Source organism: Mustela lutreola, chromosome 1, assembly GCF_030435805.1.
Source record: "Mustela lutreola isolate mMusLut2 chromosome 1, mMusLut2.pri, whole genome shotgun sequence".
Classification (NCBI taxonomy): domain Eukaryota; kingdom Metazoa; phylum Chordata; class Mammalia; order Carnivora; family Mustelidae; genus Mustela; species Mustela lutreola.
In genome coordinates, this window is record NC_081290.1 from 180,160,479 (window position 1) to 180,304,657 (window position 144,179).

Sequence of the window (144,179 nt, forward strand, 5' to 3'; positions counted from 1 at the left end):
CAAGCACTTATCAGCCTGACCTCCAGAGAAGCTCACGATTAAAGGTCAGCAGCAGGAGTGGTCAACCATGTCCGTGTAGTTGGGCCCTCAATCAAACATCTGAACACCCAGCCTCCAGAGCTCCTCCCTGCTTGGCACCCCCCACCGCCCCCCGGTGTGCTGTCAGTTATCACCACCGGGGGAAGTCACTCTGTTGAAATCTCACTGGGAGAGGGCGGCTGGAAATTCCACATGCGCAACCCTCTTGTATTTGGCACCAAGCACCCCTTCCCTGGGGCTGATTTTAACCCGTATCCTTTTGCTATAACAAATATGATCATGAGTGTAACAGTCTCTGTGAGTTCTGTGAGCCCTTCTAGCAAATTCTCAAACCCGAGGGGGCTCAATACATATGTTTTACCTGTTAAGAACAAAGCAGATAAAAAAAAAATCAGTAAAAACATAGGTTTTGATTATATCTTTAATAAATTAGATTTGATATCACTCAATACCTAAAACTCTTGTGGGCTTTCTCTGGGAGTAACGGTAATAAACATTCTTCCCAAATGCTTACTATGTTCTTATACCACTGTAAGAGCTCTATAAGTATTATTTCAGCTAATTTCATAATAAATCTTCCAACTTTACAGCTGAGACACTGAAGCATGGAGAAGTTAGAGAATTTGTCCAGAGTCTCACAGCTTTAAAAAAAAAAAAAAAAAAAAAAAAGGCAGATTGAGAGTTCAACTTCAGATCTGATTCAAAAGCCAAGTTCTGAATTCCTTTTCTATTTTCTACCTCTTCTTGAGGTAATGTTGATATTTGCGTCTTCCCTGGAAATCAATGCCATCCAGAGTTTAAAAGTTATTAGCATGATCTGAACCTCAAATTGTGATATTAAGTCCTAGAATATCTATCAGATTAAAACTGCTTTTTAGCCCTCTGTTTTTTTTCTTTCCATATCATGAGCCTTATAAATTCATCTGGAGAGAACAATTATAATCTTGCAGAGAAATTCCATGACAAAAATAATCATGGCCTCACCTAAGACCTATTGGTCACCCCCGGTTTCTGGAAGCCTGATGTTTGAAAACAAATCTCACTAACACTAACAAGAGATACAATCATCTAGGCATCATCATTCATGGAAAGCAATTTTTCTTGAAGTTGTCTTTTAAGCATTACTACTACAAAGCAATGCACGCTGGCAGTAAAATGGTTAAAGAAAAAAAAAAAAACTTTCCTTTCTGTGTGATCGTTTGACCTATGGTCAACTTCCTACCTTTACTCCTTCTGGAAACTCAACGGAAATAGTAAGTTAACTCAGTAACTACGACATAGTTGTAGGTGAAAACTGCTGATTGCACCCAGATGAGAACCAACTAAGAATGAACTAGAAATACCCAATGGTGACACCGCAGCTTCAGCATTACGGGCATAATTAGGTCTGACTGACAATTCTAACTTCTGCTACTTCGACAAAGGAATTACAAGAGTGTACAAGGGTTGCCTTTAGCATCTAACTCAATGCATTAAGGGGACCAGTTAATTCTTGGTAATAAGCTACCGTCAGGATTAGTGGTTATCTCAGCCATTTAAAAATAAATCTTATGTTCTCATACATCCTCCCACTATCTTACTTTCCCCCATGGCATTCGGCACCATCTAGCATACAGTGTCTATTTATTTGCTTATTGTCTGTCCTTCTACAACGAATTACCAGGAGGGCAAGAGCTTTTGTTCTTGTTCGCTGCCCCACACCCAGTTCCTAGCACAGTAACCGAGACATAGTGGGGGTTCGGTGAGGATTTGTTGGATGACGTTCCTACTGAGGTGTGGCTATTATCTGATGGACTAACATCTTACCGAGCACCTACTATGTGCCGAGCCCTGTGACAGTAGGGCGAGGGGACAGAGTGTTATCAGCTGTGATTTCACAGAGTTAATCATCAAAGATAAAACTTCAGACAGTTCTCTACTGACCAAGAATATTTTCTTTATTAAAATGTTGTACAATGACATCACTAAGATTCTACGTGATTTAGGTCAATCAGTAACATGTACAGCATAAGTTTATCTTCAATGTGCTGTTTTCTCACCCCAAACACTTCACGGACGACCTCAGTCACTTGTACAAACACCCTGTTCCTCCCCATGTAGGGGGATAAAATGAGGTCAGCCACAGCAGGGGACAGGATGGGTCCTGAGTAACCTCCGCTCCCAAATTTCTCTCAGGCGTGCTCCTCTGGGACTTTCCCACTCGTTTTCTCTTGAATGAAAAAGACAGTAAGTTTAGCCTCCTTTAAGAAACCAAGTGAGCCTCTCTTGCCTGTCTGGGTCTTCAAGGAGACAATCAGACCTTCTGAAGAACCACACACCAGTTGCCCTGGTCATAGTAGCTCTGCAGCAGGTGGACACCACTCAGGGTCTGGCAGGCCGCCTCCAGCTCGCCCTCACGGAACACGTGGTAGTAACGATGGAACACGGCGCCCGAGGCCGATCCTGCCGCACCAACAGGCTTGTCCTTCCCGGGGCTGCCCTTATGGTGCCAGGGAACCAGTAAGTCTTGAGCATGAAAAGAAGTCCTGTTAGTGTGAACAGGTAGCCTGGCATCCGTGACATCGCTGGTGTTACCCCCTTCCCCCGGGGAATCGGGAATGGCTGGGACACAACACGGGGCGTCCTGGTCACCCACGTCAGGCACCTGCCCTCCCAGTGACACGGGCACCGCTGCTGCATCACTGTCCGTCTCCTGTTCCTTTCCTTGGCTAACTCTGTTTTCTCTAAGATACTTGGATTTCTTCTTATTATATTCCTGTTCCATCGCCCAGACATAAATCAGTGCCGTCCCGCCAGGCCTCAGGAGTCGAACAAGTTCTCGGAGAGCTGCCACTCTGCGCTCCTAGTGAAAAAAAACCACGTTGCCCTTTATCGACCGGGAGGAAAGGCAGAGAGCAAACAGGAAAGTGTAAGTGAAGACAGGGCTGTTTTCATTATGATGAACAGCCCAGAAAATCTCGCAAAATACAAAGCAAAAAAAGAAGAAAAATGGAAATTTTGTTCTGTGACTGAGGGAGTGAAAAGTGTCAAAGAAACAGGGAAAAGGGCATTTTTAATTGTGTTAATAAAGCAGAAGCATAGGTGGTTATCCATTTGATTTCGTTTTGAACTCAGGTAAGCTGGTCAGGTATACAGAAATGCCTGGTAATGCCGGCTCGGGGGAGTCTGTAAAATCATTGCTTAGGTTAGGGGAGAAACCCTGGACACACGGAAAAACAAGCTGTTTTTTCTTATAAGAAAAATATAAAACATTAAAGTCACTTGTTTCAAAACCAGGAACGTCTGTGATGAATTAAAAGCATGAGTTAAGCTCCTCAACACCTGAGTTTTGAAAAAAGAAGACAAGCAGGCGGGAAGGAGACGAGTCAGGGAGACGAGCGCGGGCCCTGGGCCAGGGAGCTCCCCGCCATCTGACAGCGGAGCTGCGGAGCCCCTGGACCTCGGAACACTCGGGCCGGCCGCAGACAGAACCAGGCGGCACTGAAAGCGCGTCCCCCCGCCCACCCCGGCCTCGCGGGAGCTCGGGCGCCGCGCACCTCCTCTGCGAAGGGGGCGAAGGGCCGGGCCACCAGGGAGAGGACGGGGCGACCGGAGAAGCTGCGACTGGGTCCACCGCAGCCACCCGGGAGCACGTCCTGCCCCGAGCTGCAGTTCTGGGGAGACCGAGGCAACACTCACGGCGGTGGCGAGGTGGTGAATCACGGCAATGGAGAGGCAGGCGTCGCACGAGCCGCTGCGCAAGGGCACGGCCAGCGCGTCCCCGACCAGGGCCTGGAAGCGCCGCTCGCCGCAGATGTCCGCGAGGCTCCGGCTGCGATCACAGCCGATCTGCGGCAGGGAGAGAGAGAGAATTCCGGAATGGGTTGGTTGGACGTCCCGAGAGCCCCCCAGCCACGGCGTACCCGCTACCACACGCTCGGCGGCGGGAAAAGCTGGGAGGCGGGGAGAGTCTCAGTCCCTCCAGCCGGCGCGAAGGCCCGCCGGGTACCGCAGGGCAGCCTTTCCCTCGGCACCGGAGTCGAACCGAACTCGGAGCCGCGCGTGGAAATACAAGGAGCAGAGTAAAGACGACAGAGGTGGACACGGGAAGTCCCCACTGGCATCCAGTGCATCACCCACCAGAATCCAGAGCTTTGGGTAACGGGAACCATCCCCAAAACACAGACTTCTGGTCCTTTGTGGGGGCCTACAGGTGTCTCTCAATACAAACTCTACTGTGCTGGCCCCCACAGCAGGAGGACGGCTGCGGTCTTTGCCCGCTTCTTTTTACCTTTCAATACATATGACTGTACAATCAGAAAATAAAATCCCCAAACAATAAAAAAGTAAAATAATTAATTTCATTTTTTTTAAAAGCTTTGAGTCTTGTTCTGTTCAGCACTTAACCCATATACATCAAGAATAAAGTGCTGAATTCAAACTTTGTAAAATGCTATTTAATGAAACCTTTTAGTCTAAGCCAACCATTGTAGGGGAACAGCAGCGTCCCTTCATGTCCCCAGGGAGGGAGGCCTCTTGCGCCATCCGCAGGGGCCTGGTTCTGCTTGACATGTTTGAGAGCAGGACTGTCCCTCTCCTCTCCAGCTCTGCTGTTATTTTTGTACCCAGTTTTGCTGTTTAGTCCCGAGAGTATCCTGTGTGCACGTGTGCGTGTGTGTGTGTGGAGGACCAGAGCAATGAACAGTGTACACAGGTAAACTGAGAGACGATGTGGGGAGCGGCATGAGAAATATTAAATCACTAATTAATAATTATCCCCAGGTATTTCTTCTTAACTCATTCTCTACAAGAGAGAAGAAGCAACGTGAAAGAATTCAGCAGACAGAAGCGGCCTCCTCAAGCTTGGATTTGCTCATTTGAATTTAAGATGCAGTGACCACTGATTATTAGGGTTCCCTCAGTCTATCCCAGAAAAAGAATAGAGTCCTCATGTCAAAACAAGTCTTAAATCACGCTGCCATGCTAGTTAGACCTAATGATGAATCTGCTCAATTTCTAAGTGGTATTAAACAGCTTCTATATTCCATCCCAGAGCTGCATTAATCTTTGAAGCATAATGAAAGGCACCAAGCTAGAGGTAAAGCACAGCAATGTCCCCTTGATATATCCTAAGATGAGAAAGTACGAAGGCTCACTCCTAACAACAGCGGCGCAATTCCCAATTGACTCCTGTCTCTACCTCCGTGGGATACATAACTGACTTACTACTTTTATGTCTTTTCTTCCATATTCTATGCTGCTGAGCCAGCAACCACAGTACCAAGCTGACAATACTACTCACATAATTCGTGTATTACATTCCAGGGCTTGTCACCTTATTTCACAATAAAATTCAGTTAACGGAGTCAGAAGTCTCAAGTCGGTCCAATTCTGACAGATTGCTATAGATCTTGCTAAAAGTCAACAGGAAAAAACCCAACTTTACTACAAAACAAAAACTAGGAGAGAGAGCTCAACGAAGAAGGAAAGTTATTGCCCGAAAACCACAAGAAGGCAGAACAAGGAGAAGAGCAACCAAACCAAACCAGAGGAAATGTCCTTCGTCCCACTGCCAGGCCATTGCACATCTGTATGGGGGGCCCCCCCGTGCCAACAAGAGACGGGGATGGTTTGACTCACAAACCAGCAGGTCGAGGGGAGACAGGACTCGTGCCTGGTGCACGACCTCCATCCTGTGCTGATTCTGCCCGAGTCTTACACACAATCTTCGTCAAATCATCATTAATTTGCTCTCTTCCCTTTCTATTTTTAAATTTCCGTAAGTCTTTGGAACCAAGGAAAGCACCCAGAATGTGAAGGGCTCCCTAATCACGTTGCATAATGTCAAGTGTGACAGAATATGGCTTATTTATAAATGCAATTTATAAATACATTTATTAAAGGACTCATGTAAGGCTACGTAATTCTGTGTGCTGGACAGTCAGTGACATGAAAACACACAATGGCTGGGCTTGAAATGCGTACTTACTAATTTTTTAAATCTTCAACAAAACATTAAACATGCAATTCCTGAAAGCCTGGTAAAAAATGAAAAAACATTCAACCTAGTGGTCAAAGGTGCAAACTACAAAACAAGGTTTCATTTTTCTTCCAGTGAAGTATTGAAAATATTTTAAAACCAAAACACACCACAGTGAGGGCAGTAAGAAAAACTGCTCTCTGAAGCGCTAGGACAGTACAAATGGACGCCACTGATTTCCAAGAGCCATCTGGTGCACCACATTTTAAGGAGGACAAAATGTTCACAACTTTTTTTTTTAAGTAGGCTCCATGCCTGTCTCAAGCGGGGCTTGAACTCACGACCCTGAGATCAAGACCTGAGCTGAGATCAAGGGTTGGCTGCTCAACCAATGAGCGACCAGGCACCCCAAAAACATGTATAACTTTTGACCCAATAATTATTCTTCTAAAAATTCATCCAAAAAAAAATTATCCAAAAGACAAAAAAAGCTAAACAAGCTAAAGAAACAAAACAGAATTGCCTTTTAACTGGAACAGCCACCAGATGGGCCAGCAGACTCTGTATTAACGACCTCAACCCTGAACACACACCCTGAAGTTAGCTGCTGCTATTACACGGCTAATGAGGAAGACTTGTCTCACCACAGGTAAGTCATCCGCCCCAAGTTAAAGTAGTTCAGTGGCAGTGCAGATTCAGACCTGGGCTTTTCTCACTCCAAACCCCATGTTCTTCCTTCCTGTCAGACTTTCTCAGGGCAGATGCTTGTCCCTGCGTCATTTATAAAAACCCCACACTGAACATGAGGAAGCATCCAGTAGCCTCTCCCTCACCGAGTGTTATCAAGTGCAGGAACTGAGGAAGACTACCCACTCACATGGAAGTATGAAGAGATACAAATGAGTCATCAAGGTGTACGCACACTCGGGACGATACAGGTTACAGGAAAAACACGGGAAGGACATCTCTCACAACAAAGTACTCTTTTAGGGGGTTAGGATTACAGGCAAACACCTTTCCTTTTTGTCCATTTTCTGAATTGTAGCTGTATTAGTTTTATTACTTAAAAAAATACCACACTTTTAAGCTACTAAGGAAACCAGCAAGATGGGGAGAGGAGACTGGCAGTAAGGGGCTGACAGCACGCAGAATGGGCAAAGCCCGTCAACTACCGTGAAAACAGCAACCAGAAGTCTCAAGCTAAACTAGCTGAGTGATCTAGGAAAGCCACTAAACGTCTGTTTAGTCATAAAAATGCCAACTTCTTAGGGTTGAGATGAGAACCAAACGAAATGATGTGTATTAAATGCTTCACTCCGCAAATGTTGTAACGACTACACAGAACAAAGCAGGGACACGAATTCTCATCCTAGGTTCTAGATACACAGAGAAATCCAGGCGTCCTCAGTGTCTGTCACTCTGAGTGAAGGCCCAGCCGTTCATTCTGAGTCTGTCCCATCTCCTTCAGGGTTACAGGACACAGCACCGTATATTCCGCTTTGCATGTGAGAAACTGAAGGCGAACTCACAGGTTTGCTCCTCGCTGCTTAGCAAACCATCGACAAGCTTCCATGATGTGCCAAGTAGCTGATTTCTGCCACATCTGAGATGATAGCCAGCTGTTCTGTCAGCAGAGTCGGCCTTTAAGATCTCTGTTAGCAGAACGCCACAGAGTAAAGACCCTGCCACCGGAACAAGGTTCTAACACTTCTCCTGATACCATGGAACCTTGGGACTGTTTTCCTGTTGGTAAAATGGGAGTGGTAGTAATGATCTCCTACACCCTGTGAGAAAACACAGCTCAGCACTTCGCACACACTGTTAGTGGCCATTCTGTCCTTTCCATTACTGGGGTAGTCAATGGTTCACACACAAAGCAAAACAAAAACAGAAATGTTCAGAGGGTCTTAAACAAACACATCTCCAATTCTTATCAACAGATAATTGGCATCATTATTATTAGTAGCTTTGCAATCCCAACTTTTTACAGCAACCCAAGAAAGTCTCTACAATGTATTAAGTAGTTCTTTATCTGAGAAATTTGGGCTGAAAGTGGTCTGAGACCAACGCAGAGAATCATCACTTAGTGAGTGAGTCGGGCTGAGCTCTGGGTATGTACTATCTCATCTACTGCTAGGAAAGGCGGCAAGTTTCCTAAAGGTATAAAGTCTTTGCTTACAAAATTTACCTCTGAACATAAAGGCAGCAGCCAGTGCTAATGACAGAAATGAAGAGTAACTAAAGATATCTAAAAAATAAAAAGCAGGGGTGCTTGGGTGGCTCAGTTGGTTAATCACCTGCCTTTGGCTCAGGTGATGATCCTGAGTCCCAGGATCAAGACCCGCATCAGGCTCCCGGCTCAGCACGGAGTCTGCTTCCCCCCTCACCCTCCTCCCTCTCACACACTCTCTCTCTCTCCAATAAATACATAAATCTTAAAAAAAAAAAAAAAAAAAGATACCCCTGGAACAAATAATACATTTTATGTTAATAAAAAAAGAAAAAGAAATTAAAAAATGAAAGGCAGCTTATAAAACAATTTCCATGAGGGCTTAAGCTAGTATTTAAAAAATACATTTTGTTAAGGAATCATGTAATAATATTATAAACGTTTTTTTTTTAATTCTGAGGCAATCCTATGTGTGCAGACTCAGAATGCATGCCCCAGGTGATACCCCCTCATAAATATCAAAAAAATGCACATATTTTCAGGGTCAAAGACGGCTGCTCAAAATACATTCAAATACACAGGCGGGAGCTTCAGCAGCTTCCCTCTGCCATCCGTGACTCCATTTCTGGTATAACAAACACCGGACACAAGGCATCTTCATTCCCGCACCAAACCAACACCTATGGAGCCTTCCCAAGAGGTCAGGCCCGCAGCAAGCTCTGCAAATCGCACGTGCCAACCACAAAATGAATATAAATAATGGGAAGTGACTATACTTGTGATTTTCTAATTCTTCAACGTGAATTCCTTCTTGAACAGATTCAGATTTTGGCAAATCATGTTTCTCAACTCTAACAGGATAAGGCAGTCGGGAGGACTCCGTTCCACCCAGCTTCCCGGCCATGGGTGCCGTCGGGCTCAATAAAGCTGTGGGTCAGACCACGAAGGTGCAAGAGCAGAGCTCCGTGAGGGACGTTCTGGACAACACCTGAAGATGACAGTGTCAGAAGACATCACTCTGATTTTAAGTGGCACACAGAGAATTCTTCCACATGAACAAATCTAACTCATTAGACCTTATTCTTCTTAGACTAAAATTAAATTATAAACATGATGACAATACATGGATACTAATGTCTTATCTCGATGAAATAAAATCTGTCTTCTAATGCATGAACTCTGCCTTTCCTCAAGCGCAGCATAACTCACTTTGCTCATGGAAGAAGTAAAGATACAGACGATGCGCAAGTGATGTCGTCCAGGGACCCGTGGGTGCGCACTGCTCTTGCTGTCCCTATCCACCCTCCTGACTTTAGTCCTCCTGCCCCTAATCTTGAGAAAGGGAGGCTTCGGTCCTCTCAGAGCAGCGCTGACATGGGGATTTACAATAATGCACCAGTGTAGGGAGAACCATCTCCTTCCTAGCACGGCAGAAAAAAAAGTGGACTGCAGGAAAGAAATCACAGCAACTGGAAACAGAAATGTGGCAACAGAAAGAAGTGGATTCAGATCCTACCCCTTGCGCTGTAACCTCGATCACATGGTTTAAGCTACTTAAGCCCTGGTTTCCTCAAGAGCAACCTTTATTTTTTCCTACTGTGAGTAAAAGAACACTATATTTGGCATCAGAGGCATGGGTTCAAGTTTCAGCTCTGTCCCCTAATTACAGGACATCAGGGAAGTAATATAGTCTGTGAGTCTCAGTTGCTTCATTTATAACAGACAGATGAAAATATTAGCTTTAACTTCCTCACATTTAGAAGGATCAAAGCAAAGAAAGTGGCTTCTCTAAATATCCTTTCTGACCTGTGAAAAGTTTAATAAATTTAAGATAGTTTTACTGATAAAATAATCAAAATCTAAAGGGAAGGGAAAAACACAAACATACACTACAAATAATGGCATTCATGCCCACAAATTCTCAGGGGAATTAAAAAAAAAAGGAGTACTCATAAATTTTCCATCTGTTGGTTACAAATTTTCATCAGTGACCTAAAAAACAGCATTCTAGCAGAAGGAAGAAGGTGATAATAACAGACAAAGTCAAAAAGGAGCCAGAAGCAAAGTGACTTACCATGTATAGGTCCTGACTGATGCCAAGATACTTTCCATTTCCACAGCCAACATCGGCCACTAACGAACCACTTGGCAAAGCTTTCAAGAAGTCCACGACGCGCGGCCATGGGGTGTGCCTCGTGCTGCTGAAGTGCCCGGCAATCTCCTCGTAGACCCGATGGACGTGCTCCCGCTCCAGCTGCGAGGCTTCTCGAGCGCTCCCAGGAAGCGATGGGGAGGTCTGCTTCGTCTGGCTGTCACAGACCAGAGGGTAACCTAATGGAAAAGGAAGGCAATACAAACCTCTTCTTTCTATCCAGTGGTTCATACGGTATCATGTTTTCTTAAATGATCTAGCAATTCAAGGCAAATTCAATGGTAAGAGATAAGCAGGCTCTGATTTAACAGTTTAAAAACAGCTCTTACCCAACAAGTCCAATTTCGTGAGTGAGGGGCCAAATAAAGAGAAGGGTAAAATCCATCTGCAACAGGACATGAACTGCAGTTCTATAACAGCCTAACAATGCAGGTGCCTAGTTCATCCGGGGATGAAGGGTCCTTTAATTTAGGAAAGCATCTTGATTGGCCTGGCCTAACCAGAAGAAATTTAGCGAATTCACAGGAGTTAAGGTTTTTCTCTTGGTGAGCAAAGGAAACAGGAGATCTGGGGCAATACACTAGCACTCTGGAAAAAACAACAAGACCTAGGAGAAAGTGTCATTTGGTTATGACCACAGCATTTAATGAACACCATTTGAAGCAGTTTGTACAGATGGCCTCAATTCTTACTGTAACACCATGAGCTGGAACTACTGCGTCCATTTCACAGATGAGGACACTGAGGCACAGAATGCTAAGTAACAATCCTGAAGTGACAAAGATGGTAAGTCACAGAGCCAGGATTTGCACGCAGGCAGTGGGGACTCAAGAGCCCACAATCTCAGTGACAACAGAATCAACATACCCTAAGGAGAACACCATTAACTCAAGGAGATGACAAAAGGAAGTTGAGGATACACTGTTATCCTAATTAACATCCTAATTAAATGGATTCTGAAGTTGTTCCCTCTTCCCTGCAACCCATCTAACACTCATTTTAAATCCTTGCCTGTTCTCTGTTAATTTCCCTTTATCTTTGGCCGAAGTCTATGAGCCACATTTTTTTACTGCAGCAAAGAAAGGAGGAAAGAGCGGTGCTCCCGGAAAAGCCACAGTCAGGACAGAGGCAATAATGAGAAATCACGTGGCAGCTCAGAAGTGGGCCGCAGTGTACACGGCTTCGGGAATTCTCCCTAACTCTAATCAGAGGGGGCCGAACCTCAAGAAAGAGATGGGAGAGAGCTTGTGTCTGCTACCGTGTGAAGGGCAACTCTAAACATTTCATGCAGAATTTAAGAAAACCCGATGGCTCTAACAAATGCAGGTGACAACAGACGGGTTACCTTGTATGTTGGGCACATCAGGATTACACTACTGCATACGCGACAGTGACCCTAAGCCGGTCCTGGCAACATTTTACTGTTTTAGAAATTATAAACAGCTAAGTAATCTAAAGAAAGGGGCATTCCATGGGGGGCCTGGGTGGCTCAGTGGGTTAAAGCCTCAAAGCCTCTGCTTTCGGCTCAGGTCATGATCCCAGGGTCCTGGGATCTCTGGCTCTCTGCTCCACAGGGAGCCTGCTTCCTCCTCTCTATCTCTGCCCACCTGCGATCTCTCTCTGTCAAATAAATAAATAAATAAAAATCTTAAAATAAAAAAAATGTTTATTTGGCATCCAACTATGCTTAAGTACTATATGTAGGGAAAAATGAAGATGAATAAAATGCATTCCCTGCCTTTAAGGAATATAAACTCAATGGGGGTGGTTAAGAAAAATCTACATTACACAGAATATGAGAAATGCCATTAGAGAAGTTAAAACAAAGCTCTCCATGGTTCTGATGGGACTTTAAAAGATTTTTACACTAGATTTACTCCATTTTACAGTGGAACCAAAACTATATACTTACTGCAATTACACGGTGTTTGCCTCACTTTCCTAAATGTAAACGATGTCCTTATTCCCCTCTTGCTTAAAGTTAAGTCGCCAACATCACTGGTGATAATTCCACCTTTATGACCCTTGGATGCTTGAACAGTATCAAATTTCCTGGGTGTGATTCTAAAAACAACAGTCAAAATAATTTATTTAACATTGTATTTAAAAAAATATTTCATGTCTTTTTAAAAATATTAAGGGAACAGACCAAATTAAGAATTTACGGCAAAAATCTATTGGATTCCCCAAATTGTTAAGCACTACATAATAAAAACAAAGAAATAGAAGTCTCTATTTTTTAAAAAGTTATCTTCAGGGTAATAGTAAAAGAATGTACACTAACAAATTATTCAAGAAATACAAATAGAATAGTAACAAATATTTAATTTTTTTTTTTTTTTTTAAGATTTTAAGTAATCTCTACACACAATGCGGGGCTTGAACCCACAACCTCAAGATCAAGAGTCCCATGCTCCTCTGACTGAGCCAGCCAGGCACCCACAAATATTTAATTAATACTAATTCTGAGGAAAGAGAAAACAAGGAACAAATAGAGCAAAAAGGAAACACATAAACAGTAAACCTAAATCCAATCAATAATTATGTCAAATGTAAAAGGACTGTAATATGCAATTAAATAAAGAACAAGGAATGTCAGAATGGGTTAAAAAAAAAAAAGTCCAATTATATGCTGATTACAAAAGTCAATCCCCTTAAAATAAGGACATAGAATGGTTGAAAATCAAGATAGGAGGAAAAAATAAAAAGATACAGGGGCACCTTGGTGGCGCAGTAAGTTGAGCATCGGCCTTCAGCTCACGTCATGATCCTAGGGTCCTGGGATCAAGTGGCCCATCGGGCTCCTTGCTCAGTGGGGAACCTGCTTCTCCCTCTCCTCCCCATTGTGTTCTCTCTCAAATAAATAAAATCGTTTAAAAGGGGGGGGGAGCACCTGGGTGGCTCAGTGGATTAAGCTTCTGCCTTCGGCTTGGGTCCTTGGACCTCAGGGTCCTGGGATCGAGCCCTGCATCGGGCTCTCTGCTCAGCGGGGAGCCTGCTTCTCCCTCTCTCTGCCTGCCTCTCTGCCTACTTGTGATCTCTTTCTCTGTGTGTCAAATACATAAATAAAATCCTAAAAAAAAAAAAAAAAAAAGATAACATACAGAAGGCAAGTATTTTGCATGTTCCAAGCAAAACCAAAAGGAAAGTGGTATAGCTATCCTAAACAAAGCAGGCTTCAAAGGCATAAATACTGCTAGAGATGAAAAGGGACAGTGAGCTTGAACTCATGACCCTGAGTGATCCAGAGTCTGATACCTAACCAACTGAGCCAGTCAGGAGCCCCAAAAAGGGACATTTCATAATAACAACAGTGTCAATACGACAGGAATATATAAACACCACATATATTTATTTATATGCCTCTAACAACACAGCCTCAAAATATATAAAGCAAAAAGCAAACAAAAAATAACAGGAGAAACAGACAAACACCTAATAATCATTGTAGCTTTGAACACTTCTTTCTTAGTAAGGGAGATCTAGCTGAGCGTCAAGATCATCAACATCAGAAAACCACAGATAACAGAACAGTTCCAGGCCGCCTGACATTCTCACCAGTACTTGGTATTATCTGAGTTTTTAATTTTCATCATTTTAGTAGGTGGCAAGTGGTATGAAATTGTGGTGGGTTTCTTTCTTTCTTTTTTTTTTTTTTTAAGACTTTTTTATTTGAGAGAGAGTGAGTGTGCATGCACGAGTGGAAGGAGGGGCAGGGGAGAGCATCTTCAAGCCGACTCCCCCCTGAGCCTGCAGCCTATCTCAGGACCCATGAGATCAAGACCTGAGCCAAAACCACGAGTGGGATGCTTTACCAGCTGAGCCACCCAGGCACTCCTGAAACTGTGATTTTAGTCTGCATTTCTCCAATGACTGAGGATACTGTATCTCCCCCCATGTACTCATTAGCCATTCACTGATAATTTCTTTGGTGAAGAACCTGTTCAAACCTTAAGCCCAAACCTTTGTCAGATACATGTATTCTGGATATTTTCTCCCCATGTGTGGAATGCCTTTTCATTTTTTTAATATTTTTTTGACAAGGAAGTTTTTAATTTTGATGCAGTTCTTTTTTTCCTTTTATAGTGTGTTCTAAAATCTTTCTTTAAAAACCTCTGCCTAGGGCGCCTGGGTGGCTCAGTGGGTTAAGCCGCTGCCTTCAGCTCAGGTCATGATCTCAGGGTCCTGGGATCAAGGCCCGCATCGGGCTCTCTGCTCAGCAGGGAGCCTGCTTCCCTCTCTCTCTCTCTGCCTGCCTCTCTGACTGCTTGTGATTTCTCTCTGTCAAATAAATAAATAAAATCTTTAAAAAAAAAAAAAAAAAAAAAAAAAAAAAAAAAAAAAAAAACCTCTGCCTACCCCAAGGTTGCAAAAATATTCTCTTGTATTTTCTTCTAGATGTTTTATAAGTTTTACTTTTACATTTAAATCTATGCTCTACCTTGGGGCACCTGGGTGGCTCAGTCCGTTAAGCGCTAAACTCTTGATTTCAGCTCAGGTCATGATCTCTGGGCCATGAGATCAATGAGCTCAAGCCCCAAGTCAGGCTCCACGCTCAGTGGAGAGTCTGCTTGGGATTTTTGTTCTGCTTCTCCCTTACCTTTGCCCCTCCCCCAGCTTGAACATGCTCATGCTCCCTCTCAAAATGAATAAATAAATCTTTGGGAAAAAAAAATCTATGATCTACCTCATATTACTCTTTTTGTTAATGGCTATGAGGCAGATCATGGTTCATTTTATTTCCACAAGGACCCAGTTCCAGCACCACCTGTTTATAAAGTTTCCTTCCACATTCAATTGCATTGGTGTCTTTGTCAAAAAATAACTGACTGTGGGGCTCCTGGGTGGTTCAGTTGGTTTAGCATCAGCCTTCAGCTCGGGTCAGGATCCCAAGGTCCTGGGATTGAGCCCTTCCCTGCTCAGCGGGAAGTCTTCCTTCTCCCTCTCCCTCTGCCTGCTGTTCCTCCTAGTTACACTGTCTCTCAGTCTGTCAAAAAAAAAAAAAAAAATTAACTGACCTGATATCTGAGAACATATTCTGCCCCACTGGTCTATCTGTCTATCTATACACCAACACCACATTCTTTTTTCTCTGTCTCTTTTTCCAGACAGGCTCGACATCCAGCCTAGAGCCCATCATGGGGCCCGAGCTCACAACCCTGAGATCGAGACCTGAGCTAAGATCAAGAGTTGGACATTTAACAACTGAGCCACCTGGGCATCCTATACACTTTTTAGATTATATAGCTTTAGTAAATTTTAAAATCTAGGTAGAATAAATCCTCCAACACTATTCTTCTACTTTAAGACTGTTTTGATTATACTAGATCTTTCACGTTTCCTTATAAATTTTAGAATCTGCTCATCAATTTCTATAAAAAAGTCTTCAGATTTCTAATTGGAATTACACTGAAACATTAGATAAACTTGGGACAAATGATAACAATATTAAGCTTCCTATCCCTGATAATGGCATCTCTACCTCTTCATTCATTTTGGTGTTCCTTAATTTCTCTCAGTAGTGCTTCATGATTTTCAGTGTATATGTGTTGCATAACGTTATTTTTGTTAAATTTATTCCTAAGATTTCAATCTTCTGAGTCCAAGTTTTCTGCTGGATATACCCTACCTAATCTGTCTCCTTTAGAGGTGCGTTTTACATTCAGAGAGAACATGCTAAGCCTGAAAGATCTCAGCAAGTTATTAAAAAGCATAATTTCATACTTAAGTGGTTGATGCCTCTTTATAAGGAACTAGGTAAGTTTTTTCTACACATCTAAAAAAGAGAAAGTTCAACCATATAATTAAAATGGATTTGATCCTAAAATGAAAAAACATAATGTATTTCAGTTCTCAATTTTCATTTTGTCATTGTTATACTATTACTTCAATCTGTTGTTAGAAGTCCCAAAAGGCAACAAAAGCAAAAATGAACAAGTGGGAATACATCAAAATGAAAACCTTGTGCACAGTGAAGGAAGTTATGAACAAAATGAAATGGCCACCTCCAGAATGAGAAAAAATATTTTATGTTATATAACATATAAAAGGTTAATATCTAAAACATATAAAGAATTCCTCAATAGCGAAAAACCTTCTAAAAAACAGGCAGAGGATCTTAATAGACATTTTTCCAAAGAAGACATATAGATGGTCAACAGATACATGAAATTCAATGTCACTAATTATTGGGCGAATACGAACCAAAACCACAGTGAGGTATCACCTCATACCAGTAACAACAGCTATGATCAAAAAGAAAAGAAATGACAAGTGTTGGTGAGGGTGTAGAGAAAAGGGAGCCCCTGGGCACTACTGGTGGAAATGTCGTTTGTGCAGCCGCTGCGGAAAACAGTGCAGAGATGCCTCAAAAATTAAAAATAGAACTACCCTGTGATCTAGCAATTCTACTACAGGATCTTTATCCAAAGGAAATAATACCAACTTGAAAAGATACCCGCATTCCATGGTCACTGTAGCATCATTTACAACAGGCAAGACATGGAAACAACCTAGCGTCCATCAATGGATGAATGAAGTTAGATAATGTGGTGTGCTATTTTTAAAAGCATTTTATTTTCATAGGCTACAACCTTGCTATATTCATTTTTTAGTTCTAGCACTTTTTTTGTAGAATGGCTAGGATTTTCTACATCCACAATCATAAAGAGTTTTACTTCCTCCTTTCAAATCCCTATGATTTTTATTTCTTTTTCTTGACTTATTATACTATGTAAAACACCCACTGTAATATTAAAGAGAGGTGGTGAGGGCAGACATCCCTGCCCTGTTGAGTATCCTAGGAAAAGGCATTCACTGTTTCACTATTTCACCATTAAATACGATATGAGCCGTGTATTTCTCAGAGATGCCCTTTATTGGCTTGAAGAAGTTTCCTTCTTGTCCTAGTTTGCCAAGTTTTTATCACGAACAGATGCTGAATTCTGTCAAATACATTTTCTGCATCAATCAAGATGATTAAATAATTTTATCACCTTTGTTCTTTTTATGTCATGAATTATATGGCTTGGTTTGAAAATGTTAAGCCAATTTTGCCATCCTGGAATAAACTCTACTTGGTCATGATGTACTTTCTTTTTTATATATCGTACAATTGGATTTTCTCCTATTCTGTTCAGGATTTTTTTTTACCAGTTACGAGAGACATTGGTCTGTAATCTTCTGTTATTGTATGTCCTTGACATGTTTTGGTGTCAGGGTATGCTGGTCTTATAAAACACATACGGAGAGTGGCTCTTTTAAAAGAGCTTGCACCAAAAGCAATTTTTTTTAGAAGTAAAAGCAGGCAAACGTCGCCTGAATTTATATGATTGTTACCCTGATAGAGGAAAGTAAGTACAACTATGGTATTAAACAAAGTCAAGATAGCTCAGAACAACGTGTATCCTGAAACTCTTATTAGCAAGTAAATTTCTCTCTTGAGGGCCAAGTAGTTCTCTATCACAGCTTTTTAAGTCAATTACTTTACTTGCCTAGAATTACATCTTAGACAAAGACCAAGCAGTACTTAACTGCTTTTGGAACCAATCTCAGATTTTTAGGAGTAGGTAATCCATGTTAAGATTAATCCTTAACATGAATTCTTTTAAACATTGCTGAACATTTTTTTCCTCCCTACTCAAATTTATAATCCAGTTGAAAAAAATATTAAATAAAAAGAGAAAAACCTTTTTTAGACTTAAATAAGAGTTCATTAGAAGAGACATCTCAAAGTAGCAGAAGCAATACAATCTTTAGGAGTTTAAGGGAGAAATTATTTCAGGTTAATGTCCCCAGAAAAAGTTTTACATATCAAAAGAAAGAGCTGAGCTCTATATTAAAAACAAGGAAAAGGAAATTTATTGCACTGAGTGCTGGCACAGGAGTAAAGACCCGAGGGCATAGCAAACATCTAGAGAAGAAGGAGCGATCAAGTCCAGCCAGAATGACAAGGTTAAGGACAGAATCTGAGGCCAGACTGCCTGTCTTCTCATCTTGGCTCTGCCACTTAATGATTTTGTGACTTTGTGCAAGTTACATAACCTCTTTATGCTCCAATTTCCTTTAAAAATGGGGACAAAGCCACAGAACCAACTATCCACTGTGACTTGTATGAGTTAAGCGAGCTAACTGCGTGAAACTTTGAGAACAAGGCCCAGCAGAAAGAAAATGCTCCAAAAGTAATTTAAAAGGAGAGTCAAATAAACTTATAGATAAATGCCTGCCAAGCCAGTCAAATAACCTCAAGGAGGGAAGTGCGTGGGTTTGCCTAGAAACACAGTTTGCTGTTAAACACATACGAATGGGTTTCATTTTAAAACAACAAAATGTTTTCTTCCACTTTTCTTAACACACTTTCTCACTCACTCTAGCTTCCCGTTCCCTACTTTTTTTTTTTTTTTTAAGATTTTTTTTATTTATTTGACAGAGAGAGATCACAAGTAGGCAAAGAGGCAGACAGAGAGAGAAGGGGAAGCAGGCTCCTTGTTGAGCAGAGAGCCCGACGCGGGGCTCGATCCCAGAACCCGGGATCATGACCTGAGCTGAAGGCAGAGGCTTAACCCACTGAGCCACCCAGGCGCCCCCCACCCCCCGTTCCCTACTTCTAATACAGACAAAAATTTACTTCATTTTCAAGCAGCTCTGTCCCAACACAAACACAACAGCGGGGAACAGTGACACAGGCCAGCTGATGCTCAGGCTTAGCGACGGGCAGCACAGAGCACGGTGGGGGGAGCCCAAGAACGCAGTCCTCGTCTACAGAAGGCCACAGACGGTCCCCAGTGGCAGGGCCAAGGCATCCAAGGGCCCACGTAGTCAGATTGCCCAATTTCCAAAAGTAGCTGAAGACTCACAGTTTCAGGTGAAAGCTGCTGATCTGCACATGCAGACAATTCATAAAAATGCTATCCCGGGGACCACCACTGGCCCAGCCAAAGAGAACATGGCCGCCCGCTGCATTTGCCTCAGGGCCTCCCAGGCTGCCCATTCTGATTTAAGGCATGGCGGCTAGAAGAGTAAATCTGAACTGCAGCGAAGTAAGAGTCTGGAATGAACTTTTCAGGGCAGAGTTTATCAACCTTTTTTTTTTCCTTAAAGTAAACCATACCCTTGATGCGGTGCTCGAACTCACAACCCCAAGATCGAGAGTGACATGTTCCACTGACTGAGCCAGCAGGAGCCCCAAATCAACCTTCTTCAATTCCTGTCCCTCAGTAGTGCTTTCTAGTACTTGCTTCCAGCACACAGATCAAAGTAGTTTGTTTTTTTAATCAAGGTGTATGTCCTATGGTTTATGCATATTTTTAAGTGTATTAAATGTGCTTTTTCAACTTATTCTCCTGTCTACCCAGAGATTCTGATGAATAACTCCACGGTTGGTGTATTATTTGGTCAGCCTCTATTTCTATCTCTAACTGTAGCCCCTCCCTCCCTACCCTACCCCTACCCTTTCTCCTCTTCACTACACACACACACAAACTCGTAATACAGGCAATGGGTTTCAATGGGAGCCTTTAAAAAATAATACTGAGGGGTTTTGTTCCCTGAAATTATTGTAAAGAATTTTGATTCTAGAGAAAGGTTTAAAAATAAATGTTGCCTACAATTCAATCTTACAGAGATAAATACTCTTAACATTTAACCACACAATATTCTTTCTTTTTTTTTTTTTTTTTTTTTTTTTTTAAGATTTTATTTATTTGAGAGAGAGCGAGAGGGAGCATGCCCACGCACACATGCAACAAGGGGATAGGGGCAGGCAGAGGGAGAAGCACACTCCCTGGTGAGGCAGGAGCCGACGTGGGGCTCAATCCTGGGCCCCCAAGAAGATGACCTGAAGGCAGACACTTAACCAAATGAGTCACCCAGGCGTCCCCACACAATATTCTCTCAACAAGAAAATAATGTGATTGGGGGATTTAACCATCTTCCTTCCTTCAGCTCAGGTCATGATCCCGGGGTTCTGGGATCGAGCCTCACACTGGGCTCCCTGCTCAGAGGGGAGACTGCTTCTACCTCTCCCTCTGTAGCTACCCCCCACCCCCTCAATGCTCACTTGTTCTCTCTCTCAAATAAATAAAAATAAAAACTTTTAGGAAAGAGAGAGAGAAGAATGCAATTGAAATGATGTTTAGGAGAATTCATCTGTACCATTATCCAGAATTTAAAATATGTTTATATAAAGATCTATGAAAAGTAATTTTTCATTTTGTACTTGCTGAAATACCATTACTCTTAAGTTTAAATGCACCGATAGTAAAAATGTTTAAACTTAAAAAAAGAAAACGTGAATATTCTCAATTCTAGAAATACTTGAAACCACTGGATCGCCTCACCATTTTCATTTACTGAAAGTGAAAATATTTTAGGTGGCCATGAAAAAATACATCAGGTAAATTTAAGCCTCATTGCACAAAATCAGGCTATCTGTTTTTATGGCTCACCTTCAAGACATGTTACAGAATCATTTACATGTTCATTTCCTTGATTTCTTAAATGCATCAGTTAAAATCTCCAAGCAGGACTTTATTAATAAGCACAGAACTCAGCAGTATTTTAAGCAGAATACACGTAAATTTCAGTGGTGCGATGCTTCTCCTCCAAAGGCTAAAGCTATATTCTTGCCGAATGTGCAAAACCCATTTCTTTGAGATTACAGTCAATCAAACAAACTCAAATTGAGGGCCATTCTATAAAACAACTGGCTCCCTTAAAAATGCCAATGACCAGAAAGACGAAGAGAAGTTGCGGAATTGTTTCCAAGTAAAGACGACTGAAGAGAACGGACAGCCAATCACACGGCAGAGTCCGGGAGCAGAGGGAGAGCGCGCCACAAACCACTGACCAAGATTCTCTGCTTGACCACACTGCGGTCGGACTCCCCTGAGCCCAGCTCGGCCCCACCCTTGGGCATGTCCGCCAAAAGCCCTACTTCAGCAAGAATCCTGCTGAGTCAGTTTAACCAGAATCCCCCCGGTGCCCAGCAAATGCCTCACTGCCCAGCGATCCCCCAGCTGACACGTGATGAGCAAGAATCCTTTGGTCCTTGGCCAGAACCTACCCCTCCCAACCCCACCCCTGCTGATGCTTCCACTGGGATTTTTCCATGCACTGCCCTGCCCCACGCCCACTCCCAGCTCCTCAGCTGTCTATCCCGACCTTGCCTGTTGTAGCTGGGATCCAGCCCAGTTCTCCACTGCCGTCCCTTTTCTCCCACCGCGATAGCCCCTGAGTAAATCGGGTCTGGCTCCTGTAACTGCCAGCAGTCTTCCACAGTACTGTACTATGAAGTACAACTAGCAGAAGTTAATGACGGGTTGTATAAGAATATTTTATCAGTGCTGGTGTTTCTGAATTCGAGTTGCACAGCAGTTTTGTATCAGGGGTCGGCAAACTTTTTCTGTAACAGGGCCAAACAGTAAATATCTAAGGCAAAAAGGGCCACATTCAGTTCCTGTCGAATATTCTTTGCTGTTTGTTTTTTACAACTCTTTAAAAATGTAAAACCCAAAATAACAATCATAATTAATAATCACAAAAAAATTTTTAAAATACAAATAAAAATGTAAAAACCATTCTTGACTCGTGAGCTGCACAAAGCAGACTAGGGCTGAATATGGCCAATGAGCCATGGTTTGCCAGCCCGATACAACGAATATCCTTGCTCTCAGGAAATAAGCAGTGAAGGACGTAAGAGGAAAGGAGCAGGATGTCTGCCGTTTACCCTCAAATGATTCATCACTGATAATAACGGTAACGTACGAGAGCAATAAAACACACGGTCAAATGTTCACAAATGGCAACAACTGGTAAATCTAGATGAAAGGTGAAGGGAGTTCATTATCTATGCTTGCAACTTTCCATTAAACCTAAATTTCATCAAAATAAAAGGTTATTATTTAAAATAAAATGGGCACAGAGGTCCATGAGGGTTGAAACCTGGACACCTCGATGTGCAGTCACGGGGCACGATTCTGGTACTCAAGCAGGAAAGAATGAGAATGCTCACAAAGCAAGAGGCATTCTGTCCCCAAGGTCATTTCAATACGTACCCATGTGTCCAGAGGTATCTAGATTCCCCGGTCATCACCAGCAAACTGCGACGAGGCAACATGACTGGCACTGTGACACCATCTGGGTGCTTAAAATCCATGACAATCTTGAAGAAAAGACAAAAGCATAAAGATGAATCCAAAACATCACTATTCCAAGGACAAGAATAATTGATTGATTCTGGCTCTCTTTCTCAGTTCATAGAGATTAAAACGTGATAATGTTTATAGAAGAGCATAGCACAGCGGTCCTCAAACTTCAGAGCACATAAAAATCAACTGAATGGGGCATCTGAGTGGCTCAGTTGGTTAAGCATCCGACTCTTGATTTTGGCTTAGGTCATAATCTCAGGGTCCTGGGATCGAGCCCTGCAATGGGCTCTGTGCTCAGCACAGAGTCTGTTTGAGATTTCCTCTCTCTCTGCCCCTCATCCTGTGTGCTCTCTCTCTAAAATAATAAGTAAAATAAATCTCTAAAAAAAAACAAGCCAACTGGATGGCTAGAAAACATACTTCTTCCATAGGTTCAAACTCGGCAGGTCTCGGGTGAGGCTCAGGAGTCTGCCTCCTTAACAGTCGCCCCAGAAAATTATGATGCAGGTGGTCTGAGGACCATACGTAAAATGCAAAACACCAAGGCAGTGGTCAAATGCTAGGACTCAGAGCTAAAATACTCACATCCTGACCCTTGCATTTGCTAGCCACATAACCCAGGACAAGCCACTTAATCCCTTCGTGGCTCAAGGTCTTCAGCCCTTAGAGGCTGGTTACATGAATTAAATATACCACGGTTATAAATCACAGTATCTGGCACAAAATAAATATGAAAAACAGCAGCTATAGTTATTCATAGGATATTAAAAATTAATTAATAATCCCTCCAAACAACCATGAGATGCCTATTCACATATTACCCATTTTGCCTTTAAAGCCACTCAACATTTTGGATATTAAAGGCTAATTTATAAAAGATAATAAAAAATACAATGTTTTCAGCAACTCTTCCTAAGTTGTGCTCAAGTATTATTATGGATAGCAACCTATAAAAGATACAACACCCAGAAAACTGTTTTTGTCCTCTGGAACCCAAACCCCATAAACGTAGCAGTAGCTGACAAACATGAATTCAAAAGTCATGCCACAGGGCTAGAAAATATTTTTTTTTATTTTTTTAAATTTTATTTATTTATTTGACAGAGAGAGAGAGATCACAAGCAGGCAGAGAGAGAGGAGGAAGCAGGCTCCCCGCTGAGCAGAGAGCCCGATGTGGGGCTCAATCCCAGGACCCTGGGATCATGACCTGAGCCGAAGACAGAGGCTTAACCCACTGAGCCACCCAGGTGCCCTAGAAAATATTTTTAAATGAACAAATCACTCCACTTGAAAATAAATACCCATTATCAGTGGGAGGAACAGAATTTAGCATCTTTGTTAAAGGCTAACGGTTGGCGTGGTACCTGGCACAGGGCGTGTTAGCTACTGTTACTATCAGCAATATTATTTGTCCAAATTCGGTAACAGATGTGAGAATTCTTCATAAACTACAAAGAATTATACAGAACTAAGCGGCTTCCTTCCCTTGGAAGCATGGAAAATAAGGTAAGATGATAGAATTTCATTTTCTAACAATTACCCATTCCTAAATGATCACATATAATTTCAAATAGCCACACTCTAAAAACATTCTACTGATAAACACTGCAGGTGAATTCTGAAGTTGTGGGGGTGACGTGCATGGACACCCACAACTTCCCAAAATGTCTAAGTAAAATATACCAATAAGAGGATAGACAGACAGATAGATATTTGATAAAGCAAATATATTAAAATGTTAACTATAGAATCTAGGTGGTGGGTATACAGGTATTTGCTGTAGAATTCTTTCAACTTTTCAGTATGGAAAAGTTCATACTGAAAAGCTGAAGGGGAGAAAAGGCACTGTGACCCATTTTTAAAACCAATACATAGAGGTTTCAATCTTCTGAAGAAACTACACGTAGGAAAGAATAATGAGCACATTTATTAATTGTGTTATTAGAGGAAATAATTTGTGGGTTAAGACAATGGAAGCCGTTGGTGGGAAAATAAGAGACTAGATTCTAGTTTATTCTTTAGATAAATATTTATTTTTCATTGAGCTATCAAAGGCCACAATGTATAGTGAGAGACATGTCTTTGCCCACCCAGAGGTTTCTGGCTAATTAGCACTCGTATGTGTGACAAATATACAGTACCTATTTACTTGTGAAATTCAAACGCATTTCCTCCCAGCAACATAGAGTAATGATTTTTAAATAGGGAAATCTCAGTTTAAGCAAACGATTAGAACTAACAAGTATGAATGTGACACTAATTAATTTGGAAATACCTGTCCTGAATACAGAAGCCAAGTTTCAAGGAAGAATAATACACTCCCAACTAAGCCAACTATTACAGGACTTAGGTGAGAAAATACACACAATACTTATTATTACTCCTGATGGTCATTATTAGTTTGCTATAGAGGCTCCCAGAACTCATCACAACAGCTGCCTCACTATTGACCAGTTTTTTATAAAGTGACATGACAAAGGAGACAGACGAACAAACAGATGGAACAGGTGCACAGGGCAGGGACGTGAGAAGGGGTGCAGGCATCCCTGACCTCTCTAGGTATACCCCTCTCTTAGGACTGCCACGTGTTCATTCATCAACTTGAAGTTCTCTGAACCCCATACTATTGGGATTTTTATGGAGGCCTCATCACATAGACATGATCAATTATTAAGTCCATCTCCAGCCTTGCTCCTATCTGGAGAATAGGGGACAGGACTGAAAATTCAAAGCTTCTAACCATGGCTTGGTCTTCCGGTGAACAGGCCTCTTCAAGGCACCCATTAAGAGTCATCTCATTAGAACAAAATATGCTGCCATCCGCCAGGATATTCCAAGGGATTTAGGAACTCTGTGTCAGGACCCAGGTGAATGACCAAACATTAGAACAAAAAATGCTCCTACTATTCCTATTGCTTAGGAAATTTACAAGTGTTTCAGGAGTTCTGACCAGGAACTGGGGACAGAAACCAATATATATGTTTTCTATTACCTCTAATGTATCTAATGTGAAAGCACAGGGGGTTTTTGTCTGTTTTTTTTTTTTTTATCTAAGAAAGTAATTTTTACTTATAAAATTAAAAGTATATTTTCTATAAAAATTAAATTTTCTTGAAACAGTCAATCATAAAATATTGTTACTATCATCGTATTTAAAATATCTTTAACAGGGGCACCTGGGGGCTCAGAGGGTTAAGCCTCTGCCTTTAGCTCGGGTCATGATCTCAGGGTCCTGGGATCAAACCCAGCATTGGGCTCTCTGCTCAGCAGGGAACCTGCTTCCCCCTCTCTCTCTGCCTGCCTGTCTGCCTACTTGTGATCTCTCGCTCTGTCAAATAAATAAAATGATTATTCTTTAAAAATATATATATATGTATATATATATATCTTTAACTAAGTAATGTTTCAGACCAAAAAAAAGAGAGAGAGAGAGAGAGAGAGAAAGAAAAAAGAAGGCTTTTTTAAAAACTCACAAAGGATTCACAGTCAATAATGTTCCCTGCAACTCCTGAATCATTCTGCCATGTGACAGCTTTGCTCCACAGGACCTTTTTTCCAATTATTCTTTTTGGTTTTACCTATTTTCCAGGATGGCAGAGTCAATAAAGATCAAGGTTCCAGCAAGCTTGTGGGGCAAGGGTGAGGATAATGTTCAGTTCAAAGCAAGCAAACAAAAAGTTTTAGAGTTTCTGATCTTATAAAACATTTAAGCATCCCAAGTACAATTGAATGAAAACCCCAGAGACAGCCATCACTCTCTCACTCAAGTGAAGAGAAGATTCACAACAGAAAAGTAGATGAAATGAACAGATCTTCATGTCAGCTAAACGGGAAAATAAAGGGTACGCTGCTAGTGGGAACACTTCGGATAAGAACACAAACTTAATGTAGATCCTTACTGGTTAAAAAGGGGCTTGGGCGGTTAGACTTCTGAAACCCTAAGGGCATACATACAAGAGACAACGCGATGGGAAGGACCTGTGATTCACAGAAAGTGACGAATGTCCAAATGGTGGAGATCACTCTGTTTGACCAGAAAAGTATCCCACAGCCAAGTAGGGAGCAGAAGAGAGAGAAATCCATGTGCTTCCCACAGCCTGCCAAATATAAAATCTTCTGCAGTTGCACTGATGTTGGTTGGTTGTTACTGAACACAAATGGGACCCAAATAAGAATTTGCTTTTTACTGTAAACAGCAAACAGGTGATGCTACCTCATGAGCATGTCCGCTGTGTTCAGACAAGAGGAAAGGAGAGAAGGAGACACACAATTGCAAGTGGCCAAGACTAAAGCTACAAACGACTGACGAGCAACTGTGGGTATGTCAACACTGTCTGTTTACATCCTCTCCTTGGATCACAAATACAGAATCCCAGCAGAGCTTGAGATCATTAGTCCACCGCTGGGGAGACAAAAAACTGAAAACATTTTTAGTAAAACAAATACAATTTTCTGTCTCTCTACAAAAATGACACTCCTAGAAGTCTACTCTGGCCAGCTGAAAAGTAGCGGGAAGAGAAGCCTGCTGACAAGCCATATTATTCCAGGGCAGAGGACCTAATAGAAATTTTGTCTGGAACACGTTGGAGACCAGCAGCTGCTGTCAATGACCTTTCAATCTCCTCCCGTATAAGCCTCCTCCCGTATAAGCCTGCTCCTCCCGTATAAACCTTAAGCAAGTTAAAATCAAAGACTGAAATCAATCTGTTTCCCTTCATTGATTACTACTAGCAAGATAGGTTTCCAAACAACAAAAACAGGAGCCTTGAAATTTGCTAAATTTCTTGAAAACTGCAACTGCAAGATTACCCAGTCCTGTGAAACTCAAAGGAAAGAAACAATGCCAAGAACAAGACCCAGGGCATCCCATTTGAAATCACTGGAAGAAACCAAACTCCACTCCCTCATTCTGGAGTCAGGAGCAACATTATAAAGGACAGGCCTCCGTATTCTTATCAGGAAGAGGACACTCTCGCATACTTGAACATAAAGATGGTGCTTTATGGCAGAGCAAAGTGGGCCCTCACCTGGGACACGCAGGAGCGAAATCCCACCGCAGCCCCAATGCACTGGCTTCTCTATGCCTCGCAGAACGGATGCGGGAAGCAGAGCATCACCTAATGTTTCTGGTGTGGAAACCCCCGGCTGCTCAAGTACCGTGTATACACTTAGCATATGTAGCCAGGAACCTCTCTGCAATACTGTGCATGGGAAACAAGCAAAACGAGGCAAAAATTTTAAAAGAAAACACCGCAAACAAATCTACTTTACAGCATATGTCAGCAAATTCCACCTTTCCATACAACTCTGCCTTACAGAACAGGGTCTCAGCTGCCGCATGAGTCGATGCTGCCACCTCACATCTCCACCCCGCAGTACACGTGATTTTGAACTATTTTATCCGGCTGAGCTCAAGTAGAATGTAAAACAAGAGTTAGTATTTTTTAGTTTAATGGTCGGAACACATTTGCAAAAGGCACAAACAAGAGCAAAGGAAACCTTGCATAACAGAAAAATAAGCCTGAAAAAGGAAAGATGCTAAACTGGGGACACTTTAGCCACCACTGAATATCCTATATTACAAATGCTTAGCTTATAAATGCTTACAATATCGGGGCACCTGGATGGCTTATTTGGTTAAGCATCTGACTTCAGTGATCTAAGGGTCTTGGGATTAAGCCCCACATAAGGCTTGATCAGTGGGGCCTCTGCTTCTCCCTCTGCCCCTCTCCCTGCTCCTTCTGTCTCTGTCTCAAATAAATAAAATCTTCAAAAAAAAAAAAAGCCTATAATATAATTATGTTTATGCTTTGCACTGAGACCACTTGCTTTCCGCTTTCATTTATCACACTGTGGCTGTATTCCTCTGTAGGAACTGTGAAGTGCAAAACCACATCACCTAAAACTGGACTCCAAACACAAGTCTATCACAAACTACTTCAGTAAAAATAAGTTTTATTTTATATATGACAAAACTCCAAAGGTAATGAAACATTTTAGCTTTAAAAAACATTTTTTGAGATTTTACCCTTATTTACTTGTTAGAGTCTGTCTAGTAGCTTATACTCAACAAATATTTTTGAATGAATAAATTCATCAAAAACAATTTATATGAAAGGAACAGGGCAATATGCCTCACATTTTTGGACAAAAGGCTTCCTAAATTCCATTTATTTATTTTCTGAGCTTTCCTCCTTAAACAAAATAAATTAACAGATTCATATACACAGGTAACCAAAATGAGACAGCTAAAGTAAAAAGAACAATAATAGTCACGACGACATCTCTAGCCCTAGATCACTCCTCATAAAGAAAAACTTATTTAGGATAGTACTTTTCCATAGGTACCATAATGAGATATCACCTCACCACTCTTAGAATGGCTACGAAAGAAAGAAGGAAAGAAAGAAAGAGAGGGAGGGAGAGAGGGAGGGAGAGAATGGCCAGCAGCAGACCTGGACTACAGGAATGTCAAGGATGCTGCATTATATAAAAGGAAAACGATCCCAGACGGAAGGTGTGACATAAAAGAATGAAGAGCAACAGAAACAGTAAGTATGTCTAAGTGATCACTGTAACTGCCAAAGAAGTATCTAAAAAAAATGTAAGAGAATTCATAGACACAACAATAAAAGGATATAAATTATCAGGGAATAACGGAGTTAAAGACTTCTGAAGTTCTTATACTATTCAGCAAAAAAAGATACCAAGTAAGTTTAGACTTTGAATGCATCTCAGGTAATTATGTTGAGTGAAAGAAGCCATACAGCAAAGAGTACATCTTCCCATACAAGAGATTCTGGAAAATAGTCATGATGTAAGGTGCTGAGGAACAGGAGGAGTTAAGGAAACTTCAGGGGATGATGGACACATTCAACATCTTGAAAGCCATGAAGCTTTCATGAGCATTTGTTTTATTTTTTTGTTAAGATTTTTATTCATTTATTTATTTGAGAGAGAGCAGAGCATGAGAGAGGGAACACAAGGAGGGGGAGCAGGAGAGGAAGAAGCAAGATTCCCGCCATGCAGAGAGCCCGATGTGCGGCTTGATCCCAGGACTGTGGGATGGTTACCTGAGCCAAAGGCAGACGCTTAAAAACTGAGCCACCCAGGCACCCCATGAGCGTCTATTTTAATACGCGCAGCTTAGGGGCGCCTGGTGGCTGGGTGGGTTAAAGACTCTGCCTTTGGGGGGGGAGGAGTCAAGATGGCGGAGAAGTAGCAAGCTGAGACTGCTTCAGCTAGCCGTAGATCAGCTAGATAGCTTATCTAAAGATTGCAAACACCTGAAAATCCATCGGCAGATCGAAGAGAAGAAGAACAGCAATTCTGGAAACAGAAAAACAACCACTTTCTGAAAGGTAGGACCGGCGGAGAAGTGAATCCAAAGCAACGGGAAGATAGACCCCGGGGGGAGGGGCCGGCTCCCGGCAAGTAGCGGAGCAACCGTGCACAAAATCAGGACTTTTAAAAGTCTGTTCCGCTGAGGAACATCGCTCCAGAGGCTAAACCGGGGCGAAGCCCACGCGGGGTCAGCGTGGCCTCAGGTCCCGCAGGGTCATAGAAGGATCGGGGGTGTCTGAGTGTCGCAGAGCTTGCGGGTATTGGAACGGGAAAGCCGGCTACAGAGACAGAGCCGACAGTAAGCTCGCAGCTCCGTGTTACCTTGAACCGGTCGCAGGCTCGGTGAGCTCGGAGCGCGGCCGGAGGTCAGGCAGACGGGAGTAACTGGGCGCTGTTCTCTGAGGGCGCACTGAGGAGTGGGGCCCTGGGCTCTCGGCTCCTCCGGGCCGGAGACCAGGAGGCCGCCATTTGTATTCCCGTCCTCCGGAACTCTACGGAAAGCGCTCAGGTAACAAAAGCTCCTGAAAGCAAACCCGAGCGGATTACTCACCCCGGCCCCGGGTAAGGGCGGTGTAATTCCGCCTGGGGCAAAGACACTTGAGAATCACTACACCAGGCCCCTCCCCCAGAAGATCAACAAGAATCCAGCCGAGACCAAGTTCACCTACCAAGGAGTGCGGTTTCAATACCAAGGAGAGCAGCAGAATTCCAGAGGAGGAGAAAGCCAAACACGGAACTCATGGCTTTTTTCCTGTGATTTTTTTTAGTCTTGCAGTTAATTTAATTTTTTCTTTTTCATTTTTTTTTTTTTTTCTCGCCTTCGGGTAAATTTTTTTTTTTTTAACTGTTACCTTTTTCTTTTTTAACGATTTTTTTTTTTTTTTTTTTTTAAAGATTTTATTTATTTATTTGACAGAGAGAAATCACAAGTAGATGGAGAGGCAGGCAGAGAGAGAGGGAAGCAGGCTCCCGGCTGAGCAGAGAGCCCGATGCGGGACTCGATCCCAGGACCCTGAGATCATGACCTGAGCCAAAGGCAGCGGCTTAACCCACTGAGCCACCCAGGCACCCTTTTTTAACGATTTTTTACTAGTTTATCTAATATATATATTTTTTCATTTTTACATTTTTCTTAGGTGTTTTCTTTTTTTAAAAATTCTTTTCTTTTCTTTTTTTTTTTCTTTTCTTTTTGTTTTTGTTTTTTTTTTCTTTCTTCCTTTTTGAACCTCTTTTTATCCCCTTTCTCCCCACTCACGATTTTGGATCTCTTCTAATTTGGTTAAAGCATATTTTCCTGGGGTTGTTGCCACCCTTTTAGTATTTTACTTGCCCCTTCATTTACACTTATCTGGACAAAATGACAAGACATAAAAATTCAACACAAAAAAAAGAACAAGAGGCAGTACCGAAGGCTAGGGACCTAATCAATACAGACATCGGTAATATGTCAGATCTAGAGTTCAGAATGACAATTCTCAAGGTTCTAGCCGGGCTCGAAAAAGGCATGGAAGATATTAGAGAAACCCTCTCGAGAGATATAAAAGCCCTTTCTGGAGAAATAAAAGAACTAAAATCTAACCAAGGTGAAATCAAAAAAGCTATTAATGAGGTGCAATCAAAAATGGAGGCTCTAACTGCTAGGATAAATGAGGCAGAAGAAAGAATTAGTGATATAGAAGACCAAATGACAGAGAATAAAGAAGCTGAGCAAAAGAGGGACAAACAGCTACTGGACCACGAGGGGAGAATTCGAGAGATAAGTGACACCATAAGACGAAACAACATTAGAATAATTGGGATTCCAGAAGAAGAAGAAAATGAGAGGGGAGCAGAAGGTATACTGGAGAGAATTATTGGGGAGAATTTCCCCAATATGGCAAAGGGAACGAGCATCAAAATTCAGGAGGTTCAGAGAACGCCCCTCAAAATCAATAAGAATAGGCCCGCACCCCGTCACATAATAGTAAAATTTACAAGTCTCAATGACAAAGAGAAAATCCTGAAAGCAGCCCGGGAAAAGAAGTCTGTAACATACAATGGTAAAAATATTAGATTGGCAGCTGACTTATCCACAGAGACCTGGCAGGCCAGAAAGAGCTGGCATGATATTTTCAGAGCACTAAACGAGAAAAACATGCAGCCAAGAATACTATATCCAGCTAGGCTATCATTGAAAATAGAAGGAGAGATTAAAAGCTTCCAGGACAAACAACAACTGAAAGAATTTGCAAATACCAAACCAGCTCTACAGGAAATATTGAAAGGGGTCCTCTAAGCAAAGAGAGAGCCTACAAGTGGTAGATCAGAAAGGAACAGAGACCATATACAGTAACAGTCACCTTACAGGCAATACAATGGCACTAAATTCATATCTCTCAATACTTACCCTGAATGTGAATGGGCTAAATGCCCCTGTCAAAAGACACAGGGTATCAGAATGGATAAAAAAACAAAACCCATCTATATGTTGCCTCCAAGAAACACATTTTAAGCCCGAAGACACCTCCAGATTTAAAGTGAGGGGGTGGAAAAGAATTTACCATGCTAATGGACATCAGAAGAAAGCAGGAGTGGCAATCCTTATATCAGATCAATTAGATTTTAAGCCAAAGACTATAATAAGAGATGAGGAAGGACACTATATCATACTCAAAGGGTCTGTCCAACAAGAAGATTTAACAATTTTAAATATCTATGCCCCTAATGTGGGAGCAGCCAACTATATAAACCAATTAATAACAAAATCAAAGAAACACATCAACAATAATACAATAATAGTAGGGGACTTTAACACTCCCCTCACTGAAATGGACAGGTCATCCAAGCAAAAGATCAGCAAGGAAATAAAGGCCTTAAACGACACACTGGACCAGATGGACATCACAGATATATTCAGAGCATTTCATCCCAAAGCAACAGAATACACATTCTTCTCTAGTGCACATGGAACATTCTCCAGAATAGATCACATCCTCGGTCCTAAATCAGGACTCAACCGGTATCAAAAGATTGGGATCATTCCCTGCATATTTTCAGACCACAATGCTCTAAAGCTAGAACTCAACCACAAAAGGAAGTTTGGAAAGAACCCAAATACATGGAGACTAAACAGTATCCTTCTAAAGAATGAATGGGTCAACCGGGAAATTAAAGAAGAATTGAAAAAAATCATGGAAACAAATGATAATGAAAATACAACGGTTCAAAATCTGTGGGACACAACAAAGGCAGTCCTGAGAGGAAAATATATAGCGCTACAAGCCTTTCTCAAGAAACAAGAAAGGTCTCAGGTACACAACCTATCCCTACACCTAAAGGAGCTGGAGAAAGAACAAGAAAGAAACCCTAAGCCCAGCAGGAGAAGAGAAATCATAAAGATCAGAGCAGAAATCAATGAAATAGAAACCAAAAAAACAATAGAACAAATCAACGAAACTAGGAGCTGGTTCTTTGAAAGAATTAATAAAATTGATAAACCCCTGGCCCGACTTATCAAAAAGAAAAGAGAAAGGACCCAAATAAATAAAATCATGAATGAAAGAGGAGAGATCACAACTAACACCAAAGAAATACAAACTATTATAAGAACATACTATGAGCAACTCTATGGCAATAAATTTGACAATCTGGAAGAAATGGATGCATTCCTAGAAACATATAAACTACCACAACTGAACCAGGAAGAAATAGAAAGCCTGAACAGACCCATAACCAGTAAGGAGATTGAAACAGTCATTAAAAATCTCCAAACAAACAAAAGCCCAGGGCCAGACGGCTTCCCGGGGGAATTCTACCAAACATTTAAAGAAGAACTAATTCCTATTCTCCTGAAACTGTTCCAAAAAATAGAAATGGAAGGAAAACTTCCAAACTCATTTTATGAAGCCAGCATCACCTTGATCCCAAAACCAGACAAGGATCCCACCAAAAAAGAGAGCTATAGACCGATATCCTTGATGAACACAGATGCGAAAATACTCAACAAAATACTAGCCAATAGGATTCAACAGTACATTAAAAAGATTATTCACCACGACCAAGTGGGATTTATTCCAGGGCTGCAAGGTTGGTTCAACATCCGCAAATCAGTCAATGTGATACAACACATCAATAAAAGAAAGAACAAGAACCATATGATACTCTCAATAGATGCTGAAAAAGCATTTGACAAAGTACAACATCCCTTCCTGATCAAAACTCTTCAAAGTGTAGGGATAGAGGGCACATACCTCAATATCATCAAAGCCATCTATGAAAAACCCACCGCAAATATCATTCTCAATGGAGAAAAACTGAAAGCTTTTCCGCTAAGGTCAGGAACACGGCAGGGATGTCCATTATCACCACTGCTATTCAACATCGTACTAGAGGTCCTAGCCTCAGCAATCAGACAACAAAAGGAAATTAAAGGCATCCAAATCGGCAAAGAAGAAGTCAAATTATCACTCTTCGCAGATGATATGATACTATATGTGGAAAACCCAAAAGACTCCACTCCAAAACTGCTAGAACTTATACAGGAATTCAGTAAAGTGTCAGGATATAAAATCAATGCACAGAAATCAGTTGCATTTCTCTACACCAACAGCAAGACAGAAGAAAGGGAAATTAAGGAGTCAATCCCATTTACAATTGCACCCAAAACCATAAGATACCTAGGAATAAACCTAACCAAAGAGACACAGAATCTATACTCAGAAAACTATAAAGTACTCATGAAAGAAATTGAGGAAGACACAAAGAAATGGAAAAATGTTCCATGTTCCTGGATTGGAAGAATAAATATTGTGAAAATGTCTATGCTACCTAAAGCAATCTACACATTTAATGCAATTCCTATCAAAGTACCATCCATCTTTTTCAAAGAAATGGAACAAATAATGCTAAAATTTATATGGAACCAGAAAAGACCTCGAATAGCCAAAGGGATATTGAAAAAGAAAGCCAACGTTGGTGGCATCACAATTCCGGACTTCAAGCTCTATTACAAAGCTGTCATCATCAAGACAGCATGGTACTGGCACAAAAACAGACACATAGATCAATGGAACAGAATAGAGAGCCCAGAAATAGACCCTCAAATCTATGGTCAACTAATCTTCGACAAAGCAGGAAAGAATGTCCAATGGAAAAAAGACAGCCTTTTCAATAAATGGTGCTGGGAAAATTGGACAGCCACATGCAGAAAAATGAAATTGGACCATTTCCTTACACCACACACAAAAATAGACTCAAAATGGATGAAGGACCTCAATGTGAGAAAGGAATCCATCAAAATCCTTGAGGAGAACACGGGCAGCAACCTCTTCGACCTCTGCCGCAGCAACATCTTCCTAGGAACAACGCAAAAGGCAAGGGAAGCAAGGGAAAAAATGAACTACTGGGATTTCATCAAGATCAAAAGCTTTTGCACAGCAAAGGAAACAGTTAACAAAATCAAAAGACAACTGACAGAATGGGAGAAGATATTTGCAAACGACATATCAGATAAAGGACTAGTGTCCAGAATCTATAAAGAACTTAGCAAACTCAACACCCAAAGAACAAATAATCCAATCAAGAAATGGGCAGAGGACATGAACAGACATTTCTGCAAAGAAGACATCCAGATGGCGAACAGACACATGAAAAAGTGCTCCATATCACTCGGCATCAGGGAAATACAAATCAAAACCACAATGAGATATCACCTCACACCAGTCAGAATGGCTAAAATCAACAAGTCAGGAAATGACAGATGCTGGCGAGGATGCGGAGAAAGGGGAACCCTCCTACACTGTTGGTGGGAATGCAAGCTGGTGCAGCCACTCTGGAAAACAGCATGGAGGTTCCTCAAAATGTTGAAAATAGAACTGCCCTATGACCCAGCAATTGCACTATTGGGTATTTACCCTAAAGATACAAATGTAGTGATCCAAAGGGGCACGTGCACCCGAATGTTTATAGCAGCAATGTCCACAATAGCCAAACTATGGAAAGAACCTAGATGTCCATCAACAGATGAATGGATCAAGAAGATGTGGTATATATACACAATGGAATACTATGCAGCCATCAAAAGAAATGAAATCTTGCCATTTGCAACAACATGGATGGAACTAGAGCGTATCATGCTTAGCGAAATAAGTCAAGCAGAGAAAGACAACTATCATATGATCTCCCTGATATGAGGAAGTGGTGATACAACATGGAGGCTTAAGTGGGTAGAAGAAGAATAAATGAAACAAGATGGGATTGGGAGGGAGACAAACCATAAGTGACTCTTAATCTCACAAAACAAACTGAGGGTTGCCGGGGGGAGGGGGTTTGGGAGAAGGGGTTGGGATTATGGACATTGGGGAGGGCATGTGATTTGGTGAGTGCTGTGAAGTGTGTAAACCTGGTGATTCACAGACCTGTACCCCTGGGGATAAAAATATATGTTTATAAAAAATTAAAAAAATAAATAAATAAATTTAAAAAAAAAAAAAAAAAAGAAGCAAAGGTCGCAGCGTGAAAAAAAATAAATAAATAAATAAATAAAATAAAAGACTCTGCCTTTGGCTCAGGTCATGATCCCAGGGTCCTGGGATCAAGCCCCACATTGGGCTCTCTGCTCAGCAGGGAGCCTGCTTCCCTTCCTCTCTCTCTGCCTGCATCTCTGCCTACTTGTGATCTCTCTCTCTGTCAAATAAATAAATAAAATCTTTTTTTAAAAAAACCATGCAGTTTAGTGCATGACAATTATGCCACAAGGAACTGTCTTTCAAAGAAAATATTGGCAGATGTAGTTAAAACAGCAGCTGAAAGCAAAATTCACTATCATAAAAATGTTATGTCAAGACTATTTCCCAGGTTCTTGGGGAGCCTGGGTGGCTCAAGTTAAGCAGCTGTTTTCGGCATCCTGGGATGGAGCCCCATATGGGGCTCCCTGCTCAGCGGGAAGTCTGCTTCTCCCTCTGCCTCTGCCCTTCCCCCCCAGCTCATGCTCTCTCACTCTCACTCATAAATAAAATCCTAAAAAAAAAAAACAAAAAACTTATTTCCCAGGTTCTAAATTGATCCACTGGCGGACAATTAAACAGAGCAGGAAACTCAGGAAGAGCAAAAGTTCATTTTGTTTTGTAGGGGAGAAGAGCAGTGGGTGGTAAACGGCTGAAAACAAAGATGAGTTCAGACTTAGAAAAAAGAAAATGTCTTTTAGAGAGTTGGATGTTCAGGTCCAAAGTCAGAGGTGGGGAATGGGGAATCAAAGCTGGAAATATTTTTGTATCCTGCAGGTCACAGAAATAAAAGCTCTTTTAAGAGATACCTATTTAACCAACCGAGATGCTGCATTCCTTCTGGAAGGTATGCTCAGCCCCCAAATCACAGGCAACTCTCCAACACCTTCACGCATTTCCACTCTCACCACCCGAGCTACATACTTAACAAGTCAAGCACTCAGTGCATCCACATTTATTTTGCAGTTACTTAATGATATATTATGGAAACCAATGAAATTGACAAAGGAAAAGACAGAATTTTCTTCTCTATACATAAGGTTGGATGCTCCTAAAAGACTCAGTACAAGTAAACAAAATGAATTGCTGTAACAGATGTGATAATTCACTAATAAAATCTTGGAAATAAAATCACTCAGATGTCACAGGTATCTTAAGTTTTTGCTTCACTTTAAAGAAATGAAAGCTGGAAAGACAAGGCAGACTGTGGACCATCCCAGAAAGAAGGGCCCTACATCAAAATACTGGTGAGTGAATTTACAGGTAGGCTAAAACACAGTGTTTGTAATATGTATGTATCTTTTATTATTATTATGCCCAAATTCAAGTGACCTCTTAGTTAACAGCCAATCACCAGTTTCTACTGCATCTCCTAAACAGGCCTCTATTGTAGCTTTCTGCCCTCAACCGACAAATTTCATTCTAGTTCTACATACCCGCAGTGATACAATGCTGCTGTCTTGCTACAAAGTAAATGTACAAATTCTACCTGAAAAGATAAAAGAATTGGTACTTGGAAGGCTCCAAATACAACAAAACGTTCTAGTTCATGATGTCACGCTGTGAAACATTTTTTTAGCAGATTACTGGCCCTGGAACAGGCGAATCTCTCGTCGTTCTCCTCACTGTAAGGGCAGCGTGGATCCTGCAGCATATGAAGGACAGGAGGGCACTGGGAGAATCGTCAGCAGACTCTCCATTGCCCCATTTACACAAAAGGGGATTTTGGCTTCCAAGATATCTTGAAAGATAAGAAAATTACACAAAAATTGGAATCTTCAGAACATGAGTTAGTAGGGGAAGTGCTTAAGTGAAAACAGAATTCACGGTATAAAAACAAACACGACCAAGTGCGGTAAAGCATCTCCTTCTGGATCACAAACCAGATCCACTTGTCCACGTTAGTTCTTAATGTTAGGGACACACTGGATCAAAGGGAAACAAAGACGTGGCCGATGCACCTCCGCCAACATACACAGCCACACCACAGCTGCGGCTACGGAGCGTCCCTGCGCACGCACTCCCACACCCACACCAACGACACGGGCCCAAGTATAAACCCACTTGGATGGCAGATCGTCATCCTTTCAATGCTGAGAGCATTACAGAGATGATGGAAAATATCACAAACAAGTTTTAAGGGAGAAGGGAGAAAGGAGCTACACAGCAGACACAATTTATTTGACAGAACTTTACAGAATGTAAATATTCCAAGAACTCGCAGAAGAATAAAGTCTGGGTCCTGGAAGCAAGATAAAAATAAGAAGAAACTGCGTGGCTTCTGAGGCTATAAATGTTGCTTCTACATACACATTCTGAGGCTGAATTTGAGGCTAAAAATGAGGTCAGGATGCTGAGGGTCCAGACTATGTTAGTTGTTTCAAGCCCCATCAAGAAAGTATCTTTGTTTTCTTCCCCCAATTTGTGCTGAGGATCAGAAAACAAGGGAACATTTGTCTGTTAAAGCAACACACTCCTGAAAGAGAAGTACCCTATGAGTCATCCCTGACATACAGGACACGATGAGAATCACTCCAGTATCAGAACATCTCTGGGGCAAAATATACAGAGTTTGGAAAAAAAACACAGAATCTACAAAACTACTCAGCTGGCAACAGAGAAACTGGGTCGCTCAAAACATTTCACAGAAAATTTTTACTCAGTACCATATATTTCAGAAGATCAAGCTGGACTTAGTAACTATTTGCTAAAAGCATGAGCCTGGAGAGGGAACAAGTAAAGTAATGAATTCGGAGCCCTCTAGCAGGCATTCAACAGACAAAGCCTTCATTAACCAGACACCCAGTTGTTTACCCCACTCAGTTCCAAAAATCATCATAATAAAAAATATTTACTGACAAACCAACTTCTTATAAAATTACTACTTCTTCAAATATCTCTCTGTTTAAACCCACAGCTATCTGTGCCCATTGTGGTGACCCTTTGGTCAGTCTTTCCGTGAATTTTGATGTAATGTGTATTAACTTTGTAGGGTGACAGAAGGTAACCAGACTTGTTATGGTGATCATTTTATAGTGTATATACATTTCAAATCACTGTTATACCTGAAATCAATATAATATCGTGTGTCAATCACACTCAATAAAACAAATTAGGAGTTCTCACAAATTTTCGAGGAAAAGGAAGCAAGTAAAGAGTTTTAAGAGTTAAGTATAGGGGCACCTGGGTGGCTCAGTGGGTTAAAACCTCTGCCTTCAGCTCAGGTCATGATCTCAGGGTCCTGGGATCAAGCCCCGCATCGGGCTCTCTGCTCCACAGGGAGCCTGCTTCCTCCTCTCTGTCTGCCTGCCTCTCTGCCTACTTGTGATATCTGTCTGTCAAATAAATAAATAAAATCTTAATAAAAAAAAAGGTAAGTATAATCTCAAGGATTTTAGCTAACAAGAAACAAAACACTAAAAACAATGGTGCCACTGACAAATTATTACAATGGGATGGAAGCTGGAGTAGATCCCATAGTAAATTTCTTCCAATAATTAAGGCTGTCAAAGAAATAAAGAAAAAGGGACAGAAGTCTGGGAGACAGATTCTAGGTCTCGGGCACAGAGCCAGAAGAAAGTGCAAACAACTACAGTGTCAAAAGCAAACAGAACAGGTGCTAAGTGGGTAAATGCAAGAAGAGAAGGTGAAAGACACCTTTTTGGGGACCACCAGAAATCTTTTTTTTGAGGCCTTGGGAACGTGATCGTCCCTCTGTTACAGAAGTGAAACCTTCCAGGAAGGGACCAAAGAAGCACCTTACCTTAGTAAGTCTGCACGTATGAACCGCTCTGAGTTAGAAAACAGTTTACAGAGTTAACTCACAATCCTTCCGCCAGACAGGAGCTAATGTTAATCCCATTTTACATACAAAATAAAGGGCTCTAAATACAGTCAACTTTTTAAATATCATGATACGCTTACACATGTCTAGTAAATACTTTTTCCCCCAAAGATTGGCTACCCATCAAAAACTATCTCTTAACAAGAAAATCTATTGGTCTTGTCATAAAGCGTAACATGCATGCTTTCCTGCTACTACAAAGGCGTCTTTAGCCAAGAATCCCATAATCCAAATTGGCGGCTAAAAATTATGTGCCTTCAGAGACACCAAGTGGAGGTGACAATTGCAGCATATTATCAGTGCAGGGCACGTTTTCCCTTCTTTATGACTTCCAGTGGTGGAAGAACATTTAGTTTCACTTCTCATATTTCCGTAGGTGGGGCAGAAATTTCCACCAGAGTAAAAGCAAAGGAACAACATACCTGGCTTTTCTCTACTCCTTCACTCTTTTTTCTTTTTGGAGAGAGAGAGAGCACAAGTGCATGCGTGTGACCAGGGGGAGGGGCAGAGGGAGAAAATCTCCAGCAGAATCGCTGCCAACTGTCCCAACTCAGGGCTCGATCTCACAACCATGACTGATACCATGACCTGAGCTGAAATCAAGGGTTGGTCCCGGAACCTAGTGAGCCACCCAGGTGCCCCCGCCAACCCTTCACTTTTAATTGCCCAGGAGAGAGGGCCTGGCTCAGGGCAGTAGCTAGATTGGGGCCACGCTCGCTCGGCTGAGCTCTTCGCTTGCTCTCTTTTTCAGATCTACACGGTCTGCAGAACCTAATATGTGCTCCTTCATGTCCTGTTAGAGAGGAAGCTCTTGCCTCCACAAGCAAGGTCTCCAGCTGTCTGGCTGCACCGGTGACAAGCACAGCAAGTCACTTTAATTCAGATGTGAAGTATTAATACGTCCACGTGGCTACAGATCTAAAGCCATTCTCTGCCGTGTTTTCTCAGTAGTAAAGCCCACACTCTGATCTCCAGCTGTATCTCCTTTCTCAGCTGGTTAGACAATTGAGAGGAAAAGACAAAGACGTTCTTTACTTACGGATCCCCTAAAGCCACAAGCCAGGATAACAGGTAAAATAAAAACAAGCCAGACAGAGAAGAGCTCTTTGTTTTTCCTACGTGTCCTCCTTATTTATAAAGCATTTAATAAAAATCCACACATGTGGGTGACAAGACACATCAAAGAGTACTAACTCTCACGTCACAGCACTGCCATCATCACATGAGTTCAGCATCATTTAAAAAGCCAAAGCACCAAAAACCTAGTGATAGGGACCTCACAAAGGCAAAACAAAACAACCTAGGAAACAGTATTCACCTCTAGGAACAAGATCAGATTTTGAAGCAACCTCTGGTTAGATTAGAGGACCTGATATTTTAAAGGCTCTTCTGGACTTAAAATACTGATTTCTAACTAAAATTATACCTGCAGTCTGCACCCATCCCTTTAAATCATGCTTTTTCTATCTTCTTGAGCAGCTCAAGGAAAGTGCAGCTATACAAACAAGTCGATGAATAAACATGAACCTCATATTCTTCGTCTGTAAAAATCAGCATATTATCGTGGACTTCTCAGAGTTTCTGAAGGGAATGAATCAGGTAATCTATGTGGAAAAGTATCAAAATTCTGGACACATATTTTAGTTCTGTGTTCCTTTTCCTGTGGCGCGCAGCCACCATCTGTTGCCACTAGGTGGCACTGCGGCACGTCAGGAGGGGAGTCTGGCTAGTCTTCACCAGCTACAAAGTGAAATGTGTAAAAATATGTGAAAAAAACAGGGGTTTTCCTACCATCTGATCAGCTGATGCATAAAACTTCAGACACCTGAAAGAAGAGGCTATGATCACTTTATATTCTATAAGATATAAAGGTGCTATTAGCACCTTTACTTAGGTTTAAATCCTACCTCATTTTACTTAAGTGTAGGAAATCCCGTGAAACAGCATCGTATAAGGTAAGAGTTGTTGACGGCTAATGAAAATGTTTGAACATTTACCTCTGACCCCAAACTGAGAGAAACAATCTCATCCTCAAAAGCAGAATGTGTGTCAATATGAGCAGGAATTCCTGGGACAGAAAATAAAATAATAGGTCATTTCATTTGTCCTTTCAGTAGATTGAAGACACACATAGCCTCACACTATACCGGGGAGAACACGGCTGCTCTCAGGAAGGTACCATCATTTAGTGAAAAGCAAACGCTGAGGGTGAATGTGACTCCATGACATCAGACCAAACCTGAATGGAAAATCTCTCCACTTCACGGCCAAGAGCCACTGGCTCCGCTCTGACACCCGATGCGAGTCGCTGCTTACCTGGGGCATTCGCCCAATCCCAGCCCAAGAGTACGTGCAGCAGATCAATGCCAAAGTGCTGTTTACCCGTGAACATGGGATCCCCAAGCACAAGCAGAACACAAGCAAGAGCCGGGTGTGAAGACTAGACACACGCATCATTTCGACATCAACTGCTCAACTACCTTCACTGAACATCTCCCAAGAAGAAGGACTTTGCTGCGTGGCAGGAGTATATAAAGCAGGAAGACAGAGCCCTGTCCTCAGGGAGCATACACACCAATAGAAAGACTGACAGGTACCTATGTAATTACAATACATTGTGATAAAAGCAGGAAAATACCCCAAACCCCATGATGTCTGCCATTGCTAAAATCCTGAAGAGCATTTCACTACTACAAATACCCCACAGAGATGCTGCTAAGAAGTGCAAAAAAACTCAGGAGACTAAAGACTTTTACTAACATATCATTCTAGAATTATCGTCACATTCTCAGAGAAGGAAGGAAGATCAAGAGCAAGACCATCCAGCCAAGCAGCCTTCTTCTGGGTATCCGTAAGCTAAGTGGCTCTCCCACCACACAGGCCTCCTGTGTCTTTGCAACAGTCTCCTCCCCCTCTCTGAATGAAATGCTGAGACAAACAAACAAAAAAAAAGACCACAGACAGGGAAGGGGCCAGTCTGCTTATCTACACTTTGAGACACAAATTCCCCAAGGGATTAACGTGTAAATCTGCAGGGGATTAAATAGCCAACACAGGTAACAGACACAAGCAAATTAATGCAAAGAGTTAGTTTATGCTAAAAAATCATACCTTTGATTTTAGAGAGTTAAGGAATCTACTCAGTCATGAAATATATGATTGCAAGGTGAAAATAAGAAAATACTCACCATGTCCAGGCTCATACTGGTTAACAGTCAGTTGATCGGGTTTGTGCTTAATGAAGCCTTCCTTCAACCACTTCTCCAGAATGCTATCCCAAATGTCAGGAAGACCTGATGTCAGTAATCATAAAGACAAAACATTAAAATATTTACTTTGCATGTTTTACTCAAGAATTAGAAAAGCCGGGGCGCCTAGGTGGCTCAGTGGTTTTAAGCCTCTGCCTATGGCTCAGGTCATGATCCCAGGGTTCTGGGATGGAGCCCCACATCGGGCTCGCTGCTCAGCAGGGAGCCTGCTTTCTCCACCCCCACCTCCTGCCTCTGCCTACTTGTGATCTCAGTCTGTAAAATAAATAAATAAAATAATTTTTAAAAAAAGGAATTAGAAAAGCCACTGTGAGAAAAATCACAGCTTTTATTTAGCAGTCAAGATCTAAATATAACAATAAACTGCTAAGACAAAACAAAATAAAAATGAAACCTTCAGAATCTTTTAAAGTTATTTTATTTTTAGTGAAACAAAATATCCAAAAGAAAAATTTTGCTCACAATTTCGACATTTTGTAAGACAGCAATAAAATTATAAAATTTACTATTATAAACTGGAAATTAGCCTGATGACTCTTTCTTGTTATTTTAAATCATTCCACTTTTTAAAATTAAATTTAAATTTAACTGATTTATTCTGAATCATCTCCACACCCAATGTGAGGCTTGAACTCATGACCCCAAGATCAAGAGTTGCTCCTTCTTCCAACTGAGCCAGCCATGCACCCCTAAATTATTTCCTTCTAAAAAACACAGTTTTCGGGGTGCCTGGCTGGCTCAGTCTGAGAAACATGTGACTCTTGATCTCAGGCTATGAGTTTAAGTCCCACTGAGCCCCATGTTAGGTGTAGACATTACTCAAAAAACTAAATATTTAAAAAACAAAAACAAAATAGTTTTCAAAGTAAAAGTAACTTACTTTCACTGAAGTCAGAAATGTTATTTTATGAGGGAAAATAAGCTTTCAGTAAGATTAAAGTCATACAAATAAACGTAAGTCCCACACAATCCTACCAAAGGTTTAATTTACAGATCATACAATAAAATCTTATTAATCAGTCAACCCAGTAGCAAAAACTGGCAAAGGATATGAAGGGGAATTCACAGAAAGGTAAATAAAAATGGCCAACCTCACTAGTAATCAGGAAATTATAAAGTTAAAAGTTTTATTGTATCACATGTTGGTAGAGGCGGCGGGAAGGAGGTCCACGCTGGGTAAGAACCATGGCGATACAGCTGAGCTGGGGGCGGTTTCCCAGTATCTGTTAACATTTTTAAATGAACACAGCTTTGACATAACAATTCTACTACTTAGCAGTCTCCCTTGAGAAATTCTTGCTTCCTGCCTAAGAGATATACACAAAGACACACACAGCAGCCCTTATAAAGCTAAAAACTAGAAACAACCTAAGTGTCTACCAACAGCGAACTAACTGAGTAAACCACTGTCGAACACTGAACACGAAGAATATTCACGGCAGATCTCCAAAACATTTAATAAAGGAGAAGAACAAGTTGGAGGCATCCACGTGAGATGTGAACATGTAACACACACACTCTAACACTACATGTTAACAACTACACACTTCTACAGTCTCTCTGCATGGACGTAAACTCCTTTGTTACAGCAAGTGTCCTCACCTGTTAACAGTACTGCTTCTGAGAGGTGTGGGAGTGAGGACAGTGTTCAAGAGGAACTTTAGCCTTAGCTACATGTATCCAGTTTTCACAAAAACTCACTATGAATGTAATGTAAATGTTTTAACTTTAATCAGCTATTTCAACAGTGTACCTAGAAATGGCAAACGAAACACACTATGACATACTTCCAGTACATTAAATCTTTCTTTCCTGAGCCAGCATTTGTGGTTTATTAGCAATTACTTACCCCCTGGTAATGGCTTGTCTTTATCTACGTTGTTGTTCTCATAGTGGAATTCATAACCAAAATGCTTTACCCTCCTGTGCTTCAAGGATTTTTGAACTAAATGAAGAAAAGAAAGGAAACTATTTGAGAGAAAAATATTTGCATTCCTTTGTCTATTTCAAAGTCAAAATTGTGAGTCAGGACTCCTTTAGGAATGGTAATTTTTGATAACTACTGGATTATCTTTAAAAAATTAACCACTCTGGGCACCTGGGTGGCTCAGTGGGTTAAGCCTCTGCTTCGGCTTAGGTCATGATCTCAGGGTCCTGGGATCCAGTCCCACATCGGGCTCTCTGCTCTGCTTCCTCCTCTCTCTCTCTCTCTGCCTGCCTCTCTGCCTACTTGTGATCTCTCTGTCAAATAAATAAATAAAATCTTTCAAAAAATAAAAATAAATAAATGAAAATTAAAAATTAACCATTAAAAAAAAATTTAACCCTTCTACCTCATCTCTGCAGTTCTTTTCCATCTAAAATGATTACAAAGCCTTGGAGTTTCATCCCATCAACCCGGAAGAGTCAACTATGGACGCTGCCACTCACAAGACCGTTTATGATCTGGGAAGAGTCAGAGGAACTCTCATTTGCAAATAAATCCAGGAGGCTCTCACTGCATTGTGGCAGCAAGGAGCTGAGCTGCTGATCCCACACTGGAAATGTGCCTTGTGGGGGTGGAGGGGAGAGGATCAAAGAAGATAATGTATGTGAAAGGGCTTACCAATGTTGGCTCTACAAATGTTAGCTAATGAATATTAATTAGTTTGGAGGTTAAAATTGATAACTATATAAATGTCATTTATTATTAATGCCCTTAAGAAATGTTGGCATGACTTACCTAATATTAGATCTAGGCTACTTCAAGTAATTTTGAGGAAATATTAGAAATTTTAATAAAGCAAAGGAGGAGGAAAGGAGAAGCGCTGACATGGCATTTCGCAGACATTTAAATATCGTATTTTAGAAGTTTTACTTACCATTTTGATCGTCTATATCCTCTGCCCAGTTAACGCTTTCCAAAAGCATTTTCTCATCCTCAGAAGAAATAATTTCTTCTACTACCATGAGGCCAGGAGGTAAGGCCTGAAGCCCCAACTCTTTCCATTGTGCTTGGGAAACCAAAACAAAACAGTCACAGACAGATCTTAAAGTTCCTAAATACAAATAATTCTGTCCAGAGGCCATTTACCAGTTCATAAAGTTCCCAATCCTCATATTCAGAAATAAGAACTAAAAGCACATGACATAGGAAAATACAAAAATGAAAACCAAGATAAAAATTATGGTACAGTGCATCCACCACAGTTAGCCAACAGCAAATAAAAAACAGTGTTTACTTAATTATTATTGGAACACAACTGAGTTACTTTTTAAATCTTACTAAGAAACAAGGTTTGCCATAATATCTACAGTTTGCCACTCTATTAAAAAGCCAGACTGTCTCTAAATATCGAAAACAAAAATTTAAATGCTCATTTTTGCCCTTAGGGTGAAGCAGGCTTCTCGCAGACCAAGGAGATAGATGAGGAACTTGATCTCAGGACCGTGGGATCATGACCTGAGCCGAAGGCAGACGCTTAACTACTGAGCCACCCAGGTGCCCTGCCCTTAAGTTCTTGATGCTAGCTATGGTCCAGTAACAGGAAAAGCTAAAACAACAAAAAACATATTCTAAAGAAATAAAAATATCATCCTATAAAGAGTTATTCAGTTTATATTAAAATAATTTGAATCCCTATGCCCTTCAAAGTTTAAGATAGTGTAGCAGTGAAAGAAAAAGAATAACAGATTTATAATTAAAGGAAATAATGCAATTCATTTACCATTAGAGATCTCATTGTTCATGCTACAGATGGGATCTCTATAATTTTTCTACTGAAGAGTTTTCTATCTTGAATTATTTAACATAAAAATTCACAAAAATAATAACATAAATGTCTATTAGATTTTATTATTGTTTCAGAAACACAAATAGTGAATCACCTGATAAATATTTACTAAGTGTTTACTACATGTTAGGCATTACATTACTTATTCAAATTATGTAAGAAACGCTTTGGGGAAAATTACTTAAAGATAGGCAATTTACAGTACAAGTAATTCATACTTACTTTTCCTAAAAATAGTTTAAAAAAAAATAGAATGAGAAATACCCCCTTGTGTTTCCTAGTCAGTGGCTCTCTGGTAGTAATTATCAAAATCAGTATCAAAACATTTGTGACACAGTTCTGTTATCTGTTTGTTTCTACTAAGATTTATTTCCTAACAACAGCCTTGGAAATACATCTGGATCTAATGTGGGATTTCGAATAAGGTACAGTCCAGAAGTCTGTGCAATTTCTTATTGAGCCTTTAACATACTGACTGCGGGAAAACCGAAGGACAGTACTTTCTCATGATCCCAGGGTCCTGGGATACAGCCCTGCATGGGACTCCCTGCTCAGCAGGAAGCCTGCTTCTCCCTCTCCCACTCCCCCGCTTGTGTTCCCTCTCTCGCTGTGTCTATGTCAAATAAATAAATAAAATTTAAAAAAAAAAATTACTCCCAAACCATTCAATTTTCAAAAGCTGGTCATAAACACATGCAATACAGAGATAATAGTTTTTTAAATCTAAAGCTTATGTCATATTTTAAATTAAATACATATAGATACTGAGAATTATAACTCTTAAAATATATCTTTATAAAGTCTTTAGTTCAAAAGTTTATAAGTTTCCTAAGTCTTATTTTACAAAAACATAAATTTGGTCAGATTATCACCTACCCATCCCTAGGGTACCTGAACAAAACGTTAAGTTGCCTAAATAGGTGACAAATAAATATAATGGGAGATCGGATGTCTACATCAAAGTTCATCTCAGTACATCTTATTTCCATGGGACAGTGGTGAAAAGATGTAATAATCTCTTTAGCAGTCCTGTATATCAGTCTACAAAGATTTTATTTATATTTCCTTAAATAAAAGTAAATTAAAAAACCAGTTCCGTAATCACACAATCACATTGGACAGTGCGCCTGTGAATGTACGAACATTGCCATCATCACAGAATGTTCTGCTGGACACGGCCACTCTAGAGCTTAGGGGATCGCTGCTGGCTGGAGGTGTTCCCCCATAAATAGCAAGTCTGGCACACAATTACTCGGATCACAAGTGATTTTTAAGCGATTAAAAGCTTCTGGGTAGACGCTATAAAACTGGCAATCTGAATCTCCAATGTTAAATTGTGACAAAAAACAATTAGGTAACAGGGTTCCAAAATAAGTCACATGGATAATGTGGGCAGTAGGGCCAGCCCCTTAAAGGCAGGCTATGCCTAACCCACGTCCCTTCCACGACTGGCCTGCACACACGAGGTGGGTCAGCAGCACCTGTGAGACAAAACGGGGCTGCTTAACTGAGTTCCTGTCTGGTTTCACAATCACTGAACCTCCTAATGTGGGTATGAATAGAAAACTCCTGAAAAACGAACAACTGCTTTTAAAAGACACCTGTAGGGGCACCTGGGTGGCTCAGTGGGTTAAAGCCTCTGCCTTCAGCTCAGGTCATGATCTCAGGGTCCTGGGATCAAGCCCCACATCAGGCTCTCTGCTCAGCAGGGAGCCTGCTTCCTTCTCTGTCTGCCTCTCTGCCTACTTGTGATCTCTCTGTCAAATAAATAAATAAAATCTTTAAATAGATAAATACATAAAAGACACCTGTATACTAATACCTTTTTCCACAAAGTTCAAGTACAGAATGATCTTTTGTCCTAAATCACCCACTATTTCTTTTCCATTGAGGGTGACGTAGGCTTTCCTGGCTTCTTCTGCAGTTTTGTATCTCACAAATGAGTAGGGCTTATTAGGGGGCATCAGGAGACTATCCACCAGGCCACACTTCTCTAACGCGGGGAGCAGCTGGCTCCTGCCCACACCATTCCCCAATCCACCATTGGCAACAACCAGACTCTTTAAAAAAACAAAAGAAGAAGAAAAAAGACACGAGCAATTAGCATCAACCCATTTGTTTTCAAATAAGATTTTAAAATGAAACAAAGTAAGTTTTTTTTTTAAATAAGATTTCCACAAAGGTGTAATGAAGACGGCAGGTGGGGGGGGTGGGGGGGGGCGGTCTCCTGAGATGGGGAAAAAAGGTTTCCTTATGGGGGTTATTTGGTTTTCTAATTTCATCCATAGTATATAAACCAATTTATTAAATAATACAGATTAAAAAGTATAGCTATGATATAAATAACACTGATTTTTAAATAGACTTTGCAGTAAAAAATATTCCTTTCTTAATGGCTATACATACAAATTAAAATCTCACATTTATTACTACTTACAAGTTTAACACAATGAAAGAGAAATAGATGGAAGACAAGGAATAGGAGTTACATATTAATTTCTGCCAGGCTATCCCTACCTTAATCTACTTAACCCTCACAACAAAGCCCACAAAGTACGTGATATTAGCCCCATTTCACAGAGTAGACACTGAATAGTAGAGAAATTAAGTTGTGGTAGCAAGGGAGGAGTTGGGTTTCAAACCTGTTTCTGTCGGTTTCCAGAAACCACATTGATATAACTATGATATGAAATTACTACAGTTTCTACTGAATATAAAACAGGAAAATTTTCTTCTGTGTCTCAGTAATTCAGTCATTTTGCAATTAAACTTTTTCCTTAGTTATATTTCACGCTTACTTCCTGTTATTTGCAGTCCTGTGCTAAATCTTATTGAAGGGATTTGTTGGGGGGGTAGAGGGGAGAGTTTCCTATTTTTATTCTGATGCTTATGGCCTAACACTTCGTATAAAACACTCTACACAGTGTTAAGGTTTTTAATTTATAATCTATGACTCCTAAAAACTTTGTAGACTAAGAGAAGTAAACCACTGATGGCTTACTCTTACCAGTTTTATTGCTTATATCAGGTATTGACTAACTTCTGAAAACAGCCAGATAGTAAATATTTTAGGCTTCTCAGGCAAGTCTCTGTCACATGCTCTTTTTCATTTTCAACAACGCTTTGAAAATGTAAAACTCGTTCTTAGCTTACAAGCCAGATCTGACCCGGGGACAGTACTCTGCCGAGCCCTGATTTATATACAAAACAGGAGATCAGAATGTAATGTATTAGTTTCATATACACCACCAAATGGTGATATCTAGAAACTTGACTTAAAAGAATGTAATAGATTATTATAAAACTGAACAACAAAAGTAAAGCTCTGTGCTATCACGGAAGACCCAATACTTCATATGTTTGCAAACACACAGATACACATGATGAACCAAAACACTAATACAATGATATAAAACATGATTAAAAATTTAGTCTAAGATGGCTTGCCTTGGACCTCATTCAACAGGGTTTATAAAGTACTAAAATAATTTGGTTACATGTAGCCATAGTTACAAAAATATTTCTGTATTCCCAAATCTTAGGAATTGCAAAGGTGTTATAAATGTCAAGGGTCCATGACCTCTTCTAGAAACTGAGGAGCATGGTGAGGTGTGACTTGAGGAATACTAATGGTTCTCAAGGATGCTGTTTAAGTGATCTGTGGGCAATTCTAAAGGCAAACCACACAAAAACAAGTGCAGAGGGGAGGAAAGGGAGGAATTTATTTCCTACTGTATGTGAGTCACACAATATAATTAAAAGCAGAAAGTGTCTTATTTATAATTGTTCGAGCAAGCAAGTTTCCCAATAATGTGAAGTAAAGAATTCAGAATTTTTTTAAAGTTATCTTCAGTCCTGACAATTTGAGGACCACTGCTCTAAAAAAAACACTATGGCTACGAATGTGCATAAAGGCATGTATACTTAGCACGCATCATGAAAAGAACATTTGTTCTCTCCTGGATAGATAATATGCAATTAGAGGTTCTTCTAGAATTTTATTCCTTTCTTGTAAAAATATTGTGGAGAAAAAATAACCAAGACCAAATAAGAAGACAATTTGGAAGCCATGAAGGTGAGGTTTAAGCTTCTAGAAATCTAAAAAAACAGATCCACTAGCAACAGCCTCAGAGGCAGAAAAAAAAAAAAAATTAACCATTTCTTTCCTTACACCTCTAGAAGGAAAAGAAAGCAAGTTACATTTGGGAAGAGAAGAACAGAGATGAAGTCAGTTTCATCTTCTGAAGGCCTCACAACCTCGATGGCTCTTGGCAGAAACAGCAGTGTGTGTGCTGTCCTATGACTTCTAATCTATGATGTAGGCTGTCCTCTTTATAGGAATTTGGCTTAATTCTCTGAAGTCATTAATACTGTGTCTAATCTATGTACAGGCCTATTACCTGCTAAATTTAAATCTCCCTCAACAGGGGCATCCGGATAGCTCAGTTGACTGAGTGTCTGACTCTTTTGTTTTTTTTTTTTTAAGATTTTATTTATTTATCTGACAGAGAGAGACACAGCGAGAGAGGGAACACAACCAGCGGAGCAGCAGAGGAAGAAGGAGAAGCAGGCTTCCGGGGTGGCTCAGTCATTACCCGTCTGCCTTAGGCTCACATCATGATCCCAGGGTCCTGGGACCAAGCTCCCCATCGGGCTCCCTGCTCGGCGGGAAGCATCTGACTCTTGATTTCAGCTCAGGTCATGACCTCAGGGTCGTGAGATGAAGCCCCACACCGGGCTCTGTGCTGAACATGGAGTTTGCTTAAGATTTTCTCTCTCCCTCTCCATCTCCCTCCACCCTGCTCTCTTTCTCTCTAAAATAAACAAATCTTTAAATAAATAAGTGAATAAATAAATCTCCCTTAACCGATTAATTTCTAAAACTATCACACAGCACAGAAGACAGTGTAATGTGATACAAGGGAAGAGCACTGGTCTGAAACCCAAGTTTTAATCCCAGCTTCACCTTCTCAAGGGCATTGTGTTTGCCCTTGGTTAGATGATGGCTGATCTTCCTTCCTACCCCTAAGAACCAAAAAAAAAAAAAAAAAAAAACTGGATTCACGTGGAATTTTAACAATGAATAAATATTGTTACATACTTCTAGAATCTAATCCAATGGAATAAAAACACACGCGATACTGGGTCTTTACAAACAAAGAAAGCTGAGATCAAAGGGACTGCTCATGTACAAATAAGAGGAAAAGGTAAGAGTTAAACTGAGTTCTTCTTAACCCACAGTCCAAGAAGTCTCATAGTCCCTCATATGTATAATTGATACATATAATAGTATAATATATATAATTTAATTATTGCCATTAAAAAATGAAAAGTCTTTGTAAATAAGGTCTGATAAATTAAACCTGTTTTATAGAACATAATCAAAATACTTGTAACAAAAATGGGAGTTAGGAAGAGAGGGGAAAGAGAACATTAGGATACAAAAGACTGAGGTTTAGTTTTCTGTTCAGCCATTCTCTCAAAGGACACACCACCGGTCAGAGCCTTAGTTCTCTACTCCCCACATAAGAATTCCTAAGGGATTAAACACAATAATGAATAGAAGGATGCTTTGCAAATTCTATATACAGTGTTTCCCCAAAATAGAAAGTTAGTAGGTCCTGTCCTGTGTATACTGAACAGAGACATAACACAAGACTGAAGGGGAACAGCCTTCTTCTCTGAGCAATTAGTAACAAATGTGACTATGACACATTAACATGGCGAGACGCCACATTCAAACAGTAAGTTTTTGGTTACCTGAGTGGCATAGGACACTGTCTCAACGCCTTCGTGTCTCAGCAAAGTATGCCTGGCTTTAATCTGTTTCCTTAAGAATTTCTTCTCGGTTTTAGTGAGTTTGTAATTACTGTGATGGTTGCTGTCCATGACAGTACTGGGGAAAAAAGAAAAAGGTAGAAAATGACAACTTTAAGAATCCTAAAGGAAGTTATAACAATGCTATTCATATATTCTGTAGTTTATAAATATTTCTATGTGATCATTTTTTCAAAGGCTTATTTGACTTTTCACCAACCAAGAGAAGTGAAAACAAACTGACGCCTGGACAACAAAGGGATATTTAAGAAGGTAACAAAAAAGCAAGAACATCAAAGAAGCAAGAGCACCTCTGAGCGTTCTACAAAATGTTCCAATGCTTTAGCTCTATTAATGGCACCACATTACCCACAGGTGACATATCCCCTCACTTGTGAAGTCCTAGATAAAAATGTGCCACAGACAAATTCTACAAACATAAGGTTAGGAAAGGAAGAAAGAGGAAGAAAAAAGAAAACAAAATTTACAGAATATATGGTATGATTCTATTTATAAAAAGTTCAAAACCCAAAGTAAGCCATATATTGTTTAAAAATACACATATAGCAACATGCAAAGAAATAATAAACACAAAATTCAGGGCGGAAGTTGTTTCTGGCAGGAGGAGAGGAATGTGATACAAAAGGGACACACAAAAGCATCAAAGGTATTTCTTAAGCCATATGGTGATTTAGGTTTTTTAATATTTTTTAAGCTATACATATTATGTATATTTATATCCATAATTTTTAAATACAGATATAAGAACCCCAGAGGACTGTGCTTTCCTTCTACTAAAATATGTAAGTCAGCAAGTAGTTACGGAGCCCTTTCCCACAAAGGCCTTCACACTATCCAAATCAACACCCTACATCATGCCATTACCTACTTATTTCAGTCATAGAATTTAGCACAATTTGTGATGATTTGTTTCATAGCTTAATCTCCCCATCAGGATGTAAACTCCAAGACAGCAAGAAAGTCAGACATAGTAGGTGCTCAATAAAAATGTGCTGAAAAGATAAATGAGTGATAACGGGCAGATACACACATGCCTATTTAATGTCTCAGCACTCCGCAGCCTACAACTACAATACACAGGTCATCCTTTCGACAAGCTTAAAAATTAGTTGAGGAAAACAGACAAACATGAAACAGTGAAAGAATAACGTATCTTGACACAGTTAAGTGTTAACTGCAGAGTCTTCTGATGTGACATGAATTCGAAAAAAAATAAGATCACCGTTAATGGGAAAAATCTGGGAGAACTTCAAAACAGAAGTCAACCTGAGCTGAGCACAGAAGGGCAAGAGGAAAATGGAGTCATCTGGAAGGGAGGTTTCCAGCGAGGCAATAAAGAACAGGAGCTAAAAACAGAAATGGCTGCATCTGACCAAGAGAGGGAGAGGGAGGCGTACATTGTTTAGAGCAGAGACCTCTGGCTGATGCTCCAATCCCACTCTGCACCCACTTGAAAGTCTTCAAAGTTAGCAAACAAAATAAATTTAGGAAATTAAATAAAATGTATTCCAAAACAGTTCATAAACAGCCAAAACTCTCATTACGAATCTTTATGTCTAGAGAGAAAATGCTGAGTTGCCTGGAAGAACAGCCACGAGCTACCGGAACTAACCCACAGGGTCCGTGCAGGCGGAGCTGAGGCCGGCAGGGCAGGCCGCCCGGACGGCTTCGCAGGGAAGCGAGAGGCAGGAGGGCCTGCAGCAACCGAGCAAGAGAGACAGGAGCAGGACAAAAGAAAAGTTCTAGTACTTTCCGTAGGACTTGGTGACTACAGAGACGTGAGGGAAAGAGGAGACATAGATCATTTCTGAACAGGACAGGGCCCGAGTGACTGAGAGACCAGAAACATCATTCTGAAACTGGAGAGTCAGAAGAGCGTCAGGAGGAGAGACAGTGAGGAGGAAGGGGAGTCAGAATGAGTAGGACTGAGGATGGAACAGGGTTGAGGCCCTGGTGAGATACACAGCTGTGGTGTCTGGCGGGCTGGGGACAGCAAGAAGTGGCTAAAAGGAGAAATCAGGTTAGAAAGCTTAGACAGGAGGAAGATAGTTGAAGGGATTTTTTTTTTTTTTAAAGATTCATTTATTTATTTGACAGACAGAGATCACAAGTAGGCAGAGAGGCAGGCAGAGAGAGGGGAGGAAGCAGGCTTCCCGCTGAGCAGAGAGCCCAATGCGGGACTCCATCCCAGGACCCTGAAGTCGTGACCTAAGCCAAAGGCAGAGGCCTTAACCCACTGAGCCACCCAGGCGCCTTGAAGGGATATTTTTGACACTGCACTGATTATAACTATAACTATTATAACTATAGTTATAATAACTATAACTATTCTAATGTTTGGCCCCTTCCATTGGACTATGAGCTCTTTGAGGACAAAGATCACGTCATAGCTGTCACCGTTTCCCCAGGGTCTCCGTGAGTGCTGTGAGACAGTATAATAACAGTATTCTGCGTTCAAATCTCAGCTCTACCACTTACTAGCTGTACCACCCTGTGCGAGTTCTTTCTTTTTGTGCTTGGATTTCCTCACCTGTGAAACAATCCAGTGCCTGCTGTTGGCACATAACTCCTCCTAAACCCTGCACTAAAAAACTAGACCAAACTGGATCACGGCTTCTGGCTGCAAAAAGCCACATCCCCAGGAGGGCCCCAGCTTCCCCAACACAATGCCTGCCTGAGAAAACTACAAATGCTGCCAAGAAATTTTACTATTTGTTCTAGCAACACCTGCCAATAGGCCCCTGATCTCCCCTTCTTTAGACCATTTATTAAAAGGGGATTACAATTGTGAATATGTATCTTTTGCAACTCAAAAGTATCTCTCTCAGAGCACCTGGGTGGCCCAGTCAGTCCAGCAACCAACTCTCGATTTTAGCTCAGGTCATGATCTTGGGGTCACAGGATCCAGCCCTACACTGGGCTTCACGCTAAGCATGGAGTCTGCTTGAGATTTTTCCTCTTGCTCTGACATCCCCCCACCCCAAGTTAACGCACCTGCACTCTCTCTCACTCAAATGAATAAATAAATCTTAAAAAAGAAAAAGAAAAAAGAAGTATCTTTCTCAAGGACCTGAGAGCCATTCCTTTGAAATGTAATCATCAGGAAGGACAGGGCCTCTGTTTCCCAGTCTCTGTGGCAGGACAGAATCCTATTTTTAACTGCTAGCTAGCAAACACAGCTGGCCTAATTGCATTTGCAATGACCAACCCCTTGTGGTTTTTCACTTCTCTGACTCTGTGGAGCCCCTGCTCTACCTCACCCCATTCTACCTTTAAAACACCCAAATCATTTCTCACAAACTGGAAGGGAGCTCAGCTCTTTCCTCTACTGTCAGTAGTTCCTAAATAAAATCTGTTTTCACTACATTCATGTCTCGCTGTGTTAATTTCTGACACTAGCTCATAAATTTGTTAAAAGAATTAAATATGACTATTAATAAATTGTTGATAACTTCCAGAAGAGCAGGAGCAGAATGGTTTAAGAAGACAAAGAAAAGCTTAAAGCCCTCAAAGGAACTATCTTACTGCCATTCAAGATCATCTTCTTTGGAATGGCATCTTTGCAGTGTGAAATGGAAAACAAGGGATAAATACACTCAGAATTCTTCTTTTAATATGTCACATGAGCCAAGACTGCAATGTAGAAGAAATAAGAAAAAGATGCTGAACATCTTTTTAAAAAGTATGACAGTAAGAGCCTCGTACCAGCAGATGGAGCTGCGTGATCACATTCTGTCATCTCTTCTTCCTTTTCTTTTTTAATTTGAAAATGTTTTACTTGAGTTCGAACAATTAGCATTAGAAAATGCTTTAAAATTTTAAAAAAGTTGCAACTCGGAACTCAATCAGAAATACTGAGTGAAAAACAATCCTATTAATTCAAGTGATAGTGTGTTTTGTTTTTTTCCCTTCTTCCTTTTCGAAGACAAATCCAGATAGCCCCGAAGGCTCATTTGTTCCCCATGCCAGTGACTTAGCAATGTGCGGGCCCAGCAGGTCTGAGTCACCTCAACACAAGGAATAGGCTGATACCAGCTGCCGAGTTCTGGAGGTGCCCCCTTTCTAACAAGGTGGCTTCCCTGGCCAAGAAATCTCTACTACTGCACAAAGGTTTGGGTGTTCCTTGCCATGCTGTGGGAGTGTTATGGGATGCTACGGGAGTGAGGTCACTGTTCACTAGAGAGCATTCGCCATACAGAGTCCAGTCTAATCAAACACGATCTAAGCACACTCTCTGTGGGAGAACAAGATACTAGAGACTACACAGACTCTGCTAGTAAGTTTAACCCTAACATATCCTATTGGATATTGCCCCAAGGGCAAACTAGTGTGATCCTGCCCTCCTTGAGTGTCCATAATGAACCGATGCAGCATAGGAAAATGTTCCTGGCTTGTAGATAAATTTGAATTTAGTAGCTATTCAAACTGCATTGCCTACTAAAAAAGAAAATTAAAATTTTTAAATGGTTAAAAAAATTTGACCCCATCACCTGTCATATCAGCGTGTTTTAATTCTTTGAAGGATACCTACTCTATTTTCTTACGTCCTCATTAATTTGATTTCTCTCTTTCTTCTCTAACTTACCAAAAAATATACTAAGTGAAAGTAGAGATTTTTGTCTGTCTTATTCACCCTGGAGCACTCAGCACCTAGAACAGGATCTAGCAACAAAAAGTCACCCAATAAAGGTTTACTGAGTAAGCCTGTACTTACTAAACTTAAGCAACCTTGCCTTATTTCCTAAACCACTTCTTCAGAACTCTGAGCTTAGTGATGACCCACATCGATGTTTTCACTAATACTTGGTGTGTGCCTCTATCTCTGCTGTTTTCAGACTGTATTATAATTACCCATTTGTGTGTTGGGCTCGCTCAGAAAACTGTCGTCGACTTGAGGTCAGAGACTTGAGTGCCTGCCATACAGTAGTAGGTAGGTACTCAGTAAATATCTGTGAAATAAAAATCAACTGAAACCACAGCCTGACACTCCTAGGGGCCCAAGGGCCTTAGGGAGTACTCAAATGCTAGCACAGCAACATTCAGCCATGTGACCCCGCAGACCACCAGCACCGCCTTTTCCTCGCTGCATTGGCACAGGTCAGACAAGCCCCGGCAGCGCCAGACTAACCCTCGCCAAGCGGTTATCGCCCGTCCCCAACCCCAAAGGAAACAGAAGAGTGACACATACACATAAGCATCCGTACCGAACACACACAAGAGCACCCGGTAAACCGACAGGACCCGCCGTCCACGGACCAGCCCAGGTGCCCGCTCCAGCCATCCCTGCCCTCCCTCTGGCCTCAGGCCCATCCGGGAGAGGCCGACATGAGAACGCGGGGTTGCAGCCATGCCGCCTGCCAGTGTGAACCGCCACAAATCGCCGCAGCGGCGCAGGCTGGACTCTCGCCAGGCCGACAACCCGCCTTCGCCAGCCTCACCACTTTGTCCCCAAAAGCAGCGGCGGATACCCGCACAGCCTCACCTGGGCGCAGCCATGTTGGAGGAAGCTGCACTACATTTCCCGTGAGCCTGCGGGGCGACGAGGCGGCGCTCCCACAATCCCCTTCGCCGCCCTGGACTCTCGTCTTCTTGCGCAGCCTCACTTAGGCCTGTGAGCCACTCTGCGTTATCTTGAAGACTTGGTTATTTATTTGCGGGAATAGTAAGGGCTGGGAGTGCATCTGACTTCTGGTGCCTCCCCATATGGTCAATGTCAAGCCCGTTGTGTCCCTTGGTCGCACAGTGGTGCCTCCCCTCCTTGAGCTTGGTACATCTGTCCTCCTGAATCTTCTTAGAGGAACGGTCGAGGGCCTTGGGGGTCTGAAAGGTGACCTCGCGCCCGGGCGATAGAGAGGAGAGGAAAGGGAATATGAGTGTGCCTGGGAAGTTGGGGGCGGGGATCACACAGGGGCTGGATGATGTGTGCAAGGATGCGGGGGAGGGGGGGCGGGGGGGAATGCAGGATGTAGGAAAGATGGGCTGCCCCAAGTCACAGAGAACTCTGTAATTATAGAAACCGTTCTCTTGTGTAGGTCTGAGAGGGCCCTGGAGGAAATGGTGCTATGTGACCGAGCTGCTGGTGGAAGGTGGGAGCAGAGAGTGAACGTAAGAAGACTAACAGGCTGGTGCGGTGCTTAAAATACAAGGTAACAAACTATTAAGTTGGACCCAGCAGTGGCAGAAGGAAAGGAAAAAGATTTGGTAACAGACCAGAAGACACGGGAGAGGATGATGATTAGCCATTGTTATCGCTCTAATGTCCCGTGTGGGACATGAATGTACTGTCACCATTCTGTCTGCATTGTTTTTTGTGAGCTGTGTGAGTGCGGGGGAGGAAACGGGGGAGGAGGACATCACTTCCTGGAGTGCCATCCATGCAGGGCCCCCATGGGTGTACCTGGTCACAGTGAACGGGCAGTAAAAGCTGGGGCTGGCTGGCCTAGGAAAATTGGCCCCTGAAGAACATGTTAGAAGGAGGCAAGTACAGAAGTTGGGGGCAGATAGGCAGCCACTGCAGTAGTCCCAAGTACGAGAGGATGAGGCTGAGGCTGAACTGCAACAATGAAGAGCCAAGTGCTAGCGGGAGGTTAGACAAAACACACACCGCCAACGACTTGAGACAGTATAAAGGAAAACCTGCTCAGTCTCGCCATTGTGTTCTTCTGCACAGCTAGATGCATTCAGAAACACACTTCACTGGAGCTTTCTACGATGATGGAAATGTGTTAGCTGTCCAATATAGTAGCCACCTGACCATATGTGGCTTTTGAGCATTTCAAGTGTGGCCAGTACAACGAAGGAACTGATTTTTGAATTTTTATTTTTATTTGGTTTTAATTAAATTTAGATAGCTGCATGTGGCTAATGGCTAGCAAACTGGACAACAATGTAAAGTATCTCCTCTTGGCCAAATTCAACTATTTCATCTTCTTATTCACCCTGCTTGAAGGTACCTAAAGCTTTTAAAACTTGAATTTCTTAGCCTCCATGAAGCCACCTTAGTTATCTTAATTCTCTTTATACATTCTGATCACTTGTTTTTAGAGTTTTTCACTAGCTTGCCTTCATCTTTCCACGGTTAAACAGAAGCAGTCCTTCTGGTTTTGTTTGACCCTCTTCTCTTATTCTATAGTTTTTCCCCATCTGCTGCCCCAGAGTTGGAGGGATTTGTGAATCATTCCCTAATCTTTTATCTTCAGCCGTGATTTCCCTTTGGGAGGCAGTTTGGTTTAGTGAAAATAATACGGGGACTGGGGTATGACCTGATGCAGAAACTACAGAACAGCACTTGCCTTTGGGGATTGATCTAATAATTACTTACTATAAAATATCTAATAAATGGTTCATTCCTTTTCTACCTTTCTCGTCTTGAGTTACAGGCAATAATTCCAACCACACACTGTCCATCCTTGCCTCCAAATACTTAGAAAAAGGTGGATACATAAAAATTTTGTATGAAATCCTTTTTATACAGGCCCTTCTCTTTTGCTTGGAATACTGCATGGATCATTTCTCCCAGAGAAGATGACTCCCTGAAGCAATTTTCAGCTACATTAAGGCCCTGTTTTATTCATTATGTAATTCCAGGGTCTTCTATAGTCTTGTAATAATAGAAATCTAATAAACGTTGAGCTGAAAAGAAACTTAATTTGAAGGTAGAATTCATCTTCACCTGTGCCAAAAGCTTTATGTGGTGATCTATAATAATTTCTCAAAGGTATTAAATACTGTCCGAATGACTTTTTCCTTAGTAAAATTCATCTCAGTTTCTTGGTAGGAGCAGTTCTCTGGATGACAGGTGCAGGGGTTGGAAAGATTTTTCTATAAAGGACCAGATAATATTTTCTACTTTGTAGTCACACATGGTCTCTGATCACACATTCTTTTTTTGTTCTTGTTTGTTTTTGTTTTGTTTTAAACAACACTTTGAGAATCTAAAAACCTTCCTTAGCTCCCCTTATGCCAGCAGGACTTGGCTCACGGTCTATAGTTTTCTAACCCCTGGACCCCCTTCCTGGACTCTGTAATCCTGAGCACAGTCTCAAGGTGAAGCTAAGATTGATGTGAAGATGCTTATTATGAATTACAGTATAAATGAATTTAATCAGATTAGTCAATACAACATTTTAAGCACAGAAAAGCAGAGGTCTATCCTACAGTAGAGCTCCAGAAATCAAGGCTAGGAGCAATCTATCATTCAGAATTGCTTTTAGTTGCCAATGACAGAAAACTAGACAGACTGCTCTAAAAAAAAAGTGATTTTTTCCTCAACTGACAAGCCATCCAGACAAAAGCTATCATTGGCATTGGTTCTACTGTTCAAAAATATCATCAAGAACCCAGGTGCTTCCCACTCCTCCCACTCCACCAGCCTTTGTACGTTAACTTTTTGTCCTCATTCTTGACGTCTCCTCATTACAAGATGGCTGCTGCAGCTGCTCCAGATACCTTGTCCCCATACTAGTGTCTGTAGCTGGAAAAAAGGAGAAGAGTCTCTGCCTTCTCATCCAGGAAATGAAGTTCCCAATGGACTCCTTCTTGTTTCTTTGATCATACATGGACTGCATACTATAGGAGGCAGAATAATGGACCCCCGAAGATATCCACACTCTAACCTTTGGAAATTGTGAATATGCAGGAATAATGAAGTTTGCAGACCTCAAAATAAAATATCTAGGGGCCCCATATAACCATGCAATTCCTTAAGAATAAAATACCCAGCCCTCTAGTTCCCTTTCCCGTCAGATCTTAACACTGGTCTTGGTGGTTGTTAAAGGAGGAAAAGGAGGGGCGCCTGGGTGGCTCAGTGGGTTAAAGCCTCTGTCTTCGGCTCAGGTCATGATACCAGGGTCCTGGGATTGAGCCCCGCATTGGGCTCTCTGCTCAGCAGGGAGCCTGCTTCCTCGAGGCTCTTTCTCTGCCTGCCTCTCTGCCTACTTATGATCTCTGCCTGTCAAATAAATAAATAAAATCTTAAAAAAAAAAAAAAAAAAAAAAAGGAGGAAAGGGAACAATGAAGCTGGCCTCCCAGTATCTATAGTCTGCTATACAGCTTGTGGGCTGCTTCAAACAAGGTCTGAATACAAAACCAGCAAACAAAAAACCAGAACATTTACTCTGGCCAGAGCAAGAGAGATTGAGCAGAAGAAATAAAAAAAACTGGAAGTGTAAAGGATTCAACATACTGTTGCTGGCTCAGAGAGGTAAGAGACTGGGTGCAGGGTCTGGAGAGAGGCTTCTAGAAGCTAGCAGCATCCCCCAGCTGACAGCCAGGCCAGCAAGGAAGTGGGGACCTCAGTCCTACAACCACAAGGAACTGGATTCTGCCCACAATCTATATTATCTTCAAAGCAGATCCTTCCCACAGGGCCCAGCCAGCTGACAGCCGTTCTGTCCTTACAAAAGTCAGAGCAAAAAAACCAAGCACACCAACGGAAACTCAGCGCCGTGAAATAATAACTGCGCTAATTTGTTACATCAGCAATAGAAAACTACTACACATGCTTACCCCTGACCAATCACTAACTAAAGGGATTGGGATTGCCAAGGCTGCTTTCAGCTAGTCATGCTTAATTCCATGGGGCTGAGATGAGGCCCGTCCTCCCTGTGATCAAGAGACCTTGGAAGAGTACACTCTACCTGGAGGAAAGTAAAATGAGTGTTCTATCAGCAAGAAGAACACGAAAACATTTGTTGGGTAGACAAGTAACAGCATATTCCATAAGAGGCTTAAACACTTCATGCAGCTGGATTTATCCCAAAACCCAAGAGAAAGGGACACTGGAAGGACGGGCGCTGTCATAAACTAATAAAGCACTGAAAGTTAGAATTTCAATAGCATCACATTTCTACTTCAAGATTCCCAATCAGAGGGGACGCCTGGGTGGCTTAGTTGGTTGAGCAGCTGCCTTCGTTCGGCTCGGGTCATGATCCCGGGTCCCTGGGATGGAGTCCCACATCGGGCTCCTTTCTCAGCGGGGAGCCTGCCTCTCTCTCTCTTCCTCTGCCTGCCTCTCTGCCTGCTTGTGATCTCTGCCTGTCAAATAAAAAATTAAAAAAAAATTTAAAAAGCTAACCAGGGAATTTAAAGTTAAAAAAAAAAAAATCCCCAATCAGAAAATATCAAAGATGTTCCCAATAGTCCCTGAGACTTATTATATATTTACAATGGTTCCAAATTGTGAAATCATTTCACTGCAGTTTCAGACTTAATTCCTAATCTTAGAAGGTTTCTAATTTCCCTTCCTCCTGACCCAGATCATTTGTTTTTGGCTACCTTCTGGCTTTTTCCCCACTTGTCCTCAGTGGCAAGTGTACTACTTTTGCTTTTTTTTTTTTTTTTCCTATTTATGGTTTAAAAGAAAAAAAAAAAAAAAAACAACTTTCATTTCTCAGTCTTTCCCCTTATTCTTCTGCTACTTATTTTATCCCTCCTAGGTACATGACAAGTTTAAATCAGATGACAAGTTTCCTTTCCAAACTTTTGTCTCTGCTGCTTCCCGGATTGCTGTCTTCTTGAAACTCCAGCAAGAATGCATTATGTAAAACCATTTGATGTTCACAGTGACATTTCAGAACCGAATCCATTATTCATGCTTTGGTGATAAAAATTCAATGAAAAGTTTGCAGTTTTAAAGTCATATGGTGAAAGAATTCCCGTGCAGTAATTAGAGGCAAAAGAAAAAAAAAAAAAAAAAAAGAAAGAAAAAAGAAAAGGGGCCAGTCTTCAATGTGTTATATAAAACATAAAAACACTGCTTGGAGGATTGGTGGTTTTTTCGGTCAGGTGCAAAATGTAAGGTTTTACCTGTAAAACATTAATGTTTTGGGGCGCCTGACTGGCTCAGTGAGGTAAAGCCTCTGCCTTCGGCTCAGGTCATGATCCCAGGGTCCTGGGATCGAGCCCCCCCTCCCATCCCCCCCCCACTCCACTCCCCCCACCCATCCCACCCAACGGGGCTCTCTGCTCAGCAGGGAGCCTGCTTCCCCTCCCCCTCTTTCTCTGCCTGCCTCTCTGCCTACTTGTGATCTCTGTCAAATAAATAAATAAAATCTTTAAAAAAAATTAATGTTTTAATGCCCACACCCACCCTCCCCACACACAAAATGGTTTACTTATTCTTGAGGCTGAAGACCTGCTGCTTCACAGGATTCCTTACTTGCAGCGTACTTCTCAGACAGAAAAGAATAAAGTGCAGGTAAGTCAGGGTACAGAAAAATCTTTGCTATGGCCAGAGGACTGGGATTTGTGACTTATAAAGATGATGGTCAAATGAGGCAACTTTTAAAAAATATTTCCCTTTAAAAGAATTTAAAACAAATAACCTTAAAAATGTATAAACAATTCATTTAAAAATGTTAACTTTGATGGCTTTGTACCATCATTAATCTCTAAAAAAATGGACCAAACTAAAAAGATCCATGCTGAGAGATGAGGCTTACCAGCTGCATCATTAACTGCACTGCACGTAAATCCCTATTTCCTATCATCTTCATGATCATTTCTAATTTGGGGGGATTTCTTGTTAGAGCTAATTAGATGGACTTAGCTTTTTGTTTACAGCTAACAAAGACCTCCGTCGTGCCAGAAGCATCGGTTCTGCCATTTTCTGTTGCTCAGCTGGAATCACCCTTATTCACCTCCACTGTAGGGAATTTAGAATTTTCTAACCCCCTTGTCCATTTTGCAAAAATAGTTTTTGGATTATGTAAGCAACTTACCAGGCACCAAAAATCATGCCTTGCTTAAAGCAAAGGAGGGAAGGCACCAGAGGCAGATCCTCTGCCTGAGAACTCCCACTCCACTCTTCTTTTAGAGTAGCTCTCTAAGTCTGCGACGTGTGACAACCCGACACGCAGACCTGATGAAGCCTCCAGCACACCAACGGGGAGTGGAGTCGCATTTGCTCTCCATGAAACTGTAAATAGAATTTTCAATGTCTTCCAGCTACGCTCAGCTGTGCGCGCTGTACGGTAGAGGTCACGGACCTCTAGGAGGTAGGCCTGGGTCACGTTTCTCAAAGGGTGGGCCTTAGGCTGGCGCCATCAGCAGCACCTGGTGAAAACGGAATTCCAAGCCCCACTAGACAGCAGCCAGCTAAAGGCAAATATGAGTTTTCACAGCTTTTCTGAACCCCGGTAGATTACAGGGTATGTTTCAAAATCTCTGCAGCCAGGGCCTAGTGATTCTGCACGTTTAATAAGCCCTCCTGCTGCTTTTCAAATGTTCAACCATCGAAGAAAAATTTTGCATGTTATCTGTCAACACAGTACTCTTCAAAAACCTGCTCCAGAGTAACGAATTGCCAGGATTCTAATATTTGGGGGTTTTATTTTAGGTGAAATGTTTTCATTTTATAAGGTACGAGGGACCAAGAAACCAAATGGTACAGCACCCAGAGTATCAAATTATTACAGAACCTGTAAAATGTATTTTCTCATAACAATCCCAATTACTGTCATCTCCATGTCCATTTTACAGATGTAGCAACTGAGACTTAAAGACGCAGTGCAAGCTGGTTAAATAGGAGACATTTTTAAGAGACTGACTCACATTCATGTCTGTGTCCTCACATGAATAAAAAAGCTCAGTTTTATATGTTAAAACGTATCTATCTACTTTTGTCAAGCACAACACTAAACGTACATTATTATTTAACCCAAACAACAAAAACAATCCCAGGAGTTAGTTTTATGCTCTCAGTTTGACAAATGTGGAAACAGAGGCTCCACCAGATGAAACGACTTTCCTAAGATCACACAGTGACAGAGACAGGAGAGCCTCCCAGGGTCTCTCCTTCTCCAAGCTTACACATAATGCTCAAGGACACCACTGCAGGAAGATGTCCATCGGTATTCTAAGTCTGTCCAAGCATTATGAGACAAATACAGACTTGACAAACATGAAAAATGTTTTGTTTAAATGGTTCCATCTTTTCAGCAAGCACACGCAGGAATAATTTATACAGTATAACTTTTAACCTTCAATAAAGATAGTGTGTCCCGAATCCTAATTGCAAGTTTAGATGTTCTCTTGTCAACTTTTTAAAAAGACGAGCGGTATTAATTGTCTTGTTCTCTTCTGTCATTCCAGCTCTCATCATCAGAAATAAGATTGGTCCCCATAACTTTCTCCTCTATTTCTGATCATGGCTTTGGAGACCATGGTTAGGAGGAAGTCAACCAGGCCTAGAATTGACTTTTCAACATCCCTAGGAAGGCTGTTGACATTCTCAGGATGAGGAATTAATAATTAATTAGCACTGATTATGGAGCTCTTCATGAAATTTAACACACCATAATGGAAACAGATAGCTTTGAAATATCATTTGAAACAAGAAACTTGGTGAACCTGAATTATTGAGGTGGTGATACAGGTAGACCATGATCTCAAGTTTAAAAATGTTTTCTGTGCCTGCCTGAATAAGTGTTTGGGGTTTAAGGACTCTGACAGATTTCTTAGGTCATCCCTTCTATTACAAATTCCTCCATAGTTTTAAATGCTCTTTCAGTGCTGTGACTGTATGTTATTGTGACAGTGGCCTCGTGTTAACTAGTTCTGATCTAATCCAAGGAGACTGGGGTGGGGTGAGGTGGGTAGGCAGACAAGCATTGACTGGGAATTCAGGAAACAAAAGGAGTTGAGGATAAACTGTTAAACAAATGAGCCTCTAGGACCTCAAGAAATACAGGAAGCACAAAGCCGGATCCCGGTCTATGTAGCACACACCTCCAACCAGGAGATGGCAACAGTGGAAGCAGGAACTTAGAGGAAAAAATAACAATGAATAACAATCCCGGGCAAATATCCTTACTTGGAAATCAGGACCCTGCTCCCTAGTGCTCTGGCATCACTAAAGGCTCCTGGCTGGTGTGGAAGCCTCCAGGAGGTGCCATGTCACTGAAGTGATCCCAGGCTTCTCCCATTCAGCGTCCCAACAGGAAGGGTTAGGCATACAGAGCAGACATCAACCAAGCCAGGGTTGCAAAGGGTCTCTCAGAAGTTAGCCCAGTTTCTACAAAGAAAAGTCAACTAGACGTCACAGAGACACCACAGTATTTCAGTAAGAAGCAGAATGATGACTAGGGATTCGGGCCATAAGTTATGGAATGAAGCAGAAAAGCAAATCTGACTGGGAACTAAAAATGTTGACAATGGCGGCCAGTGCCAACAATGTAGGCTGGGCCTCCGGTTCTGCCAGTTCTTGGAAGGGTGGTGAGGTGCACCCCTGGGAGGACTCAGGTCTGAGGTAGGAGGTATCTCGGCAATGCACAACCAATCGTGTGTTTGGGGGTAGTTCAGGTTCTTGAGCCACGATGAAGTGATGCATGAGCACAGCTACAGTCCAATGGTGCAGGTCACAAACGCCCCTTTCCATTAGCTGCTAAATGAGGTAAAGGAATGAAACCAAGGGGTCAATTAATTGCATAAAAGAAGGCCAGTGACTGTTTCTTCCCAGGAGCTTGAAGAGACTGTTGTTGGGACTGGGGTCACACCTAATCATCACAAGGAAAGATTATTACAGTAAGGAATTCACTTCTAGTACAACGCCTTGCATTCTTGGTTGTGCCATTTTATAAAGCATGGCTTAGCCTCAAGATGATCTAGAATGGTTGTCAGTTCTCCTAGCCAAGTCTATGACAGGTGATGGCTGGAGTTTTACGTCCCTAGAAACGCTGACATTAAAGAAAGGGGGTCAAACCACGAATTAAAGAAGAGCTGATTAATTTTAAAAAAACCTCTGTTTGGTGTTCTAAACCAAAACACTTAGATTTCTGTAATCATCTCTATTTCCTGAGGGAAGATGTGCGTCAGGAACACTCCTTCCCTTTGTCATACTTTTTGGTTAAAGTAGCATCTTATCAGGTTGTCTGTCTGGCCTAGAGCCCAGGATGAAGCAAGACATCAGTCACCCATCCTTCTTTTAAGGAAGAGGATCTGGTGCTCAGCCTCAGATACATAGCACAGCTCCTGCACGGTCCAAAACACTCTTCTCAACCATTTCCCCTTTCACTTCAAGATCCAAGGTTGTACTCTCCTGGTGAGTCAGGTTCGGAACAGGTGCTTGGCAGAGATGGTCCCCAGGTAAAGATGGTAAGCGAGCAAAATCAGAATGCTCGAGAGCCAGAGCACCCTTGCTTTGTTTCTTACACAAACAGGACAGGGGATCCTCCAGGGAAATCTGATATGTAGACATTCCTAAGGAATTTGAGGTTCAGACTTTGATCACCATGATCCAGGCCCTTGAACCACAAAACACAGTGAGAACCCCACCTTCCTCCCAAAAATACTATTGGGGAGACTAAGGATGTCATCCATTAGGTGAGGTCCTATACGGACCTGGAGACTGAGGCTAAAGCCACTAGTCTACCACTATAGATGTAGCCAAGGTCGACAAAGGGACAACCCTATTAGAAGGGGGTAAATGTAATCCCAGCCACCCAAACAAGGCAATTTCCATACCAACCTTTGGCCAGGAAGCCAGAGTCCCAAGTCATACACAAATGCCTGAAGAGGACGACATAAAGCAGCCCACAGGGAAGAGCGTTGTCAGGCCATTTCCACCCCCGCTGGACACAGGACATACAGCTAGAAGATTCTCAGACTCCCACAGCTGACACAGGTCTCCTATCAATAGTTGAGGCTCGGCCTCCTCCCTGCTGTAATGCATTCCAATTTCAACTGGTGAAAGACTTCAAAGCTTTGAATTTAAAAGCTGGGTTACTGCTTCCCTCTCACCAGCACTGTTTTTCTCCCCCAAGATTTGTCAGGGCTTTTCCATAAATGCCGTCCTGGGGGCTGTTACTCACAAAGCAGGTTGCTTACCTCTTGAAATGAAAGACCTTCAGCCTGATTTTCATGTGGTCAGTAGAAGAGTCCAGGTCTAGATTCTAGGGCCTAGAAAAATAGAAAAAGGTAGGTCAACACCAATAGCTAGCCAGGACCTCTGAAGTCCCACTGGGTCGAAATGTCAGTGAGGCGGGCCATGCTGTGATGAGACGTCCCATGGGCTGCGTCTTTTAAGAGGTGGTCTTCCTCGGTGAAAAAGGAGATGTAAGGCCTCAGAGCAGCATTCTCCCATAGTGATGCTGGTCTAGATGCCACAGAACCACAGTGTTTTATGGGGGGGGGGGGTGGTGGTGGTAGTCAGGGCCTGAAAGGGACAGATAAGGCTGCTAGTCACTCATGCTCTTATTTGAAAATTAGGTTGTAAAAAAACAACACTCCACCCCTTAAGGGCATAAGGGCCTGAAAGATACATATGCACTCAGGTGCATATTCAGTTAGACTGACTGCAGCTAAGACCAGGAGAAGCCACCAGCAAGAAGAGACAGGACCTCTTTGGGTACCATTGGCAAGGTCTGTTTCCCCAAAGGGAAGATGCGGAACTAGCCATCCATCCTCCAGTGTGGCCAAGCTCCGGCCAACCAGAAAGCAGGGCAGACTTATCAGTGACCTGCAAGCAACCCAAGGTCATCCCAAAACAATGACAAAGAAGGGATCCAACAGCAGACAATTATTGAAACTCCTAGCAAACCATCTTCAGGGAAACCTACCAGTAGGGAAGAGCCCTCTATCACCAGAATTTAAAGACAAAGTCAGCTCAGATGAGCTGGAGGTTTAAGGGAAAGCAAGTGCCCATAACTTGGGCTCAAAAGCGCCAAGCAGTAGGGATGCCTGGTGAGCTCAGTCCGTAAAGCATGTGACTCTCAGTGTCAGGGCTGTAGGTCTGTGCCCCATGTTGGGTCTAGAGATTACTTTAAAAATTAAAGAAAAAGAAGTTGTTGTTTTTTTTTAAATTTAAAAAGAAGCAATGGGCAGGAAATACTTCTTAAGAGCTCATAGGCCAAACCAGACACTGAGCAGTAGGGAGGAACCCTGTGGGGTCTTCAAATCCCTTCTGAGGGAAGCAGCTGGGGCAAGCTGGAACAGACATGTGAGAGCTCCAGGACTCCAGGTGTGTTCAGAAGGCTCCCACTGTGGGGACAGTCCAAGACCTCAGGGAGCAGAGATGAATAGTGTCTGATTTATATCACTCCTGGTAGGTCCTGTCCCCTGGTCTCTTTCACTATTCAACTTCTAGGTTATTAATTCAGTTCTCCCCAATTAGGCTACAAATTCTTTGAAGGCCATAGCGTATACTTTTATATCTTACATTATTGCCTCCAGGATCAAGTACTGCACGTAAATAGTGCTAATACATGTTTGTGGCTCCATTCTGTATATAAGTGGAAAGGCTCTGAGGTAAGTTCGAGAACATACTGCCGGGGGCACAAGTGAGGAGTATCGCATTCCCGCAAGTCTCATCACCTTTCTGCTCCTCAACTGCTTTCCTGTGAAATATGGCCTTTAGACCAAACTCCTGATTTTCCAGTTGCGTTTCTCTCAGCCTTGGGGTTTCTCAGAGATGTGTCAGGTTGCCACCAAGCACACTGGGAAGGGAGAGAGGGGACGGACACCTGACTCAAGCCCACTATACAGACAGCACATCTGCTTCTACTGGTCTTACATCGTGGGGTTCATGTAGAGGCCATCTAGCCAGGTTCCGTGGCTAAAATTTTTTAGAATTGTTCAAATATTTCAAAGTTCCCTTTCACTCTAACATAATAGGGTCTTGTAATTTCCCTGATGTTTACATGGGGCACGAGTCTTACTAGGTAACAGTCCATCTCTGTCCAAGGACCGTGCTTCCCCTCCCAGCCCTGGCCTCTGCTGCCACCCTCCACGTCTGCAGAGATGAAACAGCCCGGCTGTGTTTGCACTGAACTGCATCCCTGGTTTGCGCTCCCCAGCTCTCTCATTTCACACACGAAACCACCTCCCTTTCCTCCAGCTTTTCAGGACCCCAATTGGTGTCCTGACAGGTGGAAAAGGCCCCCGGGACACGCCTCCCTTCACTCCGCGTGGATACATCCCTGCTTCTTTCAGCTTTTCCCTTCCATATAGGGTTCTCCCTTGTGTCTCCTCTGGCTGGCATTAACGCTTAGCTTTCTTCTCCCACTCTGTCTATTTATACCTGAGGGTTCCCAAGAACACTAAGAATTTCTGCAGGTAATGTCAAAAGACAGCCAGCCAAGTGATGGAAAAGAGAAAGGACAAAGGGGAGGCGGAGAGTGAGAGCAGCAGGAGAAGGTGTGCGTGGTCTCAGGCGCTCTTCCCTCACTCTCCTATAAACCTCACCCTTACGGGCACCTGGGTGGCTCAGTGGGTTAAAGCCTCTGCCTTTGGCTCAGGTCATGATCCCAGGGTCCTGGGATCGAGCCCCATGTTGGGCTCTCTGCTCAGTGGGGAGCCTGCTTCCCTTCCCCTCTCTCTCTGCCTGCCTCTCTGCCTACTTGTGATCTCTGACTGTCAAATAAATAAATAAATTCTTTAAAAAATTAAAAAAAAAAAACTCACCCCAAGTTGCCACTAGGTATGGGGCTGCCCCTGACTTATAATTAGCTAAGAGACAAAGTCGCATAAAATATGTACTCTATTCTTTATCACCAAATTAGTCACCGCCATGACTTTAGAGAGAATATCACCTGGTCGTTCAAAGGTGCAGTTAGACTGCCTGGAATCTTGCCAGCTTCGTGACCTTGACCATTCCATGTCTCAGGTTCCTCATCTTAAAGTGGGAATGATAAAAGGACTCACCTTTATGGCTGTGACCATGATGAAGTGACAGAATGCAAGCACAAGATAGGACAAGATTCTAAACAAATGTTTTGCTTTAAGACTTTTCCCCCGTTCCCATCCACTACACCACATTCCTTTTTAAGTGAATTGGCCTGGTCTCGGGTGGCCTCACCATGTCAACCAGCGCCTAATAAATGTTAATGGTAAGTGATGGCAAACGTTGCTTCTCTCTCTGGAGTGCCTATTAAATGCCCTTGCTGTCATGCTAGTTAAGGACTAGCTCCACTTAGGCAAAAAAAAAAAAAAAAAAAAAAGGAAATAACCACATTATAGTCTATTCACAATAGTCATGTTCAGAAGGTTCAGCCTGGGGAAGTGTACACATTTTGATTTTATGGCAAGAATATAATAAAATATAATACAAACAACAGAAGTTGGCTTATGTCCTAAGTGTGTGGTTCTTAATCAGCTGTGTGCATTGGAGTCACCTAGGAGAGTTTTCAAACACATACATGCCTGGGCCCCACACCCCAAGGATTCGGATTCCTAGGCCTAGGTGATGTTCCGGCATGTTTATTGGGGAAATATTTACGTAACCGACTCTGATGCAAAACTCGTGTTCCAAGTATTCCTGGCCCCTTTCCTCCCATTCTCCAAAAGCCAATTTCAACGAGAATGAAAACATCACCCACAGTTTTGATGGCACTCTCCATACAACTAGGCGTTCTGGGATTTTCTTAGCAAATTCTCTGATTACAGAAGGAAATGTCTATAGTTCAATTTCATCACAGAAGCATGGAATCATGTTCCATGAGGACTGAGCTACCAGGAACTCTGCTAGCGGGTTCTTCTGCCAATTTAATGAGAACAACAACAAAATAGAGCCTTTGTTGATGATTTTGTGGCTCTCTTCCTTCACTGAAAGCTGATGTTCTGAGCATGATGGCTTTGCTATCGCCACTTTGATTTTTCCCCTGGGAGCTTCTCCCCCTACTTTCTTATTTTAGGATGCTTGTTCACATTGGTATCTGAGGCACCCAGTCATGCAGAACTTTGACCCAGAAACAACAGTGGAACAGGGAACAGGAAAAATATAATGAATTTTATTCTATTTAACTTTGATCTAGACATGAGAGTGGAACAGGGAACAGGAAAAATGTAATGAATTCTCCTCTACTTAACTAATGCATGTGTTTTACTTTCCTAAAAGGATAGATGTTATAAATAAAAAAGACATATTGGTTCACCTACTTGTAACTCCTCAGCATTGAAAGTTCTCCATTTACCATTGGCTGCTTCTGTGCCTTTAAAAAGTGTTGATAATCTGGCCATCTGTAGCGGCTCCTTCCATACTAGCTCTAAGGAAACACTGGCTAGAGTGATCAAGCAAACAAAACAGGGATTTTAAAAGAGGGCTGTATTTCTTTGTGTATTCAAACACAAGTATCTCATCTCCTTTATTCCCAAATGCACAGAAATCAATTAAATCAGAGACGCGAGAGCCCCCATTGTCATGTTAGTTGAGAGGTACTTGCAAATTTATTAGTAATGTTTTGGTATCTCAGAGAAGCTTCACAGAGGACATGCCCTTTCTACAATAACAAAAGAACAGGTACTCTAAGCCTGGCTGTCATCTGGAATTTCAAGAGCTGAAAAGTCAAACTTACAGAGGCACATCACTGCACAGTGTTCTATGTTGTGACTAATATACTTAAATACGAAATGTCGAGCTACAGCCTTTTCCGTGAGCTGCGTACCCACACTGCATGAGTCACAGGGCACTGTCGTGACATGCCACTGAGCTACGAGGAGACATGCTCTTGGATGGAAAAGTTTCCTTATGTGTAGGAAACTGCTGGACATAACTAAAGAGGGATATACTCAGACACTCCTTCCGGTGGGCTCCCTTCCGGAATCTGTCCATCTCTCCAATCCACCACTTACTCTTTTGCACTAAAAGTATCTGTCTCGAGGAGGAGTCAAGATGGCGGAGAAGTAGCAAGCTGAGACTGCTTCAGCTAGCCGGAGATCAGCTAGATAGCTTATCTAAAGATTGCAAACACCTGAAAATCCATCGGCAGATTGAAGAGAAGAAGAACAGCAATTCTGGAAACAGAAAAACAACCACTTTCTGAAAGGTAGGACCGGCGGAGAAGTGAATCCAAAGCGACGGGAAGATAGACCCCGGGGGGAGGGGCCGGCTCCCGGCAAGCGGCGGAGCAACCGCGCACAAAATCAGGACTTTTAAAAGTCTGTTCCGCTGAGGGACATCGCTCCAGAGGCTAAACCGGGGCGAAGCCCACGCGGGGTCAGCGTGGCCTCAGGTCCCGCAGGGTCACAGAAGGATCGGGAGTGTCTGAGTGTCGCAGAGCTTGCGGGTATTGGAACGGGAAAGCCGGCTACAGAGACAGAGCCGACAGTAAGCTCGCAGCTCCGTGTTACCTTGAACCGGTCGCAGGCTCGGTGAGCTCGGAGCGCGGCCGGAGGTCAGGCAGACGGGAGTAACTGGGCGCTGTTCTCTGAGGGCGCACTGAGGAGTGGGGCCCTGGGCTCTCGGCTCCTCCGGGCCGGAGACCAGGAGGCCGCCATTTGTATTCCCGTCCTCTGGAACTCTACGGAAAGCGCTCAGGGAACAAAAGCTCCTGAAAGCAAACCCGAGCGGATTACTCACCCCGGCCCCGGGTAAGGGCGGTGTAATTCCGCCTGGGGCAAAGACACTTGAGAATCACTACAACAGGCCCCTCCCCCAGAAGATCAACAAGAAATCCAGCCGAGACCAAGTTCACCTACCAAGGAGTGCGGTTTCAATACCAAGGAGAGCAGCAGAATTCCAGAGGAGGAGAAAGCCAAGCACGGAACTCATGGCTTTTTTCCTGTGATTTTTTTTAGTCTTGCAGTTAATTTAATTTTTTCTTTTTCCTTTTTCATTTTTTTCTTTTTTCGCCTTCGGGTAAAATTTTTTTTTTTAACTGTTACCTTTTTCTTTTTTAACGATTTTTTACTAGTTTATCTAATATATATATATATTTTTTTACATTTTTCTTAGGTGTTTTCTTTTTTTAAAAAAATTCTTTTCTTTTCTTTTCTTTTTTTTTTTTTTTTTCTTTTTTCTTTCTTCCTTTTTGAACCTCTTTTTATCCCCTTTCTCCCCACTCACGATTTTGGATCTCTTCTAATTTGGCTAAAGCATATTTTCCTGGGGTTGTTGCCACCCTTTTAGTATTTTACTTGCCCCTTCATTTACTCTTATCTGGACAAAATGACAAGACGTAAAAATTCACCACAAAAAAAAGAACAAGAGGCAGTACCGAAGGCTAGGGACCTAATCAATACAGACATCGGTAATATGTCAGATTTAGAGTTCAGAATGACAATTCTCAAGGTTCTAGCCGGGCTCGAAAAAGGCATGGAAGATATTAGAGAAACCCTCTCGAGAGATATAAAAGCCCTTTCTGGAGAAATAAAAGAACTAAAATCTAACCAAGTTGAAATCAAAAAAGCTATTAATGAGGTGCAATCAAAAATGGAGGCTCTCACTGCTAGGATAAATGAGGCAGAAGAAAGAATTAGTGATATAGAAGACCAAATGACAGAGAATAAAGAAGCTGATCAAAAGAGGGACAAACAGCTACTGGACCACGAGGGGAGAATTCGAGAAATAAGTGACACCATAAGACGAAACAACATTAGAATAATTGGGATTCCAGAAGAAGAAGAAAGTGAGAGGGGAGCAGAAGGTATACTGGAGAGAATTATTGGGGAAAATTTCCCCAATATGGCAAAGGGAACGAGCATCAAAATTCAGGAGGTTCAGAGAATGCCCCTCAAAATCAATAAGAATAGGCCCACACCCCGTCACCTAATAGTAAAATTTACAAGTCTCAATGACAAAGAGAAAATCCTGAAAGCAGCCCGGGAAAAGAAGTCTGTAACATACAATGGTAAAAATATTAGATTGGCAGCTGACTTATCCACAGAGACCTGGCAGGCCAGAAAGAGCTGGCATGATATTTTCAGAGCACTAAACGAGAAAAACATGCAGCCAAGAATACTATATCCAGCTAGGCTATCATTGAAAATAGAAGGAGAGATTAAAAGCTTCCAGGACAAACAACAACTGAAAGAATTTGCAAATACCAAACCAGCTCTACAGGAAATATTGAAAGGGGTCCTCTAAGCAAAGAGAGAGCCTACAAGTGGTAGATCAGAAAGGAACAGAGACCATATACAGTAACAGTCACCTTACAGGCAATACAATGGCACTAAATTCATATCTCTCAATACTTACCCTGAATGTGAATGGGCTAAATGCCCCTGTCAAAAGACACAGGGTATCAGAATGGATAAAAAAACAAAACCCATCTATATGTTGCCTCCAAGAAACACATTTTAAGCCCGAAGACACCTCCAGATTTAAAGTGAGGGGGTGGAAAAGAATTTACCATGCTAATGGACATCAGAAGAAAGCAGGAGTGGCAATCCTTATATCAGATCAATTAGATTTTAAGCCAAAGACTATAATAAGAGATGAGGAAGGACACTATATCATACTCAAAGGGTCTGTCCAACAAGAAGATCTAACAATTTTAAATATCTATGCCCCCAACGTGGGAGCAGCCAACTATATAAACCAATTAATAACAAAATCAAAGAAACACATCAACAATAATACAATAATAGTAGGGGACTTTAACACTCCCCTCACTGAAATGGACAGGTCATCCAAGCAAAAGATCAGCAAGGAAATAAAGGCCTTAAACGACACACTGGACCAGATGGACATCACAGATATATTCAGAATATTTCATCCCAAAGCAACAGAATACACATTCTTCTCTAGTGCACATGGAACATTCTCCAGAATAGATCACATCCTCGGTCCTAAATCAGGACTCAACCGGTATCAAAAGATTGGGATCATTCCCTGCATATTTTCAGACCACAATGCTCTAAAGCTAGAACTCAACCACAAAAGGAAGTTTGGAAAGAACCCAAATACATGGAGACTAAACAGCATTCTTCTAAAGAATGAATGGGTCAACCGGGAAATTAAAGAAGAATTGAAAAAAATCATGGAAACAAATGATAATGAAAATACAACGGTTCAAAATCTGTGGGACACAACAAAGGCAGTCCTGAGAGGAAAATATATAGCGGTACAAGCCTTTTTCAAGAAACAAGAAAGGTCTCAGGTACACAACCTAACCCTACACCTAAAGGAGCTGGAGAAAGAACAAGAAAGAAACCCTAAGCCCAGCAGGAGAAGAGAAATCATAAAGATCAGAGCAGAAATCAATGAAATAGAAACCAAAAAAACAATAGAACAAATCAACGAAAGTAGGAGCTGGTTCTTTGAAAGAATTAATAAAATTGATAAACCCCTGGCCCGACTTATCAAAAAGAAAAGAGAAAGGACCCAAATAAATAAAATCATGAATGAAAGAGGAGAGATCACAACTAACACCAAAGAAATACAAACTATTATAAGAACATACTATGAGCAACTCTACGGCAATAAATTTGACAATCTGGAAGAAATGGATGCATTCCTAGAAACATATAAACTACCACAACTGAACCATGAAGAAATAGAAAGCCTGAACAGACCCATAACCAGTAAGGAGATTGAAACAGTCATTAAAAATCTCCAAACAAACAAAAGCCCAGGGCCAGACGGCTTCCCGGGGGAATTCTACCAAACATTTAAAGAAGAACTAATTCCTATTCTCCTGAAACTGTTCCAAAAAATAGAAATGGAAGGAAAACTTCCAAACTCATTTTATGAGGCCAGCATCACCTTGATCCCAAAACCAGACAAGGATCCCACCAAAAAAGAGAGCTATAGACCGATATCCTTGATGAACACAGATGCGAAAATACTCAACAAAATACTAGCCAATAGGATTCAACAGTACATTAAAAAGATTATTCACCACGACCAAGTGGGATTTATTCCAGGGCTGCAAGGTTGGTTCAACATCCGCAAATCAGTCAATGTGATACAACACATCAATAAAAGTAAGAACAAGAACCATATGATACTCTCAATAGATGCTGAAAAAGCATTTGACAAAGTACAACATCCCTTCCTGATCAAAACTCTTCAAAGTGTAGGGATAGAGGGCACATACCTCAATATCATCAAAGCCATCTATGAAAAACCCACCGCAAATATCATTCTCAATGGAGAAAAACTGAAAGCTTTTCCGCTAAGGTCAGGAACACGGCAGGGATGTCCATTATCACCACTGCTATTCAACATCGTACTAGAGGTCCTAGCCTCAGCAATCAGACAACAAAAGGAAATTAAAGGCATCCAAATCGGCAAAGAAGAAGTCAAATTATCACTCTTCGCAGATGATATGATACTATATGTGGAAAACCCAAAAGACTCCACTCCAAAACTGCTAGAACTTATACAGGAATTCAGTAAAGTGTCAGGATATAAAATCAATGCACAGAAATCAGTTGCATTTCTCTACACCAACAGCAAGACAGAAGAAAGAGATATTAAGGAGTCAATCCCATTTACAATTGCATCCAAAACCATAAGATACCTAGGAATAAACCTAACCAAAGAGACACAGAATCTATACTCAGAAAACTATAAAGTACTCATGAAAGAAATTGAGGAAGACACAAAGAAATGGAAAAATGTTCCATGCTCCTGGATTGGAAGAATAAATATTGTGAAAATGTCTATGCTACCTAAAGCAATCTACACATTTAATGCAATTCCTATCAAAGTACCATCCATCTTTTTCAAAGAAATGGAACAAATAATGCTAAAATTTATATGGAACCAGAAAAGACCTCGAATAGCCAAAGGGATATTGAAAAAGAAAGCCAACGTTGGTGGCATCACAATTCCGGACTTCAAGCTCTATTACAAAGCTGTCATCATCAAGACAGCATGGTACTGGCACAAAAACAGACACATAGATCAATGGAACAGAATAGAGAGCCCAGAAATAGACCCTCAAATCTATGGTCAACTCATCTTCGACAAAGCAGGAAAGAATGTCCAATGGAAAAAAGACAGCCTTTTCAATAAATGGTGCTGGGAAAATTGGACAGCCACATGCAGAAAAATGAAATTGGACCATTTCCTTACACCACACACAAAAATAGACTCAAAATGGATGAAGGACCTCAATGTGAGAAAGGAATCCATCAAAATCCTTGAGGAGAACACGGGCAGCAACCTCTTCGACCTCTGCCGCAGCAACATCTTCCTAGGAACAACGCAAAAGGCAAGGGAAGCAAGGGAAAAAATGAACTACTGGGATTTCATCAAGATCAAAAGCTTTTGCACAGCAAAGGAAACAGTTAACAAAATCAAAAGACAACTGACAGAATGGGAGAAGATATTTGCAAACGACATATCAGATAAAGGACTAGTGTCCAGAATCTATAAAGAACTTAGCAAACTCAACACCCAAAGAACAAATAATCCAATCAAGAAATGGGCAGAGGACATGAACAGACATTTCTGCAAAGAAGACATCCAGATGGCGAACAGACACATGAAAAAGTGCTCCATATCACTCGGCATCAGGGAAATACAAATCAAAACCACAATGAGATATCACCTCACACCAGTCAGAATGGCTAAAATCAACAAGTCAGGAAATGACAGATGCTGGCGAGGATGCGGAGAAAGGGGAACCCTCCTACACTGTTGGTGGGAATGCAAGCTGGTGCAGCCACTCTGGAAAACAGCATGGAGGTTCCTCAAAATGTTGAAAATAGAACTGCCCTATGACCCAGCAATTGCACTATTGGGTATTTACCCTAAAGATACAAATGTAGTGATCCAAAGGGACACATGCACCCGAATGTTTATAGCAGCAATGTCCACAATAGCCAAACTATGGAAAGAACCTAGATGTCCATCAACAGATGAATGGATCAAGAAGATGTGGTATATATACACAATGGAATACTATGCAGCCATCAAAAGAAATGAAATCTTGCCATTTGCAACAACGTGGATGGAACTATAGCGTATCATGCTTAGCGAAATAAGTCAAGCAGAGAAAGACAACTATCATATGATCTCCCTGATATGAGGAAGTGGTGATGCAACATGGAGGCTTAAATGGGTAGAAGAATAAATGAAACAAGATGGGATTGGGAGGGAGACAAACCATAAGTGACTCTTAATCTCACAAAACAAACTGAGGGTTGCCGGGGGGAGGGGGTTTGGGAGAAGGGGGTGGGATTATGGACATTGGGGAGGGTATGTGATTTGGTGAGTGCTGTGAAGTGTGTAAACCTGGTGATTCACAGACCTGGGGATAAAAATATATGTTTATAAAAAATATATGTTTATAAAAAATAAAAAATTAAAAAAAAAAAAGTATCTGTCTCCATTACTCTTTTTGATACTAGACTGCTACTATTTGGGGGACTGGTCTCCACAGTATTTATCTTCACGTTCCCATCGCCCACCAGAACCTAACACATAGCAGTCAATAAATCCAGCATAAAGACAAGATGTCATGGTAATATTAGTTTTCAGTTTGTGTATTAAGTAAGTAGGAGAAATATCTCCACATATATAGTAACACAGCTTCTGAACCAAGAATTGAGATTCATCATCTGAAACACAATCTAACAGAAAATACTAGAAATCTGGAGAGTCTCAACATTCTGGACAGATGAATGCCTTGTCCACGGTATACATTTATCATCCTTCCCTCCTCTCCATCTATCCACCATCCGACCACTTACCCATCCACTCACCCATCCGTCCATCCCTTAGTTACTCAAAGTACATTAAACCAACTCATATTTCCAAAATGAGGTGGAGAGTGATATATGTTGCTTTTAAATAAATATATAGTCAGGAAGATTACTTTTTAGCTTCTTAGTACAGAATTTTTTGCTAATGGGTCACCTAACATAGGATTTAAATTAATGAACACATTTTATTTTTTTAAAGATTTTATGTAGAGAGAGAGAGAGGAAGAAGCAGACTCCTTGCTGAGCAGGGAGCCCGAAGCAGAACTCAATCCCAGGACCCCGAGATCATGACCAGAGCAGAAGGCAGAGGCTTACCCTACTGAGCCACCCAGACGCCTCTCATGAACACATTTCAAAACCCTCACCAAAACTTTAAAAATTTAAATTTAAACTTCTTCTCCACCATATAGATAAATATCATGGGGAAAGCCATACTTTATTAGATTATTCCTTCTTAAAACAACAAGCTGGTAGATTCTGAAGAAAAAATATATTTAAAACAGCAACGTCTATAACAAACTTGATCTTCAGTGTTGCCTCACTTGAAGATGAATGAATTATATCGATTTTCAGAAGAATCAGAATTATTCAGTTATGAAATAATAATGAAGATTTCTGTTCCACAGACACACACAAAAAAAGCCTTTAGGTTTGATGCTAATTATGAGGTAAACAATATATTCACGGTTAAGGCAAATGTTACAATACATATGTGGGGTAATCATGTGGGTATTTTATTGGAAAATAGTTTGGAATAAAACAACCCCATAAATTCCCAATATGTGTTGGAATGGAAAACTGGCAATAATGTTATATTGTATAATAGCTAATTGTTACAATTTTTAGTTGTACCCTTTCAATAGTTTAACATGGTCAAGCCATCTTTTAAATATAATTTTGCCAGAGATTTTTAAATCCTTAATTATTTAATTATAAATGTAATAATAAATAATAAAATAAATAATTTAATATTTGATTATTTAATTAATCATTAATTATTATTCTAAGCTATGCATCCAGAAGATTCTTTTTTTTTTTTTTTAAGAGAGAGAGAAAGAGAGAGTGCAGAGCACGGAGGGGAAGAGGGAGAGAAACCCAAGCAGACTCCTCACTGAGCACAGAGCCGCACACCAGACTCAATCTCGTGACCTTGAGATCACAACTCAAGCCAAAACCAAGAGTCTGCTCACTTAACCCAGTGAGCCATTCAGGTGTCGCCAGAATTCTTTTAAATAAACTAGGTCCTAATTCAAAAATGTTCACTGTATCCACAAAGAGTGTTCCCAAAAGTTAGCAAAATGCTCTCCACTGGTAGCTTTACCATGTAAAGAACATAACATGAGAAAATTATTTTAATGAAAACTATATGTGAAATTAATTGTTGAGAGAAGTGCAAATCTAAGAATTTCCATATGCCTCCTGGCCCTCACTCACTTCTTTTTTTCCCCCAATGAATGAGAAAAAAGGAGCCACTCTTCTGCCATGCTGGCCACAGCCTTCTTACATGTGCCCTCCTAGCCAAGGCCAAGAGCAGCAGGGAGGTGGACACAGCTGCATTATTTGCTGAGACCGCTGCACACTGATCCCTTTAAGTCTGACCACCAGAGCCATGAGTTCTAGCCCTCAGCAGTCTTTGAGGCTGCCATAAGCAGTATAGGCAATTTCACTATTCCATTAAAACCATGTTGAGCGTGGTTCCAACCCTGGGATCAGCAACGAGCAATTTAAAAATTTAATAGGTCTAAGCCTCACTTACACCACTACTGAGATCTAGAAGTTGGCTGGATTTTGAACAATAAGGGAAATAATGTCGTCCAGAGCAATGTCTAGCCCACCACCATCCACAAAGTGACTGGAATTCTCATTTACTTCCTTCTACGTATTCTGGGTTGTGTCATTTTCAATAGGTGCATTTTTTTATTTGCTGTCCATGGAAAATATTTGTTTTTTTAGGTGTCTTGAATTGCCCTGGAAGTTTACCGTGGCATCCAAACAGATGACTTGTCTTTCCAGAGTTTCACCAAATGGTTTCCGTGCAACCTAAGTAGTATAAGTTCTCAAGAAGAAATTACATAGGTTCTTAATTTGTATTAGAGCCTAGTTATCATAGATCCATAGAAGCCTAAATTTTCTCCTACCCACTATATATGACCATCCTCAAAAAGAAAAACAAACAAACAAAAAAACCTTCAAAAACGTTAATTTGCACCTTAAATATATTCTAGTGTAGAAGTTGCTACCTACTGAACATTAAGGCCCCAACTCAAGGCTGACCATTATTAAAGGTCACTGCAGGCTGGGCTCATTAAAATTTCCAAGTAGGAGCATCAACCACAACGTCAGCCACAAAACAGTCCAACTTCTACCTTGCTGTTTTCTCTTGGATTCCCGCAGGACGGCCATCTTTCAGAGATTAACTAAGCTCCCTTGGACTTGGATGACAAGATTGGGGGCCTGAGCACCAGAACTCACAGATGTTTTTGGCCTACATTGTCAGGGAGCAACAACACCTGAAACAAAAAGCAGCCCCGGAGGAGTCTGACAGGGTGACTGAAAGGGGAGGAGGAGGTTTAGCAGAGATTTAATCCTATATTAGCAAAAACCTGGAGAAAAGCCCCAAACTAGTGTGTGTGTGTGTGTGTGTGTGTGTGTGTGTGTGCACGCATGGGTGTGTACAAATATCCTCTATTTGGATATGAGTTCCTCAAGATCACAGTGTTTTATCCATCTTTGTCTCCCCAGTATCTAGCGTAACACATTGTCTACACTAGGTGTTCAATTAATGATTATTAAGTAGATTGCATTTTTTTTCCAGGGTTGAGGCCCGAAAAGCCTTCTCTGTGCCATATCCTGGGAACTCCTGCGAGGCAGGGTGTCTCGGAGCCTCAGTGTATTTGGTTTCAAGCATTCTCTAGCATGATGACTAACCCTCCTACAATCCCAGGTACAGTTTTATCAGTATAGATCTTAGGAAGCATATTGGGTCCAACTGCCATGTCAGTGCTGTACCCAGAACTCTATTCTATTGGAAAACAGAATGACCTTATATTAATTTCTAAACTTTACACAACAATTAAGCAAAATGAGACAAGGCCCAATACTTTTTAAGCCCAGAGGTTGCCTTTCCGGTCTCATGATGAAGCCAATATACACAATACATGCATCTCCTACTACCAATTCTTCAAGTCACAGCATGAGGACCAGAGCCAGATTCAAAAGAAATAAATGGGCCATGACTTCCACCCCACCCCACCAAATGACCCAGGCAGGAAATTCGTACTTGCCCATTGCTCCATCAAACCTAGCTGAAGATAGAAACCTCTGGGTGGGGAGGTTTTTATTCAAATAAAGAGTGATGTTCCACGAGAAATCTCCTGGCAAGGCAGCCTACCCACCTGCCTGCAAAAGACCCAGACTCTGTGTGATGAGCTAAAGTGGAATCACAGAGACACAAGCGTCCTCTTCCTCCTCAGCTCTACTGCTGTGACTGAGACAGGCTTTAGTGGCACAAGTTCCTCCTCTGTGGACCCTCCCTAAACGCTCCATCAGATGATCTCCGTTCCTTCAGCTGCCACTTCTACGGATCCCGTAGTAATCTGTTAAATACAATTTTTATCCAGAGATAAGGGAGCTAGAGTCATGACTAACGTCTATTGAGCACTATGGGCTAGCCGCGATGCTAAGCACTTTACAAATCACCCGTGTAATTCCTCCAGCAACACTATGAGGTAGGCATGCTCACTGTCATCCTCACTTTAGACAGAAGACTGAAAAACAGTGAAGCCTAGATCCTTGAGTCTCTAGTCTGGTCCTTTATCATTATGTGACATCGCTGTAACAAGTGTTACCAAACACTTTACTTCCTTCATTGTAACAATTAATTGCTGCCAAACTACCTGGGCAAGGATCCTTGTGGTTTGGAAACCCGTAAGGACTTCCTGGATCCATCCAAACAAGGTGGTTAACCTGAAATTCTATATGCCTCTCTGTATGCCATCCTACTGCACTTTTAGTCAGAGAGCTCCAGTGTTGATTAACTGATGAGAAATGCCTTATTTGCCTGTGACAATGGTGCGTATCAGAGCAGTTTCCCTTGAGCAGTGCCTAGTTGGTACTCTACTAACAGATAACAGATGTCTGATGATGGAGATATTTAGAAAAGCTTTTTCAGTTAGCAGAGCATGAGGTCACACATCTTGGTGTACTTACAAGCTTGGCAGTTGTAACCGTAACCATGATGAAGCACAAAGGAAATGCCTGGAGATGGGAAAGAGCTGATGAGGCTTCTTTAAAGAACTCCTGAGAGCATCACACTAGACAGTCATTTCTAGACATCTTAAAGGGGCATGGGTGTCAAATCAGGCTTCCCAAAAAACTCCGGGTAGGTTTATTAGAAGATGGAAGGTGATTGAGAGAGAGAAGAGAAAGAGAGAAAAGCGGGTGATAGCCAGGAGAGAGTGAATAAAGATGGAAGAAAATAGTCTACTGATAGAGACTGGGGTGGGTGGGGGAGGACATATTCACTATAATGAGCTAATTCCTAGGGTGATGGCCATTGGTGGTCACTTCTCCAGAGCAGTGGCAAGAGCCAGAGGTACATTGTTCAAAAATGGCAGGTGGGGGAGATGGAAAAGAGAAAGAAGTTTTAAAGATAGTTGCTGTGGACCAGCAAGAATGCTGAAGCAAGAATGATACGGATTTACAGATAATAGGTTGCGGCTTTCATTATAACACACAAATTATTTAATGAATTAAGGTTTTCTCTACTTTGAGGTGTAGACATCTGTGGCTTTGTGGCAGGAGGGAAATTAGGAGAATAGAAAAGGGTGAAATTGAGCCAAATCATAGCGTCAATAGATGGAGTAATTAGAAAAGAACTATAGTTTGAGGAAGCAAGAAGAGTTGAGAACCTGCATACATTCCTTCATTCATTTCACAACCTTTTACTGGGGATCTATTGAATAATGGTCATCTGCTAAGTGTTGTTTACATCAGAATGAATGAGATCCTGCCCTGGAATTAAACATAAACTGCAGCAAGGCTGTCACTAATTGCTATGGAATACACGTATACACGCATGCTTTGGAAAAGTTGGTTCTAAGAGGTGACAAGTCTGTCTCATGCTCAGACAATAAGAGAATCAGAGAAAAAAGCTTGAGTTATTCAGATAGCAGATAGATCCAGTCAAATGACATACAACAGAAAATAACTATTGACATAAATAGAGGCCAAAGATCATGAAAGGGGAGGGATCAGGAGTGGTGCGTGATCCTGGAAGAGAGGCCTGGGATTCAGAAGAGCTGGGAATCCAGGTTGCATCTAACCAATGGAAACACTGTTCCTTGACTTTAGAGAAAGGATATAATTTGGTGAAAGGACTAAACTCTCTGGCTTTCCCCCACCCCCTCCCATTCTTCATATGGGATTGTCCAATCCCATATGGTCTGGGATTAGGACTGTTGTAGCTGAGGGAGTCAAATGAAAGGAGTAAAAATCATTGCTTCAGCAACAACCAGGCAGGGATCCATGTCCATGTAGTCCGGGTGGCTTCAGGCCAATATTAATATCTTTATTGTTTTTGGAAGGATGAATCTGGACTATGTACATTAATCTGATGAATAACACAAAGATAAAAATATACATGACCTGTGTCATCGCTCAGGTGTTTATTGCCTATCTTCTTCAAACTAGACTATAAGTTACATGAGGGTAGGGACCCCTTCTGTCTTGTGCATTGCTATTTTCCTGGTGCCTGGAATGGTGCCTGGACATACCAATCGCTGTGGGGGGCAATGTTTTAGATGGCTTTGACACTGCCAGCAGACAGCGACACGTGCAGACAGCAGGAGGGCAGCGGAGTATTAACTCTGCCATGGGGTTTTGGGCAGTCTTCGGAAAAAAGGTGGCATTTGAGCTTGAAGAGTGGGCAGGACTTTGTGAAATGGAATGGAAAAGGAAGAGTATTCCAGAAAGGGTGGAATAACATAAATAAAGGCAAAGTGTCATGAAGAAAATGGTACGTTTGGGAGTTAATGAGGTTTATTCTTTTTTTCAGAGAGAGGCAATGAGCAGGGGAGGGGTGCAGGGAGAGAAGGAGAGGGAGAGAGAATCTTAAGCAGACTCCACGCCCAGCACAGAGCCCAACTTGGGGCTCGATCCCATCACCCTGAGATCATGACCTAAGCTGAAATTAGGAATCAGATGCTTAACTGACTGAGCCACCCAGGCGCCTCTGAGAAGTTTACTTTTTGAATGTTGATATTTTTTAAAAGTGGGATAGTATTAGTGCAGAGAAAACTTCCTTCCATACCATACTTTGTTCAATAGTTGTGAAACAAGGACCATGGGGGAATGCAAGTCAATTAAACTACTTTTAGAAGACTATGGAGTGAAATCCTTCCCGTGGTGATAATCCTGCCCATAGCAAATTGCCCGGATATATGGCCTTGATGTAGCTCCTTCCTAGAGGTTTATTCAAAGAAGCAGGAAGAAACTGGAGTGCTGAAAGACAAGGTAACAGTGGCTAATGTTTTCTAACCATAAAGTTAGAAAAATCCAAGTTCAAGGTTATTTAATGTGAAGAGGCAACAGCACAAATGGTCACCATTTCAAGATCAGCACTAACCCAACCTGTCATGAAAACAGACCACAGACGTGGAACTTTCGGAGGCTTTCTTGGTGAACGTCAGCTGCACAGCAAGAGCTCGGGCTCTGGCCTCACAACAATCACAGAGGCAGAGCATGGCTAGGGAACGCGAGTGGTAGATAAAACTGAGATCAGGCCAACCTCGAGGCTCACCCTCTTTCCCTGACCCCGTGCTGCCTCAACGTAAGCAGCGTTTTGCTTGAATATAGAGAAAACGTTCTCCATTCGGCATGAAGTACCACACCACTGAAAGGCACAGGTTTCGGAGGGTGTTAAGTGAGTCATTCCGGGCCACTCCTGTTGCACGTGGAAGCAGGGCGCCCTAAAATAGCCCCCGAGCACGGTGTGGTCCATCCATTACAATTAACCCCGGGGTGAAGATACTGTTTCGAAGTCCTGGTTGAAATGCAGACATGTGACCTGGGAGGACTGACAGCATCTCTCAATTACACCTAATTAAAGAGCTGGCTCCTGGAGAACTTGACCCGACAGGTCCAGGAGTCGGGAAAGGCGGGCGCTGCCCACGCACCCAGGAGGCTGGTACCCGACTCAGGAAAGCAGGTGGGGCATCGTACCTGGATTGCGGGAATCAGGCTGTGAGGCCGCAAGGGCCAAAACTGAGCTAAAGCAAACTTTGCCTTCTGGACAATTCTCTGGGAAGCAAGCGAGAAGCACACCTTGCCCCTCACTGCAAGGCTCTCTGCAGGACACACTGACAGGTGTCCGGGTCCCCGGGCCTCCCGCGGATCCGCCGGGCGCGACCCAACCGGGCCAACCCGGGCCGCGGCCCGGTTCTGGGCCCCAGCAGCAGTCCCTCCCCCGGCCCCGCGCCCGCGCCCCCCGGCTGGGGACTGGGCATGCTCAGTCGCCGCCCGCGTCGCGCTCCCAGGGAAGCCTTCGCACGCCCTCCGCGGGCTGCTCTCGGTCGCCTCCCCGCCGCCGGCCGCCCGGGTGCCTCCCGGCTCGCTCCGCTCCCCGCGACCCAGATTCCTGGCCCGCCCCCGCCCCGCCCGCGCCCGCAGCCAGTGCGACAGTCGCGGCCACCCTGTGCAGCCGCGGTGCGGGGGACGGAGGGACCGTGTCCAGCGCCGCCGCCGAACGCGCAGCCCGAGCGCCTGCGGAGGGCGGGCATGGAGACCCGGCCGCCGCGCGCCGGGACCTGCTGAGCTTCCCGCCGCCGCCGGGGTCCGGGTGAGTCGCCGCGCCTGGGAGCGACCCCGGAGGGGCAGAGGCGCGAGGGGCGAATGCCCTTGGAGAGCGGGGAGGTGGTGACGAGGACGCGGCACCGTGCGAGCTGCGTTGCGTCTGGGGCGCAGCGGAGAGGTCAGGGTTGTGGCCAGAGAGGGGCTGGAATGAGAGTGCGCCCTGCCTCGGTGCAGGGGCTTCGGGGGCAACCAGGACCGTCATCCTTTCCTCCTGCGCCCACGCCCCCGCAACTAACACCTACGGGGCCGCGCGGGAGGCCGTTTGCGTCTCGGCCCGGACGCAGGTCACCTAGCGACCGAACCGAACGGGGGCTCTGGAGGAGGCATCCTCGGCAGAGGCCAACATGGGAGGTGGGGACACCACGGGCAGCCTGGCTCTGGCGAGTGGCCCTCCCGGGTCCTGGACCCCCGCCACCCCCCGCGCCGTGGCCTTGGGCCCCAGGGACGCTGCAGGGCTGCGGGGCAAGGGGTCCTCCGCGCTGCGGTCCCCGAGGGGCCGTCTGAGGAGCTCCTGCAACTGCTGGGAAACTCCTCACTCCGAAACCATCTCTTTCCCGGGCAGGTAGACTTGAACAGGCGTGTGGGGAGCGACGGGCGGCCGAGTGTGGTGGTGGGTTGTGTTGTTGTGAGTGCCTTTTTCCCCGGGTGTGGGTGCGTGCTCCTGCTCTGCCTCTCTGCCTCTCAGTGGGAGTCTGGTAACACGCCTTATGAATATTTCAGAAACGACCTCACTGGCTTGCTTGCTTCAGATCAAGTTTAATGAGTGTGTTTGTCAGCCCTGCTGCTCTGCACAGCCAGGTAGCAGCCCCGCGCCTTCAGCTTTCCAAATTTCCTCCCTTTCTCGCACCAACTAGGAAAATGCCGCTACTAACCCTCAGTGAGTTTTGGCATGGTCCCATACGTTGAGTGTGTCCTTTGGAGAGACCAGTTTTGGGCAGGCTTCCAGGCATTGTTCTGCATCTCTGCAGTGTGTGCCTGTTGTGCCGGTAGCTTGACAACCGTCCTTAACTGGAGCTGCCAATATGGTGGAAAGCAGGTACCCTGCTTGTGTTGGGCTAAACGTCTTAATTCATTATCCTCTTGTGACACCCAGTAGTTAGGGCGGACTTCGTCCTTCTCTGCTTAGAAGTTGAAACTGAGATTAGTCCAGCTGAAATTCTGAGGAAGGTACATTCCAGTATTCCTCTCCTTAGGGAGGTATTTCTCTCTCCTTAATGATTTCATGGGAATAAGTAATGAGAAATTACTGTCAAGAACACGGAAAGAAGAATGCATTAATGTGAGAAACTTTCAGGATCGGAACAAGCTGTCCCTTTCACTCCCACTGCACCATCACCTTCGGTACACCAGCCCGCAGCGCGCACAGCAGTTGCACTCTCCCGCACGTAGTCATTTACAGAAACCTGCTTTTCCTTTCCTTACTGAGACAGGTGTCTTTTAAGGATCTGTGAGGAATTCTGTTGACCACGGTTTCAAGCCTCCACGATTTATAGGAAACTCTAAGAGGCAGCTCTTTTCTGCTTTCCAGCCCATTCACACTGAAGCTGAAGCACTTGGGTTTACAGACGTTTCCCCTTTAGGGATGGCTTCACCAACAAAGACCGGCTGCGGTTACATCACAGGCCCCACCTCCGCCTGCCAGGCTGCCTCCCCCTAGCCTGTGAGTGAGGATAGCACGTCTCATGGTGCCTGATTAATGAAGAAAAGAAATCCCCAAATGAAAGACTTACTTATTTTCAATATTGTGTTTTGTGTTTTGCTGGTTTAATTGAAAATATGAAATTTTCAAAAATTATTATTAACACTTGTAGATAGGACTTGACTCAGGCATAGTAATAACGATGAATATCAGCTTTATAAGAGATTTTGAGCAATGCTACAGTGTTCTTTCTGCTAAAATTATTAACAGATATTAGAAAGGAGTTCTATAAATTAGCAAAATAAATGGAAATTATGTACAGTAAACAGCATTTCCTAAAGCATGCTACTGGGATGTTCAGAAAGAAATGGAGCAGCAGTAAAAGACATAAAACCTGCCCAAGTGAGAAGTTTGTAGAACTGGGACACAAACCTCCAAGGGCTCTAAAGAAACATCTTTAGAATTTTTAAGGAGTCACTTGTAGAACTGTCAGACTTAGCAAGTAAAAATACAGGCTGTCCAGTTAAATTTGAATTTCATATAAACAATGAATAATTGTTTTTAGTATAAGTATGCCCCATGTACTACTTGTGACATATTTATACTTAAAAAAATATTTGTTTATTTGAAAATCAGTTTTGATGGAGCAGCTTGTATTTTATCTAGCAACTCTAGTCATTGGAACTTTCTCACTCCTCGTTTTTGGGTCACTTACGGGTTGAAAATAAAGTGGAGCAGGAGTCAGATGTTGTTCTGCAGACAATCTGGGACAAGCTCATTTCTGGTTCAAGCTATTGAAAATAACTCATGCTTAAAAGTTAGTAGTTTCAGTTCAACACGTAATTGTTGAGTACCTCTGCTTGCTAGGCTTAGTGAGAGGTGCCAAAGCTGCGAAGATGAGTAGGGATGGCGTGGGTGTATGAGGGGGAATCCACATCTTGAGACCTGAAACCTGCTATGCCAAGTGTGTGGGGGGAGCCTGGTATCGACACTGAATTCTGCTGGGCAGCTCCAGTCGGGGAGTGAGACGACCAGCACTTTTGACAGATCTGGCCTTGAATAAGAGTGAGATCCTATCCTTATTCTGGGAGGAAAACCACCCCAGGTTTATCTAGTGAATGGGAGCGGGACGTTGAAGGGTTTTACTTGATGGCCTCAGAGGACAGAGAGGCCTGCTGGGCAAGGAAGTGAGGAGGAGATGCAAAAAGAGACTTTACATAGCTACTGATGGGAGCGAGCCGAGATGGGACAAGTGCAGGGCTTGCTAAATGGTACCTGGGTGAACGCATCTCCCTGCATTTAAAAGCATTGGCCTGCCCTCTGACTAATACCTCAAGTCCTGTTTCACTATTCCACTTCCATCCTGCTTTCCTCAGATAAAGTCATCAAGTAACACTGGAGAATAGCATTTTACAGTATTTTGTACAAAAGTAGATATTTAAATGTAATATTGGAGCTGCTGATCAATATTCAGTTGCTTCTTGCACAAACTTCTGACATAGGATTAGCAGATGTTTCGGTTTTAGCAAATCTACTGCCTCAAGCAGGAAAAGATACTAACTTGCCATCATTTTCTGATGTTGTCCAGCTATCTTTAAGGAAACAGATTCTGATGGTGTTAAGAATGGAGATTTTACATCGGGCTCCTTGCTCAGCAGGGAGCCTGCTTCTCCCTCTGCCTCTGCCTGCCATTCTGTCTGCCTGTGCTCGCTCTCTCCCCCTCTCTCTCTTTGATAAATAAATAAAATCTTAAAAAAAAAAAAGAATGGAGATTTTACAGAAATAGCACTATGTGAAAATGACCATATGCTTGTAGTACCAGAGAGTACCTACTCAGAATATTCCAAATGCAATTAATTCCAAAAAATAGCACACCACTTATATTTGCGTCTTTGAAAACCCAGTGGGTGCCTTCACTATTAATCAGCACAGGACGTTTCCAGAGAAGCTGAAGATCAAACCAGTACAGTCCATGCAGAGAACTCGAAGATTCCAATCTGTCAGTCTCAAGCAAAGGACACAGAGTACCATTCTAGATAGCACTTCTGTCAACAAATCTAGTTACCTGAGGGACCATCTTCAGAAAAGGCTCATATGTTTGAGTATCCAGATGGTTAAATTTCCATTTCATATTTTATAATAAGTCTTAAAAATCATAAAAAATTACTCTGTGCTAAAATGCATCATGAAGTAGTTAATTCGGGTCTTTCTGATCAAAGGATTATCCTTTAAAAATAGAGCAAAAAATAAAAAGTTCTATTTCAGGTATTTGTACTGTTCCTCTTTGTAGTGTCTGCCAAACATGTCTTGCCTTATAATTCTGATAGTAGATGAGGAAAAAAGAGTGATCGAGGACATACTGAACTTACTAAAATTCCTAGGTAATTAGACCATGGGTTTTATTTTGAGCAAGATTCCCCATGGATATGGCTTATTAAAGGAAGGCTTACTGCAGTGGTCTCCAAAGACGGCTTACATGCACTACCACCCAAGAGAGATTTAACGGAAATCGTGTGCTCTGCTGGCATTCTAAGTCCTCAGTAAATACTGTGAATTGAAAGAATCTGAAGACAGTGTGTTCTTACACAGAAGCAAGCGCAATCACGCTGACCACAAGCAAGTCTTATTTTACATCAGTTTCTATGGTGTAAAAATGAAAGATAGGCACATTTAAAAAGAAAACGATGCCAGCTCCAACCCTCTATGTCTATAAAATAAATGTTAGCTGTTACAACTGTTTTAAGGGACAAATAACTTCATTTTCAGGATAATTAGACAATTTGTATATTGTCTGTGTACCCTCTGGTGTTTTAGACACCACTGAAATAATTCACAATTTGCTCTGTTTCATTTTTTGCTTTTTTGGTACAAAGCGAGATGATTGTGGTAAATGCTTAAGAAGAGCTCATTAAACCCCTTTAAAAAATCAGTCTCAAACAAGCTAATAACTACAGAATTCAAAGGTCTTTACATAGTTTTTAAATGTAGTTTCCATTTTAATTATTGGTATTAGGACTTGGTTAATTAGAATGCTTAGTAGAAGAGCTTATTTCAGCTGCTGTAGCTCTCCCTCTATTTCTCTTGTACAACTAGATGGCAAAAAGCTGCCATGTGTTTAGAAGGTCTCATTCATGGTGAAACTAATAATTTATTTATCCCACAGCTGCTTTTTGGCTTAGCAAATATCAATGACATCATAAACTCGGCTTCCCACCCCCCCCTTTTTTTTTACATCACCAGTAGGCATTATAAATATTTTAAGTGTAAATCGATCCCTGCAATGTATTTACTATATTTTTCTTCCTTTTTAGAAGAAGAATAAGAATGTTCCAGGCTTCAGAATTTAGAAGCCAAATTTTCTGAAGATTCTACATTCCAGTAGAACACTTTAATTTTAATTAGATTTTCTTTAGTTTCTTTGGTTTCTTAAGTTAGCAAAAAACTTAAAACAATTGTTTTTATTCAAGAATAAATGAATATATGATTATATACGAATATATTATTTATATTATGATTATCATATATATGATTATATATGAATATATGATTCAAAATCATATATTCTCTTAAAATGGTAATAAGCATTTATCAAAGTTATAATTAAAATGCACATTACGGACATCATTATTTTTAAGGCCTATATTAAAATGCCTTATGTAGAATTTTGACTTTCATATTGACTCATGTACAATGCGTATGTAGCCGAACAGTAAACCCAGCATACGAAAATCAAGACTTACAAAAAGGATTGGGTGTCATAATTTTGCTTCACTGAAGAGTTCTGTGTTGTGTCAGGAATGTCTCCTACTGCTCCTTTGAATTGTAGATAACCTAGAGTATTTAAAATAGAGCCAGACCATCAGATTTTTACATCCTCACAATCATTCTGGAGCACATCTGTAAACGAGGCTCTTGAGTAATGTTTGTGGGTGAGACACAGAAATGAGGTCTAGGATGTGGTCTAATAGCTGGGTTGATCAGCTGTACCCACAGAATGTTCACAGGTGTGGAAGCCAACATAGAAGGTGGCTTGTGTTGGCCTGCCTTGACCCTGACATTTCAAAGTTTTATCAACAACTCAGGCATACTTAGACTATAAGTATGTTAGGTTTGCTAATGATACAAAGCTCAAAGCACTAATGAATTTGAATGACAATCACTATTAAACTTAATATCCCTGAGCCCAGAGCAAGGGCTGAAACTAAGACTATGTTTCAAAAGAATAGATGTTGGTTTCATTTAGGTTCTAAAATAAGCTGCTCAAGGACATGGAATGGAACTCCTAGTTTAACAGTTTGGGTTGTAAAAAAGTTTTAGGTCACTTGAGTATTAAGCAACAAGACAAAAGAAATTAATGGTATCTTTGGTGAGATTCCTAGACGAATAGAGTCCATATCAGAAACAAACACCACAATACACTATACTCAAAACGATGCACTGCGGACCACCTGTCAGGGATATAACAAGGGGGACTGCCTTTGTTGGGTTGGACGCTGGCTCACATGACCTTAAAAGCACCTCCTAAATCTGATTATGCAGTTTAAATTGAGCTTCCACACACCTATATGTCGTGAGTCTGCCAATGTGTCATTTAGCCTAATTCGGTAATATTTATGTAATGTGTAACCATTACATATCCTTTTGTGGACTTAGGAGTATCTATCCTTATCCTTTTTTCTTAATGATTATTCCCTAGATAATTAATCAGTCATCACTTTAAAGAAGTGCATGTATTCTGTGACCACACTGGGTTAAATTTAAAAGGCCATTTCCAAGTATTCTTTCATTATCTAAGATCATAAGTAAAATTCCTAATGCAAAATGATATGTATTTTGAATAGCCATAAAATAGGCATGGGTCCAGGTTTTAATATAAAATTGCACAGTGCACCTAATCAACTTAGACAAAGATGGAAGGCAAACATGCTCACTCCGTGTACTTGGTGTGTACTCCTCTGCATTGTGTTTTGGCTTTTGAAAGTATTTCTTTAGAGTCTAGTGGACACTTGTTTCTTTTGAACACTGTCATCTGAACCCCTTTCCCATGTTGCAGGCTCTCCCATGTTCTGAGGCAGAGCCCACTCCCCACCATAGGAGCTACAATGCTAGCTACATAATGTTTGCATCCAGGGCCCATGACCCAGACTCTGCCCCAGTGGCAGGTGCTCCAGACAACAACATCCCTTGCCCCGTGCTGGGAGATCAGCAGGGCCTGCTCTGGAGTCTGGACCTGGTGGCAGCAGAAGAGGTGTCTTTACTGGACCAGCTCCATGCCATCATTTTAAGGGTTATTTTTGGCTACATAACCTCTAAACCTAGTTCTCTGGCCCTCGCAGAGAGTCTGTGGATTACCTTCAGAACAAATTCCTTTTTGGCTAAAATAGGCAGAGCTAGTTTCTGGTCCTTGTGATAAGAAACCCTTACTATTAGAGGGTACACGTCTGTGCTCATGCTGGCATATTAGTCACTAGGGCCTACTGAACATGATGCACTCTGAAAAGCACAAAAGGAAATGTTTATTCATTTTCTGGGTATTTCTGGAATAAGGCACCTTGAAGAGGCACACGAAGCTGGTGTTTTCAAATTAGTGCTATGGGGACAAGTAGGAGGAGGTTGTCAAACAAGATGGAGACAGATATCATTTTGTGGGTTTACTGATTCTGAAGATTGATTTAGCATGGGGATAAAGAGTCGGAATAAGAAAGAATGCTCTTTGGGAAAATACTATATTTCATCAATTCCAAGACACCTTTTTTTTTTTTCATTGTAACGTTCATGAAATTAGGAAACATTGCTAGAGTGTGTCATATTTTAATTGCCACTTTTTTCTCCTAAACCCATCTACCATATTTCACCAAATATAAGACATCACTGATATAAACCATTAAATATTTTAACCACTAAGAAACAAACTCCATAAATATTTTAATTTTTTTTTTTTTGAGAGAGAGAGAGAGAATGTGGAAGGAGAAGGGGCAGAGCGAGAGGGAGAGAATCTCAAGCAGGCACCATGCTTAGGGCAGAGCCCAATGTGGGGCTCCATCTCATGACCCCGAGATCATGACCTGAGCTGAAATCAAGAGTCAGATATTTAAGCAACTGAGCCACCCAGTATCAGTAAATATTTTAATGGCGACACCTAACACCATATGGAGGCTCTAGAAGATTTAAAGTTCCTAAGAGAACCAAGTCAGTCATGGAAGTAGTGTGGGTTAGATACCAAATTCCTGTTCATTTTTGCTGTAGTCTCCCAAAGCTGTTAAAGAGCAATAAATTTACCTCTAACTTCTGTTCTGAACAAAGTCAGGTGCTAAACATCATTGCTTGGCTATAAAACATGCCTCTATGGTTACAGTGATTCTCAATTTTGTTAAAGTCTTCTTTTTTTGTAAGTTTTTTTTAATTTAAAGGATTTTATTTTATTTTATTTATTTGACAGAGAGAGAGAGAGATCACAAGTAGGCAGAGAGGCAGGCAGAGAGATTGGGGAAAGCAGGCTCCCCACCAAGCAGAGAGCCTGATGTGGGGCTCAATCCCAGGACCCCTGAGATCCTGACCTGAGCCGAAGGCAGAGGCTTCCCCCACTGAGCCACCCAGGCGCCCTATCTTTGGAGTTTTTTAAAAAGAAAACCAAATTAGGTTCACTTCCATGTCCACGGATTTCTTTTGAAGAAATTAATATGATGCTGGTAGTATATTACAGCTTTGGAGTAGTACTGATCTTTATTTTCCATTCTATAGGTTTCTCATGAATGTGTTTTCCAGATGAGAATTATTACAAATATACTGCTATTCTTGCCATTTCCAAAGCAGTCTTCAGAAAATTCATATCTATCCTCTTATTATTTTCATTCCCAAAAGGAGGATTCATAGTTACTATATCAAATGACTTGGGCATTCTATTAGATAATGGGCACAGCCACACTGAACCATGTCATCATGTGTTGACCCAAACTCTATGACCGTCCTGTTGATGATTTCCAGTGGCTCTTCATCTATGTCCCCTCTAGCCCTCAACCTGCAGCTTATGGCCTAGTCGGATACTGTTCTAGAAGTAAGGTGAGCTTTTTGAATCCACCCACTTGTTGCAGGCAGTGCTCTGGTTCCTTAAGCCTTAGTTTATCTTTCACTTTTTCTCTCTTTTCTGTCTTTCTGTAAGGGTTCACAGAGTTTAGGACACTGGACCTCCAGAGGCTGGAAGCACCATCCTCTGTGTGTCATCTTTAAAGTGTTTGTTGTTATCAGAGTAATACCTGTCACTTAAAACGGTACATAATTATCTGTCAAGTAAAGTATCAGTTCATTTTTTTTCATGAAGATATCCTTTGTTAAGCCCCTGCTCACTAACATCCTGATAATTTAACCTTTCTCAAATATGGGATCTTCTGATTCCTGGGTCCAGGGTCTTCTCATTCTCTACCTTCATTTTGGTGGAATGCTTCTTTGGGAAACTCCTAAAAAAAAGACATGCTTGGAAGGTACATGAAAGGCTTGTCTGTCCAAAATGGTCTTCATGCTCACCTCATACTTAATATTTTGGCTGGGTATAAAACTCTAAATGGGAAAGAATTCTTTTTTTAGGATTTTATTTATTTATTTGACAGTCAGAGATCACAAGTAGGCAGAGAGGCAGGCAGAGAGACAGGAAGAAGCAGGCTCCCCACTGAGCAGAGAGCCCAACACAGGGCTCGATCCCAGGACCCTGGGATCATGACCTGAGTTGAAGGCAGAGGCCCTAACCCACTGAGCCATCCAGGCGCACCTAAATGGGAAAGAATTTTTTCTCATAATTTTTATTCTTCTGTGTTCCTACTGAAAAACTGGATGCTCTGATTCTTAGTCCTTTGTATATGAACTGTTTTTATTCCCCCACCAGAAACATTTATGTTGTGAAATTTCATCAGGATGTGCTTTGGTGAGGGTTTTTTTTTTTTTTTTTTTTTTTTTTTTTTGTTGTTGTTTAAGGAGCTGGGTATCCTGTGGGCCCTTTTGATCTTGGAGGCTTGAGTTCCTCAGTTCTTGGAATTTCTTGTTTTATTTCTTCAATAATTTTTTCACATACTTTTTCACTTTTCTTTTTCTCGGGAATATCTGTTGTTTGAATGCTGAATCTTTTCCTCCCATTTTTCATCTTTTTCTCAATTTCTTCTCAGCAGGTTTCCTCAAATCTGGGTCATTTTTTCCACTTCCATTTCTATCATTAAAAAAATTTTCTAAGAATATTTTCTTATACTGTGGATTTTTATTGTTTCTTACAAATCTCTTTCATGAGCATAATATTTTTTATAATATCTGTGAAAACTAATTATGATGTATTATTTTCTTCTCTTTGCATTGCTTCTGATTCTTTCACATTCCCCCTTTCCTCAACTTTGAGTGTCTGTAATTCAGTCAAGTTAGAAACTTTTCTCAATTCTCTGATAATCCCTGGCTGTCTATTCATATTTAAGACTGAGGCACTAAAACACTGACTGGAAGCTTTGTGTGCATCAGTGGAGCTCATGACCAGTAAGGGGCTGGTGCTTCACTGGGGGAAATCCACATTCATGTCAGGTAATTTCCTAAGGGATAAATCCCCCACTGGCCTGAGGAGCACATTATGGCTGCCTCTGTTCTGGGAGCTGAGTAGAAGCAGCAGCCTGGACAAATCTCACATTTACCATGTAGACTTCCACTTAAGCTTCTTATATCCAGTATAAACAAAAGTTTGCAAAAGTTCAGAGCCTCTCTAGATTAACTTCTGCAAGAGTAATCTCACCTCTTCTGAAAGGACAGAGAGCGGTTATATTTGCTTCCAAAGAATGGGGAAAGAGATCTAACTATTCCTTATGGGAAATGTCAACCAAACCTCCTGTGTTGACTTTATCCTACACTACCCTTTTGGAGGAATGGGGCATTGCTAAGTCCTGAATATAACCAAGATTCTGTATTCTAAATTGTATTGCCTTTGGGTCACTTCCCTCACTGCAGGCTTCATCAGTTAGGCTAAGTAAATTACCACATGTCTATCCTTTTCAAACTCTAGAAATCTGCTGATATCTCATATCAGAGTAATACCTGCTGCCCTCAGCCTTATGGATTTATGCCTTTTTTTATTTCTTTACTCTGTCAGTGGGATTTCATGCATTTTATTTGCCATGTTTAAATGGAAGTGACATGACACAAGTTTTAAAGGCACATTCAAAAGGAATTAAAAGTGTAAAATACTATTAAATACACCAGCAATAACTATAGTGAGAGAATCACTACATAGTAAGGATCTCATATTGCTTATGTAGACCCACACAATTGCCATGCTTGTTTTGCTTACTTATCTCCTAACCCACAGTAACAATTAAGACTCTCTTAACCTACTCATACAATCTTCTTAGCAAAATAGTCTACATAATACATACTATTGTAAATAATATGTACTCCCCCCTAAAAAGAGAGAGAGAGAATTTCACATAATCACTGATCAGAATCTTGTCACACATCCTTGAAGAGTCCCTAATACTGACAGACTAGTTAGGAAGCCTTGCCTAAGAGGATAGTCTGGTTTAGTCTGACATGGCTGAAATATATTTTCATTTGAAGCAGCTCAGAACTTCTGTACTGACTTCAGAAAGGCCCTAGACTCCATGTGTGAGATCTACTAGATTTCCCACTCCTGGAGGACAAAGTCTGTATCCTGTTTGTTTTGTGTCTCTACTGCCTTGAAAGAACTGAGCATAATAAGTGAGCATGTTTACTGACTAGAAATAAGAGCTGAGGTCTTTTCCTACCAGCTGGTTGTCTGGCCTTGGACAAGTCATTTGTTGGATCTGATTGAGACCCCAAAAGAGAAGGTCACTTAGAAGAGGTGAAGGGGAAGAAAAGGGTCAAGAGTGGAACATTTGGGAACACTTAGGTTTAAAAGGAAGGAAGAAGAAGAATGTGAAAGAGATGGAACCAGGAGAACAGGGATCACAGAGACCAAAAACAGGCCCTTCAAGAAGCAGCACCACATGAAATCATATCAGCTACAGTAAGGACAGGAAAATGGAGCTTGGACTAGAAAATGCTCTATCTTCAACCAAGCATTTCCATACTCATTCATTCTTTGTGTAGATAAGGCATGTTCATCACTCCTGAGATGTTTATGATGAGAGCATAAGATGATAGCATAAGAAAGTTGTGCTGAACCTGATGTATGTGTGAGAACATTTATGTGTGATTTGTGCATGCTGTGCATATACTGGAGAAACTATGTTCGGGAAGGGAACCAGAACCCAGAGACTATGCAGTAAGGGGTTGGGAGGATCTCCAGTGAGTTAAGGACATGTGTTGCTCATATGTAATCAACCTATAACATATCATGGAAGTACTCAGCCTGGTGTAACCTGAATAGAAATGTTTGAGTTGCGGAATAAGAATCCCCTAGTATGATTTTCTGCAGGCCCTTAGTCCTCTTTATCATTAACCAATGGATTCTTCAGCAGAAACACCATAGCCTGGAATTTGGAAATAAGTGGTAGGCTTCAATGTCTTACTCTATTTCACTGATAATAAGATTTGTTCCCCCACCACTGAAATTAGGTTGTATCACAGTTTAATTAGCAGCATTTTATTCTCCCTTAAGGACACATGACACATGATGCATTTTACCCTTGATGGCCTTAAGGAAATACCACTGGAGAGAATAAAATAATATTCACTCAGCAAACACTTATCAAGTCATGTATATCAAGTCATAGCTCTAAAGTGAGTTTAAAACTTTTTAAAAATTTGTTTCACAGTATGAATTTTTGCAGAAGCCTAACCTAAAAGATCTACTTGTCCTCAGTGAATGCTATTATCTCATCTGTGTGATGCAGGTCAGCAACTGCCATATAGAGGCAGGGTACCGTTTGCCACCAGGCCCCTGGAAATGCTCCAATTCACTTTCCTGTCCAACGTTTATAGCAGATGCCTTCACTATATTTTCATTATATGCAAGAGAAAATTTTACAAAAAGCATCAATTTGGATTGGCAAAATCATATCCATTTAATTTTTATGTAGACATAAATGTATCATTCTTTTATTATGGTTTTATTTAGGAATTTAACTTTTAAAACTCAAATATATAATTGAGAATGAATAAAATCTACATTGAGTATTTTTGTGTTAAAATGGATTAATACCTCGATTTTGAAATTTCCTTACTCTTTTAAAGATGAAAGACAAATCTGATCAATTCTGCTTTTCTCACCTTTTACTCCCTCCACGAGAACAGTACAGACATGTAGGCAACCACAGTGAAAGCCAGAAAATCACTGTACTTTTAAAGCAGATCATAAATACATTTGCAGGCAGCCCTGAATTTTGTGGCTGGCATGGGCCTCTCTTGCTATAAATCACAAAAATAAACCCTGGAAGAGTGTTTGATTCCCGAAGAAAGAGGGAAAAATCCTTCCTAGTTGTCATTTTAGTGAGTGTCAGCAGAGCATTTTTCAAGCTAATCGCCAGAGGAGGAAAGTTCTGGAATGTGGCCTCAGGGAGAATGTTATACATGAACATTGTATCTCCAACGCGGCGTGCTGGCCAGTATGTGTGAAATGTAAATGCATAATCTGAAAGAGTTTTCATTTCTCCAGGATGGTGAATTTTCACGTTGCCTGCTCTCTCCCTCATCTGCATACCTGTAATAAAGTCAAAAGTGGCATCGTATACAGATTTCAAATGCTCAAAAATAGCCTTAGAAATGTTTCTTTCCCTTCTCTTTCCTTCCCTAGCCTGCCCTCCCCTCCTTTCTTATCTCACATGGTGAGTGACTGTGCTACATCCTTTGAAGACTGAGTCCCTCATCCATCTGGGGTTCCCTGACACAGTGCTTCTCAGGACATGAGAAACTAGGAAGCATGATGCAAGCTTAGCCATTCCCTAAACTTGCTAATTGGGACCTATTTGTTCACCTGATTTGAGTCTGATGCTTGCTTGGCCCACCAGATTTAAAAAGAATGACCTCTGACTTCTTGTGTTGTTTGTGGGTGGGCTCAGCCAGAGCCCAGCCCCTCACATGGTAGGTGGCTTACCGGCCACTCCTCAGCCACCGCCATCTGTCCTCTTGCTGGTGTTCCCACAGACACATGCTCATTTGGGAGCAATTCTCAAGTAATGACGTCCTAAAATGACCTTAGTGTCAAACATCTGTAAGGTTTGGCCTTTATCAGAATAGCTACCTTCTCTCTGTTTTACCTACCCCTTCCCCCCAGACATAGAGCTGGCGCTGAAGAAAGGGTAGAAAAACACGAGCAAGAATCCCAAGTCTCAGGGCCCCTGGGTGGCTCAGTGGTTTAAGCCTCTGCCTCCAGCTCAGGTCATGATCTCAGTCCTGGGATCGAGGCCCACATCGGGCTTTCTGCTCAGCGGGGAGCCTGCTTCCCCCCCTTCTCTCTCTGCCTGCCTCTGTGCCTACTTGTGATCTCTATCAAAAAAATTTTAAAAATCTAAAAAAAAAAAAAAAAAAAAAAAAGAATCCCAAATCTCTCCTTGACTGATCGAGGGAGGGATGTCATCACTGTGACTTCACTGGATGCTCACGTCCTCACTAGGAACACAGACAGACTCTTCCAGAGGGAAAATGCCTCATTTGCCCCATAGGTGAAGGTAATTTACTTGGGTTTATTATTGTCTCAAATACTTTTAGGAAATGTTTAAAGTGACATTGTAAATAAAGACAGAGTATAAATGCAATTGAACCAAATCAGCCATCGGCTTTCTTTTGATACCAAAAGCAGCTTTTGACTGAATGTGTTTTTAAGGGAGAAAGCTATATAAGTTATTATTTCTGGACCTTATGGTTCAACTTGTCATTGTTTTCTTCTTTTTTTTTTTTTTTCAAGATTTTATTTACTTTATTTACTGGGGCACCTGGGTGGCTCAGTGGGTTAAAGATTTTATTTATTTATTTGACAGAGAGAGAGAGAGAGAGAGAGATCACAAGTGGGCAGAGAGGCAGCCAGAGAGAGAGGGGGAAAGAGCCTCCTTCCCCCCCGGGCTCGATCCCAGGACCCTGAGATCATGACCTGAGCCAAAGGCAGAAGCTTAACCCACTGAGCCACCCAGGCACCTGTTTTTTTCTTTCAAGTGAAATGAGAAGGAAGGCTCAAACTGAGGAAATTAAGTCACGGCAAATAATTTCACTACTGCTGACCTCAACTTTACTGTATGCAGAGTGAAGTTGTTGGTGTGCACCCCCCAACTGCTAAGCGGACTTTTTCTCACTACTGCTAATAACTGTTGTCCAAACTTTGTCTTTTGAATTCAGGAGGGGGAATGGAGTGTGTTTTTATCTCCAGACTATAATTACACATTTTGACACTAACCTGTTTGATTTTTTTCTCCTTACTTGTGCTGTACCGTGAAAAGAAAACAACAGAAGCAGTTAGGGAAATCTAAAGGAGAATGGAACTTATTTTGCTTTTCAGTGTTTTCAAGAAAACTCATTCAAGTTAATATATATCTTCTAGGTAGATGTGCAATATCTTACCAGCCATTAGGTATATTTTATGTATAGTAAAAAAAAAAAAAAGTAAGTATTTTCATTTGCAAAAAAAGAAGGTGTAAATTATTATGAAAACTAGAACACACAGAGGTGGACTGAAAGCAAACCCAGAGAAGACCCTGCTACACTGATCAATGACTCAAAAAATAATTTGGGGAGAATGAAATCACCACACAAACACCACTGTGTACCTGGAGCTTGGATTTCATTGGATTTTCCCCCAAGGGAAAATTTACACTGAGGGGAAGGGAACTTTTACTATTAGTTATTTCAGAATTATACTACCAAGGACTCATATGTCCTTGGAACTGTGGCCTCAAGAGAGGATATAAAACCCACCCACTGGGGCTCTGTTGTGTAACTTCCCATAAAACGTTCTCTTTGGGAAACTCAGATCTGCAGTGTGTTTGCTTCGGGAAAGGAAAAAGGTTAATTTTTAGTGGAATGGTAACCCTTATTATGTAAGAGTCCCCTAGTTAGCTCCCAGAGGAACCCTTAGTTTTCAAGTGCAGATGTACATCCAGGCTTTGATTATCCCCAGCTCTGCAGTTTGGGTTTGATCGGAGTACACTATTCATTTCTTTTACTCTTACGTCACTCCAGAATTTTACTTCAGTGGCTTCCAGAGGCAGCACAGGGAAGTAATTAATAGCAATGCCTCAGGAGCCAGGCTGCAAGGCTTTGAATCGCAGCTCTGCCAGTAGCAGCTGTGTGACTGTGGAAGGTTGCTTAACCTCTCTGTGTCTCAATTTCCCCAACTGTAAAATGGAGATAATAATTATAATTCACTTCATAGGATGACTGTTAAGTTACTATAAACAAAGCTCATAGAATATTGCCTGGCATATGAGAAAGCACTTCATAAATATTAGGTATTATTCACAAAACTTTAGGCTGAGGCTAAATACATAAATTAAATTTTACTTTTTAAATGTGTTCCATAGAACTTAAAAAAAAAAAAAAACTAGGATAATCCCAAATTAGGCAAGCTATGAGAGCAGAACACTGTTCGCTTTGTAGATTGTCTTTTAATTGCATATAAACATTTTGCGTCCACAAGCATTTTGGTTGTTATAGAGAATTTAGTCAGAATTTGAAAAGCTACATACAACATCGATTTTTTAGTCTCACTGGGGATTATGATTTTATGGAAAGGACTTTCTTTCCCTCTAGTTGAGTGTCTAATTCATTCCCTGGGATGCTCAATAGATAGATTGGTTTCTAAGAGGTAGGGTTACCCTGGGAGACTCTACAAAGAGACTTAGGGGGCTTCTCACTCAAAGGAGGCAGGGAAGGTTCCCTGATACCAGGTGAGAGGATGAGTTCTCAAACGAAGACACACGCCTGCTTCCCCTTTCCTCCCAGCTGGAAAAAAAAAGTACAAAGGGGACATAACCCCACACACAGCACTGAAGTGTCAACTGATCTCAGAGGTGTCTGATGCATCAAACACAGTCATTTGATCCTTCCCTTTGGAACAGGTCTGGGTAGCAGACTCATACACGTGGAGAGGAATCACTGCAGATAAACTAGCAGGATCAGGAAACCCACGTTATGATCATATTTTTTATTTTGGTTTAAAAAAATCTGCAGGGTTTTCTTTTTCTTCCAGTGGGGAGATTTTTCATTTGTTTTATTGGTGCTACTATGGAAGAGTGCTATTAAAGAATGGCATTGCTCTAAAAGAGTGCAGAGTTCGTTCCAACAAATCCCTTCTGAGTCCCCAATGTGCCTGGCATTGTATCGGGCCCTGGGACTTCCCCAGTGCCCTAAAGGAGCATGGAGTCCAGAGGGGAAAGAAACAGGAAGCACATCACTTCAGAACAAAAGGAGAGATTTAAAATGGGGAATTTGATGTCCACCTGGTTAAAAGCCCCTCTAGAGAGGAAGTTTGAGGGAAGAGAAGACCCAAGAGCAGTTCCCACATTGTCCCTGTATGCAGCGAAGCAGGTGGCATTAGAGTTCATGTCTGACCAGAAAAGGGTGAACTTTATATAAATAATACCTGAATAAATCTGAATTAAACAAATAGTTAATAATTAAACAAATCTGAATTAAACAAATAGTTGAACTCTCACTTCAAGTAGTGAGACAGATACAAACAAGGCCAAGTGACTTAGCTGAGTTAAGGTCAACAGACTGGTGTGTAAAATACTTGAAAATCTATCCGGCCTACCATTTTGTTAAAATGCTGTGCAGACCAGAAGCAGCTGCAAATTCTCCCTGAACTCTGGCCCTGCCCAGCACTTGAAAAATGTTGCTTTGGCCACAAAGGGATAGATTAACTCAGCGCCACTTAGGGGGAAGGCGACTTTTTTTTTTCCTTTAAATCACAGTTGCTCGGAGTGTCATATTTTGCACACTATTTGTTCATGTTCCTACCTTAACTAGATTGTCTAGTTAACAGCAACTAGGACATTGACAAATTTGTGCCTCCTTTAAAACAAAGCCAGATTTTAAAAACTTAGTAAGCAGTAATTTTTTTTTAAGGAAACATTTAAAGAAGCTACTGAATGAATATCCACTAAGCACTGAGTTAAACAGCATTCATACAGGCTTTCCACCCAAAGCCATTTTTGGTGTCTCCTCTTTGGGGGACAGATAATTAGAACTAATTGCTGTCTTTGTTTCCTGTTTGGGGGACAGATAATTGGAACTAATTGTTATTTTCCATTCCTTCACTTTTCCCATCCAACCAGTAAGTCCAGAGGATGCTACCTTCTGAACATGTTCCACTTCTGTTCACTTCTCTCCACCACCACTGTCAGTGTCCCGGTTTAGGTCACAACTTATCAGCATTTATCTAAATAGTCTCTTCAGTGATTCTTCCCTTGACAAAATGACCTTTTATTTTAGAAGAGTCTTTAGTAAGAAGGATAAAATACTGATACTAACAACTAGTACCAACTCATTTAGTGCGTATTGTACACCTGTCACTATGCTAAGCACCTTACAAGCTTTGGTTCATTCAATCCTTAGTACAACCCTACAAGGTAGTTATAATTTCTCTCTCCATCCACCAGGGAGAAAACTAAATCCTAGAGAGGTTAAACAACTTGTCTAAAGCCAGTTGGCAAGTGGTAGATCCCAGATATGAACTCTTTGTCTCTAAAACTTATGCTCTTAACTACCATGCACACTCTGCCATATTTGCTGAAATTCCCCTTAAATAGTAAAACTCCCTTGCAGTATTAAACTATGTTATACCACCCAACACAATGCTAGCATATAAGAATTCAAAAAGGTTCTGTTTTGTTTTGTTTGAATGGATATATTCAGGAATACTCAGGTAGATAACAGGAATCTGAAGTATTCCTTCACTTATCCCACATCATTGTAAAATTTTTTTTAGATAAACCAGTTTTCTAGATAACAAATTAAACCATTTAAGAATATAATTATTTTTATCTTGATAAAACATTTCTTAAATGTATTTCATTCTTTATTGCCTTAGTAGTAAAGTTCTACTTTATTAACCTAATGACAAAGAAAAATTGTTATGAGCAAGAAATATTGTATACACTATTTATTTAGTATTTCCTTCTGGATTGTGGTTTTAATTACCATCTATATGCTGAGGAAGTCCAGATCTTTGTCTCCACCCAGAATTTCTCTCCTGACTTTCAGATCCATGGATATCCACACCACCACTTGACCCTGCAAGTTCAGAATACCTCGAACACCTCCAAATACACCTAGACCCTTAGATCTGCATCTCCAGAATTCCATATCTTAATGGAAGATTCTACTATCTAGCCATAGGGACAGGCATAATGTCTGATGACTCCTTTTCCTTCAATGTTCCCTAACCAGCAAATTAACAAAAATTTTACATTCTAAATGTCTCTCAAATACACCACACTTCTGTGTCCGTCGCCTTCTTTGGGCACTAAGTATCTCCACCTGGATTGTTGTAACAACACTCTAAATGGTGCCCTTACCTACAATTCTAACACAATCTCACTCATTATCCACACTACAATCAGAATAGATTTTTTAAAACTAGAAGTCTGGTCATGTCACATCTCAGTCTGAAAACTTTCAGTAGTTTCCCAGGCTCATGGGATCGAGGTTCAAAAGTTTTTAATATTGCTTACGAAGCCTTCTGAGACTTTCTTGCCTTTCTATATGTTGCCATCCCTTTTTACCGGTCCCGCTCACCGAACACAGCTACATCATAGAGAACATTTCCCCTCTGCTTCTAGGACCTTGCATGTGCTGTCTGCCCCGACCCTACATGGGAGGCACGCAGCTCCCATGCTCGTGAGCACAGCAGCTCTTCCCACTTGTAATACTGTGGTTAAACACCGATTTGTTTCTTTCATCTTCTCTTTTCTCTCCCTCAAGGAGATGGATGGAACCCATGCCCACTGTATCCTGTTCACCCTATATCCCTAGTACCTAACTCTTGTGTCTAGAGCAGAGTAGGTACTAACATTTCTTTTAAATTTTAGTATAGTTTTAGATTTAGAGAAAAGTTACAACACAAAGAGTTCCCTTGCACTGGCACCCAGTTTTCCCTACTGTCAACATCTTAATTAATGTGATACATTTGTCACAATAGAGCAACGTTAATACCTAATTATTAACTAAAGCCATGCTATTCAGATTTCCATAGTTTTTTTTTTTTTAACATTTACTTATTTTTTAGTAATCTCTACACCCAGTGTGGGCTTTGAACTCATCATCTCCAAGATCAAGTGTCACATGCTTCTCCAAATTAGCCAGCCAGGTGCTCCCAGATTTCCTTAGTTTTTAACCAAAATGTCCTTTTTCTGTTTCAGTATCCCATCCAGGAACCACATTCCATTTAGTACCCATTTCTCCCTAGGTACCTCTTGGCCTTGAACAGTTTCTGAGACTTCCCTTCTTTTCGGTGATCTCGAGAATTATGAGGGATACTGACTGGATATTTTGCGGAATATCCCTCAGTAAGAACTTATCTGATGTTTTCCTCATGATTAGACCAGGTTATGAGTTTGGAGGAGGAAGACCACAGAGGTAAAGTGCCATTTCTATCACCTCATATCAAGGGTACAGAGCGTCAGTATGACTTGCCGCTGTGATGTTAACCTTGATCTCCTCCTAGCTGAGGTAGTATCTGCCAGGTTTTTTTAGTACAGGGTTACTCATTTCCCCCCTTTCCATTTTGTAGTCAGGAGGTCACTACACTATGTCCAGCCTACATTCAAGGGGTTAGGAGTTAGGCTCCACCTCCTTGAAGCCAGAGTGTCCACATAAATTATTTGGAATTCATTTGTATTAGAGACATATATATTCCTTATTTATTTCAGTATGCAATCGTAGATATTTATTTTCTACTTTGGGCAATAATCCAATACTACTTTATTTTTTTGTACTTAAATAGTTCCAGCTTTGTCCATCAAGAACTTTTTCAGTTAGCTCCTGGGTTTATTTGACACATCGCTGATTGTCTTTCAAGCACTCCCTCTTTCTGGCACAAGACACTTCAGGCCCACCTTGTGTATTCCCAGGCCGAGACCTAGAATCAGCCATTTCTTCAAGGGGTCCGATTCCCTTCATTGTAAACTATTTCAAAACCACAGTCTGGGCTCTGGGTAGGTACCAACACTTTTTTAATACAAAACATGATTCATTTTTAAAAACCACAAAAGCACAAAGACTAATATATCTTCCCACCACCCAAAATAAGCAGATGTTTTTTCCCTTTGTTTTGCTTCAGATATATGTAAAAAGTAAAACATGAAGTCGAAGGCCAATTTTCCCCAAAGGCCTTTTCCCCAGTCCTGACCCCTTCCTTGCCTCCCAGAAGCAACCACAATCTTGAGGTATAGATACTCTTTTTCAAGCATTCGTGGAACAGTTACAGAAGCATATTTATTAAAGGAAAAACCTGGCCTTTATGTGGGCTGAGCTGCCCCCCTCGTGGGCTGTGCTGGTTGGTAGTGGTGTCTGTATCCCGAGCCATGTGTGCACCCTCAGCTCCTCGCATCACTCCTACATACTGGGGTTCCATCTCTCAGTCACCTCCAGTCACTCTCTTTTCTCTAGTTTGTAGCTTTCCATCTTGTCCCAACCTGCTGATTGTAGGCAGCTTCTGGCAACCTCCGTGTCAGGAGGAAGAAGACCAATAGCCCATAGACTTTGCAAAAGCCAACTATAAACTGGAAAGTGCTAGGCAAATAGAAAATGTTACTGTTTTGTTCAAAGTGCCAAAAGGGGAGGAGGGTGGGGACATATCATTCATACATTTGGAGTACTTGGCTCTTTCACATCTAATTTTTTTTTTAAGATTTTATTTATTTATTTGTCAGAGAGAGAGAGAGACAGCAAGCGAGCACAGGCAGACAGAGTGGCAGAGGGAGAAACAGGGTCCCTACAGAACAAGGAGCCCGATGTGGGACTCGATCCCAGGACGCTGGGATCATGACCTGAGCTGAAGGCAGCCGCTCAATGAACTGAGCCACCCAGGCGTCCCTCACATCTAATTTTTAGCTTAAAGACATTACCAGTTGCTTTTAGTTATTTTTGAGTTGTACTTCTGGAAAGTTGAGGCTGCCAGATTTAAGACCACCAGATATCTAGAAATTAGGATAGTTAATTTCATGATTCTTCATTACTATTTTTCTTAAAAATACTATTCTTCAAAATATAGGAATAATAAGCAAAACAGAGAAAACCCTTACTACTAAAGAGATTGCTTATGAAATGAATTCTTTCTCCAGCAAGGGACTGACAATGAGAGACTAATTATGCAATGATAAAGTGAAAGCCTTTGGCTGTAATCTCCATCCACTGGACTGCAGTGCTATGTGAGCAGTCCAGCTGATCATGTTCTGGGTGCAGAGCATGTTATCTGCTTACTAAGGTAAGCAGTCATCTTGGGTTTGGGATGCCTAGCCCTATTAATAGTAAATATATTAAATTTCTTTCCACAGCTTACACTTACTCTGACAAAGGCAAATTTGGAAGCAATTACTTGAGGATAGTTTGGACAACACCTAGATAATCAAAACAGGCACAATGAAGCACTTCCTGAGGTAAGTACTTATGGTTCCCTGGTTGAGCCCTCTAAAATGAAGAAACTTCCTTCTGAGTTAGAAAAATAGTTCTGTTCACTATTTGTAATCCTATAACCAGATCTCTTAGAATTGCATAAAATAGCACTGTATTTTGGCTAGGAATAATTTGGTCACAAGTTTCCTCTGCTGCCCTATCTGAATACTGATGTTAAGAGAGCACTTACAGTAGGAGATTACCAGAGATCATAAAGAGCACAGGCACGAAAGCATGGGGTAGGTGTACTTTGGACAACCTGGATGCCATGTGTCTTCTAAAGCCTTAAGGTCAAGGTTTAAGGAATCAGCGAAGTAGTCAAGGAATCAGTATAATTTGTGTGGAATCATTTTCCTGGAAAAAGTAATTTTAAATATTCTTTAATTTAGATTTTGGTTGGCTGGCCATTCATTTGGGCATTTTCAAACATTCCTTTTTGGTAAAAAAAAAAATGTATATATTTTATGCATTTATGGTAAAAATGTATATATTTCACACACACACACATATTCATATTCTAAGCTTTTGCTCTTCCTGCCTCCTTGATGCCTCTGAAGTCTGCATAAATTGTTGGTTCCCTCAAGATTGTGCTGTGTAGGGCGCCTGGGTGGCTCAGTAGGTTAAAGCCTCTGCCTTCAGCTCAGGTCATGATTCCAGGGTCCTGGGATAGAGGCCCGCATTGGGCTCTCTGCTCAGCAGGGAGCCTGCTTCCTCCTCTCTCTCTGCCTGCCTCTCTGCCTACTTGTGATCTCTGTCTGTCAAATAAATAAATAAATAAATAAATAAATAGATAGATAGATAAAAGATTGTGCTGTGTAGAGTAACATATATGCTGGTGTATTCTATGGTGATATTGTATTATTCTGAAAGCCATCTGACTGGAATTATAATTATAATTATTTTTAAGGGTATTTGATGGCCATCCACAATCTATTAATGAAATTCCCAGAGAAATTTTACATATTAAAATATTATAAAAGAGAGTTATTCTGGTCCCAAAAGTTAGAAAATAATAACATACTTTCCAGAATATTGAGTTTCTTTTTCTCAGGATAGCCTACCTTTATTACATATTCTTGCCCCTTGCTGTGGCTGTTTTCTCTAAGCAAATAATTAGTCAGCTCACTTCTTTTAGGAAGTGATTTAATTCTTTTAGTATATGTGCTGCCGAAGCGAGCACATGATTTAATTCTTTTAGTGGCAGCCATTTAAGATTTTCTATTCCTCACTGATGTTGGTTGCATCACTGTGTGTGGAACACCTAGATCAGTTTGTGGGGGAATCACTGTGTTTTGGTGGGGCTACTGGTTTTAGAATTACAGAAAGTTCTTAGGAGGTCACTGTTAAACCATTTTCAGGAATTAGCTTTTTTTATTGTACAGAATATTTCTCAGCCTGTTTGTCTTAGCTGTGTAAAAGGACAATATTTGAAAAATCACTAGGACATCTGCCAGCAAAATACTGATCTGACACGATTGTGGTTGCCATGGTAATTAACCCATCGATTTACTCACATGTTCATGAAAAATTGGTATTTTTTAATCCCTCCTGAATGTAAACATGGTGTCTTTTAGTTGCAGAAGGTTTTAGTGTTAGGTGAAACTTAGAGGTCAGGGTCTCCTTTCGAAAAGGGGGAGATGCTAGTGGTAAAGTCTGGGGCAAGATTCTTATTACTGGGTTTCCTCTTCAAAGTCTTCATTTAGAAAAACTTGAGCAGCCTCACAACCAGCCATTTTAGGAGAAATAGTAGCATTTGTTTCTGTTAGTCTTCTACTAAGCCGAATAGCTACAACACTATGTCTAGTAGGGATGAGAAGATTTTTGTAATTAATTTGTACTTGAGACTAAGAGCCAATCTGGTAAAAACCTGCTGTGACTTCCCAAATGCCAGCACCAAGAACAGAACTAGCACATCCCAGTCAGTTCCATGTTCTGATACAAATCCTTCTCTTCCAATTCAAGACATATATTTTATAAATATTATTTGACATCAATCATTTAAATATGAAACAGAAGATAGGGTAACAGATTACATATCAAGAAAGAAAATGAGGATTTTCATTGACCACTGGTTTTGAAATAATAAAAGGAAACCCAATCACTGTCCCAAGTTGACTATTGCTTTGGCTCTAGTTTGTGTTTTTAATGCTTTTTTATTAAATTATAATGTATGTATAGTCATTATATGTTGGTGTTTTTAATGCTTTTTATTATATATACATTATGTGCTTTTTATATATACATTATGAGTATATATTCAGTATACGTTGGTGTTTATGGAATCGGAAGGATAAGAGGGCAAGGAGAATTACCCTGAATTACAAGCTCTATCGGGTCATTTAAATTGCCTTTTTTTCCCCCTGTAGTCCCTTTGAACAGATGTGGGACAATTTCAGCAATCTTTTCATTTGAACCAAAGAGGAGGTTATGTAAACACAGCCTGAAAAAATTAGGTATTTATTCCTGAGCTCAGCAAATACATTATGCAGAATAAGGATTTGATTCTGAGAAGAATTCAGTATTATTTAAAAGCCCACAGAGTCATTAATCTATCAGCCTCTGAGTTGCTCTAGAATGAAATGCTTCATTTACAGCTCCAGAAGAAATGAGGTTAATCTTAAACCAGGTTGGGGGAAAGAATGGATTTTAATCCCTAGTTAAGTGACAGGATACCCACACTCTGCTCTTTCTAGCTCACTTCTGCCATCAGTGTAACTGACATGAGTGTATTAATGGCATAGCTGTTCAGAGCATAGCAGAGTGGAGAAAATATTTGATTAAAAAATTACATGAAATATTAGAAATAAATGTCACAGGATTAATACACCAAGCTGAAGGGTATTTTTGCAATTAAGAGTAGATACAGGATACTGTATAAGTAGCCTGTAGTCATCTAGTGACTTTAGCCATGGTCTGCATGAAGGGAATACAAAGATAAAATGCAGAAGAAAGTGTATTTATATACATGACCAGAAAAGGAGAGAGCACTTCTTGAGCCCCACATAGAACTGAGGCTTAGGGTTTAGTTTATATATCTCATTAATTTTAATTAAGTTGATGTATATAATAGGGATGGCTTAAAACTTGTACCAAGATCTTTTCCCATGCTAGGATTTTTTTTATTGAAATTATATTTTTTACAGTTATCAGAATATTATGAAATTTTCTAACAAAAGGAATCTTCTAAGTCACTCCCATGTAAACAATTGCTTCCAACTATGCCAGCCTCAGGATCTCACTTTCTTGGCCATAGACTTCACTGCGTACCTTCCTCCTCTGGCAGAAGAAAGTGAAGGAAAGCATCTGTCACACTCACACCTCCATGGGAGAAATTTTGAGAAATAGAACAAAGTTATAACCAGTTCCTGGCTATAAGGCAATGAAAGGGGGGAGAGTATTTTACTGTTATCATTAGGTAAATAAAGGCTTCCAATTAGCAAAAATATCTGTAAAGTGTTTTTTTAAGTCATTCAACTCAATATCTCAGTCCACCGTTTTCATTTAGTAGGCACTTATCGCTAATAATTCCAGAAGTATCCACATTTTAAATTTTTATTTTCTCTTTATAACAATTGTAACAAAGTAGGGGTTACTATCCCTTTGTGCAGAGCAAGGCAAGAGGACTTAGCAAAGTTACATAACTCATCAGGGGCGCAGATATTTGAAGGCAGGCCTGTCTGACCTCCAGAGCTTTCTCTCATCGTTTCTGCACCAGGTTACGTCCTCACTCTGTGCCTGCTGTGAGGTGCTGGGTGACACAAAAGCGAATATGAGGGGACCTCTGCTGCAAACCTACTACTTGCTCCAGAGGTGAGGCCCACACATAGAAAACTCTGGCGTAAGCGGCAATGTGCTCACGACATGCCATTGGTATTTTGTGGCAGGAGTTTTCAGGGAAGGCTTCGCTGAGGTGGGACTGAGGCGAGGGAGGACTCAAGTCAGAGGCTGGGGGAGTGGAGAAGCCGCTGGGAAGGAACACAGCCTGGGAAAGCATGACCAGCTGCCATAAGCAGCAGCTGGTCCAGGTTTATTGGCTGTAGACCTTTTTTAGGGTGAGTGAAAGAGAAGTGGCAAAGATAAACTCGGGGCAGTTCTCAGAGATCTTTGCAGGACCAGCCTAACACAGCCCAGGAGCATGGTAACCTTTTCAGCCAGACCTACAGTGGGACCTGAAGAGAAGGGAGAGTCTGATGAAAACTCATTTTGCCTTCCTTGTGTCTAATTTTCTCTTAGAGCCAGAAAGCTAGTCCATTCCCTTCACCTGACGGATGAGAGGGCAAAGACCCAGAGAAGCAAAGTAGCTTGTCCAAAGTCACACAGCTCATGGTGGCAAATGGCCAGAATGGAAGTCAGGCTTCCAGACACTTCCCTATTTAATCAGGCAGTATTTCTACTCAGCACCAACCAACGTCCACTGCTTTTAAAGATTTTTTTTTTTTTAATTTATTTGAGAGAGAGAGCATGAGAGGAGAGAGGTCAGCGAAAGAAGCAGACTCCCTGCTGAGCAGGGAGCCCAATGCAGGACTCAATCCCGGGACTCCAGGATTACGACCCAAGCCGAAGGCAGTTGCCCAACCTACTGAGCCACCCAGGCGCCCCATTCACTGCTTTAAAAGGGCAGATGATGTGTAGAGTCATGCATGTAGTTGTTCCAGAATTTGCTTAACATTGCTTGAGAGATGATGACTGAGCTTAGGAGATAGAGAAGCAGAGTCCTGAAAGGAGGAAGGTTTAGGGCCTGAGCATCCAAATACCTCTCTCCCCAGAGACCGGTACTTTTACCAGAGTTTTCTCTTTCTTAGGATACACACACACATGCATGCATGTAGATCACATGTGTACTTATATACATGCACGTGCACCCATGAACACCTGTGTATATCTACACATACATATATTTTAAATTATTTTGTTCCCTGCGTTAAAAGAAAACAACAACAACAAACTGTTTCCGTATCCTTGTTGAAATATGTTAACCTGAGAAGTTTCCTGGACACTTTCCTGTGGTTGGCCTCACCATCTAGCTCTGTTAGAGCTCCACTGTCGGCAGCTGGCCTCCCGCCCCTTTGCTTTCCCTCAGCTTTTCAAGGCCGACTTTCCAGCCACTTCACTGTTCAGGAAGCTCTTCCTCCAGAGCATCAGCAGGATAAATGAAAGCCAGGGACCCTCAATAAGTATTGGTTTGAATTTCATTCACTGAACTATTGTATGAAGGGAGGAAGGCATGCTGATTTTCCATGTTGTTTCTGTCTCCTTGTTAAGAGAATCAGGTGGCAGAGGCTGGCTTTCCTGTCCAATCTCAGAGGAAGGTACTTTCTCTCCTCTGTCTCTCTAACACTCTGGGCCATTTCTTTTATAGAATTACCACACTGTTTTTGTTTTTACCGTCATTTTTTTTTTTTTTTACTAGACTGTAAGTTCTTTGTGGACAAGGGTGGCATGGGATTTGCAGTGACACTAAGTTTTTGGCTCTGATCTACCTCTTCCCTCTGTCATAACCCCCCACCCCATTCTGTACTACACAACTTCTCATTTTGTACTCATTCAGTTTAGTGAAGGAATAAGTAAATTACATGTCAATGATCACTTTTCATTTTTCTCCCCAATTCATTTCAAATCTCCTTCCTTCAGCTACTCCAGGTCTTTTACTCAACAGAAATTAAAATATTCATAATACTGAGAACATTCTCCATGAAATGAATCTCTAACAGTAACAGGCCCACTCCTTATATGCCTTCTAGAAGATTTTGAGGCCCACTCTGGATTATGACTTTATTTATAGATTTGGTTAATTTGGGTTCTTTTAAAAATATTTTTATTTACAATAAAACTTTATATTTGAGATTATGTTTAAATACTTTTTTTGTTTCTTTTTAAAAAATACTTTTCAAATGTCAAAGTAAAATGTGCTTGCTGATTCCCTTATAAATAAGTCAATGAAAGTATTCTCCAACTAGTAAAACAAAAAATCTGAATTTTAAAAATAAATCTTATAAAATGTATGTATTTAAGCATCATCTTTTAGTAGAGTAGGGAATCATCAATAAATCAAAATAAGCCTGTGCCTCCTTTCTTTGAAATGAAAAGGATAAACCATAAATTTATTTATTGTTTTAGTTCTCCCTCTGTCAGCTACTGCTCTCTAAGTCCTCAGATAAAATTTCCCTAGAATGTAAAAACAGTGCCCTTTGTTCCAGCAATAGAATGTGGAATGGTGTCAATCCATGATAAATTTATATCACTACTTTTCAAAGGCAGTGCGATCTTCATGCCCAGGGCACAGGGCAGGGCCTCACCGTGGCTCGGTGGGGGAAACACTCTTTTCCTTCCAGAGGCCCACAAATGGTTCTTTGTGATATCATAGTATCAGTTCATGCATCAGGTCCTGTCCAGTCTATCTTAGTAGTAGCTAGCTCATTCTACACAGGGGCCCATTTACAAGGCCAAACCCCTAATGAAGTTAATTCCCAACCGATTTCCAGTGCCCCTAATTAGGAACTCCCAATAGAACAACTAAATTTTTTTAAATATCATTTCAGAAAATGCATGAAATGCTGGAAACCACAAATATTAAAATATTTGTTCTTTATGGCCACTTAGATGGAAAATGATTCATTTAGGAAACTGTAGTTTGAACCAAGAACTGTGATTATTTTGTATGTATCCTTCCTCACCAGTAGTGTACTTCTTATTTATTACAGGCTTTCTTCAAGCAAGAATTAAGTTTCATTAGCAAACTCACTGAAACTGTTCAAAATAAGCCACTTTTCTCTTATTATTCCAAACGAAGACGTCAGTAACAAATTTAAGATGCTGGAGTAGTGTTGCACTACAGGTACCCCACCCCCACCCCGCAGGCAGGGGGCTGCATGGTTCTGGGTGATTCTCCCATTTCAGAGGCCCCATCCCTGCTGTGTGGATTCTTCTAACAAAGAACCACAAGACAGGAGCTCGCTTTTATTTGGTGTTAGAGATATGATCCATTTTGAATAATTAACACTGGATGGCTATTCTGGTTCAAGCCAGAGAATGAATGTTAAATAATAGAAGTGATCATAACTGCCTTGTGGAAAAACACTGCTATGAACTCTACCATAAACCTTACTCGGCAGCATATTAATAAACAGTTGTAACAGAAAATGTTGGAAATAAAACATGCATAAGTAGTTCTAATTATTAAATCAGTTTCTCTCAGTGCTTGTGCAAGGCATTGTGTTAGGAAGCCACAATAAGTCCTTCTGGAACACTACCAAAATACTGTGATTAAAAAAAAGAAAGAGAAACAAACAAAAATTGCTGTCTATGCATGGGATTATTAAACATGGGATACTGATCAGTATTTTCTCCTAGTACTCTTGAGAATGTTACTGTTGTTCCTACCAAATGTAGATCTTTTCAGTAATGAGTTGAGAATCTTCCATCAGAACTAAGAAAATAAGTCTAATGTTATAAAGGAAAAAAGCAAAAGATTCCCCTAATTAAAAGTAAGCCTCTCGTTTTGGTAATTTATACCAGGAAGACAGACCAAGCAGAATTATAAAACCCCTTAATAGAATTCAGGGGGTAAAGAGGGTGTGGCTATAATTCTTACTCTAAGAAGAGGACCTTCCTTCCTTCCTTCCTTCCTCCCTCCCAAACCAACCACTAATCAACTTAAGAACATTTCATGGTCCATTTTCTTCATTTCTTCCTTTTCAGGGTAAACATGACAAAATATTCTCCCAAATTTCTCCCAAGACATTTAATCATGTTTATTCTCCTCTGGACCTTCAACTTTTTTTCATAAACTTTACAACTTAGGGACTTAAACACATTCAAAAACTTAAAAAGTTAGCCCCTGGCAACACTTTATGGTAAAGAACAGCCATCCTGAGCCGCTCATAGGGAGGCTTTGCTGATCTGGCCCTTTCATGAGAAAGCAAGTTGGATATTGTCACGGTCATCAAAACAAGGTTTCCAAAGTAAAGGGCAACACTGGTGTTTCCACCTCTGACCATGCCTTAGTTTTATGATCTAAATGCAAAAATAAATTATATCTGTCAGAACATTTTTTCAAGCTCTGGCTTGAAAAAAACACACAAAGTACCCAGCAAAGCAAGAAAACATAGTGCCTAGCATAGCGAGCTGGCATTTTAGTGAAAGATTTGTGGGTATTTTGGCCCATTAGGAAAAATAATAAAATAACATTCTTAATAATTAATATTATCAGGACAACTGACCCAGAAATTACAGAATAAAGAAGCAGTATATAAATGTCACTCTGCAAGTGAATGGGCACAGTTTGTGGCAGTGTTTCTGTGACAGTGTGAGAGGGATGCCGTACACTTCAGAGATGAGCCCAGAGGGATGATGCAGCATCTCGAACCCCTCACTGTACATTTCCACTAGGTCTCTCTGTCTTTGACAACAGGAACATCCTCAGGGAAGTGGAAAAAAAGAAAAGAGAAAAGCAAACAGAACTTGATGTCTTTTCTCTCCTTTTATGTAAGGCTGTCTTAATGTAAAACAGCTCCCCAGGCATTTTCTTCTCATGTGCAAAGAGGCCAGTGGGAGAAATTATAGATGGGCTAGAAGCCACGGTACACCTGGACATCTCCTGGCCCTAGGAGGACACTTCTAGGCCTTAAGCCACATCTTTGTATGGATCTATCTGATGGAGAAGCTGCATGAGGGGAAAGTTTCTAGTTTAATTTAAGCTGTAAAATGGTCTGATGGTTTGTACTTAAGTAGAGTAAATACAAAGATACTCCTTAAACAATAATCAGAACCCTTCAGTCTAGGAAGATTTGGTACTACAAGAACCTGATTGTCCTGAGAGTCCTGAAACATGAACTGAAGAGGCTTCATCTGCAGAGGTGGCCCCTGTGCTAAGCAAACGACACAGGCACCATAAGGACAGATCATGGAAAGCTTTTACCCTCAACTTAGTAACAGGCATAAAGCTAACCTGTAATATCATTCCCACTTGGCTGGTGACCAGTTAACAAAGATATTGCTCAATCTTTTCTTCTGGCACAGTTATCTACTAGATGGAAAAACAAAATTTTTTCCAAGAGAGAAAGTTGAAGTTTCTCACTCATCTAATTAAAATGTTCTTCTGGGGCCCCTGGGTGGCTCAGCTGCTTAAGAGTCTGCCCTCAACTGAGGTCATGAACCCAGGGTTCTGGGATCAAGTCCTCCTGGGATCAAGTCCCACATTGGACTCCTTGCTCAGCGGGTGACTGCTTCTCCCTCTGCCCCTCTCCCTACTTGTGCACACATTCTCTCTCTCAAATAAATAAATAAAATCTTTTTTTTTTAAAGTGTTCCTCCAAATTTATTTTTAGGTTACCTTTTTTTGGGGGGGAAGGAACCTGATAACCACCTAATACATTTTAGGATGTATTTGACTAAAATAGTTGAATATCAGACTTTATGAGATAGTAAATCCATTTTTTGTCTTTCAGCAGAATCTGACTTCACATAGATATTTTATATGCACTTTTGTAATGGCTTTTGGTGATCATTTTATACATTTTAATTGTTATAATCTTTTTTCTTAAATAAAATAAAATGTACTTATTATACAAAAAGGAAAATACACTTAGCCAAAAATGAAAATTAAAATTGCTCATAATTCTTCTACCTAGAAATACCACTATTAACATTTTTGTTGCATATCCTGCATCTTTTTCTCCTTGTTCATACCTCACAATTTTTTTTTTTCTTTCGAGAGAGAGGTGGGGAGGGACAGAGGGAGAGGGAGAGAGAATCTTAAGCAGACCCCATGTCCAGCACGGAGCCTGGCACAGGGCTCATTCTCAAGACCCTGAGATTATGACCGGAGCTGAATTCAAGAGTCAGATATTAAACCAACTGAGCCACCCAGGTGCCCTGCCATTAGATTTTTTTTTTTTTTTAAGAAAAAAGAGATCATTTCATATGTGTTTCTTTCTAATTTTTTTATATTTGTTAAGCATATTATGACATTTTCTCATATTATTAGATCTTCTAGAACATAATTTTGTTGCCTACAAAGGATTCCATTCTGTTATCTTAGTGTAGCAGTTTGGTTACTGACTGTTTCCTCCATTCCCTTTGCATTTATATGATATAGATCCCATGCCCTTGTACAAATAAGCCTATTAGAATTTTTATTTTTAACACAGGCTGTCCAAGATATTAGGGCCAGAGCAATTAAGCAAAGGAACACAATCCAAGTGTTGGTTCATATTCATAGATGGATCACATGATTAAGGCTATTAGTTAACTACTCTCATTAATCTGAGTGACCCTGGATCACCTTATGTTAGAGTTGGAGGGAATTAGTGAATATTGGTGAAAAAGAAACCTCTTTTAGAAATGACACCAATAAGAAGTTATATAAAGAATTCTGCCTCTTAGGAATCCATAGTAGGAATAGAAGATGGGTTGAATATAAGTTCCTAGATGAGAAGTCCTCTTTACTGGTGTAGCCTGAGTCATTCTGAGACTCTAAGCAGTACTGTGAAGTAGAAGACACTCACATATTAAAAATAAAAGTCAGTGCCAAAGATGTTGTAAGTACATGACTGGCGACTATGCATTTCATAGTTTGTTGAATTACTGGAGTGAGATAGAGGGTGCTACAAAAAAAACTTTGTTAGCAGGAGCCAAGAACAAACTTGTCAAGAGGTGCAGTTTGGGGAAGGTTAAATCAGGGAATGTTGGAAAACTAAAGGTCAATCCATTTGTTCAATGAACTGATGAGGAGGTCTTCTGGCAAGTCCAAGAAGTGGAGGGACTGGGCATCAGAGAAGACTGCTACACAAGCAAGTCCTCTAGGGGGACAACAGTGCCTAAAGGAAGGCAGAGAGAAGGAGGGAAAGAATGAGAGCAAGGGAAGAATAAAAATAGTGCCCCCACTCCCCTGCAAAGCACTAAGGAGGGCCTGGAAATGGACCAAGGCTAGCTGAGAGGCTGTCTACAGAGGCAGAAGACGAGAGCGGCCACAGCACGTTCTTCCCCAAGACTAAGGGGCAGGCAACTTCTAAAATACAAGGATACTGTCTTCAAGGTACTAATTTATTTTTAAAATGTTTTTAGGCAAAAGTACGAAAAGAAAGGATTCTTGGCTGAGCCTCACATGACCTCAGTTTTTGGAATATCAAATATACCAGAACAGAGCATTCCGGAGTTGCTGGCAGCGGTGGTGCACCTTCACAGACCTTGGGCTTCCCTCCCAATAATGGGTTTTATAGATTCACCAAATAAAATAACATGGGATTAGAAAAATGAAATATGCTTGTAAATCCAGAAGTCTAATGGTTGATTTTCTTTTGGGCTTTTCCTGCTGGTGGTGGCTGCTTTCTGTTCTCTTCCAGACTTCTAGTGGAAGGGTGCTGTCTTTTGTCTTTGACAGAATGTTGTTCCAGGTGTGCCTGTATTTTTACTGTAAATTTTTGTGGCGCTGCCTAAAATTTGTAATGAGGAAGCTGACTGGAAGATGTGAATTGCAACGGATCTGTTACAATACCAAGCCTGGGGCTTCCAGAACCATGAAAATCGGTAAGCATGAAAACAAAGAAGTAAGCAAAATTTAAGTTTGGTGGGATTGTTGGCATAGTGTGTTCTATCTGTATATAATAATTTTAAACCACTTGTAGAGGAAAATTTTTGAATGACTTTTTAAAATTGTTCTTAATTTTACAGAAACATCACTGAGGGATTCAAAAAGTAAAGTAAGTAAAATTATTTCTGTATTTTACAGCAACTTTTCACTTGGAGGCTTATCTCCAATGTCAAAAAATGAACATTTTAAGGCAGAAAAATATACCAATGGCTGTGCAAGCTGAGAAGAAAGAGTGGTTTGCCCATCGCAATTCACTCTACTTTTGACATGAGAGCAGCTACTGTATGTGAATTTCTAGGCAGATTTATGATGCACTTATGACTTTGTTGTTGAATTAATCCTTTTTAATATACTTTCCAAATCACAGAATGAATAGTCCTTGAAACTAAGAGCAATGTTAACTCTCTGGCATTTCTTTAATATCCAAATCATTGAACTTTATACTCAAGATCTCCCAAGAAAATCAGAGAAGCTACTGCACTAGCTCGTTTAACAGTTAAGCATCCATATGAGAGAGAGAAAATCTGGGGTCTTTTTTCAAGATTCTTGAATATTATAATTTTGGCAACCTTAAGACTATATCCTCCATGTACTTCACTTAGTCATAGGCATACTGCCCATTAACAAAGAAACCATGTATATCGGATAAGAAAAATAAAATAATATTTCAATATAAATAGCTTGAAAAAGATGAAAACAGTTAAAAAAAACAAACAAACTCATGTATTTCTGTTTTACGTTAATTACTTTAATCAGGAAAACTGCACTACCTCCCCTATTGTGAAAATGTCTAATTTACTAGAATTCAAATATGAAACCAATTTTTGTTTTTAGTTTAGTTCTAATTTAGTCTCATTTAGAAGCTCTAAGCGAATACTCGAAGCCCCATCTAAGACCCCACTCAAGCCACTGATGCTCTTGACAAGGGAACTGACTGAAACGTGTCTTCCAGCTGCTGCAGACTTCAGTGAGTGTTCACCCTGACGCCATTGAGAAAACTATAGAGGACATCATGGAGCTGAAAAAAATTAACCCCGACATAAATCCACAGTAAGAATGCATTTATGCTGTTGTAAACATAGAACACACAGCATGCACTTAGTGTGTCTATAATGCCGAGCTCACTAGCGTGCTCTCCCTCTCTCCCTGTCACAGTCATCTGCAATGTATTTGGTTTTCAGGTGAAGATTAAAAAAAAAAAGGTGCCTTTTTCATATTTGTAAAGAGCAGCAACTCTCTAGTTGTTATCATTTATGTTTATGCTTCTGAGCTGCTGTAAGAAATCTGATGGATGCCCTGATATCAGAAGATGAAGTCGAGGGAGCCCATTTATCCACAGTTGCTCCGTGTGATGTCTGTTTTACACGAACAGTAAATGTTCACGTTGTAAATGTGCCTAAGCTGATTCTGCTCCTTCCAAAATATCCCTTCAGTTTATGACAGGCAGATAATCTTGGAGACTGTTCCTACTTGCTTGTCAAGAAGACTGGCATGTGTGGGAGGGAGAGATGGTTTTTATTTGAAGACTTCAGAACTTTGTTATTTAGTCATCTCATCTTGGAAATATTAAAATTCATTTGGCAATGTACATGACGTTTAAAATTAGCTTTATATTTTCCATTGGGTGCAGGAGTTTTTCAGTAAAATTTTGGGCTAAGGATTTTGGGTAGAATAAATCCCGTAGGCAGATATATTTAGAGACAGTTTAGGTAGGTAACAATCAAACTGTCTTTTAAATGTGCATAGGCGAGAACTTCAAGTTATCTCTGAAAAAGGCTTTTAATTGCCAAAGACAGGGAGCTGTAGTTGAAGGGCCCTTCAGAGTTCACTTTGTATAGGTCTGTCTCTTGGAGGAATTCTGGGTACTAGCTAATTGGGGCTCATCACAAAACTCCATTTCTGCATGTCTCTATAGCATTCTTCTGCAGACACTTCAGCTAATTAGCTGTCTTTTCCTTATTCAGTCATTAAGGGTGATTTAATTATACAGTAAATGTCTTTTTGAAACCTCTGACATATACTTTATTTCTTTGGGAAGATATAAGGCAATTCATTTTAAATTAAGTTGAGCCAAAAATTTAAGACTGCAGTTGGGCATGAGGGATATATTAGACTCACAATTGTATTTGGAGATTGGATTAGATTTAATAGTAAATCTTTTTTGTCTCTTCTATGAAAGTTTTATGTTTCATTCAGAAGCATTTCCTTGCCATCTATTCTTTTGATTTCCTTTAGGGCAGAAAAAACCCTTATAGGGAGTAGACTGTGTTTTTACATCTCAATATGGATGTCAGTGTTTTCTAGACTGACATGACAAAATGTAATTTTTTAAAATTAAATAATTTTCTGGAAAAAAAATCAGGAAAATAATTTTCTGGGAAAAAAATCAGGAAAAAGAGAAGGCTAGAGGAAATTTTTTTTTTTTAATTTTTTATTTTTTATAAACATATATTTTTATCCCCAGGTCTGTGAATCACCAGGTTTACACACTTCACAGCACTCACCAAATCACATACCCTTCCCAATGTCCATAATCCCACCCCCTTCTCCCCAACCCCCTCCCCCGGCAACCCTCAGTTTGTTTTGTGAGATTAAGAGTCACTTATGGTTTGTCTCCCTCCCAATCCCATGTTGTTTCATTTATTCTTCTACCCACTTAAGCCTCCATGTTGCATCACCACTTCCTCATATCAGGGAGATCATATGATAGTTGTCTTTCTCTGCTTGACTTATTTCGCTAAGCATGATACGCTCTAGTTCCATCCACGTTGTCGCAAATGGCAAGATTTCATTTCTTTTGATGGCTGCATAGTATTCCATTGTGTATATATACCACATCTTCTTGATCCATTCATCTGTTGATGGACATCTAGGTTCTTTCCATAGTTTGGCTATTGTGGACATTGCTGCTATAAACATTCGGGTGCATGTGTCCCTTTGGATCACTACATTTGTATCTTTAGGGTAAATACCCAATAGTGCAATTGCTGGGTCATAGGGCAGTTCTATTTTCAACATTTTGAGGAACCTCCATGCTGTTTTCCAGAGTGGCTGCACCAGCTTGCATTCCCACCAACAGTGTAGGAGGGTTCCCCTTTCTCCGCATCCTCGCCAGCATCTGTCATTTCCTGACTTGTTGATTTTAGCCATTCTGACTGGTGTGAGGTGATATCTCATTGTGGTTTTGATTTGTATTTCCCTGATGCCGAGTGATATGGAGCACTTTTTCATGTGTCTGTTCGCCATCTGGATGTCTTCTTTGCAGAAATGTCTGTTCATGTCCTCTGCCCATTTCTTGATTGGATTATTTGTTCTTTGGGTGTTGAGTTTGCTAAGTTCTTTATAGATTCTGGACACTAGTCCTTTATCTGATATGTCGTTTGCAAATATCTTCTCCCATTCTGTCAGTTGTCTTTTGATTTTGTTAACTGTTTCCTTTGCTGTGCAAAAGCTTTTGATCTTGATGAAATCCCAGTAGTTCATTTTTTCCCTTGCTTCCCTTGCCTTTTGCGTTGTTCCTAGGAAGATGTTGCTGCGGCAGAGGTCGAAGAGGTTGCTGCCCGTGTTCTCCTCAAGGATTTTGATGGATTCCTTTCTCACATTGAGGTCCTTCATCCATTTTGAGTCTATTTTTGTGTGTGGTGTAAGGAAATGGTCCAATTTCATTTTTCTGCATGTGGCTGTCCAATTTTCCCAGCACCATTTATTGAAAAGGCTGTCTTTTTTCCATTGGACATTCTTTCCTGCTTTGTCGAAGATTAGTTGACCATAGAGTTGAGGGTCTATTTCTGGGCTCTCTATTCTGTTCCATTGATCTATGTGTCTGTTTTTGTGCCAGTACCATGCTGTCTTGATGATGACAGCTTTGTAATAGAGCTTGAAGTCCGGAATTGTGATGCCACCAACGTTGGCTTTCTTTTTCAATATCCCTTTGGCTATTCGAGGTCTTTTCTGGTTCCATATAAATTTTAGCATTATTTGTTCCATTTCTTTGAAAAAGATGGATGGTACTTTGATAGGAATTGCATTAAATGTGTAGATTGCTTTAGGTAGCATAGACATTTTCACAATATTTATTCTTCCAATCCAGGAGCATGGAACATTTTTCCATTTCTTTGTGTCTTCCTCAATTTCTTTCATGAGTACTTTATAGTTTTCTGAGTATAGATTCTGTGTCTCTTTGGTTAGGTTTATTCCTAGGTATCTTATGGTTTTGGATGCAATTGTAAATGGGATTGACTCCTTAATATCTCTTTCTTCTGTCTTGCTGTTGGTGTAGAGAAATGCAACTGATTTCTGTGCATTGATTTTATATCCTGACACTTTACTGAATTCCTGTATAAGTTCTAGCAGTTTTGGAGTGGAGTCTTTTGGGTTTTCCACATATAGTATCATATCATCTGCGAAGAGTGATAATTTGACTTCTTCTTTGCCGATTTGGATGCCTTTAATTTCCTTTTGTTGTCTGATTGCTGAGGCTAGGACCTCTAGTACGATGTTGAATAGCAGTGGTGATAATGGACATCCCTGCCGTGTTCCTGACCTTAGCGGAAAAGCTTTCAGTTTTTCTCCATTGAGAATGATATTTGCGGTGGGTTTTTCATAGATGGCTTTGATGATATTGAGGTATGTGCCCTCTATCCCTACACTTTGAAGAGTTTTGATCAGGAAGGGATGTTGTACTTTGTCAAATGCTTTTTCAGCATCTATTGAGAGTATCATATGGTTCTTGTTCTTACTTTTATTGATGTGTTGTATCACATTGACTGATTTGCGGATGTTGAACCAACCTTGCAGCCCTGGAATAAATCCCACTTGGTCGTGGTGAATAATCTTTTTAATGTACTGTTGAATCCTATTGGCTAGTATTTTGTTGAGTATTTTCGCATCTGTGTTCATCAAGGATATCGGTCTATAGCTCTCTTTTTTGGTGGGATCCTTGTCTGGTTTTGGGATCAAGGTGATGCTGGCCTCATAAAATGAGTTTGGAAGTTTTCCTTCCATTTCTATTTTTTGGAACAGTTTCAGGAGAATAGGAATTAGTTCTTCTTTAAATGTTTGGTAGAATTCCCCCGGGAAGCCGTCTGGCCCTGGGCTTTTGTTTGTTTGGAGATTTTTAATGACTGTTTCAATCTCCTTACTGGTTATGGGTCTGTTCAGGCTTTCTATTTCTTCATGGTTCAGTTGTGGTAGTTTATATGTTTCTAGGAATGCATCCATTTCTTCCAGATTGTCAAATTTATTGCCGTAGAGTTGCTCATAGTATGTTCTTATAATAGTTTGTATTTCCTTGGTGTTAGTTGTGATCTGTCCTCTTTCATTCATGATTTTATTTATTTGGGTCCTTTCTCTTTTCTTTTTGATAAGTCGGGCCAGGGGTTTATCAATTTTATTAATTCTTTCAAAGAACCAGCTCCTACTTTCGTTGATTTGTTCTATTGTTTTTTTGGTTTCTATTTCATTGATTTCTGCTCTGATCTTTATGATTTCTCTTCTCCTGCTGGGCTTAGGGTTTCTTTCTTGTTCTTTCTCCAGCTCCTTTAGGTGTAGGGTTAGGTTGTGTACCTGAGACCTTTCTTGTTTCTTGAGAAAGGCTTGTACCGCTATATATTTTCCTCTCAGGACTGCCTTTGTTGTGTCCCACAGATTTTGAACCGTTGTATTTTCATTATCATTTGTTTCCATGATTTTTTTCAATTCTTCTTTAATTTCCCGGTTGACCCATTCATTCTTTAGAAGGATACTGTTTAGTCTCCATGTATTTGGGTTCTTTCCAAACTTCCTTTTGTGGTTGAGTTCTAGCTTTAGAGCATTGTGGTCTGAAAATATGCAGGGAATGATCCCAATCTTTTGATACCGGTTGAGTCCTGATTTAGGACCGAGGATGTGATCTATTCTGGAGAATGTTCCATGTGCACTAGAGAAGAATGTGTATTCTGTTGCTTTGGGATGAAATGTTCTGAATATATCTGTGATGTCCATCTGGTCCAGTGTGTCATTTAAGGCCTTTATTTCCTTGCTGATCTTTTGCTTGGATGACCTGTCCATTTCAGTGAGGGGAGTGTTAAAGTCCCCTACTATTATTGTATTATTGTTGATGTGTTTCTTTGATTTTGTTATTAATTGGTTTATATAGTTGGCTGCTCCCACATTGGGGGCATAGATATTTAAAATTGTTAAATCTTCTTGTTGGACAGACCCTTTGAGTATGATATAGTGTCCTTCCTCATCTCTTATTATAGTCTTTGGCTTAAAATCTAATTGATCTGATATAAGGATTGCCACTCCTGCTTTCTTCTGATGTCCATTAGCATGGTAAATTCTTTTCCACCCCCTCACTTTAAATCTGGAGGTGTCTTCGGGCTTAAAATGTGTTTCTTCTGATACCCTGTGTCTTTTGACAGGGGCATTTAGCCCATTCACATTCAGGGTAACTATTGAGAGATATGAATTTAGTGCCATTGTATTGCCTGTAAGGTGACTGTTACTGTATATGGTCTCTGTTCCTTTCTGATCTACCACTTGTAGGCTCTCTCTTTGCTTAGAGGACCCCTTTCAATATTTCCTGTAGAGCTGGTTTGGTATTTGCAAATTCTTTCAGTTGTTGTTTGTCCTGGAAGCTTTTAATCTCTCCTTCTATTTTCAATGATAGCCTAGCTGGATATAGTATTCTTGGCTGCATGTTTTTCTCGTTTAGTGCTCTGAAAATATCATGCCAGCTCTTTCTGGCCTGCCAGGTCTCTGTGGATAAGTCAGCTGCCAATCTAATATTTTTACCATTGTATGTTACAGACTTCTTTTCCCGGGCTGCTTTCAGGATTTTCTCTTTGTCATTGAGACTTGTAAATTTTACTATTAGGTGACGGGGTGTGGGCCTATTCTTATTGATTTTGAGGGGCATTCTCTGAACCTCCTGAATTTTGATGCCATATTGGGGAAATTCTCCCCAATAATTCTCTCCAGTATACCTTCTGCTCCCCTCTCACTTTCTTCTTCTTCTGGAATCCCAATTATTCTAATGTTGTTTCGTCTTATGGTGTCACTTATTTCTCGAATTCTCCCCTCGTGGTCCAGTAGCTGTTTGTCCCTCTTTTGATCAGCTTCTTTATTCTCTGTCATTTGGTCTTCTATATCACTAATTCTTTCTTCTGCCTCATTTATCCTAGCAGTGAGAGCCTCCATTTTTGATTGCACCTCATTAATAGCTTTTTTGATTTCAACTTGGTTAGATTTTAGTTCTTTTATTTCTCCAGAAAGGGCTTTTATATCTCTCGAGAGGGTTTCTCTAATATCTTCCATGCCTTTTTCAAGCCCGGCTAGAACCTTGAGAATTGTCATTCTGAACTCTAGATCTGACATATTACCGATGTCTGTATTGATTAGGTCCCTAGCCTTCGGTACTGTCTCTTGTTCTTTTTTTTGTGGTGAATTTTTACGTCTTGTCATTTTGTCCAGATAAGAGTAAATGAAGGGGCAAGTAAAATACTAAAAGGGTGGCAACAACCCCAGGAAAATATGCTTTAGCCAAATTAGAAGAGATCCAAAATCGTGAGTGGGGAGAAAGGGAATAAAAAGAGGTTCAAAAAGGAAGAAAGAAAAAAAAAAAAAAAAAAAAAAGAAAAGAAAAGAAAAGAATTTTTTTAAAAAAAGAAAACACCTAAGAAAAATGTAAAAATATATATATATATATTAGATAAACTAGTAAAAAATCGTTAAAAAAGAAAAAGGTAACAGTTAAAAAAAAAAAAATTTTACCCGAAGGCGAGAAAAAAAAAAAAATGAAAAAGAAAAAATTAAATTAACTGCAAGACTAAAAAAAATCACAGGAAAAAAGCCATGAGTTCCGTGCTTGGCTTTCTCCTCCTCTGGAATTCTGCTGCTCTCCTTGGTATTGAAACCGCACTCCTTGGTAGGTGAACTTGGTCTCGGCTGGATTTCTTGTTGATCTTCTGGGGGAGGGGCCTGTTGTAGTGATTCTCAAGTGTCTTTGCCCCAGGCGGAATTACACCGCCCTTACCCGGGGCCGGGGTGAGTAATCCGCTCGGGTTTGCTTTCAGGAGCTTTTGTTCCCTGAGCGCTTTCCGTAGAGTTCCAGAGGACGGGAATACAAATGGCAGCCTCCTGGTCTCCGGCCCGGAGGAGCCGAGAGCCCAGGGCCCCACTCCTCAGTGCGCCCTCAGAGAACAGCGCCCAGTTACTCCCGTCTGCCTGACCTCCGGCCGCGCTCCGAGCTCACCGAGCCTGCGACCGGTTCAAGGTAACACGGAGCTGCGAGCTTACTGTCGGCTCTGTCTCTGTAGCCGGCTTTCCCGTTCCAATACCCGCAAGCTCTGCGACACTCAGACACCCCCGATCCTTCTGTGACCCTGCGGGACCTGAGGCCACGCTGACCCCGCGTGGGCTTCGCCCCGGTTTAGCCTCTGGAGCGATGTCCCTCAGCGGAACAGACTTTTAAAAGTCCTGATTTTGTGCGCGGTTGCTCCGCCGCTTGCCGGGAGCCGGCCCCTCCCCCCGGGGTCTATCTTCCCGTCGCTTTGGATTCACTTCTCCGCCGGTCCTACCTTTCAGAAAGTGGTTGTTTTTCTGTTTCCAGAATTGCTGTTCTTCTTCTCTTCGATCTGCCGATGGATTTTCAGGTGTTTGCAATCTTTAGATAAGCTATCTAGCTGATCTCCGGCTAGCTGAAGCAGTCTCAGCTTGCTACTTCTCCGCCATCTTGACTCCTCTCCAGAGGAAATATTTTATAATTGATCAACCCATTACTACCGTTAACCAGCATAGTTACCATACAATGTTATACTAGTTTCGGATGCACCATATACTGACTCAACACTTCCTCACATTCCCTGGTGCCCATCACAGCACGGGCCCTCCTTCATCCCCATAACCTGTGTCCCCCATCCCCCTACTCACTTCCCTTCTGGTGACCAGTAGTGTTTTCTCTGTAGTTGAAAGTCTGTGTCTTGGTTTGTTTCTTTTTTTCCCCCTTTGTTTTTGTTTGTTTTGTTTCTTAGAGTCCACATGTGAGTGAAATCATATGGTATCTGTCTTTCTCTGACTGACTTACTTCACTTAGCATAATACTCTCTAGATTCGTCCACATTGTTATAAAAAACAAGATTTCATTCTTTTTTTATGACTAAAATTCCATTGTATGTGTGTGTATATATGTGTATATATCTATATACATCTATACAGACATACATAGATATCACATCTTTATCCATTCACCAATAGGTGACACTTGGGCTGCTGCCATAATTTTAACCACATTTTGTTTTAATTACATTTTTTAAGTGCTGCTTATGCACTTGAAAAATTACTACAGTAAAAATGGGGGGGAAATGGAATTGGTCCCTCTTGTTGTGTCTTGTTTTATTTCTCTTGCTCTCTTCCTCAATATCAACTCTCTTCTCAGTCATACAGTGATTCCCTGGGTAACCAGAGCCACTCTATTCTTTTCCTAAATTTAAGTATCTCATTTGGTTTTTTGGTGCTATGGTAACAGATAATTATCACTGCCATTTAATTGAATATTCAGTCTAAGTTTAGCATTTGGGCTATCTGACCCTGTGCTCAATATGTGGAGTAGGTATACAGTCCTAAAATGTGTAATTCTCTATTACTCCCAGCATTAGACTTAACCTCTAAACATCTTATTTTCTCCTCAAAAAAAAAAAAAAAAAAAAAAAAGATGGTCATGATTATAATAACCACCACAACAAAAATCTTCAAATTTAGTGTGAATTGGGAGTAGGACCATATTGGACAGTAACTCTGGGTGGAATCATATGAAATTGCCAACATTTAAGTATCTTTAAGCCACAAAAGTGAATGGCTGTAGAGAAACAACAGGAACACATAAATGTGAAATAGTACCTTCAGATGCCATCATACAAGTACAGGAGAATATTTACATGACAGAAGCTAGTATGAAAAAAGGATTTTGGTGATTATTTAGTCACCTGCTTGATAAAGTTGTTATGTGAGTGATTGAAAAGACCCTATTTTATCTGCTATGTTGTAGGGGAGAAAAACAAACTGAGGTCACAGGAAGTAGTGATCCTCTGTGTATCACACTTGCCAGACTGTTTCTGTTCTGATTACCCGTTTTAAGGGGACTGTTATCCAAACAGAACACATTCAGAGAAGACTGAGCGAGAGAGTAAAACATGAGAAACCCATGTCCTATGAGAGGGAACTGAAAGAATCCAGGATTTTTTTTTTTAAGCCTGAAGATCAGACTAGAAGAAAGAATCACTATCTTAAAATAAGTAGTCATGGCAGAGGAAGTTGGAAATAAATTTGCTCAGAGAACAAAATTTGAACTATTTGGTAATAGGGAAAGCAAATTTTGTTTCAACATAGGAAAAAGTATTCAGACAAATAGAGCATTCAGAATGTGATGAGAAATTTTATGAAGTAGTGAGTTCTTTCTCTTGGCATTGCCTCATGTGTCAGGGATGCTCCCAAGCATAGGTTTTCTTGTATTTGTTTCGATATTGTTGTTCTGAAATTTTCCTTCCACTGTGCCCCTGAGAGCGGTCTCTCTTTCACACACACATTATCACCTATATTTTCTACATCTTACTTAAGTTACTGGCATTAAAGAGAGCCCTTGTTTTTTAAGCCATATTGTTACAACTTGGTTTAAGAAAAGGCCAGAACAAAAGGCAAATTTTAGCCAAGTTCTACAACTGCCCATTTGAAGCTTCAGTAAGAAACTATGCCTCCTCCACTCAAGTAAGAAGTAGTTGTGAGACCAATGCAGGAAAAGTAGCATTCTTTATTTTTCTGAGTAAACTAAATATGGATCTATGTCCACAAAAAGAAAAGAGAAACTGGGCTTTGATTAAATACATCACGTATGAGCAATTTCCTCAATATTATATAAATATGGAAAAGTCCTATTGTGCACCCATCAAGTGAACTAATGCCAAAATGTATGTTTTGTTTTTCCTCATGTGTGTTTCTTCTGTTTTTAAACACCTTAGGTTGGGAATCTCTCTTCAGGCTTGCCTTCTGCAAATAGTTGGCTACAGAAACCTTATCGCAGACGTGGAAAAACTGCGCAGAGAACCCTATGATTCTGATAACCCCCAACACGAAGAAATGCTTTTGAAGGTTAGACCTTGAACACATTTCTGTGCTTTTCTTAGGTCAGCTAAGCATTGCCAAGCACCAGCTAAGTGCTAGACACTGTTATAAGAGGGAGAGTACAAAGATGAATAAGATATGGGTGTGGAACTGGTTGGCAAAGCCTACTTTGCTTGCTGGTTCAGATGTAGGAGGTAAATTCTTCATTAGAAAATTCATGTGGGAAGCTAAATGTAAAGCCTTTTTTTTTTTTTTTAAATCTGAGAGAATATCAGAGGTGATTTCTGTGAATGCTCATATTCTGGCTTAGGTTTAGGCTATTTAACTGTATTGAAAGCCAATAGGAGGAAGAGCATTTGTCAAAGAGTGACCTGGGATTTCCATTTATGACTTTTAATAGACATCAAAGAAGATGAAGTTGGTTTCTGCTTCAGCAATAGCCCTCTAGGGAAATTACCTAAGATCTTATTGCTGATTATTTATTCATGTAACTTGGAGAGTATCAGAAGAGGAGGTTAAGGTTTATATCTGGTTTATTAAAACTGTTAGAAGAACAATATGCACTTGTAAATACTTCTGGCTGTCAAAGCAAAAACTTAAATATCTTTTTTTTTAATTTTTTTATTTTTTATATCTTAATCTCACAAAAACTTAAATATCTTATATGATCTGATGTGCATCATTAAACACCAATAAAACTTGACCCCAAAACACTGAATTTGGAGTTTAAGAAATTAGGACCCAACCTTTAGAACTATTCATCTGAAATATTTTCTAAATTCACTCCTGAAAATAGATGCTTCTTAGGATGGAATGCTTCCTTGTCCTTTGCTAGAATACAAAAAGACACTAACAAAATTGCAAGAAAACATTTGTTTAGCTGCCTTAACTTTATTTCATTGAAAAAATGTCAATAGGAGCTGTAATTTTGTGTGAAAGAGTGCTGTATTTTTGTGTGAAGGAGTCCGTGCTTTTGTGTATGTAAATACTTACACAAATGACTTGTCTCTGCTAATTAGTGCTATATCTGATATGAATCCCTGAAATTTAAAGAAGGCTCATTCTTAGAAGTAGTTTTTCTTCTTCCCTTTCTGCTCTGCTTAAATTTAGCTAACCTACTGGCTGAGCTTCATTTCCCGTTATTGCCTTTTTTATCGTGTTTTCTGATAGAAGTAGTCAAGTTCAATTAAAATGACCTCAAGGTGAGAAATAAGAGGTGAATGAAAGAGAAAAGTGGTAGAAAACTTAACAGAGTGGCCACAGGCAACTGAAGAATGCCTCAGAATGGCCATGATGCCTTCAGAATCAGTGACATCCTGGTGCCTGCTGTGCACCGTCTTGAGTTGATCTGTTGTACGAATGCCGCACATTGTGGGTTTTCAACAAATATGAGTGAATGCATGAATTACTGTGGTTCATTAGATACTAAAAGTCAAGAACTTTTATGACATACCTTTTATCTGTGGTCATGATTTGAGTTTGTATGTGTTATTTTTTACTGGCACAACCATAAGAGTTAAGCAAAGTGATGGTTAGTATCTACAGCTGAGCAAACTACAAGCATTTCAGTCCAGGTTCTGATCCACACAGCTAGTAAGTTATAAAGCCAGGGCTCTCCATTGCTGCCTTAAGCACTCTGAGGAAAGGTATCTTTTCTACCCTCAAGTATCTTGCAATCTAATTGGGGAGATACTATGCATCTACAAAATCACTAAACCTTAACCACAGAGCTCCCTCAAAATAGCTTTTGAATGTTTCCTATGTCCACCAACTTATTCTAACCTTATCTCCAACTTGGGCTATTATAATAGCCTTATAATTCTGCCACTAAGTATTAGCTTCCTACATTCCATCTTCTAAAACACTGCTGGAGGGATTATCTAGTCACATTATCCCTTAGGTTAAAAACTTAAGAGGCGCCTGGGTGACTTAGTGGGGTAAGCCTCTGCCTTCAGCTCAGGTCATTATCTCAGGGTCCTGGGATCGAGCCCCACATCAGTCCTTCTGCCCAGCAGGGAGCCTATTTCCCCCTCTCTCTCTTCCGGCTGCTCTGCCTACTTATGATCTCTCTCTCTCTCTCTCTCTGACAAATAAATAAATAAATAAATAAATCTAAAAAAAAAAAAAAAAAAAAAAAAAACTTCAGATTCCCTTTATCTGACAGAAGAAATCCCATGGATCTTAACATGGCATTTAGGACCCCTTCTATCACTGCAAGCTGTATCTCCTGTATCCACCATGCTCTGTCATTCACCTTGACCACAACAGGCTGTGTATCCCATATGCCCAGATATTTGCCCATGTTATTCCCTCTATTACCTATTATTCTCACAGCATAAGTCAGCTCTTTTTAAAATCCTTACTCGTTCAATTTTGAAATCTTCTCTAGTCTCCCCAAGAATGCTTAGGAATGGGATCTTTATTCTCTTCTTTAGTCAATTCAAATCCCAATTCTGATAATAAAATCAATAATAATAAAACATTGAGAATTTAGCACACATTAATCATCACAGTAAATGTTTTGCAGCATTATTTCACTTAATGGTCACAATAACCTTGTGGTGAGATACTGATATTATCCCCATCTTCAGGTGAGGAAAATGAGGCCGGGCAGTGAAGTGTTAGAAAGAGCTCCTCGCTGCTGTACTACACTACCTCCCAGGGGAGAAACCATGTCTTGTTCCCGTTTGTATTTCAAAAGGCTAGCCTGTGGTTTGTGTTTATTTTTTTTAAAGATTTTATTTATTTATTTGACAGACAGAGATCACAAGTAGGCAGAGAGGCAGGCAGAGAAAAAGGAAGGGAAGCAGGCTCCCTGCTTCACAGAGAGCCCAATGCGGGACTTGATCCCAGGACCCTGGGATCATGACGTGAGCTGAAGACCCTGGGTGGCTCAGTGGGTGAGCCACCCAGGTGCCCCCATGGTCTGTGTTTAAGGCCTGATCTTAGGCTGCTTCATTTTTAGAATGGGTAATAATACCCTTGTTACCTAGTTCATAAACTGTTTAGAGCAAGAGTCAGCAAACTAAAGCCTGTGGGCCAAATCTTGCCTCCCACCCATTTTTGTAAGCGAAGTTTTATTGGAATATGTCCATTCATTGATGTGTGTACTACCTGTGGCTGCTTTTGTACTACAATGTCAAATTTAAGTAACTGCAACAGTGACCATTTGGCAACCAAAGCCTAAAATATTTACTATCTGGCCCTTTGCAGACAAAATTTGCCAACCCTTGATTTAGAGACTTTGGTAATATATTGCCATATTGTTTAAGTGCTTTGATTTATAAACACAGGAGACCATTATCAGTGCTTTTAGTCTTAAAGTATAAAAAGATTTTATGGATTTTATAATCATTCAAATATAGGGTGAGATGAAACTGAATAACATTACTTTATGTTCATATAGCACTGTTCATGTAAGTTATTCACATGGACATTTTTATTAAACATTTTCTAACCACATTAATAATAAAGTGAAAATTTAAGATGGAGTCACATACTTAATAGAAAATAATAGGAGTTCCTGGCTGTCGGTCACTTGAGCAGCTAACTCTTGATTTCAGCTCAGGTCATGATCTCAGGGTCATTGGATTGAGCCGCACATTAGACTCTGCACCGAGCGTGGAACCTGCTTAAGATTCTCTCTCTCGAGTGTCTGGGGTGCTCGGGGGGTTAAGCCTCTGCCTTCAGCTCAAGTCATGACCTCAGGGTCCTGGGATCGAGCCCCACATGGGGCTCTCTGCTCAGCGGGGAGCCTGCTTCATCCTCTCTCTCTGCCTGCCTCTCTGCCTACTTGTGATCTCTCTGTCAAATAAATAAATAAAATCTTAAAAAAAAAAAAAAAGAACAATTTTTAGCTATTGGTCTCGTCTGTCATGATACATGAAATTATTAAAATGGAATTTCTTTTTTAAGCATTATTCAAACTTTTTATTCCCCTAAAGTATTCATCTAATGAATGAGATTGATAACCTACCAATAGAAATCAAATGTTTGCTTTTGCCATTTCATTCCACTATGTTGGGCCCTGAGGTTACTTCAAATTATTGGCTAAATGTGTGTGATGAGCTTTGCCAACTGTTTCCTTTGATTCTGGTTTTTTTCATTGTGGCAATAATCAAATCAGTTTCTAAATAATTTTTAAAAAGAGGACTTTTCGCTCATATTTTTAGTGCTCCTCTATTGAACCCAAAAATTTTCTGTCCTGATGAATGCAGAACACTGGCAAATTCTCATATGCATAATATAAAAAGAAATTTCTTATATGCACGTTTGCTATTTTGCTTTTAAGCATGATAGATTTACTTTCTTCCCTGATCTTTTTCTCTCACCCTTTAGACTGCATTTACCTGTTAAGCCATTAGTATATTATATCCTTTGAATTGTATTTTTTTGGTTAGTGTTTCCTATCACTGAATATTATGTTCTATATTGTGTCAGATGTGAGAATTCACTATAAAGCATGCTGTTTCTATATTACTCATATCTGTAAGATTTAAAATTCATACATCATAGAATAAATAATATAGAAGTTGAATTATGTCCAAATAGTAATAAGAAAATTTTTACATTTGCATTTGTCTCTGTTTATAATAAAGACAAATAATTAATAGTCTAAAAGGTAAATCTGCTTATGTGCCCATCTCTATTTATTAGAAAGAAGAGTTTGAACATTATATTTATGCAGCTGTGGGTCTCACTCTTTCCAAGTAATAGTATATGTTGAATCTATCTTTCCATAGAAAACTCAGGAAAACAGAACCAGCTCCTTAGACAGTAAATAGCATAGTGTTTGCAATTTGTATTTGCCATTTAATATATGCTAATTGGAATTAAAATTCTTTTGGGTAACTCTTAAAAATGATAACATACTTTGAGGTCTATTTATTCATTAACACTAGTGACCCTCCTTTATCGAGTTATATGATGGTTATTTATTCTCACCTCTGCTACAGGTGAGAAATGAAACTCAAGTCAGTCCACTTTTCTTTTTGTTAATAATGCTGTAAAAATAATACATGGCCTCAAATTTTTCCCTATTTGCCCCTTACCTTCACTCTCTTACATATTTTGAGGACCTTTTGTGGGAGATTATGCAGTTATATATATATATATGTATATATATACATATATAAGTATACATATATAAGTAAATATATATATACATATATAAGTAAATAAAATCTTTAAAATATATATATATATATATATATATATATATATATAGGCGCCCCAATGCAGATATATTTTTTATCAGAAATTAAAACAAGGGTGCCTGAGTGGCTCAGTGGGTTGAGCCTCTGCCTTTGGCTCGGGTCATGATCTCAGGGTCCTGGGATTGGGCCCCTCGTCGGGCTTTCTGCTCAGTGGAGAGCCTGCTTCCCCCTGTCTCTCTGCCTAATTATGATCTCTCTCTGTCAAATAAATAAATAAAATCTTTTAAAATAAAAATAAAAAAGAAATTAAAACAGAAAGAGGTAAAACACTAAAATATACAAGTACACATTTCATAGCCTCCAGAGTAATGACACTGTCACATGTAATGCAGCCTCTGGAAAATTCCACTATATACTCATGAGAAGATGAGACAGAAACGGCGAATAAACTTCCTAGTTTCATTATGAAATAGTCTTTACCTCCCAGACCCTCTGAAAAGGTCTTGGAGTCCCTTCAGGGAGTCTTCAGAACATGATGAGAGAACTGCTGTCAAAGATCGTTGAAATATGATCAAATCTATATTCAGCTTTGTACAGCTCCTCTTAATAACACAGTTTACAAAATCTGCCATAGGAAAGAGTGATTGTGTTTACATCAACAGGCTAACTTTCTGTCTTACCTGCCAGTTATGGAAATTCCTGAAGCCCAATACTCCATTGGAATCTCGGATTTCTAAGCAGTGGTGTGAAATTGGTTTCCAAGGTGATGATCCTAAAACAGATTTTCGAGGAATGGGACTTCTGGGCCTATACAATTTGCAGTAAGTAAAATGGAGAAAGTTCGACTATTAAAAAGTGATGTCCTGGTCATGTGGAAATGACAAAGCTGAGTGAGTTATCAGTTCCAAAAGCCACTTTATAGACAACTCCAAGAAAATACTGAAGTCTTCTGATAACTCAGGTTCCTAAAACTTAAAAAGGTACACCTCTTCCTTTTCTTTGGCAAACTTCATTGTATTTTAGAAGTGGATCTCAAATGTTTTTATTTTTAATTTTGTATTATGAAAAAATTTAAGTAGATACAAAAACAAATGGACAACTGTAAAGAACCCCCTTATACTGCCCAGGTTCAGTGATTATCAAAATTTTTAAACACCTGCAATGCTTATTTTTTTTTTGGCAGAAGTGTTAATGAAATCCTATACTGTCATTTTGCCTTCACATTTCAATTTGGAGCACTAATAAAATCAGTATTACCTTATACGAACCACAGTGCCATTATCACATCTAACAAAATTAACAGTGATTCCTTGCTGTCATCTATATCCAGTTCATACAAAAATTTCCCAGCTCTCTCAAAAATGTCTTCTTAGGCTGATTTCTTCCAATCCAGTTCTATATGACTGTCTACACATTGCATTTAGTTATTATGTCTCTCCCTGTCTACCTTCTCCTTTTGACCCCTCCCCAATGTCATAAACTTGTGCAAGACCCCAAATCAGCTGTCCTCAAAATGTCCCACGGTCTGGATTTTTCTGAAAATTGGAGGTATTCGGAAAGGCCTGAGGAAATTCAGACTGACATACGAGGGCAGCCCCCATTGTCCCCTGCTCAGTCCTACACTGAGAGGGATGAGAGGCATCAGGCTTGATGGCTGCTTTGTAAAGTCCCCCACCAGCCCTTTATCTAACCATTTCATCCTTCAGTGATCTTCGCTGGATCAGTTAATTGCACAAAAAGTGCTTTTCTAATTCCGTGATGCCTCCCACAATTGTTGGCTGGAATTCTGTAAAAACTTGGTTTCCCTCATCAACTCTGTTATTTACTTTCTCTAACATATAGGCAGGATAGATGCTCAATTTTTCTGTTTAGTTGCCAGTTATCAGAGAGAGGAGTTGGTGCCCTCGTTCTCTCACAGTGACCAAAAAATTTTTTTCTTATTCTTTAAATACCATTCTTTTGTTTTTAATCTTTTTTTATTTGTTATTTGACACAGAGAGAGTGATCACAAGTAGGCAGAAAGGCAGGCGGGGTTGGGGGGGGGGAAGCAGGCACCCTGCTGAGCAGAGAGCCCCATGTGGAGCTCAATTCCAGGACCCTGAGACCATGACCTGAGCCAAAGGCAGAGGCTTAACCCACTGAGCCACCCAGGCGCCCCTTTAAATACCATTCTTAAATCATGGTTCTTATATGTTCATCATGATTCAAATAATTGTGCTCATCCTTTTTTTTTCATGTTTGAATTAATTCATATGGAGCCACTATTTTTCAAGCCAAAGAGAGTCTTTTCAGTGGTTCTTTGTGTTTATTAGTTAGGATTCTATTAGTTAGGATACCTATGTATTTTTGTATTATTAATTATTTTTATTAACATATAATGTATTATTTGCCCCAGACACATGGGGTTTGTGATATGGTGAGTGCTGTGAAGTGGAAACCTATGTATTTTTAAAAGAAACAAAGCCTGGGACACCTGGGTGCCTCAGTCAGTTAAACGTCTGCTTTCAGCTCAGGTCATGATCCGGGGGTCCTGGAATCAAGCCCTGCACTGGGCTCCCTGCTCAGTGGGGAGCCTGCTTCTTCCTCTGGCTGCAGCTCTCCTTGCTTGTCCTCTCTGACAAATAAATAAAATTTTAAAAAACCCAAAAACAAAAACAGAAGAAACTAAGCCTTAGTCATTTTTCATGCTCCCTATTTTTTCTCTAGATCTTTGCTTTTATTTAAAAATTGGGATGTTTGATAATCACCTATTCTTTTATGAAATGTTGTAAATACCACATTATTATATAAAATGAAATACTTTGGTTAAATTCTGAGAGAAAATTCTAAAGCTTGTTTTATGCTTCAGATTGTTGTGGGAAATATATACAAGTCAAATTAAATAACAGATGCTAATATTTTATTTTGCTACTGTCTTTATGAAATACTTTTTATGATGTATTTTATAAGGTATGTAACTGTATTTTTAAGAAATTTCATTGCCCTTTTTCCCCGGGGTAGAATTTTGCTTTTAGCACCATATTTTCCATCCATCCATAATTCTTTTTTTTATTATTTTTTATAAACACATATTTTTATCCCCAGGGGTACAGGTCTGTGAATCGCCAGGTTTACACACTTCAGAGCACTCACCAAAGCACATACCCTCCCCAAATCCATAACCCCACCCTCCTTCTCCCAACCCCCTCCCCCCAGCAACCCTCAGTTTGTTTTGTGAGATTAAGAGTCACTTATGGTTTGTCTCCCTCCCAATCCCATCTTGTTTCATTGATTCTTCTCCTACCCACTTAAGCCCCCATGTTGCATCACCACTTCCTCATATCAGGAAGATCTTATGATAGTTGTCTTTCTCTGCTTGACATCCAGAATTCTTATACCCGTGAATATTCTCTAAGACAAATGTACTTGAAGTGCATCGTCTCTCACCTCCTCTACTCTCTTCCTCTCTCTCCCTTGGCTGCTGCCACAGCCCCTCAGCATGTCCCTTTGTCCACGCTGCTTCTGCCTTCTGACGGACCTCATCCTGCCCCTTCATCTAAACCCCTGTAACTACAAATATCTTAGCCCCCTGGGGAATGGCAAAGTTCATAATTAAAATTTCAAACCTGTGGTGCCTGGGTGGCTCAGTTAAGAATCTGCCTTTGGCTCAAGTCATGATCCTGGGGCCCTGGGATTGAGTCCTGGATTAGGCTCTTTGCTCTGCGGGGAGTCTGCCTTTCCCTCTCCCTCTGCTCCTCCTCCTATTTGTGCTGTCTTGCTCACGCGCTCTCTCTCTCTGTCAAATAAATAAATAAATATCTTTAAAAATAAAAAGATAAAATAAAATTTCAGATGCAGTCAATACATTCCTAAATCTGTGTGGGTTTTACAACTACCCTATTATACTGTCATTACATCTGGAAAATTCTATTATGAAAAGCCGTCTGTTCCTTGGAAGAGCTGAAACAAGTAGAAATCTTCTGCTGGTGTCTACCTCTGAAAGCAAAATGGCCTGAAACTGGATTAAAATGAATGCATCCAACAGGTATGGTTTTCTTTCCCCCCAACCACAGGTATTTTGCAGAAAGAGACGCTGCAGCAGCTCAGCAGGTCCTCTCTGACTCTCTTCATCCAAAATGCAGGTAATTGCTGAAAATAAAAGATGGATTAGGCTTATGGCTTCAGTAGGAAGAACTTCTCCTCTACAGATATGTCAGTGAGATTCTCAGGAGCACCAAGCCACCAGAAGTGGGGCTTAAAGCTCTTTCAAATGAGCCCTTTGGACAAATACTGAATAGGAGGGTTGAAACTTCAGGTACTTATTACAAGATTCAGGATGTTAAGTGGCACCGTTCAAGTGAGATGAGTATTTAAAGGGACTGATAACATCGCTGGTGTCCAGAGGATTAAGGAGGTAGGCATGGAAGGAGAAAGCAGAGTCTAAAAGAAAGATTTCAGAGACAAAGGAGCACAATGGGGGAACAGAGGGGAGAATGGTGGCCATGAAGTCAAGGGCCAGTTGAGAAAATCCAGAATGCTGAGGCTTTTTTATTTTCCTTGGTAAAAAATCCAGATTCTAAATACTCTGCATTTCATTCACTTTTCTATATTCTTTTTTCCTTAACTGATTACATGAAGGGATATCACTAAAGAGGAAATAAGGTATTTTTTGTTTGCTTTTGTGTTTTGTTGCTTTTATTTAATTTTAGAATGAGTATGGGTAAGAATTTACAGAAATATAAATTCATGAAAATTTTTCAAAAAATAAACATTTTGCAACTTTTTAACTATTATACTTCATTATATTTAGGTTGTGTTTTAGTGAAGGAAAACCAGCTTAGACCAACCTAACAGAAAATATCAAAGGGCCTTTCTACATTCATGGCTGTACCTGATCGGAGACCCATGTTCAGCAGTTCACCTAATAGCTGAACATTTCACCACACATGCTCTGACCTCATCTACTGCCCAGAGAGGGACATTTTATTTGGAAGTTTTGTTGCATAGAGCAATTTTGTTCTTCTACTGATATTTCTGATTTCATTATTCAAAATAGTAGTTATTGCATATGAGGAGTTCTACCATTTTGCAGTCACACTTTTGTATCACTTTTGTCTCCTCAGCATACCAAGATCCTTGTTAGTGTTCATATTCAATAAATTAACACAAAATTTTATCATACCATTCTCAAAATCCAGAAACAGGCTAACTTTGCTCCCACCACCTTATTAGTATACTTATTCAAGCTTCATTTGGCTAGGTTCATTAAATTACACTAGGCTTTGTAAATTTGTATTTATAATCTTTTATTTATAAGATTACATTTTCATTTTCTTTACCTTTATTTGATTAAAACAGTAAAATCACTTAGCTCTTTCTTGATATAGATATTACCTGGTTAAAATCAAGCTATTTTAATTTTTTTAACTGCATTTTCTGAATTGCATATTTCTGTAATATAGAGATTCTGAACGTCCTCCAGTTAAAACTCTCTGGGGAGTCTGTGTCTAGACTCAGGTATTCCTGGAAGAGCATCAGAAAAACACATGAACCCTCAATGGCCATTGGGAAATGACAATAAGCTTAAAATATTTTTTTTGATTAATCATTATAGGATGATAAATTTTAGCTGCGAGTCATTCTCAAAGCTACGCTTTGTAGTTTTATTTCTTGTGTCAACCATCAGAGAGGATATATTTGAGAGTTTATGTGTGAATACTCTTACTTAAGAAGAGACTACCCTGTGTGTGTGTGTGTGTGTGCAGGCATATAGGTAAAGCCACCATGCTTTTCTCCTCAACCCACCATGAAATTGAGTAGATGAACTTCAAATATTAATCACTTCATATTGATGGCAACTGTCAGTAAACAAAAAATCCAAATGTTTTTAAATGCTACTATCCTTCGTCAAGGTCTAAAATAAGTATATATTGACCA

General features: G+C 40.8%; 2 protein-coding genes, 1 long non-coding RNA gene, 1 other non-coding gene and 1 pseudogene across 6 annotated transcripts in view; 3 read left to right on the forward strand and 2 right to left on the reverse strand.

Moving 5' to 3' along the window:
- Positions 1-1,958: 1,958 nt before the first annotated feature.
- Positions 1,959-58,592, reverse strand: ALKBH8 (alkB homolog 8, tRNA methyltransferase). 2 transcript variants are annotated; one of them, XM_059179584.1, is made up of 12 exons: positions 58,499-58,592; positions 52,939-53,074; positions 49,001-49,238; positions 46,267-46,398; positions 45,255-45,350; positions 43,325-43,429; positions 42,134-42,204; positions 22,374-22,480; positions 12,233-12,384; positions 10,243-10,499; positions 3,718-3,867; positions 1,959-2,881 (listed from the first exon to the last, which is right to left on the reverse strand). In XM_059179584.1, exons 1-12 carry the CDS (start codon positions 58,510-58,512, stop codon positions 2,333-2,335), a joined length of 2,007 nt encoding a protein of 668 aa, XP_059035567.1. In that variant the 5' UTR covers positions 58,513-58,592; the 3' UTR covers positions 1,959-2,332. The 2 variants fall into 2 exon arrangements, with proteins under 2 accessions (XP_059035567.1, XP_059035566.1); XM_059179583.1 differs by lacking the exon at positions 58,499-58,592 and adding an exon at positions 58,221-58,395.
- A 112-nt stretch (positions 58,593-58,704) lies between these two features.
- On the forward strand, positions 58,705-63,447 carry LOC131835217 (uncharacterized). The gene is made up of 3 exons (XR_009355110.1): positions 58,705-58,843; positions 59,049-59,162; positions 60,491-63,447. It is a non-coding gene; the product is annotated as an uncharacterized LOC131835217 (long non-coding RNA).
- LOC131823027 (small nucleolar RNA SNORA61) lies at positions 61,737-61,853 on the forward strand. Its single transcript, XR_009350476.1, has one exon. It is a non-coding gene; the product is annotated as a small nucleolar RNA SNORA61 (small nucleolar RNA).
- Positions 63,448-87,978: 24,531 nt separating the features above from the next.
- The window catches only part of ELMOD1 (ELMO domain containing 1), a 68,672-nt gene continuing 12,471 nt past the window's right edge, over positions 87,979-144,179 (forward strand). The window contains exons 1-9 of one of the 2 annotated variants that reach the window (XM_059179595.1): positions 87,979-88,223; positions 110,303-110,404; positions 121,801-121,946; positions 122,091-122,119; positions 122,963-123,060; positions 133,005-133,134; positions 138,951-139,084; positions 142,316-142,384; positions 142,881-142,904. In XM_059179595.1, the coding sequence (XP_059035578.1) occupies positions 110,388-110,404; positions 121,801-121,946; positions 122,091-122,119; positions 122,963-123,060; positions 133,005-133,134; positions 138,951-139,084; positions 142,316-142,384; positions 142,881-142,904 (647 nt within the window). In that variant the 5' untranslated portion in view covers positions 87,979-88,223; positions 110,303-110,387. The remainder of the gene's footprint in view (positions 88,224-110,302; positions 110,405-121,800; positions 121,947-122,090; positions 122,120-122,962; positions 123,061-133,004; positions 133,135-138,950; positions 139,085-142,315; positions 142,385-142,880; positions 142,905-144,179) is intronic. The other variant, XM_059179596.1, reaches the window with a different exon arrangement.
- LOC131828595 (rRNA N6-adenosine-methyltransferase METTL5-like) lies at positions 96,495-97,402 on the reverse strand (annotated as a pseudogene).

Excerpts from the sequence above, each read along its gene's own strand:
- ALKBH8 (XM_059179583.1), bottom strand. The coding sequence starts at position 58,297 with ATGGCTGGAGCGGGCACCTGGGCTGGTCCGTGGACGGCGGGTCCTGTC. Across the intron at positions 45,351-46,266 it reads GGATATAGACGATCAAAATG|TTCAAAAATCCTTGAAGCAC; the intron begins GTAAGTAAAACT and ends TTCTTCATTTAG. Across the intron at positions 12,385-22,373 it reads AGATACCTCTGGACACATGG|AATCACACCCAGGAAATTTG; the intron begins GTACGTATTGAA and ends TGTTGTTTTTAG.